We start from the raw sequence: 144,179 nt of genomic DNA, 5'->3' as shown, positions 1-144,179 counted from the left end.
CGTAACTACCCCCGACAAACCCGACAAGCTACTAAGTCTCATCCCTTTACAGTAGAGATCCCCAGGTGCAAGAAAGCCTTTTACTCCAATAGTTGCTTCCCCAGAACTGCGGGTCTTTGGAACTCCCTTCCGGGATTCTGCTTTCCCAACTGCAATGATATGCAGAAGTTCAAGTGTAATGTTAACAAACATCTTTCTACTCATCTCCCTTCATAATGACCCCGTTAATTAAGTCCCTGACAGTAGCCCCCTGCTTCAAAGTGGCACTGTGCCTTGTTTGGGGTGAAAATTGAATAAAAAAAAAAAACTAAAAAAAAAAAATAAAATAAAATAAAAGTTTTTTTTGTCAGGTTAACCCAAAATTTCCACGGATACGTGTTTCACAGTGTCTATGGCTCATCAGTGCAGCGGCTATCTGTCTCTCTCTCTCTCTCTCTCTCTCTCTCTCTCTCTCTCTATATATATATATATATATATATATATATATATATATATATATATATATATATATATATGAGCAAAAGAAAAAAAAAATGGGCCAAGAGTGAAAGAAGGAAGAAATAGATGTTTCAATATTTTCCATGCAGTTTTAATTTTAACTGAAAATTTCTATTTTGCAGATCATTATTATTATTATTATTATTATTATTATTATTATTATTATAGGATAGAGAATCCAATATTTGTCAAACATTAACAGGCCCCTTATATCGGATTTGAAACCGATGGTAGCGATGTTTTTCTGACCTTATAAGCCTGACGAATTCTTACGAGAATGAAACGCGGAATATTCTGTGTAGCTTAATTACTATATATATTTTCATAACTTACTACCTAGCTCTACCTATGTATTGAGCACTGTTAAAGTAAATACTGAAAATTTAGGCCCAAAATTATATCTTTGTATATTAATTTATGTGATAAAATGACGTAGTCATAGCAATTAAGCGAAGCCCACTATTAATTTGTGTAGCTTAAAATCAGCGACCATTTTAGTGCATCTCCCAAGGTTAGGAGAAAATATGTTTGGGAATTCTTTTTAAAACTGGTTATAAGTTTCTCGGTTTCCGCTGGATGGTTTTCTATTTTTTTGCAAAATGTAGATATAGGAAGATCCCACAAATGAAATTCATCCATGCTATTGCAACCAAACAAGTTCTCACTATTTTTTGAATACATACATTTTTAGTTTTTCCCAGCAACGTGACGTTGATGATTAATTCATCCTCACAATTAATTTTCGTACCATTGACGGCCGTCGCCGTTCTGTTGGTTCTTAGCATAGTCGGTTTTTGTAATTTCTTCCACGTTTTTAAATTTATTATTGAAAGATCCGACCCACTTTCTAATGGAAATTTGATATCCTTGCCGAGAATGTTGACCGTTACGTATTTGCGTAGGTTTTCATCTACGACATCTCTAGTTATTGTTTGACATACCCGGCTTTTGTTCTGATTTTTCCTGCAGTGAGGGCTTTTATGTCCGATTTTATTACATATAAGGCATCTTTTTGTTAAGAATGGGCAATCCTTGACCCAGTGTTTTCCACCACATCTGAAGCAAGGGTATCTCAACTTTTTGGGATAATTTTCTGTGTACCGTTTCGACGGTATTTTCTGAGTTATTTTTGTTTTATATTTGCGATGCCTGCTTCGGTATTTCTCCCATCTTTTTTTTTTTTTTAATTATTTCAACTGGTTGACAATCCTCAGTCAATTTTTGCAGTGTTAAGTTCGGTTCGTTTTCTAACTTCGTAAGAACTCTGCGCCTGATTTCCGCATCTTTTCCCGAGGTTAAACCTTGTGAAAAAACAAGGCATTTAAAATTGTCTGCTGTTGATTCAGACAACTTAAAGTCATCACAATGCTTGTTCACTACTGCTGCGTACGTGGCAAAATCGTCATTATCATCTTTGGTCACATTCAAACATCTCCATCGCTTATGAAAAAGAGACGTTTTCGGGGAGGACAGTGCTGTTAACAAATTTACCGTCTCATTGAACGATAAATCCGCGGTTTCCCGTGGCAAGATGTAATCCACGAATTTATCATGTTCAGCCGTTTTAATTTTTCGTAGCAGCAGTCTGGTCTTCTTCTGGTCAGACCAGTTACAGCAGTCGATATTGAAAAAGTCTTCATATCTTCTGAAATAAGCTGCGAATGATTTTTCATCTTCCTCGTACTTAAAATTATCTATTGTGGACCATATTGTATTTTGGGAAAACGCTAAATCGCTTTCAGAGTACGCATCATTCTTCACAATTTCTGCTAGTAATTCCTCTGTTCGTAATTGACGTTCAGCCAACTGTTTATGTAATTCGGTCTGTTTTTCCTCTGTATGTTGTTGGCTTTCTGCCAATTGTTTGTGTAATTCCTTTTGATGGTCCTCTGTACGTTGTTGACATTCTGTCCATTGTTTGTGTAATTCGGCCGCATGTTTTTGAGTTCGGCTGCCTGTTTTTGAAATTCCTTTTGTTATTCTCTGTATGTTGTTGACATTCTGCCGCTTCAATTTGTAACTTAGTTAAATGTGCTAACGCTAATTTTAGTTCGTCCATTTTGTCTGGTTGGATTTAGAAATTTCAAAACGTTCGTTGTCTGGTTAGAAAAACATTTGTCTGGTTGGAATTAACAAAACGCTTTGATTTATTCTCCCAGGACAATAAAACAAGCCAAAAAATATTAATCTAGGAAAACAGTTCATTGTCCAAACAAAAAAAAAATCAAGTGTATATTTCTCTTTGGAAAGAAAAAAATAAAGCAACGAATTACTTTTAGTAGAGAAAAACAGTGACGAACATTTTTTTTTTACAAAGTAAAGATTTACCTTTTAAGTGGCGATGAACTTTTTTTCTCCAACTCCTTTTCGTTCCATACTTATCTGTTTTTTTTTAAACGTAAATCAACACAGTTGTTAATCTGCTTTTTTAAAATGTTTCCGCCAGTACTTCAGTCACAGTGTTATGCTAAACACTTTCTTAAGCGTGATAAACATTTGAGTCCAACGTCGTTAATATTTTCAGAACATTATTTTAGACGTGAGTATGTTTCTTGAATCCAATGTTGTCAGTGTTTTTGGGAACACTGTTTTAGACGTGAGTATGTTTCTCGAATCCAATGTCGTCTGTGTTATGGCTCGCAAGTAGCCGCAAAGAAGGACAGAACAACGGAGAACAGTTTAAACATGTATTACATGAAAAATGGAAAGTTTACAAACGAAAAGTGTGGGTAATTCACCGAGCATAGAAGGGGCGCTCTGGAGTTAGATCCCCTCCTGGGATGTGTAAAATTTATATGGACGATGGATTAGTCTATTTGGAGTATGGTTCCCCACGACAATATTACAATTATTAATATTATCTAAGCAAATATATATAGATTAATTCTGAATAATAAATTAATAAAATATTAAATAGATTTTTTTAGTATATAAAATGAATACAATTTATTAATAAGGAAATTAAATTTTAATTACTTTGCTTGAAAATTCAAAATGGTGTAATAAAAGATAAGATAAAAGGTAATTGCAATTTCTCTTCCAATTTTCGGATTTTGTAATCATTCCCAAATGAATTTTATTTTCTTTTAATGGATTGATAGTTGCTATTTCTTCAGATGAGTTAAGGGCAGAATAGATCCACTGATTCATAATAATTAAATGAACGATTTTGTGCTCCGAAACAGTTGCTGTTATAAATATATATGGCAGTACGTTATAAAATATATATGGCAATTAAGCTACACAGAATATTCCGCGTTTTATCCACGCTAGGATTCGTCAGGATTATGTGAAGAGTTGTTGTTGTCTCGAGTTTTTATATGTGCACATCCACTGTTGAATTAAATACTTAAAGTTTACCACAAAATTATACTTTCGTAAATTATTTTATGTGATTAAATGAAGTAGTCATATATATTTATGTAAACAAATTGAGCTTAGGTATTTCGGACGATGTCAAAACATCGTTAATTCACGACTCGCACAGTAGCCGCCGATTAGCATAATGGTTAGGAGCCTTGACTGTCGTACAGGTCGGGTTTCAATCCTGGCTTGAGGTAGTTGCCTGTCTAGCCGCACTGATGAGCTGTCAAACAGCGAAACAGTACTGTATGTGGATGACTATGTTTATATATATATATATATGTATATATATATATATATATACATATATATATATATATATATATATATATATATATATATATATATATATATATATATATATATATATAAAAAAGGGGCTCCTTCAGTCTTTAATAGACTATGGATACCCACAAAGGGGTGCCTGCATATGAAATTGTTGTAGCAGGAGGTGCACAATCTCCAACCACACCTCTCCTGAGTCGACATTGTTAAATAGCAGTGGCAAGTGAAGTACAGGACGACTTGGAACAAATGGCAAGATAAGTGGAGAGCACATACAGCGCCTAGAATTTCCAAATGGTCACCCATCTGATACTAACCAGGTTCAATGTTGCTTAACTTCGGTAATCTGGCGAGAACCGGTATGTCAACGTGATTATGCCGTATATATATATATATATATATATATATATATATATATATATATATATATATATATATATATATATATATATATATATATATATATATATATATATATATATATATATATATATATATATATATATATATTTCTGTCATGTAATTGTCAAATGTTTGAGTCAAATTTATTCAGGCCATAACATAGAGTCAGGCATTTACTCTTGACTTGACTAATAAACTTGATTTAACTGATACTTTTTTAACGAAATTTTAATTTTTTATTTTGTAACAAATCAATATTTTTTTCTTGAATTTTCTTACCAGGTTTAACGGATATAGAGATCATTGCTCAGTGTATCATCTTCTTGGTGGCTGGATTTGAGACCACAGCATCCACACTTTCTTATTTTTCCTATTGTATATCACTGAACCCTGATGTCCAGGACAAACTTTGCCAAGAAATACAAGAACAACTTGGGCAGGTAAAATCTTATTAAATCTGTACAATTCCAAGTAAATATTACAAAAGCAAATCAATTAATTTGGATAAAATTGATAAAATAATCTTTTTATAAACATATTTAATCCAATTTTAAATAGAAAACCATTTTGATTTTTATTTATTGCGGACTATTATCCTCATCTTTTCTTAGTTGTTTCATGACGTTTCGGCCAACTATTCCTCTGGTCTTCATCAGGTGGTAACCGCGACAGATAGGTTCTCTGAATCTCTTGACTGCATTCACTGCAATTACTGCCTTCTGTAGTTGTTGTCGTCTTACCACGTTTTTTGGGGCAAGTAAGCCTCTGGCCGGCTTTGGGTAGGATTGAAACTGCTATCTTCAGACAATTCTCACCTGGAACCGTAGAGATTCAACGTCTGTATCAACTAAGCTACGGGCCATGAAGGACGATCAATGTTGAATTTTTTGGTCTTATAAATTCATGTTTATTTATTATCTGATCTTCCATAGTCAGGCCCGTACCGAATGGTATATATTATTTTAATTGGAATTCATTATTGAGATGAGTATTATTTATTAATTTTTATTTATTGCAGACTATTATCTTCATCTTTGCAGAGTTGTTTCACAACGTTTCGGCTAACTTCTCCTCTGGCCTTCGTTAGGTGGTAACCACGACGGATAGAAACTCTGAATCTCCTGATTGCATTCACTGCACTTACTGCCTTCTGTAGTTGTTGTCATCTCACCACGCTTCACCAAAGCCAGCCAGAGGTTTACTTGGCCAAAAAACGCCAGTTGTTCAGTGTTCAGCTACTTTGGGATGAATTTTGCTTAGTGTTTTTGCTTGGTTGTCTCCCCTGTGGCCATAAATATGTATGCGCATATATAACCAATTAAACATGTATGTGCATATATAACCAATAATTTTTATATGTGCATACATGTTTCAGTGGAATCTCAATTTAGAGAAACCCACCTCATCAGACCAAAAAAAGGGACGACACTGAAACCAAAATTAAGGTTCATTCATTTTATATATAAAATAGATTTCTGGGTGTGACTTAAAATTAAAGGGGGTGTTTAGTTCGTTAGTTGGGATTAGGAGGTAAAGGTGCGGCAAAGAAAGGAATATGGAGATACAATCTAATCTGGTCAAGGTATCTCAGCATATTCTCATTTTAGGACTTAAGCGTCTATATTTTGATCTGAAGTAGTTCCATGGCAGAACATACTATATACCTGCTCTGTCATCCATCGAGCTATCTTGAATAAACAAATGGGTTACAGTGGATCTCCTTGTAGGAAACCAAACTATACAACTATCATGTATATATATATATATATATATATATATATATATATATATAGCTTAATGTAAAGGAAAAGAGAAAGTTCAATTCCAGAAAAGGAGACTTATTCGGATAATGCCAAGCTCAACAATAATTATTGGAGCTTATACAGTAGGACAACAAGAGTATGAAATGAAGACACAAAACTATATATTGGTAGATATAGAATGGATCATTTATTGAATAATGAAATACAGGAAAAATTTGGGGGATAGAAGGGACTCTTTATGCCAGGGCATTTCGAAACCTAATACTTCTCATCAGAAGAGTAGAGAAGGTGCTAGTTAGCACGGGGAAGATGCGACGTCTAGCATAAGGTTCATTAGGGACAAAAAGTATTAAGAGGAATTATAGAATGTTGGGGGAAGCTTTATTGAATTCTAAATAAATAAGGGAAAGGTTGTTATATATAGTATGATATATATGGTCTTTAACATAGTATTGAGATTAAGGGGTATATGTATTATAGTTAAATAGGGGGTGTATTGTTGCTGCGTGGTAATTTACTTTAACGGTTTGTGGGGTGTCTATTTTCTATGGAGTGGGTAATTCTGATTGGTGCCACCTAAATGGGAAATGGCGGCTATAAAGTCGCTTATAATTTGGGGGGGGGGGGTTATGCAAGGTTGTAAAACTGAAAGGTAATATGCAATAACCAAAATGGAGGGAAATAAAGAGCTTACCCCGGATATGTCTTTTGTTGTGTTGTGAGCCGAGTGGAAGAGAGTTCCAAGATGGCGTCCATGAGTTTTTATTGGCTTTGACCCCATGCAATTCTCACGTGATCTCACGCGATTATGCAAATATATAATTCCCGGCCGCTATAAAGGCAGGAGGCTGAGAAGCAGTCAGTGAGTGTTTTGCAGATTGTGCGTAGGTGGTTCTGACGGTTGGATTGTTCTTTGTGACGAACCACGAATCTGTGAGAAGCTAGTTTTCTTCTGCCTTTTTTTTTTCTGTCTCCTTCTTATTCTTTCTCTACTGTTATTACAGCTAAGAAATCTCTTCAAAGGACGAAACTGACTATTTCTTACCTGTTCCTGATTTTTTCCTTCTACATTTTGCTTCAAGACTAATGAAGCTATTGGACTAAATAATATTTTCCAGGTGAGATGAAGCATTATGGACAATCAGATGCTGACACAAAACATCCCAAAGATCTGGAAGAAAAAAATTATTGTTTTTCTAAAACTGGACAAAAATCTTGCACATGAAAAGAGTTTCCGCTCGATATATCTGCTATGCAACCATTTAAGCGGTTTCAGCAGCTGATCCTGAGCAGTTTGGCCTCAGTTGCTAAACCGGCAATTATCTCTCAACCAGCTGGATTCCAACCTTTTGAATCCGCAACAAACCAACTACTAAATGCCACTTAGTACATAGGCTGCAGAAAAGATTGATAACAGGATTTGTGTTGATTTTCTGTTGCGTATGACACTATGAACCACTGCTTCCTTTTCCTAAAAAATATCTTGAAACTGACAAATGGCCTGATACTTATAAGCCTCATTGTGGCCATCTTGATAGAAAAGCACTTTTATGAATAACTTGGAAAGATGGTTGACGATGTCAAAGGAACCCCTCTTCTTTTGAAGGGTTGTCTGAGGAGGAAAGAAAACGACACCAAAGTTTGACATAAATAGACATCATCTTATGATCGCCGTCAATTTTAAATTAGTCTCATGTGCACCCATGGAACTAGATAATATCTTGAAAAAAGGTTGTATATTTTTTATTTTATGTAATTTATCACGTGATTGAAATTCTTATTTAATAGGAATCTCCAAATTATGACAACGTTCAAAAGCTGACCTATCTTGATATGTGTATGGATGAGACAATGAGACTGTATCCAATTGCTATCGCGTAAGTTTTATTAATCTTGTTTAACTTTTAGAGATTCATATCAATTAATAAATATTAAAAACTTGTCTTTTCTATATTAATCAAATTATGGGACAACTTCACATGTATGCACGTGTGTATTTATTGTATCAACATAATGTAAATAGAGCGTTTTTATTGTTTATTAAATAAATAAGAAATCGATGTTTGTTTATATTACATTTAATTTTTTGGACAGTCAAGAAAATAGGAAGCAAGGAGTCATATTGTCTTCCGGTATTTGGTGGATCTCTACAGTAAATGGTGGGATTTTGCTGCCTGTCGAGTTTGTTAAAAGTATTTACGTTCGAAAAGGGGCATATTCTATGGAAGTACTTGTAAAATAAACACATGGATGCAAAATAACGGCGATTAGACAGGTGCTGGCGCTTAGTGGACAGTGTGGAACCTATTAGATTAGAGACTGTTTCTTGCACCCTATCTAAGGGAGATATTAGTGATTGGTACACCAGCCCAAATGTTGCATAGACGAACAGTTGCTTTATAGAGATATAAGATACTGGCAGGTGTGAGAACTTTTCTTGCATATTAGGTAGATGCCACTTTCCTTGCAGCAGCCTTGGCAGTGTCTTCTATGTATTTATTTCAATTCATGTTACTTGTGAGTGTTAGGCCGAGAAGTTTGAATGTTAACTGTTTGGGAATCAGTGGTTGGAAAAGTTTCCTATAGTTGTTAAAGGAAAAGAACTTTGTCTTAGTAGCATTAAATATAACCATGCATTTTGGGCCTCATTCTACTACAGATGTGAGGTTATATTTTTGCCTTGGATATGTGTGCGTTTGATTTGCTTGTATGTCAAAAATAGAGTATGCTGTCATCAGCGAATATAGCCATCTCGGACGCAATTGCATCATGGAGACAATTGATGAAAATCAGGAATAATAAATCACCTACATTACTGTCATGTTTTAATATACAACCATCAAGAACAACCTGGAACTTTGTTTTAGCTATGAATGGTTCTGTTTATATTACATGTTCGTCAAGTAATACTGTACAAATAAAATTTTATGAGAAAACCTTTGTAGAATAGAAAGAGAAACGACTTTATCGATTATCGATTATTATTAAGGAATGGAAATGAGAACTAGGTTAGTAATAGAAAAGGTTAGGAAGCCTTAAAGAGAAAAGTTCATGTACATGTATCATATTGAAGACAGGGTACAACAAAAGCCATAGTAAATTATTTATCCCCTTGTCAAAGTCGAACGCAGGGCTAAAGGCCCAGGGGGTTTCTGTTCTGCCCCCAAAGTTTGGGGTTTGGTTCAAGCCATGTGGAATTATTGTTGGTACCACTGAGGCAATTTTCCAGCTATCAGAAAGGCAGGATGCAGCATGGCATATGTTACAGAATTTAAAGAGGACAGAGGTTAGCTTAACATGTCATTTTTTATTACTATAGCAAGGATAATATTAGGTCCACATGCTGTTGAGTTGTCAAGATTTTTTTAGGATATGGGAAGGGGGTGATGCTCAGATCATTAAGGATAGTTTCCGTCTGTAGTGGAAAATTTGCGAGGAAGTAGTTTGTAGAGTTGAAGGTGGAGTTCCAAGGCAAACCGCTGGGAAAGCAGTTTAGCTGTATTCGTTATTATTGTAGATTTTTCAGAAATGAAATCTCTCAATAGAGGCTTCCTTTTTAAGGCAATTGCCCTTGACATATCAAAGGCCTTTGATAGGGTCTACTCCACAAAATCTCCAGCTGGAAATGTCTTTTCAATTATTAAATCATTTCTCTATGATAGGTTCATAAGAGTAGTGGTTGATGTGCAGAAATCAGAAGCATATAGTATTAATGCCAGGTCAGTCTTGGGCTCTACTCTTTTCTTGATCTATACCAATGATCTCCCAGATCACATGCTAAGATCATTCGTAGACATTTATACTGACAACACTACTATTTATGGCAACACTTCAAAGGCTATAAACGACCAAGTTCTCTCTTTCTCACGTGGTGCAATGGAGAAAGAGTTGGCTGGTTAATTTTAATACATCTAAAACCAAGCTTCCATCTTTCCATCATCAACGCTCTAATCCCCATCTGAAATTGAATGGCTCTCGTCTTGGTGAGGCTCCATGTTTTGACAAGCTCCTAGGTCTGACCTTTATTCCTCATCTGAGATGAAACATGTACATCAAATCCGTTGCCAAGGCTGCCGGAAAAATGGAGGAATCGTTCTACTGCTCCAGTAGATATTTCACTGCTGATTCAATTCGTTACCTGTATTATTACCAAGTACATCCAAGGATGAAGTACTGTTGCCACATCTGGGCAGGAGCTGCTAGAAGCACCTTATCCTGCCTTGACACAGTTCAAAATAGACTTCGTTACCTAGTGGAGGACGTCTTTCCTCTTTTCTGCAACATCTTTCCCACAGAAGAGACATTGCGAGTCTGTCTCTGCTTTATCGTTATTTTCATGGCAAGTGCTCGTTTGAGCTCTAATCTATGGTCCTCCATGGCCTGACTTTCATGAAAAACACTCGTCTAGCTGAAACCACTATCAATAATTTTCCTTACTCTTTATCGGTGCCTAAACCTAAATGTAGATTCTATAAACAAAGCTTCTTTCTTAGGACTACACGCCTGTGGAACTGTCTTCCGTTTGCCTGCTTTCTTAGCTGTTTACAATATGGTTGTCTTCAGTCCAATCTGAACAAGTTCTTGATGAGCCATCACCTTAAATAATCCAATTTACCAAATTTCCACTAATAACGTTTAATACATTTTCCCATTGACTACTCATTGACCATTATCCTCGAGTGACCCCTGGGCCTTGATAAGCCGTGACTGCTTTGTAAAAAAAACAAACCCAAAACTTAGTATGTTTTTTGGTCATCTTTGCATATCAATTATTAGCTAAAACTATTATACTCTCACAATGGTTTTATGGGGCTGTTAATTTTTATCTAATTATAGCTGACTTATTGCAAATCTATTCATAGCTGACTTATTGAAATAGCAAAAGCTTGCTGCCTTTGTACAATTGTAGCTGCATAGGTCAAAGTGAACCATTGGGAAGATTTAGGTTCATTATGGAATATCTGCATTAGAACAAATGCTTCTATACCTACTTTGGCCCGTTTAGTTAATTTCTTTGTACATTGTTCAAAAAGAAGAATATTTTTAATAAGATTTCTAAGGGATTCCCAATCAGCAAGTTGATAATATCTCGCTGGTTTTAATAATGCCGCTCCAGTTTTGCAGTTGGAAGTATATGATGATATCAACCATTATCACGAGGTGATCAGCGTTCCTGAGTAGGCTATGGTCATCTGTCATACAATTCAGTTTATTTATTTATTATTTTTTTTTATTGAACATCTTAAATAACCAAATACTACACGTTCCACCATTACCGATCATCATGGTGTTGTCTCACTGGCCACTTGACACTCATCCTTATTCTCGAGTGGCTTTTAGACCTTCATAAACAGTGATCCCCACACCTTAGTAAAAGAATAAAATATTCATATTATCAAACTGATATTTTTTCCTTTAATTTGTAATTAGTAGATCTAATGATAATTGAAGTTTTGATGTTTAGTCATTGTAGTATCAATTTTGTTTTTTCATATTTCAATTTCGTTTTTTATTTAGTATTTTCTTCTTTCTAAAACAGCAATTCATTATTTTGTGTAATGATTAGCAATTATTTCACGTTTTATTGAATTATGTCATTATTTTTGCCAGGGGCCATCAACATTATAATAACGTAATCATTTCGTAATTTAAGTTCAATATTAACATCAAACTTTGGAGATTCATTTTTAATCATTAATTTCTTAAAACAGCGGCCATGATGAAACATTTTATGAAAAATTTAATATCAATAATAAAATTTTGAATGTTTTGTTCTCATTCTTTAACCGCCATATTTGATAATTTAGTTGTTTTTTTTTTAAATTTAGTACTATTTTCTTTTTAAAACCGTAATTAATTCTCTTGTGTAATGATTAGCGATTATTTTATTTTTTATTGAATTATGTCATTATTTTTGTAAGGAGGCCATCGACATTATGATCATTATTAATCATTCTGTAATTTAAAGAGTTCAGTATTCAAATCAAACTTTCAAGATAGATTTGTAATAATTAATTACGATGAAAAATTTTATGAAAAATTTAATATGAAGAATAAAACTTTTAAATTTTTACTTTTCATTCTTTAACCGCCATGTTCATAATAAATATTAATTTCTGTTGCTATTTTATAACCTTTGTTCAGGCTGTCAAGGGAAACTAAAGAAGATTGCATCATAAAAGGAATCAAAATTCCGAAGAATACTGGAATTTTCTTTCCCGTTATGTGTTTACATTATGATTCCAGATATTGGAATGAACCGGAAAAGTTTAATCCTGAAAAGTAAGTATCAAAATTTACAAATGCTGAAACGGGGAACTTGAAACGTGTGGTGTGGTGGGGGTGCTAAGCTTGTTCGATTTAAATCCAAATATTGGAAAACCAGTTAATAGAAACTACTGTCCAAAACACTCTTTTAAAAAAAGATGAAATGTAGTTTTGTTTTATGCTTGGGCGAAGTACAATTGAGGCTATATTTATCCTGAGATCAATGCCAGAGAAGTATCTTGGTAAGAAGAAGAAGAATCTGTATTTTACTTTTATAGATTTATAAAAAAAACCTTGACAGTTTCCAGAGATGTTGTCTGATTCGTTTTGCATTAATTATTTGCAAACAGGTTCATGATGAGGATTATTCAAGTCATGTACAGAAATAGTCAAAGCAACGTTAGAATAAACAACACATTTAGTTTAATGTTAAGGTTAGAGCATATAAGATATCTGTACAATGTCTGTTGCTTTTCATTTGTGTCTGTTTTGTAGATTTTGTCTGGAAGAGATACTTTATGCTGGTGATTTTAGTGCTTGCCTGTGAAACTTTAGAAGGTTTCTATGCTAAGTTAAAGACATTGAAAAATGTAAAGGTATGAAAGTGGATGTTAATCTAGAGCAAAATGCTAATCAATGGTTGTAATATTGAAAGCTTTAGGAAAGAGAAAAATTCCCATAATCAGTTTGTGGAATAGGAGTTTAGTGCAACTTAATATTTTTGTATTACTTGTAAGCATTGGGTGCATTAAAAGTGTACTGGAATTACAGGTAAGTTGATGATCAGTTTGTGTGCAAGAAGTGTGAGACAATGGAGACGGATGGGAACTCTGTACATTTGGATGACAAGACTATTGAGGTTTATGATGTTTCTGAATTTTTGAGATGAGGATTGGTTATTATTTGGATTCATCAGACTACTGTTCTCATCTTGAGTGTGATTTTTACAACGTTTCGGTCGATGTAACCTCCGATTTTCTTCAGGTGTATATTTTCGAATTGGGAATGTTTCTGTTGAACTTGGGAATTTGGACGGAATTTCGAACGGAACCCTTTATTTACTTCATGAGGGTAGTATGCTCTTGTTCCGTCTGGTCTTAAGTAATTTGCAATTGTATTTTTCAGTCTTCCACACTGAGGATTGAACCTCCAACCTTCAAGAGAATATCACTTTTACAATTGATTTTTCCTAGTACTCTAACCACTACGCTATGGGTTCTTGTGGAAAAGATACACCTGAAGAAGGTCAAAGGTTACATTGACGGAAACATTGTGAAAATAACATTCAAGATGAGAACAGTAGTCCGATGAATCTAAATAATACGAATAACTATTAATGTTATTCAGAAATTTTGTTTCCTTGGTGATACGATTGGAGCACAGGGGTGAGTCGGTGCTCGTGTGATTGCAAGAATTAGTATGACACTATCACTTCCCGGGGAGGGTTACTTGGTTAAGGAATGTCCTAGGAATGCAACCAACTCTCCGGGGGAATAAACGATATGTCGTCGACTATAACCAGCTGGCATGGGTCGCTTCTCTAGTCTTCATTGCGTCGTCATAGGAAACATTTCCATCATCAGAATTACTGGCAGGGACCTTATGCTGAAATCGAACACATGTACAAAAACAGAGAACAAATGCATTTTTATAAAAAAATATATAATTTATTTAACATTTAACATGTCGCGTCCGCCAACTCCAGAACCCAAGCTTCAACTGTTTTAACAATACAATCATATTTCAATTCTATCTTTTTTCATTGAAAGAGAGAGAAAAGGAGTGAGAGAGAGAGAGAGAGAGAGAGAGAGAGAGAGATGTTTCATTGCCCATATTTTTTTTTTCAAATTGTAATGTCAACATAGCTTAACTTTCATTGTGCACTGGATTTATAAACGCCTGGCAATCTTCGTGTGCCGATAGTTTTAACCTTTAAAAAATGTGTCCTCACTGAAATGTGTGTGTTTGCCTCCATACAAATGCAGACCAAGTTAGGCACGACGTTTATTAATGTAGAAGTAGGGTCGCTCTCCATTGTGCTACATTAGAAGTGGATGGAGTAAGTTCAGAGAACTTCTACTATTCCTAACCAACAGAGTGTTACCACTGTCGACCGAGGGAAGAATCTATCAGGCATGTGTACTCAGTATGATGATGTATAGATGTGAAACCTGGTTAGTGAGGATTGAAGACATGTGTTGCATGAAGAGAAATGATATAAGAATGATATAACGAGTGTGTAATTTGATTCTTAAAGGCATACTTACATCGAATGACGTCAGAGGAAGAATAAATCTTGCTAATATGTGGAAATTTTGTTGGTTTGGTAACAGTAAAATAATGCATAACAGTTCTTGCATAATTAGATCTATGTCTTTTACCTATCGAACTCATGCAAATGTTCTGAGTAGTCCTAGGAGGTCCATTCTCCCAAGCCTTTCGAGTGGAGCAAGTTTATCGCTTGTTGTTTGAGGTATGTTTAGCAGAGAATACCGATGGGACTACTCAAACTAATTTTTGCAGAACCAGAGTTCTCCTCCTATAGGGGCGCTGGTTCATTCATTCCACCTTCCGACCCTGTATCACATCCCCTTGCGGTAGGAGAGAGGTAAATACAGTGTGTGTGTGTGTGTGTGTGTATTTTAAAGTACGCCATATTGGCATTACGTTCTACAACTCTCATTCTCTATGTATTCTGTCTTGTAAATACAAATATTTTTTCTAGACCATATCCATGTCCAAGTCTTTTTTAGTGACCTTTCTGAACCACAACAAAATCCAAATTGTATTTATAGTATATTTATATTTATTTTGTGTTTTATATATTTGCTTACAAAGTCGAGTCAGTCGCCCCCTCAAATAACAGACTAAAATAGCCTTGTTAATACAAATTACATAGTTATATCTCAATATAAAACATATGGTTTTCATTTGGTTATGTTTAAAAACAATCTATATGAGGATTTCATTTTGTGCTAAAAATCGTTGTATAATATATAATTGATATTTTGAATTGACCACTATTTCTCCAATCTAGCTTTAACAACAACAACAACAACAACAACAACAACAGCAACAGCAACAACAACAACAACAACAAGGCAAAACAAACACTTTTTGCATATATTACTTTTGGGAGTGGACAATGCGATTGACTAAACTTGAATTCAAGATGGCGGTTGTACAAATGTTAAGAAATATCGTTGTACAATATATAATTGATATTTTGTACAATATATAATTGATATTTTGAATTTGTACCATTTTTTTTCAATTCAGCTTCTCTTTTTGTAAATACAAGAAATAACATAATTCATCTCTTAATAACTTTAGTTTTTTATTTTTATACTAGATTAATTTATTAATAAAATAAAAATTATATGAAAATAATTAGTTTTTATACAATTTATAGAATGATTTATAAATTGCATTTAATGTTTATTTATAGTTTTGTGATGTGTATATTTCCTACCAATTTTGTTGTATGGTTACAATAAATGAAACTTAAATAAAAGACTTTAATTGTGTGATAAAATTTTGAAAATCCTCTAATAAAGCAATGGGGGGGGGTTGTGTTTTTAATTCTGTTTAAAGTTTTAATTTCTAGAAAAAATCCAGATTTCTCTTTCCGTAAAATATTTATGATTTAATTGTCCCCCATTTTTCTATTCTAGCTTCAGTCAAGAAAACAGAGCAAAACAAACGCCATTTACATATCTTCCTTTTGGGGGCGGACCAAGAGTTTGTGCTGGAATGCGATTGGCTAAACTAGAATTCAAGATGGCGGTTGTACAAATGTTGAGGAAATTTCGTCTTGTTCCATGTGAAAAGACTAAAGTAAGTAAGTTTGACTGATCATCTTTATGTAAAATACTTCATATTGAATGTGACTAAAATAACTAAATTTAATCTTGAATTGAAAGCCATGTTTATCTTCAGGAAAATTTCCTATGGGTAACTGATCTTTACTTTGCAGGTAAAGAGAAAAGATCTTTCCTTGTTTGGACACGAAAAATTATGTATAGAAATTCTAAAACTATTTTATGGGGTGATTCTGGTTTCTGATTGGTTGCTAGCAGAACGTGGCCCCATTTGATTGGTTAGTTCCTATCGCCAGTGTCTATAAGTAGAACCTTCCATTTTTCTTTAATCATACCCTCAACTTATATAAAAAAGTTTTGCAACATAATCCGTATGAAAAAGGGTAGTGATTACAAAAATGACATAACCTCAGAAATGCTTACGTCTCTGCACGTTTTGACTTAACAATAGAAAAACTAAAAAGACAATACGCAGCTGATTTTATGCTCAATGGTCACGTAAAAGTAATGTGAATTTTCGGGTTCGTATGCAAATTAGATGATCTTAGTCTGCATAAAAAAAGTTGAAGGAAAGTAAAAAGTGGACCTTGGGTTTAATTTCTGTGACTGTCACTTCCATTGTTTTGTCCTTTAGTCCTCACATTCAAGGAGTGATGTTTTTGACAAAGAGGGAAGAATTTCTGTTTTCTGTATCAGGATCTATTCCATCGTTGGCAAATTTTTCATCTTGAAGTAGTATTCTTTTTAGTTTCTTACACCAAGTAACTTCATGCCTTGTCTGGAGCGGTTTTCATTTATAAAAAAAAAAGTCGTTTGAAAAACGGGAGAGTTCGTTTGAAGAACACTAACCGTGCTTATTTACCGCGTTGAAGCGAGATAAATAATTTATTTGACTTAACAAGGAAGGCCAAAAGAAGACGAAGAAAAAAAAACTACAGTTGTTCACTGCTGAAGAAAACTATATTTTCACTTTTGGAGGCGGACCAAGAGTTTGTGCTGGAACGTGATTGGCTGAACTTTAATAGAAGATGAGTGGTTTTACAAATGTTGAGAAAATTTCTTGTTCCACGTGAAAAGACTGAAGTAAATAATTTTCAGTGATCATCATTATGTAAAATACTTCATATCTAATAGGGCTAAAAATAGCCAGATGTAATATTTGCTTAATATTTACACTATTCCTTGTTTGTTAATTTCGTTAGTAAAATATTTCAGTCGTATTTGAGAACGAAAAAAAAAAAAAAAACAACGAAAGAATAATGAGAAAATATATTTTTATTCTGAATATTAAAATTCACTTTTCCTTTTATCTTTGCAGAAAAAGATTGAATTTACCAACTCAAGACTTCTGAAAGCGAAGGATGGAATTTGGATCAAAATTGAACACCGTTAAATACAATATCATTTTTAAAAATGCATGATAAAGGTAAAAGAAATGAAGTAGCATATCAGTTCACAGGAGAAGGTTAATGGGAGAAAGTGATCAGGATGAATTTGGAAAACGTAGTCAGAGATAGGTTAGTTTAGAAGTAAATTTCTAAAAGCCGTCCGTCAGTATGTAAAACGGACGTTAAATCGAATATGATAGGAGATTTTAAACGAATAAAGGCCTTAATATCTTATAGAATAGAGCTGTATAAATAATAAATGATAAAAAAATAAGTTTAACATTTTACTGTAGTTTCACAGTATCACCGATCATCAGAAATGTTTTTAGATGCCATCAATCGATTTATTTTCAATTGTATTTACAGAAAGAAAAATATTTATATTATAGACTAGAACTTCTGGTGCTAGACAGTAAAATAAATTTCCTTTTTATAAATGTCAAGAGCATGAACTCAGACCCCACAATATTATTACTATGAATAAATAAAAAGTAAAATTATTTAAAAAAAACAAAAACAACTATACTCCTTGGCCTTTTGGCAAAAGTGCAGTATCCGTCCCCCAAAACATCTGTGCCATTTGATTATCTCCTTTGGAAAAATTCAAAATAAGAACAGACATACAAACAAACAAAATATGCCGCTTACATTATAAGTAGATTTTAAAAAATTCTATAGCACCATTACTCAAACTAAAGAATGAAATACAAAACCAATACCCTCTATTTTTTTTCATCCCTTTGGTCTCATTCCGACGTATATAAACGCACTAAAGTTCTGAAAACTTTTCGTCCTTAAATAATATTGAACATAAGTTTCTCTTTACTTTCATGCGAGTGAAAACGACAAAAATGAAGATATAAAAAATTTTTTTTTTAATTTCTATCTAGAAAATATAAATATTTTATCGTTTTTTTCATGAATCTTTTCTTCTTTTTCTTTTTAAAATATTATTGTTTAGTCTAAATTTTATATTATTAATACAATTTAAAAAAAATGAAAACTCAATATTATCTAATAAATAATATTTGCAATGAATCCCAGAAAAATATTTTTATAATAAAAAATATTTTGATATACATTTATGATACTGTTTCTTATCAATCATTGTATTTCCATATGTATTGCATAAATTATATTATGGTATATTTTAAACTGTTTTTCTCCTACATTATTAGGATTAAAGGGCCTACTATGTCAAACGCCTCATACATAACTTTTATCTGCATTTTTTTCATCAATTATTCTGCCAAAGCTTCTAATAGTCGTTCTACCTTCCCAGAAATCCTTTCCAGTTCTATTATTTATTCTATTTAAATAAAACTTTTTTCTGGGTTTTAAAAATTTGGCTGCACAGTTTTCTTTGTTGGATTCGGCAACAGCCCGTCAAAACTAGATTTCCTTGCAAACATCGGGTCGGCTAGTGATGTACCTGAAACTTTATTTCGTTTCACAGTGATTCTGTATACAATTATTTCGCGTTCAGCATCAAAATGAGCGATAAGTCTGACAACAAGTTTTTATTTGCTGAAAAGCTTGTTTCATTATTTTGCCCAATCCCATTTTACTCCATTTGTTAGTAGGCTGTTTACCGAAGCTCTAAGATTATTCATTTTGTGAATGTAGATAGTGTAGTTTTTGGCTAAGCCTGAAAACACCTGAAGGTTACTGATGTTACAGTTCTGAATTTTTTAGATAAGGGCTGATTGTTTGTATTACTTGTTTTGATCGGACTATTGTTCTCATCTTGAGTGTAATTTGTACAACGTTTTGGTCGGTGTAACCTTCAACCCTAGTCAGGCATGTTAGTCTTTATCTTGGAAGACCAACATGCCTGACGAGAGTCGAAATTTACACTGACTGAAACGTTGCACAAATAACACTCAAAATGAGAAGGTTATTTTATTTTTTTTTTTTTTTTACATAGGCATCACCACATTATCAAGGCCAAAAGGCCACTCAAGGATAAGGGTTAAAGATTGTACATTAGAAATTGGACAATATAGTAATCATTAGTAATGAAAATTTGGAAAATTTGATAACTTATATGGAACGGCTCATCAAGAACTTATTTACGTTAGACTTGAACACAACCATATTGTAGTCAGCCGGAAAGCAGGAAAACGGAAGACAATTCCACAGGCGTGCAGTTCTAAGAAAGAAGCTTTGTTCATGGAATCTACGTTTAGGTTTAAGCACAGATAAAGAGTGGGGGGAATTATTGATAGTGTTTACAGCTAGACGAGTGTTTCTTGTGAAAGTTTGGCGAGGGGGGACCATAGATTGAATCTCAGTCAAACACTTTCCATGAAAATAACGATACATCAGAGACAAACTCGCAACATCTCTTCTGTGAGATAGAGGTTGCAAGGAAGAGAAAAGGACATCTCCTACGAGGCTACGAAGTCTATTTTGAACTCTATCAAGTCCTTTCTAGCAGCTCCTGCCCAGATGTGGCAACAGTATTCCATCCTTGGACGTACCTGGCTCTTATATAGATAGAGAATAGCATCAGCAGTGAGATATCTACTGGATCGATAGAAAGATCCCACCATTTTTCCAGCGGCCTTGGCAACAGATTTGATGTACGTGTTCCATTTAAGATCAGGAGTAATGGTCAAGCCAAGAAGCTTGTCAAAACTTGAGGCCTCCTGAAGACGAGAGCCATTCATTTCAATTGATGCCAGATGTGGATCAGAATGTTGATGATGTAAAGAGAGAAGCTTGGTTTTAGATGCATTAAAAGTAACCAGCCACTCCTTACCCCATTGTAATACGTGCTCAAGATCAGAGGAGAGAGAATTCGAGAGAACTTGGTCGTTTACTGTCTTAGATGTGCTACCATAAATGGTAGTGTCGTCAGCATAGATGTCTACAAATGATGTAAGGATGTGATTTGGAAGATCATTAATATAGATCAGGAAAAGAGTTGGGCCCAGGATGGATCCCTGAGGGACACCGGCATTAATACTGTGAGCTTCTGATTTTTGCCCCTCAACTACTACTCTTATGAACCTATCAGAAAGAAATGATTTAATAATTGAGAAGACATTTCCAGCAATACCATAGCTAGAGATCTTATGAAGTAAACCTTTATGCCACACCCTATCAAAGGCCTTAGATATGTCAAGAGCAATTTCCCTAGAAAGGTTGCCTCCGTCGAGAGATTTGCTAATCCTATGAGATATAACTGTAAGCACATCTGCTGTAGATCTAGCAGAACGGAAACCATATTGAGTGTCACTAAGAAGGTTATTTTTGTTGAGATGGTTGATTACTTCTGTATTTAACACAGATTCCAGCAACTTATTCATGACGCACAGGAGACTTATTGGCCTGTACTGAGAGGGGGATGAGCGATCACCTGAATTCTTAAATACAGGGCATACTGATGAAATTTTCCAGGGATATGGGAAACTATTCTCCTTGAGACAACGTTTAAACAGTTTTGTAAGTATGGGTGCTAGTTCAGGTTGAAGTTTCTTGAGTACTATAATTGGAATACCGTCAGGGCCAGTTGCTTTACTGGAATAAAGGTTTTTGATTAGCTTGGCAACATCACGTACAGATATACGTATATCACATAGCGTGTTTTCTGATACAGGAGGAAATATTGGGGGTTGGCAGCCTTGATCGCAAAGGGTAGAATTAGCTGCAAAGTTCTTGACAAAGAGTTTGGCTTTGTCTGATGCTGACGAGATTACCTCAGGTCCATTGATAATAGTTGGGATGGAGCACACGCTTCTGTTCAGGATTCTGTTTGCTATTTGCCAAAACTGGTGGGAACCAAGCCGCTGCTCAGCTACTTTGGACTTAACAGATTGAGCATACAACTCTCTTGCATTCTTTATTACTTTTTTACAATGGTTGCTGGCAGTCCTGAAAGCGGCTTTAGTTTTCATACATCTATTACGTTGGAAACAGTGGAAAAAGTGATTTCTGTGCGCAATGGCTGTTAGGTTTTTGCTGAAACTTTTTCGAGGGTATGAAACGGTCAATACCTACAATTAACCATTCCGTCAGGTCTTACACTATAGAGGACACATCCTTTTTAAACATGGAATGCAGAGGTAGATCAGATATAAATGTACGGAAGCTATCCCAGTCAGCCTTAGTGTATCGATATACTGTACGATGGAGAGGTACGTCTGGGGACTTATTACATTTCAATTTTATCTGAATTGATACAACAGAGTGGTCGGAAGATCCAAGAGGCGACAGAACAGAAACTGAACATAGTTCAGGGCAAGTTGTGAGAAAAAGGTCTAGTAGGCTCGCATACTGGCCGTCATTGTCGGGCACACGGGTGGGTTCCTGAACAATCTGAGTGAGGTCATAGGCAATGGAGAAATCATGACAGAACCTCCCCTCATCATCGGTCTTGTTAGAGTGGGTCAACCATTCGACGTTGTGAACATTGAAGTCACCACATACGTGAATGTTAGCTGAAGGATAAGCAGATAGGACTTGGTCAATTTTCACAGATATGCTTTGAAAGATAGTAACTCTGCTGTTATGGGGGCGATAGAGAGTAAATATAAATGCCGTAGTGTGAGCTAAAGCAACCCGGAAGCACATATAGGGTAAGTTAGGATCTTCCCTGGAGATGTACCTACCACATGGAAAGCTATCCCTAATATAGGCACACATTCCATGCCCATGGCGATCTTGGGGGTCGGATTTAGAAGTTAAGTTAGAGTATCCTTTAATTGCGAACTCTTCTAGGGAAATAGCCTGTCCAATGCCAGTTTCACTTAAAAATAAAAGGTCTGGTTTAGTCTCCTGTAATTGGGTTTCAACCTCTGGAAAGTTAGAACGTAGACCCCTGATGTTGGAGAAGGAGACATGGTAGTAGGGGTCTACGTTGGAAGTTGTAGAACCGGGTTTAATCGTGTATTTTTTCTTGAAACTTGTCATGATGAATTTTTGGAATTTGTGGACTAGGTCGTCAGATTTACTTAGAGCAGGACAGAGAGGGGAAACTAAGAGAGAAAAAGAAACGAAGAATTTTTTTTTATTTGTAGCTAATGATAAGGTAAAGCCGTAACAATTACCCACTAGTATGGCATCGAGAGGCCCCACCAGAAGCTACTGCATGGTCCAGAATCCATTCACCAAATGGCAATACAGCAGCTCCAGTACTTTGCACCTGCTGATAGGACAGCCTCCTTGGTGGTTAATCCAAGGTTCGGGTCCCTGACTATCAGGCGGATAACGTCAGCCCAGACAAAACGTTTACCTCCAGCACCCTTACTAGTGACATGGCTACAAGGATAGACATAGAAACAGAAAATTTCCGCCATCTCTGCCAACTGTTCGCGCAAAATACTGCCAACCTAGAAAACAGCTTTTTCTTCTCCCTTTGTCAGAAAAATCACTCATTAAAAAATGAGGACTGAGGGACAAATAAGAAGAAGCGAGAGCAACAGGAGCTGCCGATAACGCATCCACAATGCGTTTTCTACTCTCCATTAAAAAAAAAAAATTATTACGTATTATATTTAATAAAAGTCCGACAGACGTGTTTCAGGGAAAGTATGGTGATAGATTCCCCTCTCACGAACTAAGAATGAGTACAAATTCGTAATCTATTTTTGCAATCAACTTGGTAGATAAATAAACATTTATGGACGAGGAAAAAAAAAGCTAGCATTTAATAAAACAGAAATACATAAATTAAATACTGAAATAAAATGGAGTTATTAATATTTGAATCTAAAAATAAAACGTATGATTAAAATTGAAATCACTTATCTCAACAAAAACACGTCCGTCAAAACACGTTATTGATGTTGTTGGGTGCTGGTACGTTTTTATTGACGTCGTCTCTTACGGTGTCAGGTCTTCTGCCATTTCCGTATATTATTTCATCCAAACTATAAAAAGAATTCACATTTTTCTGAACCAAGTTTGCAATCATATTCGTCTATTTTCTGGAAAACTGCCTTCATGTGCTTTTTATTATTCTTGTTTTTTTAGGGGGGATGTCGGCGAGGTATATTATCACAAACTCTAATCTTGCTAACATGGCATCCATTATTTGTTAGAATAAACTTGAAACGAATTTCAACTAAAATGAAAGCCTATTCAGTTTATAGAGATATTTGTGGAATTCTTCATCCACCTTTCATTCAACCAAAAAACGAAAGACGCCTGGGGTCATATCTTAAGTTTAATTTATAGAAAAAATAGTTAATACAAATGTAACTGCTACATTACCTCCTACTTAGGCTTATAGCCGATATTTCTTCTAAACGCTTTAGTTTTTGGTTCACTGGTTATAAAATCGAGAAAGTAAGTAATTTTTTTATTCACTTTTGCCTGGAGTTAGATATGTAATAAGTCTTTTTTCTTAGTTTTACAACAATTTAGTTTTAAAATGTACTTCAGCTAAGTCAAGTGTACAAGTAATCTTTTAAGCAATCATTCAATTCAGTAAAAAATTTGACACATATACGAATTTTCTTCACTTGGTTCATTGATTATAAAACTGAGAAAGACACATTATCATACCGTGTGGCACATAAACTTTTGCTTTGAATGCCTTTTCAATAAATGATACGTCGCAGATAATCTCATAAGATTTAAAAAGATTCCCACTGAGTCTTTCCATAGAAATAGATGATTCCATGCAGCAATGTCCTTTTTATGCATTAATGAGTTACCGCTTATTAAGATCGATGATATCGGACAGCTGATTCAATACTTTGTTATCAAGCATTCATCTTTGGAAGACTTAAAATAACATGTAAGTCTGTTTATGTATTTATCTGTATCAATCGCAGAAGAAATAGAAGTAATGAACATCCGGCCAGGCAATGATAATAGAATTTCAGAAACCAAGTCTTCTGGCGAATATACTAAATCCGCTTTGATAGCAGTGCTGCAGCTGAAGAGAGCAAATTAGTACATACTGAATCCACCTTTGAGAATCAGGAGTAGCACGTAAATCATATTTCAATTGATGATGAAAGTGCTTAACTATACGATTGGTTGCTGAATGATAACTGATTGTCTGTGTGCATTTTGTATCTAGGATTTTAGAAAGTTCTTGAAAAAGATGGGATTCGAATTACCTACTGCAATCAGTAGTAATTGTTACATGGACACCGTAACATGAAACTGAACTACAATCAGTGCTTTTACCAGAAATATGACTGTTTCAGAAGAATCCAAAAAATGATCAATATAAGTTAACAGGTAATCTTGTCCGACTAAGATCCTTCGTGGTCAATGTGGATATCGTTCAATCGTGCAATGAGGATATTGAAAGGTTCCAAGAAGAGCTCGTATATGCATGCACATTTTTTATTTTTAGCAGAATAAACAGGAAGTAGAATCAATCATCACTTTAGCAAAAATTGCGAGGTGAACCCGACCATGCAAAAAAGAAAGGATTATTGCACAATGATCCTCGGAATGAAAGAGTGAAATAAATTAATGGAAGACTTGTGTAGGATTTGTTCATCAACTATAGGGATGAGAATATGGTGTTCAGAGGTTCAAAACGTTCAATAATAGCTAATCGAATGGTATTTGATGTCCTCAGGAGAAGAAATAGCATGATGGGAAGACAAGACAATATTTTGTGAACAAAATGGCTACAATAATTGAATAGGTCTAAGAAATAGCTCAGTTCCAAATAAATTCGGAAGAATCTGTTTTTTTTTTTCAGGCAGAGAAGGAATTCCCTTTGGGCTAATGACATGGCCCAAGGAGACAAGAGTTGTAGCACCAAAAACTCATTTGACAGTAGCAAAACAATAGAGTCACATCTAAATGCTGTGCAGCGATTCATGGCAGTTATGTCCCCAGAATTATGATGTGTACTTCTGTAACAGAATTTCGCTAATACACGTTTTGTTAATCATATCACTATGTTTGTCTTGATTATTATCGGCATGCAAGGCCACAAGTGTTTTTCTTTTTCCTGTTTTTTGTTTGTTTGTTTGTTTTTTTTTAATGAGAAAAAACATCTGTGCAGTGTGGGATGAATATTACTTGTTTTGATCGGACTATTGTTCTCATCTTATTAGGTATAAAATGCCTCAGTTGTACAAGAGAAGTTGGTGGCTATATTTTATGAAGAGCCTTACTTTTCTGAGGAATGGATGGACATGATCGAAGAATACAAGTGTTGTAGTACCAAAAATACATTTGACATCAGTTACTTTGGCATAGCAAGGTTGCCAACATTCAAAGAGAAAATAGAGCTATACCAATTGTTTTCTAAAGGAAGGAGCTAATTAATTAATATAATATATAATATATAAAACCTAAATCAGGTAATTCTTCAATCATAAATCGTTGAAAACTATTAGCTTTATTAAGTAAGCTAAAAACGTTAAAAATTCAAAAGCTCCAAACTTGGTTAGTTACAGCCGTCTTCAAAATATCTGCCATATTAACCAGAATTTGATGGTAAGCTTGTAATGACAATAAAGTTTGTCTTTGTTCTTAAAGAGAATTGTCTAGACCCCTTTTGCCATGTTACAGAACATAATATATTGTCTTCTGTGTCGAAAATGTGGATTTTTCATTTTTGGATGGTGATTCTTCTAACCTGAAGGTATTCTTAACATGGGTAAGAGAAGGTCTCGCAGATTTAGCTAGCGGTAAGCAATGTAATTTTGTTAGCATGTCTGTGGTCTTTAAAAAATAAAAAAAATTATAATTATTGAACCAAAATATGTGGTCGTTGAAATCTATTTACTAAGCATCTGCAAGTTTGGCTTATTGAAAGTTATATCACAGTTTGAATAGGCGGACTTTAACATTTGATTTTCCTGGCTGGCAGCTTGCTAATATTTCAATGAAGAATGAATTTCAATGAAGAGTGGATTTCCCACACATCGTTAAACACTCTAGTCTTGTTTGTTGAATATAAACTCCTGAAATTTAATTCAATTCATAGAAGTATTCATATTAATAGGGCCATTGTGCCTATTATTAATAGGAGACAGCTTTTGTTGTTGAAGCAGTCTTTTAATAGCCAGGAAGACTGTTGGGGTTTGTGCAGTTACCTAGATAGAAAAGCCCTTTATTCTACATGCATTGATTCAAGTCAATTACTGTCCTCTTGCCAAAGTGTTGATAAATTTGGGCGGCTATTAAGTAGAGCACATCGCTCTGATATAGGTGAGTGGAAGAAAAGCAGTTTAGCTTTTTGCCACTCTTTCAAAAAAAAGTACAGTCTGATTTGAATAACCCTCATACTTTAAATGAAATATTTTGTCCACTCCATTTGCATAGTAGAAGAGAGAAACTTTCCAAATATTTTTGGACTTTTTGTCCTATATCTCCTTACCACCGTATTGATGTCAAGGGAAAATCATCCTGACGAGAGTTTAGTAAATTCACGTTCGACTGGACGATTATGATTTTAGTTGATTAAATCCCATTTTATTGGAGTCTGGGTATTTACTGAAAACATGGTGCATAGTTTAGTTCCTCAAAAAGTCTGCGAGAGTGCAAAAATCTTCTGCAGAATTGGCCTGGTATGAGACTGAAGCTACTCCTTTCTTACACTAGAGTTGACTTCAGGGGTTAGGACATTTGCATGTCTTCTATTTATTATTTTTTTGCTCAAAGATTTTGTTTTCTTTTCTTGTCCAAATAATTTTTTCTTTTTTTCTTGTCTTCGTTCTTTCTATCATCACTTCTCCCTGTGTATGGTCATTGATCTGTATCGTTGGATCGTCCTGTGACTTTTGATTTTCTGTTATCTCAAGACGAATAAAATTCATGCACAGAGACACAATGAAACTTTTTGGCTATTTAAAGATTTTATTGGCGAGAGGAAGATTCGTGCACAAAAGGGGAGAGACCAAAAATTTCTTCCTTATAAAATATAAGCTAAAATTAATTTCTTCTTATTTATTTTCCTTACTTAATTAAAACTTAGTCGAAAAATGGACAGTCTCAAGGAGATTGACTTTAAATCTCTTCATTGTGTGAGCACCTTTTTTCTTTTGGTTTCCTCGATGCAAACTGCTTTAAAAACTCTGTGTCGACACATGACATAATTTCCCACTAACAAACCACGACCTGCTTTCTAGTATATCTTGTTTAGGGCACTGACCTCTGAACGCTTATTGCTTTCACTTGATAGATGCACTGGGTTCACCTCTCTTCGTCACTAGGTTGTACTAACATGAACTTAATAAAATACTCAAAATTCATACTAGTTGACATAATCACTACCTACCGGCATAGCATCCCACTGTATAACACATGTATCAGTTGTCTCTTCTCCTTTTGTCGTCATCATCACATGCTCCCTTACCACCACCCACCACCACCACCACCACCACCACCACCACCACCACCACCATCATCATCATCATCATCATCATCATCATCATCATCATCAGCAGCAGCAACAGCAACAGCAACAACAACAACAACAACAACAACAACAACACGTTGTTACCAGTGGTGGGATTCAAATTTTTTAAGAACAGGTTCTAAGAAAATGTTAATAAGAATAAAGAAGCTACTATAATTTAGTTATGAATAGGGGTTTACGTAATTTTAACAACCGGTTCGTCGAACTCATAATATTTTAAGCACCGGTTCGCCAAACTCATCATATTTTAAGCACCAGTTCACAGGAACCAGTGCCAACCGGCTGAATCCCATCACTGGTTGTTACTGTATCAAGGTTTATCAACACCATCACAATGATCATCTTTGTGATTGTTTGTTTTTTCATGTGGGTGATGATGTGGCAGTTTGGCAGTCGGTGGTGGCTATAGTTCTAAGGGAGGAAGAAAGCTGAGCCTTGATTGGCTGATTGAGATGGCACTTGGCTTTTGAGATTTCGGCACCATTTTTCACAGATTCGGGGTTTTCAACCTGGAGAAAGGTCAAGTAATCCCCGACTCAATCTGTAAAAAAAATGTCCTTTTTAAGGAAAAGATTGAAGAAAAACATAGCATTCTTTTTTTTTTTTTTTTTTCATTAACAAAGACGAGAATGCTTAAAAGAACAAAATAAAAAACCAGAAACTTTTAAAACGAACATTTATTAGGGGAAGAAAACTCTAAGATTTATAACCAGAAGAGGTTAAAGAAAAAAAAATGTCTCAGAGAGGCCGTTTTAGAAAATTCCTTTTTAGATAAAAAAAAAAGGATAAATGAAAACTAGAATTTTTATATTTACCTTTTTTGACGAGAAGACTCAAGATTTTTAACCTTTCTAAGGTTTTGTTAAAAAAAAGGTGAAGGAATTCGGCCCGAAGCGACCTATTTAAATAATAAAGAATAAGAAACTGAAAAGGAGAAATTTGAAGAAGTAGTCTTAAGACAATTTTATTGTTTTTTCGTTGCATCTTTTTCAGCTTTTCTTCAAGTAAAAATTTTGTTTACTCTCTTTGTTATTTATTTATTTATTTTTTTTTTCGGAGAGGGTATTTTGTGGAAAAGTTTGTTTTCCTATTTTAGTAGAAAAGTGAGACGCGTTCTCTTTTTTTCTCTACATTTTTTTAATGCTTTGAGCATTAATATTTACTGGAACAATTATTTTTATTACGTTTTATCGATCGAAATGGTAATCATTTATAAAAGAATCGTTTTTACGTTGAGACCTATTGACCTATTTATATTTTTCATGGTTAGTATGGTTAAGAAATTAACCATGCATAAAAATCAAACCCTTTCAACCAACAAATCATCTATTTTAAATAATTCATACTAAAAATTTACGTTTCCAGCATACGCGACAAAATCTTCATTTTCTAGTTTCACGATGTTGAAGAATTTGTTTCTTGTATGAAACACATTGCCTTGTTTATCATATTTGTCTGAAAAAGTTTTATCATCTTTTCACAAGAAATTTCTTCACTTTTTGTTAAAATAAGATGAGTATATTTATGTACAACAAAATGATTTTTTTTATTCTGGTGTTCTCTTTGAATATAATTGAGTTATACTTTAGTGTAGATGTTGGTATTTTCCTTGGAAAATAGTGACCATTTTCTTACAGTCAGGTACATCCAGAAAGGTTGACTTGATTAAATAGCGATCTACATCTTGACATTTTTTTTTGTTATGTAAATCACTCCAGACAAGGCATGAGACCACTTGATGTAAAGAACTAAAAATAATACTTTAAGATAAAAAACAAGTCAATAATAAATCTTATACAGATGGTGTAATAAAAACAGGACAAGAGATTCCGTCTGGTAATCTTTTATTCAATTAAGAATCTTATTATTCGTCTACTTGACAAGCGGAAATGTACAGCTTTTATAGCTTGCATTATCAAAGAGGAGATAATTCATGTTCACAACATTCTCCCCAACTTAGGGAAGAAAGTCCCTTAAATGTTCAAGTTTCCTTGGCAGTCCATGATTCGTGGTCGTACTCAAACAGGGAGGTTCTTCAGTGCGAGTCTGTCTGTGGGTTCTAAAATACCCCGCTCCGAAATATTTCCTTTTCAGAGGAACAGGCCATTCCGCATTAGAGTCAGTTTTGGGATGAAGATGTTTTTCAGTGCTACTCCTTCATCTGTCAGGGATTCAGGTGTTGGCCCATCTGAAGTGTCTGATGGAGCCCCAATGGAGACTGTCATTAGATGACGTGTCAGGAGCAATTTCAGTACCATGATCTTCTAGAGGGGCTTTAGTGTCAGGGGGATTTGGTCTGTCATCAGGGCTGCCACAGTCCTGGTACGTCTCTGGCAGGTTCCATGTCTCTAAGATACAGACTTTCTACCATCTGCATGTCATACTAGAGTGTACTGGGGGTTCACATCTGAGCTCTACCTCATCCACCAAGGGATCGTTTTTAGTGTGATGTGCATATCGTCCCAGAAACATATTACCGGGTCAAGAGAATTAAGATGGAAGTGAAGCTCCCGCCAAACTCGATCATGTGGGGTACCATCCATGGCAGTACACAATAGGGATTGAATGGCGTATAATGTGACGAGATTTTCCCAATTATCAATCGAACATCTGTTATTTGTCACCATTTTCTTAATGCCTCGACTAGGGCATAGGCTTCTTTTTCAATTGTGGGGTGCCGTCATTCAGCCTGTGAGAGGGTCCTTAAAAAAAGGCACAGGACGATCATCTTGTCTCAAAGAAGCAGCAATAGCGCAGTCTGATGCATCCGTTTCAACAACCAGATAAATATTTTTGTCTATTGTTGTAATTGCTGATTTTGCAATATCCTTTTTCAGTCCCTTGAATGCCTCAACGACTTGACGGGACAGAGGAAACGTTTCTACTTGTGTTAATGGATGTATCTTTTCTGAGAACGATGCCATCCATTGGGAGTAGTGAACAAACATGCCCATAGCACGTTGAAGGGAAGGCCGATTGTGAGGGTCAGGCATCTGAAGTAAAGGTTTCAATCGATCTGTATCCGGTGCTATAAAACCTTTGCTTATGGTATACCTCAGTAGGTTTAGTTTGTCCAGTCCAAACGAGCATTTGTCGTCGTTTAAGATAAGGTTGTATTTGTTGACGGCAGACATAAACCGTCTGAGATTTTCATCGTGTTCCTTTTTATTATGGCCACATACTGTGACGTTATGAATGTATGCAAATGTACCTTCCAGTTTCTCATCCATTACAATTTGGTCAACCATCCTTTGGAAGCTGGCTACCCCATTCGTATGCCCAAAAAATTATGCAACATTGATATAGTCGACCGTTTGCCTTGAAAGCTGTGTATAGATTGTCTCTAGATCTAATGGCGGTCTGATGGTACGTGCTTTTCAAGTGTACAGTGTTAAACATACGATATTTGGCTATTTCGCTTATCATTTCTTCTATCCTGGGTAGGGGGAAGGTGTTTAAAAGAGTAAATATATTTATGGTTTGCGAGTAATCTATAACCATACTCTTTTTATCGGTTTCAGAAGTGGTTATAACTACCTGAGCCTTCCAGGGTGATTTGCTGGACTCAATTATACCCTCCTCGAGTAGTCTTTTTTATCTGAGAGTTAATAAATTTGTTGTTATTATTATAAGAAAAATGTCTGCTTCTCACTGCTATGGGTTTACAGTTTTCAGTTAGGTTTTCGAAAAGTGACGCCAATCCACAAATTTTCAATGTGGCCATTGAACAGCCAAATGGAATTTCAATTTGTGAATGTTGCTGCAAAAAATCATGTCCCAGTTTTATTTCACAACAAAGGTTTTTCATTACGGATACTTTAGTGGTTTTATTGGAGACGTCATTAAATAGTAAAACCATCAAACAGTAACCGCTTACTTGGGCCGACAATGATGTGTTTGCCATTGTTACCCTGCTGGGGGAGTGTTTATTTTGGCTGCTTGTAGGTGTTGCCTTAGACGTAGAATTTCTAAACAAAGTTCCAACCGCCTCATTTTTATGAGTTGGATTTTCTCCACATTAAAAATTGACCTTGTGTCTAATTCTGCACTCGTAGGGAGACAAGTAAGTAGGAGTATACGAAATTAATACGCACACACACACACACACACACACACACACACACACACACACACACACACACACACACACACATGCGTCTGTGTGCCTGTCTGTCTATCTGTCTGTGTGTCTGTGTACATTTCCCTACGCAATAACTCTGTCAATTTTTAGTCTACAGACTCGAAATTTGGTATACAGGGTACTGAGATTTGGGAAAATTTATGTGATTGGTTTTCGGCCAAAAATTTGGCTGTTAAGGGATCAAAGTTCAGCGATTTGACCTTTGAGAACTCTATCAAACTCCTCCGATAATTTGGGTCTAAACACTTGAAATTTTAGATATAAGTTCCTTGGACATGGATCTAATTAATAACTTTATTTGAGCCCAAAACAATAAATGTTAAGGTGTCATAATAGGAGTCAAAGTTTAAAAAATTGACTGTTTTTTTTTTTTTGCTCAGCATACACCTCCAAACACCCGGGCAACGCCGGGCACCCATGCTAGTATATATATAAATATAAAAGTGAAAATATCTGTGTGTGTATCTGTTTGTCTGTGTGTGTACATTTCCCTACCAAATAACTCGAGATTTGACATAATGAGTATTGAGATTTGGAAAAATCTTTGTAATCCGTTTTCGGCCAGAAATTTGGCTGTTAAGGGGTCAAAGTTCAACGATTTGACCTTTGAGAACTGTACCAAAATCCTCCACCAATTTGGAGTCTAGACACTTGAAATTTTAAACATAGGTTACTTGGACATGGATCTAACATTACAATTTGATTTGAGCCCAAAACAATAAATGCTAAGGGGTCATAATTGGGGTCAAAATTTTCCAAAATTGATCTCTGCCGTCTCTACCAAATTACTCAGCCAATTTTTGGTCTAAACATTTGAAATTTTACATAAAGGGTATTCAGACATGCAGCAAGCTTTTTAATCAGTTTTTGGGCGAAAATTTGGCTGGCAAGAGGTCATAGTTTAAAGAGTTGACCTTTGTAGACTCTACCAAACTTCTCCGCCAATTTTGGGTCTAAACACTTGAAATTTAGATGAGGTTACTTGGATAGGGGTCAAACATCTTAATTTGATTTTTAACCCAAAACAATTAATGTTAAGGGGTCAAAATTGGGGTCAAAGTTTTTAAAAAAATTTGACGTCTGCGGTCTCTACCAACTTTTCTTTGTGGTAGTTAAGGAAGTCTATTATATAGAAATGCATTACCGTACATATTCACACTTTTTAATATATACATATGCACATAAATTTATGAACAGTACATAGGGCCCGAGCAAGCCTGGCGGAACTGTTAGTATATATATAAACTAAGATAGGTTGATATTGTAATATAAATTGGCATTGCATGACTTTGTATGCTTTTATGTGAATAAATATGTATCGAAAATTGTTTTCAAATTGTTCACAATCAAAATAATAAACGGATTTTAGTCTTTAAAATCCATGAAACAACGCAAAATGTATTTACCTTTAATAAAGAAACAACACATAAGCAAAAGCAGCGACTTTTATTCCGTTTTTAATAAAATTAGACTCGTATGTAATTTGCCCCGTTTTATTGCTTTTTTGTTGTTTCACTTTTTTGTTCCTAAAGACGGATTTTCATAACGACACTAAAATTCTATCAACTAGTATGACGCAATTTTCCTAGTGAACAGGCCTTCTTAGCGTAGGTCGTGGGTAAGTCGGATTAAATTTCTTTTTTTTTTTGTGATTAGCGATTTGTTTAACGTTGGAATTTGCTTACTGATAAAAATAGTTGCCACAGTGAAAAACGAGTTTTGTACTGTTTATTGTTGAGTCATGTTTTTTTAACATGAATAAACGTGAGAAAAACATTATATTTGCTAATCAGCCATGTTATCTGTATTTTGTCTGTTGAATTTATATATATATATATATATATATATATATATATATAAAGCTGAATGTGTGTGTGTGTGTGTGTGTGTGTGTGTGTGTGTGTGTGTGTGTGTGTGGTCACGAATAGGCTCTTATATGGTTGAATATTTTAAAAAAACTGATTACATATAATGATAGAAGATGTATCGAGACACAGGAGTGGGTATGTTTGATCCTGCTGAACGGTGGTTCATAAAAATTGTAGGGTCTGCGTTCGCGCCTGGTGTACAAAGTATGGAAATAAAAAATTAAAAAAAAACGTTTTTAAGTGTTTTTGATATAGATGTACATAGGAATACTTTGATAAGTATGTTTTAACTTAAATATGAATGGTATAATAAAATTGTGGGGCCTGCGTTCGCGCCTTGCCTCCATAGAATGGAAATAGGCACAAACTTTAATAGACTTTTCATATCTATCTGCGTAAGTATACTTTGATAATTTATGTTTCAGTTTGAAGAAATATGGTATAATAAAATTATGAGGTGTTCGTTCGCGCCTGACCTCCATAGAATGGAAATATGTCACAAAGTGTAACAAGGTTTTTAATATAGATCCACAGAATATTGTGATAAGTGTTGCAGTGTGAACAGGGATGGTATAATAAATTATGGGGTTATCTATTTTATTTTTACTTTCATCATATTTTGCTTTGGTTTTGATACCCCCGAATTCGAAGCTATCTCTTTACAACCCTTCCTTTTCATAACCTATCATACTTTAATAAATCAGAGTCCATTTTCTGTAGGCTGTTTTTGAACTCAGTCAACGACGGGTACTTTTGCTAATACAAGAGAGAGAAGACATAAAATTTAGTTTACAAATAGTTTCTGTTCGGAAAAAAACTTGATTTTACTTATTTGTCGTGTTATTTGACCAAGAGAAATCGGATTTTTTTCGTAATTTATTTATTTCATTTACAGTGAAAGAGACACATACACAAGAATTAATAATTATATTTATTTTTGTAAAAAAGATCACACAATAGTAATTCGTTTTTACTAAAATATTAATAGGGACGCATGAGAACAAACAGTTCGTTTCTGTTTGTTTTCGAGTTTCCGATTCGCTAAGTTTGGACGTTTGTTTATATTGGAAATGTTTCCCAAAATTTGAATGGATAAAATTTAATTTATTACGCAGACTTTTACATAAAGGTTTTTAAAATTATATATTGACACTTTTGGATACAATAAATGTTTTTGTTTGTAAATATCTTCTGTTCGAAAAAAAATTGATTTGTTACTTATTTCTCGTGGTATTTTACCAAAAAGAAATCGGAGTTTTCTTTTTCTTTTTAATTTCGTTATTTATTTACTTTATTTACACTGAAAGACTGTAAGTGTATCAAAATTTTGGGGAAATTTTTGACACACCTAACACAAAACTGCGAATAAAATATAAAAAACACGTAATTTCTCTTTATAAAGTGCGTTGTTTATTTTCTTTATAGAATATATTTCCAAAATAAACTATTAAAGTTGTTTAAAAAATAATAGAAATATTATTTTTTTTATTTAAAAAAAAAACAGTGTTTACAAAGTGTCGGCGCGCGTTCATGCAGCCATTTTTTTTACGTATGAAATCAATTGAATTTTACGAGTTAATTTTTGTTCAATTTTTAAACTTTAAAAATTTATCAAAATTTTTCTACTCGTTCAATTTTTACGATATTTTCAGAGTCAATGTGAAATGTTATGCTCTTCCCAATAAACCGAATATAATATTTTAGACAAACGTTTTTTTACATTCACCCCTCCATTTTGAAATGCCTATTAAAATTTATATTATTAATTTACCCAGCAAAGTTTTATATATCACAAATTGAAGATAAAAGATCAATAAATAAAATATTCTAATTTCAAACAAAAAAAAAAAAAAGAGAAGTGTTTTTTGGAAATTTACCTGTAAAGTCCAAAGTGTAAAACCTTTTTTTTTTAAAAAACCACGTTGATTTTCTTAGGTGAAAGTTCATTGTCAAGTAAATATCGGACACTGACGACAATTTTTTCTATTTCATTCAATGTTTTCTTTTTTAGATATTTAACAAATCACTTGATAAAGAAGAAAACTCATGTATTTCATTAAGAGAATAAAAAAATAGGTAGAGCGGGTTTATTGTTTAACGGCAAAAACTTATAAGTGAATGTGTTCATTTTTCACATAAGGAGGCCCCAAAATACTAATTTTGGTTTACAGCACGCAATAGAAAGAGACATTAATTGTGGCGCTTTGAAGCCACCGGAAGATAAACACGAAGAAAATCGGAAATTTTTCTCCCTTTATTTGAACAGTGAAAAACATCTGAGTTCGCGTTTTTTTTTTTTTTTTTTTTAATCCTTGTTTAAAAAAGTATTTTATTTAAAAAGGACGTGGAATATAAGTATTAATATGGATAAATTATTAACAATGAACGATGGAAGTATCCATTGAATAGTATTTTTATAGGTAAGTGATGTTTTTGGAATTTAGATATACTTTTTTTAAATCGAAGTAAGTAAAATTTCGTGGATTTTCTTTAAATCGTTTTTTTAAGAAAACCGATTAAAAAAACAAATATTGCATTATTTGCTATTAAAGCTGTTATTTTTTTTTTAAATTTGGTCTTTGTTCCTTTAATTTAAAAAATTAGGGTTTGAATTACAGTTTTTAAGTAGTTATAAGCTTCAAAAGACAGTAAGTCTAAATATTCCAATGTTTACCACGAATTTTGAATGGCGATTTCTGACACTGCTAGTGAAAGGCACTCATAAAAAAGACTTCATGATTATATTTTCTTTTCGTAAAATATACTAATTCGTTTTTACTCAAATATAAATAGAAACGCAGAAGATAAAACATTCGTTTCCTTTTGTTTTCGAGTTTCCGTTTCCATAAACTTTGAATGGATAAAATTTAAACACGACATAATAAAGTTTTAAAATGAGTAAATGTGTGTGTGTGTGTGTGTGCGTGTAGGTGTGCGCGCGTGTGCGTGTGTGTGTGTGTGTGTTTAATAATTTATAATTAAAAGCGTTGAACTCAAAATAGCCGACAGTTGCCAAACCTACGATTAAAGAAAATTGCATTTGTATTATTTGGATTCTACTGTTCCCACTTTTAATGTCATTTTCACAACGTTTCGGTCGATGTAACCTCCAACCTTCTTTAGGTGTATTGCCGTCACAGAATTTACCGAAAAATCCAATTGCGAATTACTTAAGACCTCTACCCAGTCATGGCTGACGGAACAAGAATATGCTACCTCAGTAAAGTAAATAAAGTCTTCCGTTCGAAATTTTGTCCAAATTCCTGAGTTCGACAAGAGTAATAGATGTTTTTACTGATTTAATTTCTTATGCAATTTGGTATCAATATGCTTCGACCTTTGATGAATCATAGAGGAATTTGCTTGTAAACTACTATTCTGATTGCCATAATAAATTACTATTGGATTTTTTTTCTTAGATCTGGTTTTAAAATAGACTTTAGAAGGGTGTTTAAAAAAAATTGTTTCTTGTGCTGGTTGAGAACGTGCAACAAACTCTGTAGATTTGTTGTTTTTTAGTTTTCCAGGAGATTATAGGTAGAGTCTTTGACAGTCTAAATCAGTATCCCGTTATACTTTTTTGATCCTTAGAGTTTCCCTAATCTGAATCTGAAAAATCCCTCTAAATTTAGGGATATGTGGATTTTTTAAATACTAAAAATTGTTCCTTGGTTCTTTTAAATGGAGAACTTGTTTTACACGAGTTAAGTCCTTAATTGTCTGTTTTGATAAGTTTTGAGATAGCTTTATTACAGTGTAACATATATCAGGCCTAGTGGCTTGTCTTCAAATAGATTAGACTTCCAATAATTTCTCTGTATACTCGATCGTCTGTTAATTTAGTTTCGATCTTTGTATTCTTATATATATCAGTCTCAACAAGAGTTATACGTGGTTTGGAATCTTGCATTCCAAACTTTAGCAGAATTTTGTCAATGTACCGTGATTGGTTCATTGTTATAGTTTCATTTTCACAAGTAAACTTTAGACTAAGGAACCATGACAACTGTTCCACATCGACCATTTAAAATTTTTTATTTAATTTATTCTTAACATCTTTTAAAGTGTGTCACAATTTGAGACGGGTAATATATCGTCAACCCCCAAAAACAAAATCAACAATTTATTACCTATATTTTTGGTATACATGCACGCGTCTACGGGATACTGCCTGGAGTTTTGTTCTATTAAATAATTATGGAGTGTTAGATTTCAATTGTAAGCGCTTTGTTTAAGTCCATAAAGCGACTTATTCGGTTTCCACACGAAATTTTTATTTTTCATGTTAAATTCCTCGGGGGAAGGGGTAAATATAAATATCACAGTCAATCATAGCATTTAAATAAGCATTTTACATCCATTTGATGTATTTTTAAATTGTGTTGAGCGGCAAATTGCAATAAAATTCTAATTGTTAAATTTGTCGGCGGTGAAAATGTGGCAAAGTATTGGAAAAACCTTTTGCAACAAATTTTGCTTTAAAAGATTCACTGCCAGAAGCTGTGATTTTTTTGGGAAAATATCTAGCGAGAAGAAATTATATTCTTATCCTTTGGCTTTGCCACCATTTCATGTGTATTATTTTCAGATAAATCTTTCAATTCATTTTTTTTTCATTCTTGGGTATTTTCGGAATTAATTGCCTCAATATAATTTTCTGGTGCGCTTTTCAACAAGTAACAGTAATCTACTGTGTAGTCTTGTAGTTTGTAGGAAGTCTGGTTTTTTTTTAATCCCTTATCGACGTGTTGTGTTAATATTAACATCAGTAGTTTTACTGTAATTGTCGTCATCATATAATAAAGTAGACGCAATTTTCCCCTCTGGACGAAACTGTCGTAGGTTGACCACAGATGTCACATAGAAAATTATTATATTTACGTTATCTCGCTATAGAATGCAATTGCATACACATTACTAATAATATTAAAATAAAACCTTTATTCCGAGGAGCGCCATGACTATCATCGTCCTAACCTACAAAAGGAAGTAGCTAAATTTTACCCTCTCTATACTGAGTCCTCTTACAAGACCATTCTACACTGAGTGCATTGATACTTTTTCTTACTTTTTCTGCATGTTAGCCGTCATTAAATGACTACAGATTTCCTACACAAAAGCATATTCTTACCCATAACACCCGACACAAATAATGTTTTTTTATTTTTTAAGGAAACACGTAAACATAATAATTTTAACAAAAGAAATAAACAAGACAAAAAAAACAAGAAACAACGACCTATATAACAAGTTTTTTGTTTTATTTTTTATTATATAATAATTTTTTTTTTTTTACCGTAATTTGTTTTCTTGGTCCAACAATAAGTTCAAAACAAAAAAGATAAGCAAAGTTTCATTTTTTTTTTTTTTTGTGTAACAATTAACGAAACTTTTTTTTTTCAAGAAAAAGATTAATAAATTATGTTTTGTTTTTTTTTTGTAAATGGTGGTTTTTAACATAGAGAGGTTGGGGAGGAGTGTATATTCCGAAAGTCGTTCTTAACATGGGGAGGTTGGGAGATGTTTATTCCGAGAGACGTTATTAACATGGGTGTGTTGGGGGTGTTTATTTCGAAAACCGTTCTTAACATAGGTAGGTTGGGGGTGCATTGCGTGCGCGTGCATCTCCACCTATACCCGCATCCATTCTTCTCAGATTTTCTTTTGGCGATGATGCACTTCTCGCCACAGGAAAGGCATTTTTTTCAGTGATTAAGTGATTGGTTGATCGACGTCTTACGTCACATTACAATCAAACCCGAGCATATGACATCATGTTCCGAGCAAAACCTATCAGACGCTGAGTTACGTGTGGTTCAAATTATGCACAAGTACCAAATGCACAATGAGTGAACAAGCGGCACTTGATTAAATGGTTTCTTTTATTGTCGCTACACCGTAATCACGTGATTAAAATTTTACCACACGAAAAATTGGGAGGCAAGAGTCACGAGAACCAACGGCGCATTTACACTGTCCACAAATAAGTAGTTTTTCGAATAAAAAAAATCATTATCGATTACCTACGTTGTTTATGAACTATAACGTTTACATAAAAAAACATTATCGTTGTATGCGAATAGATAAGGAAATTTTTAGACTATTAATCGATATAACTTTATTTTTTAATATTAGAATAAAAAATACCGTTGGGTTAAATAGTCACCGGCGTTCCACTTTCCTTCTTTTTTACAGTTTTTTTCTTGATCGACGCACACCTTATAACTAAAAGGGGATCTTAAAGGTCAACACGGATATCTTACAAACACAGATTACTTACAAAACACTCTTTGCTAACATAATCAGACTGGCTTTTAAAATAATAACATCATTTCAGCATGGTAGCAAAAATTACATAAGTACCCAACATTTATATTTTTTCCGACCGACACTGCACACCAAAAATTACAAGGTTGGTTCATAGTATCTTCGCGTGAGGATCATGACAACGATTATCAAGATTAAATTTGGGGCGGATACTTTAACTACTCATCCCTCACAAAAAATAGTGTCTGTTCCGACATCCGTTCTTAATAGGGGTAGGTTGGGGTGTCCATTCCAAAGGCATGAGAATGTTGGGAGTGTCTATTCCAAAAGCCGTTCTTCACATAAGGAGGTTGGGGTTTGGGAGTTGGATGTTGGGCATTACCAACAACAGCCGTACTTAAACTTTGCACTGTAAATTATTGTTATCTTCGGTTAATTAAGTTAACCGAGCTTTGTGAAAAAAGAAAAAAAGAAAAAAAGCTTCTATTTTTTTTATATATTGATAAAACTGGATTTGAATATATTTCCAGGTCTAATTTATTATTTATAAGTTGTTACTAAGGTTAACTTTGTTAACCGTGCTTTGAGAAGCTTAAGCAACGATTTCTTTTTAATAAAATTCTACACAATTAACTATTTTCTGAGTTTGTTTTATTGCTTCACTTTTTTTCAATATATATATTGAACTTGTTTCATATTTTTCTTTGCGTTTTAAATTATTCTTTTTGGGAAGCAAAATCAACAGCTGTAACGCGCATTGGGGAGGAGTTACACATGATTCTGCGTCACGGAACCGTAAATATAATTCCTTGGGGCAGATCGTGCACACGGGCAAGACGATATACACCAACCCTAATTCCCAGTGACCCCTCAAAATGTAACCAGACACTCACTGGTTACTGGAAATTACGGCCATGGTGCCCAGAGCGCACAAAACGCGCACTATAACACGATCAGCCGGTCACTGGTTATACTAAATGTCTTAGAAGTGGTCTCATGAAGATGTGAAGATGGCGTCATTAGGGTCTGTAAGAAGAAAAGCATACCTGAGATGTTGGATGTGCTGTGTGGCTCCTTCTTCTCCCAGGAAACGTACTGACCTTCGGGTTGGAATCTTCCTTTTCCTCATGGCCGCCATGTTACAATACAATATACACATAATAATTAATTTTTACAATTAAACCTACGCAATATGCTTTTCAAAACTAACTAACCTACCCTAACGAGTGTTTACGGAGAGACAGAAATATGCGTGCTCACCTCATGATGGTCCGTGCAGAAAGAGAGAGAGAGAGAGAGAGAGAGAGAGAGAGAGAGAGAGAGAGAGAGATAGAAAGGGAATTCTGGGAATGCATTTCTTTGTATCTGTACGCTCATGGCCAAATCACCACTCAGCCATGCTGTAGAGTGTGTTAGAAACCATGGCACTGAGATATAGTGCCACAGCATGACTAAATCTGGGTGGCAATACCTTTAACACGTTAGCTGGCCGCCTGTTGTCCGACACTGTGACTGAGTTCCTCCCTCGTAGATGCTCTGATGCTGCTGATATGCTGTTTCTCTTAAGCTGACGCTTGGGTATCAAGTTTCAGGATAGATCTGGAATTAACTCTGTTACTTTCAAATCAACCGGAAATCAATAGTCCATAGAATTTTGTGGGGACGCCCTTTTCTCTTCCCTGCAACCTCTTTCCTACAGAAGGGACGTTGCAAACCTGTCTTTGTTTTATCATTATTTCCACGGCAAGTGCTCGTCTGAGCTCCAATCTCTAGTCACTCCTCCCCAATCGTTTTTGAAAAACACCTGTCTAGCTAAAACCACTGTCAATAACTTTCCCTACTCTTTAACTGTGCCTAAATCAAAACGTAGATTCCACGAACAATGTTTCTTTCTTAGAACTGCACGCAGGTGTGACTCTCTTCCGGTTTCCTGTTTCCCAGCTGACTACAACTTGGTTGTCTTCAAGTCCAACATAAACAAATTCTTGATGAACCGCCCCCTTAAGTAATCCAATCTACCAAATTTCCATTACGAACGATTACTACGATATTATTCCATTGATTACTGTACACTCAATAACCCTTATCCTCGATTGGCCTCAGGGCCTTGATAAGTGGTAACTCCTATGTAAAAAAAAAGTTAAAACAGCTTACTTGTACCTACGGAATCGCAAAACTAACTTTCGGATTCACAGAGCGGGATCTATATCTTGGGGTGGTCGAGGAGGAGGTGTGGACTTCAACCGGCAAGAGAGCCCGCGCTTTATCCCTATGCTAGCGAACGAGTAGCAAAAACCGTTTTCACTACCCGGCTTCAAACTTTATCAAAATCGTCAACTCTCTTTCCAGCTATATTAAGGTCACCCTTTTTTTAAAAATTTTGTTCGCCTTTCATACCAATCAAAGACAATGCATGCTTTTCCATATCTAGTTGTGACATATTTGTAGTATTGTGCACAGATCTCATCAAATGTGTGAACTTTTTGCCATGGGAGGCGGTGAAGTAGTGCTCCACCATTTAAGAGATACTGTGGATCTGACGACTGTAGAACTGATTGTACAGGGGAAGTCAGTTCCCATATTGCATCTGCCAAAGCCGTTTTTTTTTTTTTACCTCTCGCCATAGTCCGAAATGATCAAAAAGTCTAGGTGGGTAACCACACTGGAAATGTTCTTGCTTCTGCTGTCTCAAGGGTTCATTGGTAGATAACACACATAGTCTCTGAAATATGAGTTGTGGATTAGTCTCAACTGCTTCATTTTTGCTGAGCGAAGCTTTTGACCCAAGTGTAATTGCCGGATCTTTTTTTATTGTGTGTACTCGTGGACATTTTCTCCAATCATTGAAACTGTGATTGCCTCTCTTATGGAGTTTACACTGGCCAATTCATTTTTGTCTCCAGTTACTCCACTTGAAATGCTGTGAATGGACGGATCTTCCATGAAAAAGTCAAATGTCTGGAGAAACGCAAAAAGCTTCTATGTATTCCTCACGTCTCGCTCTTTTCTTGCTGAAGTAGCTTCCTGTTGCTGATTACTTGTGCCATAACGAATGCCTGATAGTTCTTGCATTGTAAACTTGATTTCAGCACACGCTGGCAGTGATAGCATCCAAACCAATCGTTGAATTTCGGCCATTTCTCTATCATGAGTAAAACCTCCGGACGTCTTTATGCTTCTCATTAGCACCTGATGAATAACCATCGACAACTCAGCCCAGAAGCGATCGTCTAATCACATGGAATCCTTCAGAAAATTTCTGGTACATTTCAGAGTGGCTTTTCGACAGCCATTTGCTGCAAGTACAAGTAGACCGACTTTGTGTCCTGTGAATATTGGCAGCATTTCTTTACAGCATTAAGTTCCCAGTGTGCTCTACCTTGATGAACAATTGCAGGATCATCAACATATCAAGGTATTGAATCCACAATTCCCCTGTTCATTGGTCAACCATCGCATCCTTCTCATCGTTGATTCTCTGGGCAGTCTTAGTCACAGACTCTGATGACAGAACATTATCCAATATCTCAGTCCTATCAAGAAAACATTTCAATAGCTCCTGAGCTTCCTTCAGGTCTTCATTTTGAGGAAATGACTCTTCTGCATCAGCGTTGAGTTGATCATCCTCAGTGACATGTGAAATAGCATTCAGAGCAGATCAACTAAGAAGTGAGCACGAATATCTCTTGCAATTGCTTTGCCACTTAGCATGTGCGTGACTGTGTTTTCATCATACACAAGATCAAAATGTTCTTGCAATCCAAAAGCTATCATCAAATGATCAATTGACCTCAGCAATCTCATCTGTGTATGGAGTTCACCAAGTCGCAAAACAAATAATTTCAAGGAACTGTGACTCAACTATCATCACTTTGTACCAAAGTGGCTGATCGAATGTTAGAATTGGTGTAATGTTGTTTTTCCTGGCTAAATCACGAATGTAACATAACGTTGAGTACATGCAGGTTGAGTCCTCGAGAATTTCCTCCATATTTTTACAATAATCAGCAACTTCCAGAAATCCCTGCTTTCTCTCCGAATCCTTTGGTATAACAAGGTTTTGTTTCTAAGAAGAATCAGCAGAAGAAAATGCCTTAGAAATGTTTTTATTTGAATCAAAGTTTGCTAAACATGTATTGTTGTAGAGAGAGCGAGAGAGAGTGAGAAAGTCAATCGTTTGGCGCGGGTCTCTCACTGTTAACTGGTGAGAGGGAAAGTCTATTGTTGTAGAGAGAGAGAGAGAGAGAGAGAGAGAGTGTGTGTGTGTGTGTGTGTGTGTGTGTGTGTGTGTGTGTGAGAGAGAGAGAGAGAGAGAGAAAGTCAATCGTTTGGCGCGGGTCTCTCACTGTTAACTGGTGAGAGGGAAAGTCTATTGTTGTAGAGAGAGAGAGAGAGAGAGAGAGAGAGAGAGAGAGAGTGTGTGTGTGTGTGTGTGTGTGTGAGAGAGAGAGAGAGAGAGAGAGAGAGAGAGAGAGAAAGTCAATCGTTTGGCGCGGGTCTCTCACTGTTAACTGGTGAGAGGGAAAGTCTATTGTTGTAGAGAGAGAGAGAGAGAGAGAGAGAGAGAGAGAGAGAGAGAGAGAGAGAGAGAGAGAGAGAGAGAGAGAGAGAGAGAGAGAGAGAGAAAGTCAATCCAGGCCATGGAGAGAGAAAGCGTGTAAGGTGTACATACTGTCTGTTGGCTCTTGCTCCACACATAGTAGCAGGGGACGTGAGGCGTGCGGGCGCGCGCCCCAAAGGAGCGATTGGTCTGTCGACCGCCAAGGTCGGGAACCGAATCGAAAAGCAGGAAATAGCTCAGGTCTCTTGCTTTTGTAGTTGTTTCGGATGGTCTTTTGCGTATTTTTGGATTTCCTTTAAAGAGAAGTGACGTTGCTCATGTATGTGTATGTGTGCGCGTGTGCGTGCGTACATGTGTGTACGTTAGCGTGTGTGTGTATGAACGTGAATGTGAGTGTATGTACGTGAACGTGAATATATGTACGTGTGTGTACGTGCGCACGTATGTTTGTGTGCGCGTATGTGTATGACAAGAAAAATGGCTTGAGATGTGAACGCATGTTTTTGTGTGAGACTAGAACAGCCTTGCAGTTGCACAAGTATCTTTTTCGACCATTAGATTTTGCTGAAAATTACCCAAAATCAAGACCACGTGGATATACATTTGGAAACGTAATATTTGACCCTGAGAAAATTCTGGTGTTTGAGCCCCAGGATGTTTTAGGGGTGAAAACCCCACTTTTGGGGGCTAATTTGTATTTTTCTCTTAAAATTCAAGGTCTCAGTCGGGAGACCATATAGTTTTTGGCTTGTTTTATCCGAAAGAGAGGTTATTCATGCCCAATATCCAAATTAAAACCTTTGTTAGCAATTTCAAGTTCAACCAAAAAATCAGTTAGATTGACTGTACTATGAATAGCGATCTACTCAATGTTGGAATTTACGTAATCATAAAATTAGTTGTCACGGTGAAAAGAGAGTTTGATGCCGTTTATTGTTGGGTCATATGTTTTTTTTTTTTTTTTTTTTCTTTAACGGGAACAAACCTACGAAAAACATTAAATTTGCTAATAATTTTTGTTATCTATATTTTGATTGTTGAACTTAAAATTAGAAATAAGTTGACTTATCAAAATGTGGAACTTCAAATCACTTTATCTCTTCTCCACGCCGCTCTTTCCATATATATATATATATATATATATATATATATATATATATATATATATATATATATATATATATATATATATGCACGCACATATATACATATGTATATGTACATATATGCACATACATATAGACAAATATATATACACACGCATATGCATATGCATACACACGCATACAGGCATACACCAACGGCAATGATTTTTATTCCGGTTATAAGTCGTACAGATTTTATAACTAGGCCAATCACACTAACGTATATATTTGAAGTCCACCTCTTTTTTTTTATTATCACTATTTCGTTAATCCAGCAGAAGAGCGAGAGCATTTCACGCGACGCAAAGTAACTTTTTTGCACCAAATCAAAACACCCGCCTACTCGTTTAACTACTGCTATCAAAATTACTCTTCCCACAGCTGATGTTGAAAGGTTCTCCGTCTTTTATTTTTGTTTTGATCAGTTTTATTTGGTTCAGCAGCTGAAAAAAAAGTGACAGAAGCAGAAAAACAAAACCGAAGTAACTTTTTCCCATCATTTGTTTGGAAGAAAATAACGATGGATTTATTTGGAGTTTTGTACATCCCAAACTGTCTGCTTGTCATATTATTTTTTTTACTCACTTTTTATCTGTAAGTCAGCGATTTATTTTTCATTTTTAACTTTTCACCTGGCTACAAACAAAACAAAAACAACGTTTTCTTTCTTTTTCTTCAAGCGAGTTATTCAAAAGATCCCTATGCTATAATGGAACAAATAATAATAATAATAATAATAATAATAATAATAATAATAATAATAATAAAATTATTGTTGACCCTTAATAGTATAGGGATTGTTGGAATAACTCATTTCGCTTACACACACACACACACACACACACACACACACACACACATAATTGTATGATTTATATTGAAATTTTTTGCAGCAAAAATATAGAATTTTTAAACAAAAATTTATTATTTGAAGCAAATAAATTTTAAAGTTATTTCTTTAATCCATTCTTTCTAAGAAAGTCTTTGTCGGCCTCTGAAGAGATGAGCCATCCATGCAATCCATAGATTAAGGAAAGAATTTTGCATTCCGTGTATTCCTTGCTTCAAATAATAAATTTTTGTTTAAAAATCTATATTTTTCTACAAAAAAAATAAATATAAACCATAAAATTCTTACTTTGCTCTACCTTGTATATTGAGCTATTTTATTTGGCTGGTATTGCCTGGTATAAAAATATTTCCTTCCAACAATATTTTGTAAGACTGTAAACCTAGTTGTATCAGAATTTTGTAGGAATTTTTGACACCCCTAACACGAAACTACGAATAAAATATAAAAAAAACTTTTAATTTCTCTTTTAAAAGTGGATTGTTTATTTTCTTTATGGATTATACTTCCAAAATAAACTATTAAAGTTGTATAAAAAGTAATAGAAATATTATTTTTTTTATTTTTTATAAAACAGTAATGAAATTAATTGAATTTTACGAGTTCAGTATTTTTCAATTTTTAAACTTTAAAAATCTATCAAAATTTTTCTATTGATTCTATTTTTACGATATTTTCAGGGTCAATGTGAAATTTTATGTTCTTTCCAATAAACCGAATAGACTATTTTAACAAACGTTTTTTTTTAAATTCAAGCCCCTATTTTGAAATGTCTGTTAAAATACGGAGGGGGAATCCCTTTTTAGCTTATTTAGATGACAGAAGAACTTTTTCCTTTTTATGCATAATCTACTCTCATTGAAATAGACTAATTTAAATATGAAGTCGACCGCTTGACATATAAACACCCGAATTATTAACTGTGCCTAAAAAGGAGTCGTAGGCGGAAAAAAAAAAAAAAAAAAAAAGACGCACGGACTTTCTTTACTGGTAAATATCTCAGACAAGAAATTGTCTTGATTTCAGATTGCCTATTTGCTTCTATTTCTTTTCAGCCTAATTTGCCCAGTTTTTAATTTAATTCATGCCTGGCCAAGTTACTGTTATAAAATCTAAACGTGACGAAGTTTTCAGAATCTATTCAAAATATATAAGCAGAATATTGGTATTCTTCCTTTCCTTCCCCTTAAAAAAGGGAAAGCTCTCACTAACGACCAAATGTAAGGTGTGCCCCCCCCTACTCCAATGACCTAGCTTAGTAATGGCTTAGTAAGGTCATTATTTCCTTAGCGTCACGTGCATGGTGGTCGAAGAGATATCTGCCGCCACACCGAAGATCTAATTTTTTAGCTAAGTACATTTTTTGTATTTTCTTTGCACACTTTATCTTATTTTATATTTTATTCTATCCTCTTTTTAAACCAAACAAATCTAACCCTTTTATTTATTTATTCATTATTTTTTATTTATTTATTTATTTATTTTATTATTTTTTTTTTTTTTTTTTTTTTTTTTTTTTTTTTCGATGTAATTTTATCTTATCTCTCAGGCATCTTGACCATTCTTGATTCACTTATTTTAAAAACAATTTCCTGACTAATTTCTTTTTACCATGTCACATCGACGTAGTAATACGGAGGGGGAATCCCTTTTTAGCTTATTTAGATGACAGAAGAACTTTATTAAGTACAATACTTAATAGTAACAGCCATGGTAAGGTGCAAAAAAAAAAAAGTGCCACCTAATTTAACTTTCACTATTCGTTACCTAAATATGCAGTATCTTAGCTGTGATACTAGAGCTATTCTTCCTGAGTGGATGCTATGCTCCTGTACGTTACCTTAATGTCTTCCTATAAATACAAAATACGGAATTTCAGACCGCCATGAACTAGTTCTTGTAACTGGAACAAACACCTAACTGCTAGCTACGAAATCCCAATATACATTTTACCTCCAAGACGATTACCTCTGTCTAGCCTGCATGCGGAAAAAAAAAAAAAAAAAAAAAAAAAAAAAACTTACCTGCCACTCTAAATCCTTGATTTGTTTCTTGTAAACTAATAACTCCTATCCCTTGAAGGCTAACAATCTGCTCATTCCCACCAAACCGCCACTTAACTCCTACATTTCACTCCGTTTTGTACTGGAATCTTTAACTTCCAGCCCCTGACTCTCACATGCTAACTGCTTAGTCATCACTAAACATCTATACAATTCTACCCTCTAGACATGCATTGGAGTTCATTCCTATTCCAGTTGGGATTAAACAGCTAAAGTATGTACTCGGAAGCAAAGCACACCGCACTGCATTACACAACTGTCCCCTCTTAGATATCTTTGCAACGCTAATACGAAACTGAACCAATGCTCTTTGCTATGCTAAATGTCCATAACTTTTACTTGAAAGCTGCAAACATATTCTCTCAATAATAGAAACTCACCTTGTACCTCCAACTTCATTCACACCTACTAAAACCAGCCCATATATCTATTTATCAAATTACACATGACTCAAAACTTACTGTTTTACCCGTACTATATTGCACTTGCATCTCATGCCCTGATATCATCTAAAATAGTTTTGGCACAACTCTTAGTTCAATTCTTAACTCCTACTCACACTTAAATATTATACTAGACCCAAGCTCACATGGATAAAAAAAAAAAAAAATAATAAATAAATAAAAAATAAAATAAAATAAAATAAATAAAAAAAATAAAAAAAAGAAAAAAAAATGAAAAAAATATTCATAAACAAAAATGAAAGCCTCTAACCACAGGATCTCCTAACAAGCATCCTTACAATCATAGTTGCTTACACTGCATGAGCTCTACTCAACCCCTTTATCCAGTAGCAATGAAATAACAATATCCCTAATCCACTTTGAGGAGTGTAACTATTTAGCAGATATAACCTCTACAAACTAACCCAATAACATTATCTAACCACGCGGGGTCGCAGAAATACCTGGATTAGAACCCAGGCGCGGAGCAAACCCTCTCAGTGGTGACGGACCCAGTAGATCTTCCCAGATCATCCGTCTAGGAGAAGGAAAACTCTGAAACTAAACCAAAGAGGAGGGAGGCCTCTTCAGTCTTGGATGACAGCCTTCCTAGAGCTGGTGACTCAAACAAATTACCGGTTTGCAATACCTAAATTGCTTAAGGAGTAGATAGGTCCTGCCTATCGCCCGGCTTCCACACTCCTTCTTTGCCTATTAGTCAGGCGCAGAGATACTATCAGTGATTCGACAGACACACCCATTGGTAGATCTTGTTTCTTGTCTAGGGCAATGAACGCCATTTCCCCCACTCCCGACACACCCCACCCCTAAAGCTGGGCATTTGAGAATGCTTGAGTACCACATATGCCTGAGCAATTAGATTGGGTTGACCTTCCTCTGATGGGTTGAGGGTACCGGATTGACAGTTACTGGCTGCTGTTTCCGACTGGTAGTACAGGAGCCCTAACTCTTTGGTAGCGCTTAGAGCGGCTGCTCCATCAACAGTTGAATAATATCGGGATGTTTGCAGTGCCATGGCGCGCATGGAAAGGGACCCTGCACTCATCCCCGGTGGGCTTTCCTGAGGCCACAGTCCTAGTTGATGGTGGGTCAGCTGATGGTCTACTTGTGATGCATGTGTGATATTCTGCATAACCTCCTGCTCGGCTTCCCCTAACCCAACTGAAACTCGTTAAAAAACATGATGACAGTACAATCTAAAAATAAGCTTAAACCAGGCTTAGGGTCAAACAAATTCAACTTGCCTCCTCCCTTGAGGCTTGCATTCACAAATATCCGTGGGCTTAGAACTAATTTAGCTGATGTTGAAGCATTTCTCCTAACAAATGCCCCGGATATCTTAGCACTAAGTGAGACTAACCTACACTCCTCCATCCCCTCTAACTACTTTAACATGCCTGGATATCTCCCACTCTGCCGTAAGGACTCTGACAGACATATGCACGGACTTGGAGTTTACATTCGTAATACCCTTCCCCTGACTAGAGAGACAAACCTAGAAACGGATGACCAAGCCTTTATGTGCTTTAGACTAATCATGCAACACAACATTAGCTACTTTTACTTTCTCTACCGCTCTCCTTCGACCCAAGACTGCACCATAATAAACAAAGTATCTGACAGCATAGACACAGCACTCTCCTTCGACACTAGCGCCCAAGTACATGTATTTGGTGACTTTAATGTCCATCACAAAAACTGGCTTGGATTCTCTACTTATACAGATGCAGCAGGCAGCGCAACTCATAGCTTCTCTGTATCTCACTCCCTATCGCAAATTGTTACTTTTCCAACCCGCTTCCCTGATCAGGAAGAACAACACGCATCACTATTAGATCTGTTTTTGACCACAATTCCTGATGATTGTGTAACGAAATCCGACAGCCCACTTGGGAACGCTGATCATGCGGTAATAATGGTTGAAATCGCCCTAAACTCTAGACCCAAAACTGAAGAGCCAGTGCTCAAAACAACCAGATATTATAAAAAGGCTGACTGGGAAGCTATCAGAGATCTTATCAGAGACGCCCCATGGGGAAATATTTTTTCTCTTCCTGCTGAACAGTGTGCAACTGAGACCACTGAATGGTTCAAAACTGCAATCGAAGCGCATGTTCCCATGCGGAAATTCTATAGCAAGCCCCACTCTCCCCAATGGTTTACTTCGACTTGCGCAACTGCCATTGCTCAAAGGCAGCATGCATTCCGAAGGTTTAACAGACATAAGTCCAGTTCAAACAGACAAAAGTACATAGAAGCTAGAAGTAACGTTAAGAAAGAAATAGCGACAGCTAAGAGGGAATTTACGGAAACCACTAAAAAACGCATCGAAGCACAAAAATTAGGAACTCGTGACTTCTGGAAAATCTACAACAGTGTAGTAAATAATGGGCAATCAACGATTCCCCCACTAACCAACAATCACGAGGTTCTTTGCTCAGCAACCGAGAAGGCTAACATGCTTGCCAGTCGGTTTGCCTCCAACTCTACACTGGACCCTTTAAACCACCCCCTACCTGACTTTCCTATGCGGACAGACGCCAAGCTAGACGATCTGGAAATCACCCCTGCTCAGGTGCATGCTATCATAAAAAACCTTGACACTTCCAAAGCATGTGGACCCGACCTCATCCCAGCTGTGCTATTAAAAAAGTGCTCAGCCGAAGTAGCTCCAGTTCTCTCCAAACTCTACAACAAATGCCTTAATGAATCTTGCTTTCCGAGCTGCTGGAAAACTGCTTCTGTGGTACCAGTATTCAAGAATTCTGGCGAAAGGACGGACCCATTAAATTATCGCCCTATTAGCCTCCTCCCACTTTTTGCCAAAATATTTGAGACCTTAATTAACCATGCTCTAGTCCAGCACCTTACAGATGCTAAACTTCTGACCGACCATCAATATGGATTTAGACAAGCCCGTTCCACGGCAGACATCCTCACTGTAATCTCTGAACGCATATACCATTCACTGGATAAAGCGGGAGAGGGCAGAGCGGTAGCTCTAGATATATCTAAGGCTTTTGACAGGGTATGGCATGAGGGTCTCCTCAGGAAGATTAGATCTTACGGTATCACTGGTAGAATACTTAACATAATTAAATCCTTCTTAGATAAGAGAAAAATCCAGGTTGTCCTCGACGGTCGTACGTCTAAACAATATAATATAAATGCCGGAGTGCCCCAGGGATCTATCCTTGGTCCTCTGCTGTTCCTGATATTCATAAATGACCTCCCCGATAAAATTGCCTCTGAGATGGGTATATATGCTGATGACACCACACTCTATAGCAGGCACGACAGGAAAACAAATGAACATATATCTAAAGTAATGGCAGAAACACTGGAGGATGACCTCAAATCAGTAGTGGAATGGGGACAAAAATGGATGGTAACGTTCAATGCCACCAAGACAAAACTGGTTTCATTCAATAATTACAGGAAACCTTCTCTACCACCTATAGCAATGGCCAACAACTCTTTAGCTGAGAGTACGTCTTTCAAGCTCCTTGGCCTAACGTTCACAGGAAACATGAGCTGGAACAATTACATCGAGGGCATTGCCAGGGCCGCTGCGAGGAAGGTGGGCTCTCTCTACCGTGCTAGAAAACTTCTAACACCCGAAAGTATCCTGTACCTCTATAAGGCCACTATTCGCCCATGTATGGAGTATTGCTGTCATATTTGGGCCGGTGCATCGGCTACTAGTCTCTCTCTCCTTGACAGGGTTCAAAAGAGAGTCGCAAATCTGATAGGCCCTAAACTGGCATCAAAACTTCAGCCTCTGTCCCATCGTCGAAACGTTGCATCCCTCTGCCTGTTCTACAAGTATTATAATGGTGAATGCTCTGAAGAACTGCAAGCACTTGTGCCCCCACGACGTGAACACCCTCGACAGACCCGACAAGCTGCAAAATCCCACCCCCACACTGTAGAGATCCCTAGATGTAAAAGATCGTTCTACTCCAGTAGTTTCTTCCCCAGAACTGCTAGACTTTGGAATTCCATTCCAGGTCACTGCTTCCCCAACTGTACTGACATGCATAAGTTCAAGTGCAACGTGAACCAACATCTCGCTGCCCTAATCCCTACATAGTGCCCCAGTAGATGTTTCCCCTGATAGTAGCCCCCTACACCAAAGTGGCAATGTGCCTTGTTTGGGGTGAAAATATAATAAAAAAAAAAAAAAAAAAAAAAAAAAAAAGTAAATAATTGATTTATGTGCCAAAGTTTTATGTATCACAAATTGAAGATCAATAAATAATATATTCTAATTTAAAACAAAAAAAGAACGGGTTTTTTTGAGATTTACCTTTAAAGTCCGAAGTTTAAAACCTTTTTAAAAAAAAACAAAACAAAAACACGTTGTTTTTATTTTATTTTTTTTATGAAACCTTGATCTTTTACCCTTTAATTTAAAAAAAATTAGGGTTTCAATTACATTTTTCGAGTAGTTATAAGCTTGGAAAGACAGGGGATCGAATTATTCAATATTTTCACGAAGTTTCTGACACACCTACTGTAAACCACAAGATTAATTAATCTCTGATTTAACTTATCTTATTTTTCGGATATATATACATTGGTCTTCTCCAACAGGTCATTTGTTTGCGAAGGAGAGACTAAACGTTGCTGTTATGGTTTCAAATGATCTGAAATAACAAGAGAGACTTTATTCCAAATATTTATCATATGTTATATATCCTCTCTTTGGTTTTCATACATAAAGTAAATTTCACAGTATGTAAGAATTATTTGATACTGGGGATATTTATAATCGTACCCTATTTCCAAAAGAGGGGAGATATAACATGTGAGAAATATTTGCAATCAAGTCTCCCCTTGCTGTTATTTCAGATTATTTAAAACCATAGAAGCAAGTTTTAGTGGTCCCTCCATCAAGACCAGAGGTTTGGGATATATATATATATATATATATATATATATATATATATATATATATATATATATATATATATATATTACAATTACATTTTAAAATATATATATATATGTGTGTGTGTGTGTGTGTGTGTGTGTGTGTGAATACCAAAGATCAATGATTTGCCCTACAAAATGTATTTAAGGTTGTCACCTATTTTTGTCCCTTTTTGCTTTTTATTTTATTTTACTTTTGTTAGTTTGAAGAGATCAAGGGGCTCCTTCCTGGGACTAACACTTGATTCTATTATAATTTAAATTTATATCCGAGGGCTCTTTTAAGAATAGACACTGTTCCCTTTATGGCTGCTATCTGTATTTCCTTACAGCTTGGTTTTCCAGGGATTGCTTCTAAGTATTTTTGAAGGTTCTTTTTTATTAGGCCAGCTGTGCCTGTCACAACTGGTATACTGTTTATTTCTTTCAGAGACCATGTTGTTTTTAGATCATTTTTAGGTCCTGATATTTTGTTATCTTCTCCCGTTCTGCTCTATTAAGGCCAAAGTCGTTTGGAACTATGACGTCGATAATGAGTGCAGTCCTTTCGGGCTTGTTCTATATTATTATATCTGCCTATATTTTTGCTTTATTTTACTTCAGTCGAAGTTCTCACCTGGGGCTAATACTTGAAGTCACAACCTGGGGCTAATACTTGAAGTCTATATGAGATACATAGATATTCGAATGTTCCACTTAAGTTCTTTATTTCTCAAACACTGAGTTAATAAAGAAGTTGAGAACATATTTTTCCTCTCCCCAATTGACCATTTTCATATATTGTATTATATCTTTTGTTTTGGTCTCTTGGTCTTACTGAATTCCAGGACAAGAATTTATCTAGTCTGGTTGCTGTGTGTTTTAACTCGTGTTTTAGGAACGGTTTTATTCCCCAGTATTTTACCAGGGGAGGGAGAAGGTGGTCATCAAATTGTTTCGCAAAAACAAGAGTGATAGGAATTGTATAGATAACTGTCAGTCATTAACAATAATGTTAAAATAAGGTTGAAGATTTTATTCAAAATCTTAGCTAATCGTATACAGATTGTTTTGCACTATATAATAAGATCCAGCTCAGAAGTCAAACAAATATTTCAAACTTGATTGATGCCGCCTACCACATATTTATATTGCGACAAATACTGAGGTAACGAATGTAGAAAACACTGGAGATGTTCGCCTCGTAATAGCGCGTTGTGGTAGTAATGTCACCAATGGAAAAAGGGCGTGCTCTTTCTGCCACTCGCAAATTGAAAGAACAAGAAGAAAAAGAAAACGCACGAAGTGTACCTGGTTTTATACAAGAAGACATGAAGACTGTGATAAGGCCACGTGTCTGGCCAAGATTTGAGGCGGATAAAAGAACTCGGCTTGAAGAGAAAGAAAGCAGTTTTTCGTTACGTCTTACATTGAATGTTGAAACATGTAATCGTAACGTTTCCACCCACGTAAGACGTAACTGCCTTATTTCCTTCCAAGCCGAGATCTTTTATCCGTCTCAAATCTCGCCCAGTCACGTGGATTTATCACGTTTCAACCAATCGCGACCTTGCGGAACACATGTTTATACATTGAATGTATAAACATGTGTTCCGCAAGGTCGCGACTGATCGTAACGTTTCCACCCACACAGTAAATTAAAATTAGTTTGACATTAACACATATTTCAGTATTAAAAATGTAATTATCTATTTTCCTTTTAACAGATATGGAAGACGAACATTTGGATTTTTTAGTGAATATGGAATTAAATATCCAAAGCCAACAGCATTTTTGGGAAATTTGGTTGAATTGGGTCAGAAAGTGAGTATTTCATATTTTTTAATTTTTTTTTTACTAACATTTTCAAATTCTTAAAGAACTGACTGTAAATCTTCCATATTTTTGGTGCTAGTTCATAACTCACCCCGGAGAAAAAACAAAAATAAAGAAAAATCTTTATGATGTATACACTCGTGACAGAAAAAAATATCGTACATTAAAACTCATGTAAATTGATCAAGTAGTTTTATTTTTATAAGAAAAATCATTTTTTAAGCTATTAATAGGAATTCATAGGCATTACGGTGATGTACAAGGCTAATTTGAAAGTATTTCTGAAGAGTGCTTAAAAGGGGAGTGAACAAATGATAAATTTGAGTTTTTCCCATACCTCCTCTCGATGTTAAGAATGGCTTTCCAAAATCTTGCAAGTTTGAATTATTTGCAATTATCTCCCTTGTCTTGAAACATGGCATCAAACGATTACCGATCGTCGTTTAGTTATAGAATTAGATTTTCATTTTGTTTTTAAATAAAACTACATGACGTGATTTTTGGTGTGCAATATTTTCTTTCCATTACGGAAATGTGTACCACAAATATTTTTCTTTGTTTTTGTTTATTCGTGTAAGGAGACTTGCACCATATTTTTATTCGTTTTTAATCTAAATGCTAAGTAAATTATCATTTCATAGGAAATTAAAGTTGTATCAAAACAAAATATATTTTTTTTAAAAAATCATACCATTTTGATAAAATATGAGAAATAAACATCTTTTTTAACCAACTCAAAACAGACAATTTATGAAAAAAAAAAACCCTATTATTTTAAGTTTGGTAAAAACTGAATTTATTAATTTTAATTTTTATAAATTTTATCTGTACTACATTTTAGTCTTTTATCTGATCGATTAGCATTTTTAAGTGTCCAAATTAAACGGCATTTTTTATTGGGGGGGGGCATTATATTGAAATGATAAAAAATGAGTATTTCATATTTTATGAGTTTTTTAACTGATCATTTACAATGTTTTAAAGAATGGAATGTAAGTCTTTTATAATTAATAATTTGTTTTCTTTAAATGTCAAGTTAATTATGATTTCATAGGAAACTGAAGTTTATTAACAAAAAAATCAAACAATTTTAATAAAATATAAAAACTAGCTGAACCCGTTTACCGGCATTACCCTGTGGAAATAAGACACGAAGCCAGAACAGATTTGGCAAAGGAAATCCCACCCCCACTCCCCAAAAACAAATTAAACTATGATTATCTACTGCATTATCGTATGTGAATTATGTAAATTACTGAATATGGATAAAAAAAATTATACAAAGATGGAAGCGGTTACTAGTGACGGCCATTCTCGGCTCTGAAAAATTGCTGGCACTAGCAACACTGACCACAATGAAATAATCCAGCTTCCACTGTCATAGCAGTGACAGCGAGCAGAAACCACTGGCTGCCATTGTCGGCAGTGGTTACTGGCGATTAATGTTGGCTTAGGGTGGTTACTTGCAAGTATTAGTGTTTACTGACGAGTACTGGTTGCATTTACAACTATCACTCTCGGTTCCTGGCGTTCACTGTCGGTCACTGGTGGCCGCGACCAGTATCAGCCTAAATTGAATCCTCCGAAATGAAATTGGATGTCGCTGGTGTTTTGAGGTGGTTACCTGTATTTACTTGCTTTACTGGCATTTACAGTTGAGCACAAATATTGCAAGTATTGGTCATTGTCGGTCAGTTTTGATCATGACCGTAGTCGATGTCCATTGTATTTCTCTGAAATGAAATTACCTGTCTTCAATTGTCGACACTGGTGGTTATTACCAGTCAGTGTTAGTTTAGGGCTGTTACTTACGACTGGTTCTAAATAAAATTTTCTGTTTTCAATGGTTGTCACTAAATGCCAGTTGCGTTATAAGGTGGACACTGACTTCCTCTGAAACTATTGATCATTGACGGTCACTGTTGATCATGACCATTTTTAGTATCCATTGAACTGCTCTGAAACGAAATCACCTGTCTTAAGTTGTCGGGTACTGTCATTCAGTAGTGGCTGTTATTGGCGAGGGTTGGTGTTCTTTTAAAGGGGGTTACTGTCACTTGATAGCACTGGCAGGCACTGGCGTTTTGAGACGTTTATTAGACGCAGACTGCCTTTTCAAGTATCAGTCATTCTCAGTCACTGTCGACAGTGACCATTTTCGATATCCATTTGACTGCTCTGAAATGAAATCGCCTATCTTCAATTGCTGGATACTGTCATCCTGTGGCGGGCACTGTCATCTATTGGTGGGTATTGTCATCAAGTGGTGGGTATGAGTGTTATTGTGTTAACTGGAGGCTAGTTCTCTTTTAATGTTGTTATTGTCACTTGATGTCACTGGCAGGCACTGCTGTATTAAGGCACTTACTTGCTGGTATTGACGCTTACTCACGTTTACTTGTGGGCACTGTTCAAGTTAAATTGAACTGTATACGGTATTTATTGTCTATTAAATTACTAGGTGTCTCCCATGTTAAGAATGAGTTTCTCTATAATAACGTTATTTCAGCACGGTCCATATTCTGCATAAGTACGGATATGTTAAATGATAAAAACAGGAATATAGCACATGTATAAAAAGAAAGAGAAATATATATTTCTATTACTTTTGCACATGTGCAAATTCATACATAGCTTGAAGTGGTTTAATTTTAAATCTGTCTTATTTATCTGTCGATAACTCAAACGATAACGAACGCAGCTGAAGTGGTAAATATTTTGGTTTCGATTCTAGATGATATTACCCAAGTCATTTTTTAATCTTTTGAAATTAGTACTATATATTAGGTACAATATAATATTCAATAGAGAATTGCCTCTATAATAATAAATATGAAATCTGCATGAATTAAAATATATTTAAGGATATTTTACAACCAGGCAAGACTGGGCGCCCTCGCTATTTTTTTTTTTTTTAATAAGATTGCGTAAATTTCTGGACAATGTAGAATGTAATTTGGGTGCGTTATTTTTATTGATTGGATTTCTCAGACTATTATTTACATTAATTTCAAGCGTAAAAACGTCACGTAAGTCAGTGACAGCTATTAAGAAGAAGAAGAAGAAGAAGAAGAAGAAAAGGCCAGCCAAAAAGAAAGGAAGTGTCTGAAACAGTTTCGTAAAAGTCACGAAAATAGTATCGGCAATGATCGTATGGTTAATGTTTAATTGTAATGCTCCGCTCCATATATATTATAAAGCAATCTCTAAAACAATCCCAAAAATGGCTAAAAAAAAAAAAAAAAAGCTGAAAGGATGGAAACAAGTAAAGTGTTGCAGTTAAATGAAATGTAAGCGAAACGCATACGTTAAGTACTAGTTACCGAAGTCAAAGTCATATTTAAAACTGGCCAAAAGCCAGTGAGAAATAATGGGTGTGAAAACATAAGTATGGCCAGTGTGAAAAGTAATGTAAGCATTGGAAATTAACAGTTTTGCAGTGTATCTTGTAAAGGAACAAATAAAACTTATTCGCGTTAAGCCGTCTGAAAGTCTGTGTCGTATTGCTAGGTGTGGTAAACGTAGGTTTCTATGTATTTTTGTCGAAGTGAATAAGGTCGGAAGCCATGTTGAATGTTAACAAAATCGTTCCGAACGTTTTCGTAAAAGCAATCTGTTAATCCATGAAACTACTCTGATCAACCAATCAAAGTGTCTGAAGGCAGAAATCCGAAAACGAAAGAGAGCGTTCATTATTGCATACTGAATTAGTATTAGATGACTGATAATAAAACGAAATGATAAAAGGAAGTAATCACGGATGTAAAATGGGGTAGGAGGAGGACATAATAATGGGGGATGAAGTATCTTGCTAATACTTGTAAAGATAACTGGTTTGAGAGAGTGTTTCTTCTCAGAATTATTGTAGGAATTCAGTATATTAAACTAAATCATTTGATAATAACCGGAAATACACACCAAGTATTGGCAGATTTTTTTCTATTCTTTTTAGAGGCGAGAATAATCGTGTCTGTTTTATTTTATATAGATATGAAAAACAAATTGTATAAGCTCTCAGAATATTCTATTTATAAAACACTTATAAATTTTGCTAAAATTAAATTTTTTTAGTTCAATTTTTATACATTTTATTTGAAACATTTATATTCAATTCATCCCATTTTTTACATTTATTTGAAGGATTAGTATTTTTGACTATTCAAATTTCATATTTCTTGCATTTTAGGGTTTTCATGGAGCATTTTTTGACTGGAAGAAGAAATATGGCGATTGTTATGGGTAAGGAATTTTTATGCATAAATTATTTATTAATAGTTTGGAAATCATTTTATTAATTAACAATTTTATTAATCAATTAATTTATTAAACAATAATTTTATCAAGCAATTATTTTATTAATAAATAATTTTTTAAAACAATATTTTAATTCCATGATACTCGATAAAAGTAGAATAATGAAAGACATGAGGAGATAATAAATAAAGCGATGTTGTTTCATGATGTGTTTTTTTTAAGTTAGTACACTTTTCATCATTCTTAGTCTTTAGTCATGTAATTATAATTAAATATTTCTATCCTATTGTAGAATATATTTTGGCTTTACACCCAATTTGGTCACTGGAGATCCTGAAATTATTGGAGAAATGATGGTAAAAAGTTTCTCCAAATTTACAAACCGACCGGTAGGTTATAATTTTAGCTTAAAATTTTAATCAATCTTCCAAGATATTATTATATGTATTAAACATAATTTAATTCAGAATGAGGAAAAATGAAAGATGGAATAAATGATACATGTTTAACGTGGAGGAATTCTCTTTGCGAATAAAAATTCGTATTTGTAATTTTGGCCCTTTTATCTTCTCCAGTCTGAAGAGTTGCCAAAGAATAAATAATGATTAATTCCTGTCAACTTCTTTTCTTAGCCTTGAAATCCATATTAGCATTGTTTTAATTATTACCCTAATCTTCAAGTTATAAATGAAATAAGTTAGAATGTTGTCGTTCCCGTTCATGAATGTCTGGCATTAAAAAAAATCCACAATATTATTTCCAAACCCCTTTTTTATGTAACAAAATAAATAGCTACAAAGTTCAAGTAAAAAAAAAATGTCTGTGCCGTTTATGAATGTCTAAAACGAATACAAATTTAACGAAATAATTCCCTTCAATTTCAAAGTTTGTTTTTGTGAATTATTTTATGATCACGGACACAACAATGTGGTGGACAAAAAAAAACCGCTTCAATGTTCAAATTATGAACAAAATAAAATGAATAAAACATTATCTTTTGTTTTATTTGGATTCTTCGGACTACTACTCTCATCTTAAGTGTTATTTTCAGGACGTTTCGGTAGATGCAACTTTAGACCTTCTTCAGATCTACTATAAAAACATCTTGATAATGAAAGTTAATTTAGGTAAGAAAAATAATAAAGAATGTCAGATTATGTCTTTCAGCAGCACAGTGCCACCTCACACAGCCAAATTGTGCTAGAGTGGTTGGTGTCAAACATGAATTTCTAGCTGCCACGGTCGTCCGATCTCAACCTTAAGAATTACAACATATAAGACCATGTTTTCACAAAGCTTACAGAGTTTGCCATGAGAATGTCGACTAGGTTAATTTTTCTGTTAAGCATATATTAGCTTGGATGAGGAAATATGTCCATAAAGTGTCCATGACATCTTATGCCTGAACATCGATGTTATATCGATTAATATTATATAATCACATAAAAATCATAATATTCGTATACAATATTTGCCTTTTTCTTACTCAGTAATGTTACTGAGTAACGTTTTGGGCATTCAAAATAAAATAAAAGGGAGCAGCATGACGTTTGCAAAACATGGTGCATATCTCATAATTGTTTAATGGTATGCAAGCATATATGTATTCCTGGTGGCTTTCTTCAGTCTTGACAGACTATGGATACCCACTGTAAGAGTGCCTGTGCATGGAAGTTTTGTGGCAAGAGTTGTGCAATCTTTAACCACACCTTTCCTGAGACAGTGTTGTTAAATACCAGTGGCAAGTGAAGATTCAGCACGACTGGAAACAATGCCAAGATAAGCGGAGAGAACATACAGTGACTAAAATTCCCAAATGGTCACCCATCTGGTACTAGCCAGGCTCAAATTTGCTTAACTTCGGTGATCTGACGAGAACCCGTGTGTCAACGTAATTATGCTGTGTGTGTAATATATATATATATATATATATATATATATATATATATATATATATATATATATATATATATATATATAATATATATCACACACAGCATAATTACGTTATACATATATATATATATATATATATATATATATATATATATATATATATATATATATATAATAAATTCCACAGCAAAACAACGTCGCAGCCCACAATATATATATATATATGGATTTAGGGGAAGGAAACTCTGATGTAAGAACATGTGGTCTACTGTATGCTCTGTCTTGTGGCAGTTATCTGCACCGACGGAGGTTAGCAGTAATACTGTGGATGTTCTACACAAAGCCTTCACCTCTATAAACAAATCATCCGTATGGATTTCCTAGCAACTTAGTTGTTGTGGCGAAACCTCATACGTTGAAATAGACGGTGAGAGTCCATTATATATATATATATATATATATATATATATATATATATATATATATACACTTTCTTTTACATAAACTTTATTTTTTCTAACATTCCCCCTGCAAGTGTGAACAACCATCAGCTGCAGGTAGCTTATCAGCTTCAACTTGACCAGACTTTTTTTTACACTTTTCCCATGCATTTAAAGCAGTAGCGTTTCCCTAAAAACGGCTGCTTAATCGTAAAAACAATCCACCCAAATTAGTTCCCGTCCAACAAACCTAGCAACGATTTTAAGATAAGCTTTAAGCCGCCCATATGCTGATTTGAGACTGAATACTTCCAACTTGTTAGGTCTGTATACGTCACCACAAGACTTTTGAAGAGATATCTGTACATAAAACATAGCAATGATACATGCTTGTACTACATATATACCACCTTCTGATCTTCAACAGTTATAACGCATGATAAGCAGAAGCAAAATAAATGGTAACTGTATCTTCCGCAGGTGAAGATGTCATGTCACTAATACTAGATGGGTTGTCAGTCAAGAGTATCTCGCGCCAGATTTAAACTTGGTATTTCTGGTCCCCATGCTATGGTTACTATCTAGAATATCAGAGGGAAGCTAAAAGGTGTTACACCTCGCCTTTAATGCAATAAAAACTTCCAAATTCTTTTTTCTCCAAAAAATCGAGAAAAAACGTATAAATCGGCAATGATTGTGACCCCAAATTAAATATATTTTATTTCATCATTCCGGTATATTTTAATATGTAAAAGAACTAAGATGTCAATGCCTACAAAAAACTTCTAATAATATCACGTTAGTGGGGGGGGTATGGCATTTTTTGAGATATCATTTTATTTAAGTTTATATATAGTTAAACTAATTTTTCCAAATAAGTTTGTAAAAATTAAGAAATTAATCAATTATTTGATTTCTGGGAGAATTTTTAAAATCGCGTTGTTTTCATTGTTTACATCAAAATATAAAGAAATAACATTCAGTTCCATTTTCCCGTTTTTAGTTTTTGGGGGAATTTTTTGAAAATTCATCGGTTTTATGGAGAATAAAAAAATATGAGATTTTTTTATAATCATTCTTGTTGATAATGCTGCAAAATTTTATTTTACAAGTTTTTACTGTTAATATTTGTTATAGATGTCGAAAATTCCACCTTCATTAGTGTCATACCTAATGCTAATTCATTTTTCTCCCGTTGACTGAATATGTAATGCATATTCTAATGAAGTGTATCGATAAATACTTCTAGTGAAACCAAAATTGCAGTAATAATAACAGTGATGATGATGATGATGATGATGATGATGATGATTTTTAAAAAGCGACAACACTTAATTTATGATTTTATCATTGAAATCCTTTCAGATGAGTAAATTGTGTATTTATTAGTAGGCTTATTAGTTGGCCAAAAAACGCGATGAGACGACAACTATGGAAGGCAGTAATTACTGAGGATACAATTAAGAGACTCAGCATTCCTATGTTAGCGAGAAAAGGATGATAAGGAACAAACCGTAGTTATTGTACTGAATTTCGGTCCAACACATTCGACCAGATGTCGTTCTTATTCCTCCTAGGAATATAACAATCATGGAACTTTAAAAGAAAGAAATTCGGTAACCCTAACCCTAATCAACAAACACCAAAGTATAATCAACAAACACCAAAGTATAATCAACAAACACCAAAGTATAATCAACAAACACCAAAGGAGAAAAGAAATCCCGAATTTCTTTCAATAACACCAGCGTTCCAAAGCGCATGAACAATATGAAATTGACATTTGTCATTTTTAATACACAATACGCATACAGAAAGACTGACAATAGATAAGTACTACTTATCTTAGAAACATTATAAACATTTATTGGTCCCCCAATTTATCGGAGAGGAACCTGTGTTTTCAGTGGCTTTCGTGTGTCCGTGCGTCCGGACTATTGCCATTAGTTTTTCCTAAAATTTTGCCACAAATTGTATTTTATTAAATAGATGTGTACAGTAAAAAAAATATTTTTACAAAAATTCCCGTTGCGCCCCCAGGGGCTCAAAAGAGGTCAAAAATATCTCCAAATGGTAAAAAAATAACACATTTTGCCCCATCCATTAGATTTTTCTGAAACTTGGCCAAAATGTGGAGCCCATTGTTCTTAATATAAATCCAGTATGGGTGATCCTGGTTCGCGTCCCTGAGGACTTTTAGTGCTAAAACGCCTTGTTTTGTGACTCCTTTTACATATTTCTCAACAAAAACTTGATATGTCTTACTATATAGTGGTTTTTCATGGTGGTCAACTCAAATATACATGTGTTGAGGCCTGAAACTGCACCGTTATCCATTTACACTGGGATTCGGAGTCCCCAGAGGCTCAAAAGAGGTCAAAAATGCCCCAAAATTACAAAAATTACACTTTTTTTTACCCCATAGCGTTTGATCCATCCATTAGATTTTCCTGAAACTTGTCCAAAATGTGGAAGTCATTGTTCTTAATATAAATTCAGTATGGGTGACCCTGGCAAAATTCTGGTTCGCATCCCTATGGGACTTTTAGGGCTAAAAAGCATGCCTTTTTGGAGCTCTTTTTTTTCATATTACTCAAGAACTTGATATGTATGTCTATATAGTAGTTTTCTATGGTTCTGAATTCAAATATACATGTCTTAAGGCGTGAAACTGCATCGTTTGTCTATTTTCACTGGGATTCGGTGTTCCCAGGAGCTCAAAAGTGGTCACAAATGCCCCAAAATTGCAAAAAATTACATTTTTACCCTATAACTTTTGCCCCATCCATTAGATTTTTCTGAAACTTGGTGAAAATATGAAGGCAACGTTGGCCATTCACACTTCTCACATTCATAATTTCTTCGCTATTCTTTGTGGCGTCATCTCACATGCAGCACAAGAGGAGGCTACGCATGCGTGGCTTGTTTATTTTATATAAAAACCCAATATTTTGGAGTCAGAAATAAAATATATTTTAATTGTAAAAAGTGGTAAATTTCCAATTACTAAAATCAACCCATATCACGTACTTAAAATAAGAATATTCTAGATTATTAGTTAATATACAATGTTCATACAAGGCGCTAATCTGAATTTAAAATATTAGATCGAGTAGACGCAACTCTAGGCAGATTTAATTGGCTGTTATAATTTATCGGTCGAAAGGGAAAAATATTGACTTTACTAAAGGCTACTCATGGATTCGTAATTTAATTTACGCTTGCTTGGAACTAAATAACCGAAAAAAAAAAATCTTATTATTAATAATATTTGCACGATAAGTATCCATATGACCACTTTAATTTAAAAACCTATTTTTTTTTTATTATGTTAGTGCTCGATGATTTCCTGGGTTTGCTTATTTTGAGTACTACGAAATTGAGCGAAACTCATAGCAAACAGCTTCGTATTCGCTCAATTAAAAAGCAGTTTGATTAAAGAGAAACCTTTCTATTAATAATATTTTCTGAATAATATCCCCTAAATTTTGAATAATTTTCTGCCTTTGGTTTTTGAAACAAAAATTCATAAGCACGGCTATAATTACAGAGCATTAGATAGGGCATATTAAATATTGTTATAGCTTCGTGGGCTTAAAATTATTTCGCGTGTACGCATGTATTTGATATTTTCCGGTGTTAGCCGTCACTAATCCAACATTATCATGATCATCATTATTATTATTATTATTATTATTATTAGGGTTTGTATTACTGTACACATAGATTCGAAAAAGTTGTCAAAAAACAAATATAGAACAAATAAATGTTATCAAAGGCAAGATAAGTTACTTTTCTACCTAACTGGATATATTTTTTGTGTTTTTATTCAGTGTAACATGTTTATTCAGCTCGAAAAACATGCAGTGTTTACCGATGTATTGGAAAATTCAAAATGGCAGCCGACTCTCCCTCGGAGAGGGTACGTTTGGGAAAAGGTATTATAAATAATAAACTAGACAAAATACTGTTAGAAATTCGCTCAATATATGTTACCGTGACATAAGTTGACATATATTCGGTTGTTTTCTAACAGTATTTTGTCTAGTTTATTATTTATAATACCTTTTCCCAAACGTACCCTCTCCGAGAGAGAGTCGGCTGCCATTTTGTAATTTTCCAATACATCGGTAAACACTGCATGTTTTTCGAGCTGAATAAACATGTTACACTGAATAAAAACACAAAAAATATATCCAGTTAGGTAGAAAAGTAACTTATCTTGCCTTTGATAACATTTATTTGTTCTATATTTGTTTTTTGACAACTTTTTCGAATCTATGTGTACAGTAATACAAACCCTTATTATTATTATTATTATTATTATTATTATTATTATTATTATTATTAAACAGAACGAAGGAACAGAGAGAAAGGGAGAGAGGGAGAGAGAAAGAGAGAGAGAGAGGGGGGGGAAATATTATATCTTCTTTTTCCTTATCGACTAGTTTCGTTTTAATGATATCAAATAGTGAATGCGAATTAAATAATGATAAAAGAGCGAACATGTAAAACCTGCTAATATATCATGTGTGCTCTAATTAAAACCATTTTTTTTCTTAAATATTTTTATATTTCAGCTCTTATTTCCAACAGACGATTACAGTGCAAACATGCTAGGTTCAGCAAAAGATGAACACTGGAAATATCTGCGAACTGTTTTGTCACCATCTTACAGTTCTAAGAAAATGCGTGAGGTTTGTATGACAAAAATATCTCATTAAAACTTATCCTCTTTAATGAAATGCCATACGAAAATTAAAATTAGTAGAATCAATTATGACTAATGTTGTTAAAAAATGTTAAATTCAACACATTGCTGCCAAAAACTCGCTACATCAAATCTCGACGCTCTGCTATCAAGAACTCAACTCCAAATCTCAACACTCTACTGTCAAAACTCAACTCTAGAATACGACGCAATGCTGACAATACTTGCTACCCTGACATCCAAATCCAAAATCAAGTTTTTTTTTTAATATCCAACCGGAGCATCTGTGGGGATTCATAAACTCTCAACCGGATGTTTACCCGTCGGCTGTCACAGACAAAGTGTGTAAACGTGTCACTGCACATAGGCTCGACGCATCCATCCGGTTAAATAGAGAAAAATAATAAAAACTAATTAGTCAACGGGAGTGGGGCGTGATAAAAATATATTTAACAACCAACGTGTCTGTGGGAGACAAATACCCAGAATTTTTGTAAACAAGAGAGTAGAGAACCAGACACCAAAGGGACAACACACAGGTGCATTCAGGTGAAGTCAGTGTACTTTCGCTGTTGAAGCCAGCAAATACTCCTCTTCATGACCGCTACTTGATCAACAAAAAGAAACAAGGAATAAGTACTCTTCACGAACATTCTCTTTCTTTTTCTCCGTTTATTTTTATTCTAATGCCTAACTTTGTACTGTTTTAAAAGCTGGTGACACGTAAAAATGAACCTTTTTGAACACGCACATTCAATTTAGTCTTTTGTTGATGATAAAAGTTATTCAAACCTTAAATACTCATAGTTTGCTTTGTGTTAAATGGAGTTCTATTGGATGATTTTCTTATGTTGTGATCCACATAAACTAAGCTATACATCTCATTTACATGTTATGCGACAATATTGCAAGCATATAAAAAGAAAAGGCGGCCATTTTTTTCTTCATTCCTTTTGTCTAGTTTTATACTAATTTTTTAAGTTCTTAATTACAAAAGAGCGACTTATTTTGTCTTTTGTATCATTTAAGACCACAATGAATCATTCAGATTTAGTAAATACTGTAATATATATATCAAGGACGTAAGTTGTCATTCTTAAACAAAAAAAAGCTTAAGTCGAATTGTATGTCAGTTGTTTTGGTTCTTATCTAGAATTCAACCTAATTAAAAATAACTACAGAAACATTTTTATGATGTATGTACCTATCACGGAATTAACATGTCACATTGCGAAAATCTCGTAAATTGATCAATTTCTATATGTATATATCTATAAAGAAAAGTAATCTTTAAACGATTTTAAGCAATTAATGTGAAATCGTTAGCATTACGAGATTGATCTCGCAAATTTTAATTATTGTGGGGTTATCTGCCTTTGTTTTTTCTCAAGATGACGATATGATACAGTTCCTTTTTGCTTACTCATAAAATTTGATTTTCTTAGTTTTAAAAATAAAGCTACTTGATTAAATTATGTGATTTTTTTTAATATGACACCTTTATTCTGTGACGGGTACGTACATAATCAAGGTTTTTATGCATTTTTGTTTTTTGATTAGGTTAAATTCTGGACTTGCATCATTTTTTTTATCTTGCCTAGAGGGCGCTTTTGTTTTTGTTGCTATAAATAGATGCAAGGTGTTTGCAAAACTAAAAAGTTAAGCATGTTTAGTTTATGTTTTCATTCTAATCGAGGCAAAATAAATACGATATGAAAAATTAAATGAATTAATTATAGTTAGACTGACTTCGTATCTTAGATAATAATTTTATTATAAAAGATGACGTTGTGACGTGGTCTCTGGCCTTGACAGAGGCCATTTTAAGCAACGATAGCGTCTTTGCGTATTTTAAGAACCACATGAACAATTAATACAGATTGGAATATAAAAGTTATATATTACCAAAGGAAGAAAATGAACACACACACACACACACACACACACACACACACACACATATATATATATAATAGAAAGGCCACCAGGTAGCAAGTGCTACCTAAAACGAACAGAATTTTGTAAATTAAAGATGAACGAAAACGAAAGTTTAGAACAAAATGTTTTTATAAAAGAGATAAATTATTTTTAATCATAAAAAAAAAATTGAGTTAATATTCACAAGTCAAAATGTTCATAGTGTGAATAATATATGTATGTGAGTATTTGGCAGCGTGGCATTGTGTGTGTATGTTTTTTACCTTGTTCTTAGTAGTATGTGTAACTGTGTAATAATTCTTTTTGTTTGCCTGATAGTTGGGAGTTTGTAAAAATGTGTGTACGAGTTGAAGAAAGAAGATATGTGATTCATTGAGCCCTTTCTGTCTCCTCTACCCAAAACATGGAAGGAGCTGTTGAATAGACATTCTGGAGTCCTGTACGGTCTACTTGAGAATTCTGGCGAAAATCTCATTTGGCCATTATTTTTATAGGAATGTCCAAGTGCATACTGGCTTATTACTTTCATATATATGTCTTACTTTTGGGGGTTGAAAACGATTTTTATTGGTTGAAAATACTTTGAGTTAATATGTTCCTGTGAAAACTTTCTTGCTTTAAAAAGTGACAAAGAAAGTAAATCTAACTGAAACGGAGGAAAAAGAGGATGAGCTATTCAGGCCATTTCGTTTGAATCTGTTCACGATTTAATCATCACAACATTATTAAAAGAATAGAAATCATTTAAATGAAATAAAAAAAATAATTAAAAACATAAAAGAATTATTTTTTTTTATCGGATTTCATTTTTAATTTGAATATATATTTTTTTAATTCCAGATGGTTCCATTGATTGAAAATGCCGTGAAAACATTAGAAAAGAATTTAAATAAAATTGCAGATAGCAAGGAACCAACAGATGTCACCATGTGAGTCGAGTTCTCTATTTGAACAATTTACTTTTAAATAAAATATATAGAAAATAATATTTATAAACTATTCAATATAAACAATCATTTATAATTCAGGTTGTTATTCAACTGCTGATCTTTAAACTCTTGTAACTGAACAGATCTGTTGATCAATCTACCGCTCCAGAAGATATCTCACTACTGATGCAATTCTCTATCTATATAAAAGCCAAGTACGTCCAAGGATGGAATACTGCTGCCATGTCTGGGCAGGAGCTGCTAAAAACAGCCTATCCTACCTTGACAGAGTACAAAATAGACTTCGTAGCTTGGTGGGGGATGCCCTTTTCTCTACCCTGCAACCCCTCTCCCACAGAAGAGACGTTGCGAGCCTATCCTTGTTTTATCGTTATTTCCATGGCAGGTTCTCGTCTGAACTCCAATCTCTGGTCCCCTCTCACCAATCTTTCACGAAAAACACCCGTCTAGCTGAATCCACTGTGAAAAATTTCCCCCACTCTTTATCTGTGCCTAAATCAAAACGTGGATTCCATGAACAAAGCTTCTTTCTTAGAACTGCACGCCTGTGGAACTCTGTTCCGTCTGCCTGCTTCCCTCCGGACTACAACTTGGATGTCTTCAAGTCCAACGTTAACAAATTCCTAATGAACCGCCCCCTTAAGTAAACACTTCATCAAATCTCCACACTAACGTAATGTACTTGCAATAACACTTATCTCTGAGTGGTTTCCGGGCCTTGATAAGTGGTGACCACTGTGTAAAAAAAAAAAAATGTTTCTTCGCAATATCAATTTCTTCTCACTGCTCGTGCAAAGAATATTATTCAGAAGATACACACACGTGCAGATGACACCACTCTCTATTCTCGCCTATCTGCTTCGGATCAGTTGAAATATGCAACTGATTTAGAAATTGACCTTGGTTCGGTTGTTGATTAGGATACGAAACGGCTTGTTTCGTTTAATACTGGTAAACCCCAGCTCGTGTCTTTCAATCATAGGCGTGTTTTTTTTCTTCCTGGGATAGCTCTGTTCTTGACGAGAAAGTGTGTGACGAACAGGATTCGAACTTGCACATCCAGGTTTTCAGTCCGTGTCGTTAATCGCTTAGCCATCGTAACATCTCTGCTGCTAATGTTTGCATCTGTACAAGACGCTGACATCAATGAAACGTTGGGGGTAAGTGGGGATGAGCCCGGTTCTTTCATTTACTCTTCTTTCCTTTTTCTTTATTAATTCACATGCCTTTTCCACATCAGGTGTAGGCTAAACTGTGATTGTGGGTGCTGAGGTTCAACCGTTTCATATCTTGTCTTGTAGAAGACTTTCATCATCCACTTTCATTACTTGTGCTCGAAGGTGGTGGCTAAGGTCCATACATTTGAAAGAATCAAGAATTAAACTATTTTATTTTATGCTTTCAATTTTGTGTATTGGAGCTTGGAATTAGGTGTCGGAAATGGCCAATTAATGTGAATATGCTGTCAGTTATATCTCCACCTGAACCAAAGCGAATGAGTATCCCTGTAACCCCTAGAAAATTCCAAATAGAAGTTGAACTCTGTAATGTGTGGTGGAGCACAAATGAGTGCTCTTGCTCCCTAACCGCCTTTGGTAAATTTTTGAAAGAAGCATAGGACCAACATACACTGAAATTAAAAACTGAAATGCAATCTATTTGATTCTGATTAATAAAATAAAGTCACACGAAAATTTACAATAATTAAACTATTGTTTTATCTTATGCATTGAGTTTTGTGTAGTGAAGCTTGAAATTATGTTATGTACCTGTGTGTATATTTTGTGTCTATGGGTCTATATAATATGGCGTGTATATTCTATGTGTGTGTGTGTGTGTGTGTGTGTGTGTGTGTGTGTGTGTGTGTGTGTGTGTGTGTGTGTGTGTGTGTGTGTGTGTGTGTGTGTGTGTGTGTGTGTGTGTGTGTGTGTGTGTGTGTGTGTGTGTGTGTGTGTGTGTGTGTGTGTGTGTGTGTGTGTGTGTGTGTGTGTGTGTGTGTGTGTGTGTGTGTGTGTGTGTGTGTGTGTGTGTGTGTGTGTGTGTGTGTGTGTGTGTGTGTGTGTGTGTGACATAAATACAGTACAATGGCCTGTTTGGAGGCGCAAAGACATACCTTATTTCTTTCACTTCTTGCTATCGGGTGATTCCATGCCAAGATTCCTGAACCCTGAGATAAGACTGAGGCACAAGCAACTCCAAGGTTTATTTTTTGGATAGCTTTTATTCGATCCTCCAAACAGTGGGAAAAACCTTTGCATTTGATCAGCCTATGTCTGGTTCTTTCGACTATTTTTTTTTTTTTTCATATTTACTGAACACGTTTTGTGTAACTCCTAACTGACTGGGAACTGAACTGGACTGGAAAAAACTGACTTACTAGAAACACATGTGCATCCTCTATTTATTTTAAGGGGTATGTGTGGGATGGTAACATCCTGTTAAATGGTTTGCACTCAAAATGCACTGGCCTGCCTTGTGATCCTTGCTAGCATGCAGGTGCAACGCGCCGTCAATTGAAGGCAATGAGTTTGAAGCCTGTCAATCTTAACCATTCGACCTCTCTGCCCTTAACTTTAATACAAACAAGTTGGTTCAAATTAGTACCGCGTTTTTGACACAAAACAATTAAAAGGTGTTCAAAATGGTCAGCCAATGTGAGTATGTTGTCAGTTCATCTGAACCAAAGTAAAATAGAAATTACACACTAGAAGTTGAGCTCTATAACGAATCCAATTACAAATGCAACATTCTACTAGAATTTGGTCTAGAAATCCCAACCTATTTTACAATTGATCTCATGACAATCAAACAAGAAACCCTCTAACTTCTGCTCAAAGTTGGTGGCTAAGGTCAATAATTTTGAGAGAAATAAGACTTGGATCACTGTTTTATCTAAACGTATTAAGTTTTGTGTACTGAAGCTTAGATAATGATGTGAGTATATTGTTAATTATATCTGAATGAATGCAACTAAATAATCCCACTCCCTAATCTTCTTTGGTAAATTTCTGATAAAAGTTGAAATTTATAATGTGTGATGGAGCGCAGGAGCTCAAAGGAAAAACTAAAATGGATCCGATTCAGAAAATGAAGATACAACGAAAATCAAAAGATTCATTGTAATGGAATCTTCAAGATAAATTAATTAAACTAAATCATTTTCAGTGATCTGTGATTTATATGACATCTCTTGCAATTATGATCACAGAATGTATGAGTCAATTGATCTTCCAAGTATTTATGCGATGGTATCTGTGGAGAGATTTTCATCTGCAATATTGCACTTTATCAATTGTGTTAGTAATAGGACGATTCCAATATTTTTGCGATTCTGTATAATTACCAATTCTGTTCTAAATTCCTGATTTCGATACACTTACCTATCCTAATTCTTATTTAATCTTTAAATATTTAGCCATAGAGTTGGGTGTTTTTTTATCATTAATTTCCGTATCGATGTAAAAACCCATGTAATATGTGCATCTATTTTTACAAACGTAAAAATACACTTGTGTGTGCGTGGAGGGATAACCAATCAATTTTCCTGTAGTTTAAAATCAATAAATATTTAACATTTTATCATTAATATCAAAAATGGAAAATAAAGTTTTAAACAAAAATAAAAGAAGAAAACATCATAAAATAGCCATAAATTTTTCCGATTCCAATACCAATTCTGATACTTCAAAAAGTTCCGTATTTTTAGATTTCTAATTTTGATCAATCGTCCCAAGACTAGTTTTATTGGATGCTCAACCATTTCATATCGAATGAGGTTTTCTTCTGTTGAGGATCTTCATTATTTATTTTCATTCCTTTTTGTGTGGCATTTTGACATTTGCGTCCAAATATGTAAATGGCAATTCAGCATACGTTTTTATCGATGTTTTATCATTGCTGGATGCACTTAGGTTCTCAGTTAGGATTTGGTTTGATTTGGTTAATCTAGTTGCTATGAAAATCAGGGACCTGCTTCCGTTGTGAGGCAATATAGGATATTGACAATCCAAAATATTTCTCAAAAAACAGCAGTGTTTGATCTTTTGCTGCCTTTGCTGAATTCTGCAGGTCTGCTGACACCATTTTATCTTCAATACCCAAATCAAAATGCGGTGCAGAATTATTCCCCCTCGACAAAGCTATTTTAAAGAGGAAACATTGCTGGTATGGCCACGTGACACACCATAATGCAGGAGAGTTCATCCACAAAACAATAGCTCCAGAACCACTCCAAGGATGGCAAAGATGCCTGGGAGGCTAATCGAAAATGTAGCTACACATCATCAAACCGACTTTGAATCTAGCTCCAATCCACAGATTCGTAGTTGGTCTCACGGCTGACTGCCCATCACTATTTTCATGTGTAATCTGCGTTCGTCTGGGATGCTCTGTGTTCTTTCTGTTCTTTCTGTTCTTCAACATTTTGAGATAAAAAAAGATAAGAGGCTTTACTTTTGGAACGACCTTTGTATAACATACAGGTTAAAAGTAAAGCTTTTTTTTTTTACATCAAACTATAAGATTTTTTTTTTTTAATTCTTTGAGATGAGGCTTCGTAATTTGTATATTCATTTTTTTTATTTTGTTTATTTTAATCTATAAGGTTATAAAATTCAACCTTCATCGACCTTCGTCTGAACATAGCAGTTTTAATCCTGTTCAAAACATACCAGATGATTCGTTGGTCAAAACGTCGTGAGACAACAATAACTTTGAAGATGAGGATAACAGTCTGCAAAAAATAAATAAATAAATAAACTATAAGATTATTGTTACGTTGTAAACAATTATTTGTTTCTTTCTCCCCCCCCCCTCAGTTTATTTTCAGGCTATACAATGGATGTTATAGCATCGACTGGTTTCGGAATTCATGTCGATTCACAGGAAGACCTCGACAGCCCAGTTGTTAAAAATGCCAGAAAAATTTTTGCTGGTGACTTTTTTTTATCTCTACAAGGATTAGCAAGTAAGTAATAAAAAAGGAATATATAATAAATATTCAAATAAAAAACAAATTTCAATGATAAAATTTGTAAATAAAACAACTTTAATCAAAAATAATTATACGGGGATCGTTCCTAAAGTAATGCATCCTATTTTTAACTAAAAGAAAAGCTGAAGGGCTACAAAGACGGGAGTGTTCCGTTAAAATAAACGATCTTTTGTTCTCCAGAATTTATTTTTCTATATAGTCACTGCCCATTGTCAATGCACTTTTGCCAGAAATTAATGAAGCATCTCTGTTTCGTCCACACATCCATGACAGGTGTTTCTTTTTCAGAGTCTCACACCGTTAATATCTGCAACAGAAAAATTAAACTTTTATGTCATAAATCCATAAGTATTTAATCATCATAAAAATACAATTTGTAATCCTCTCTGATCAATTCGGGTGGAATAAAAAAAATTGGGAAGCATTACTTGCGGAACGACCCTTGTATTTTCATAATAATTTATTTTTTATTTATTTATTCAATTTTCACCCCAAACAAGGCACAGTGCCACTTTGAAGTAGGGGGCTACTATCGGGGACATAATTTTCAGGGGCATTATGAAGGGAGATGAGTAGAAAGATGTTTGTTCACATTACACTTGAACTTCTGCATATCAGTACAGTTGGAAAAGCAGAATCCCGAAAGGGAGTTCCAAAGACTTGCAGTTCTGGGGAAGAAACTATTGGAGTAAAAGGCTTTCTTGCACCTAGGGATCTCTACTGTAAAGGGATGGGACTTAGTTGCTTGTTGGGTTTGTAGGGGGTAGTCACATCGAGGAGGTACAAATGCTTGCAGTTCGTCAGAGCATTCACCATTAAAGTATTTGTAGAACAGGCAGAGGGATGCAACATTTCGTCGATGGGACAGAGACTGAAGCCTAGAAGACATTTCAGGACCTATCAGGTTGGCAACTCTCTTTTGAACCCTGCCCAGGAGTGAGAGACAAGTAGCAGATGCACCAGCCCAAATGTGACAACAATACTCCATACATAGAGGTACAGGATACTTTCAGGCATAAGTGATTTTCTAGCACAGTAGAGAGAGCCCACCTTCTTTTCAGCAGCTTTGGCAATGCTCTCAATGTATCTATTCCAGTTCATGTTCCCTGTAAATGTTAGGCCGAGGAGTTTATGAGAAGTACTTACAGGCAATGTGTTCTTGGCCATTGCTATTGGTGGTAGAGAAGGGTTCTTGTAGTTATTGAAGGAAACAAGCTTAGTATTGGCAGCGTTGAATGTGAGCATTCATTTTTGTCCCCATTCCACTACAGATTGGAGGTCATCTTCTAGTGTTTCTGCCATTTCCTTAGATATGTGTTCATTTGTTATAGATAGTGTTATAGATAGTGGTGTCATCGGCAAATATACCCATCTTCAAAACAATTTTATCAGGGAGGTCATTTATGAATATCAGGAATAATAAAGGTCCGAGAATAGACCCCTGAGGTACTCCCACATTTATATCATATTGTTTAGATGTACGACCGTTGAGTACAACTTGGATTTTTCTCTTACTTAAGAAGGATTTAATTACATTATGTATTCTTCCAGTGATACCATATGATCTAATTTTCTTTAAAAAACCATCGTGCCATACCCTGTCAAAAGCCTTAAATATATCAAGGGCTACCGCTCTACCCACACCTGTTTTGTCCAGTGAACGGTATATACGTTCAGAGACTACAGGTAAGATATCTGCTGTTGAACGGGCTGCCTAAATCCATATTGTTTGTCAGTCAGGAGTTTAGCAGCTGTTAGGTGTTGGACTAGGGCTTGATTAACTAAGAACTCAAATATTTTGGCGAAAAGCGGGAGGAGGCTAATGAGGTGATAATTTAGTGGGTCAGTTCTTTCACCAGAATTTTTGAAGACTGGTACGACAGAAGTGGTTTTCCAGCAGTCGAGAAAGCAAGATTCGTTAAGGCATTTATTGTAAAGTTTGGAGAGAACTGGAGCAACCTAAGCAGAGCATTTTTTTAATAGCACAGCCGGGATGAGATCTGGTCCACATGCTTTTGAGGTGTCCTAGGTTTTTTTTATGATACCATGCACCTGAGAAGGGATGTCTTTCAAATCGTCTAGTGTGGCGTCTGTCCGCAAAGGAAAGTCGGGGAGGGAGTGGTGTGCCGGGTCCAGTGTGGAGTTTGAGTCAAACCGACTGGCAAGCAGATTAGCCTTGTCGGTTGCCGTGAAAGCAACCTTTGTTACCTTAGTGATGGAAAAACAGACTGCTGTAATAATTTAATTTAAATTTCAAATTTATATTAAAAAAAATAAAATATATAACTGACTAATACAATTCATTACGCATAAAATGACCAAATTTAATTCATGTCCTTCTTTCAATTTTAGTTATTTTTCCTACACTTGCCAAAATTTTGAACAACTTCAAACCTGTTCCCTCATTTGGAAATATGAATTATTTTATTGAGTTTTGCAAGGAACTTGTTGCAGAAAGAAAAAAAGAGAAAAACGTTGTAAGTCTTTCCACTCTTTTTTTTTTTTTTTTTTTACAAATGAACATTAATTTCCAATGTTTTTTTTTTTCTCATTAGAAAATTGTCATTCTTTTCTTCTTAACCTTGCATTCTGAGGATCTTTCATCTATGATATTGATACCAATTAGTAAAAATTGTGAATTCGATGAATAAGTAACATCTTCCAGTATATAAACAAAATATAATTTGTTTATGTTTCTTTAAGAAAATACTCATTCTATCTAGGAAGGTCATACGAGTGGATACATTTTCAATATTGACATGAATAGTAGAGTGATTACGACAATATTAAAACATTTTTAAATGAAAACTTTTTGTTATTCAAAAAGTACCATACTGCATTGTTACTTACAGAGACTTGTGTTGTTAAAACATCCATAGGTTATAAAAATAACGAAAGTATAGTATGTTGAGGAAATCTCTAATAAATTGTGTATTTGTGTAAGAGGTAATAAATGATTTAAAATTACGAAATATTGCAATGACCATGTGTATTTTTGGTATTGAAGGCCACTTGTAGAAGAGCACTGTAAGTAGGTTGTAGAAATAAAATTATTTTAACTAATATTATGATATACAAATAATGTTAAAAAATAAATAGTACGAGAAACATATAATTGTTCATGTTATGTTTGATAAAAACGCTGTTATTGGTTTAATAAGAGACTAAAACTGATCACTGGGGAAGTATGAAGTTAACAAATTTATTAAACAAATGTACAAGTTTAATGATAATTTAGATGATGTGAAATAATTATGTTAGTGTATTTGTAAGGCACCCATTGTTTACCTCTCACCGATATGTAAGTTATTTCAAGAAATAAATGGTATAAGATGAGGGACATTCCAAAAGTAATGCCTCCTATTTTTTAATCCACCCGAATGTATCAGAGGGAATTGCAATTTGCATTGTCATGATGACTTCACTTATCCATTCATGACCTGGAAGTTTCATCTCTCTGTTGCAGATGTTGACAGTGTGAAACTCTAGAAAAGCAATCTCTGTCCTGGATCAGAAGCAGGGATACGTCATTGAATTCATAACAAAAATGCATAGACAATAGCAGTGACTGTAGAAAACTAAATTCTGGATCCCAAAAGTTCGCGCGTTTTAATATTATCAGTCCCGTCTTCATAGCTCCTCAACTTTTGAGTTAAAAAAAATAGGAGGCTTTACTTTTGAAAAGACCCTCATATTCAATTGTTTATCTCATACCTGAAATAGATGGAACAATGTTGAATATATTGATTAATGGCGTAAGCTGATTCAACTTTTTTACATCATTAGTGGAAAATGTCTCCATATTACCAATACCTTAGACTGGAATAAGTTTTTTTCTTTTTAAAGATTTAAGCCTTTTTTATTACAAAGACAACCGTATAATAATAATAATAATAATAATAATAATAATAATAAATAAATGAATAAATGAATAAAAACTAGCTAAGTAGAATCAAATATAAGATTTGAAAATATAATATCGAAATTCCGACTGACTTTGTTATATATATATATATATATATATATATATATATATATATATAAACTATACAGATATAAGTATAAATAGCAGTCAATTTGATAATAAAATCTTAAATTTTATCCTAGGAGCAACACCATGACAATTTATTGCATAAACGAACGCTCCAGAACTTTTCAAATATGGCTGTACTCTCTACAAGAGGCAATCGTTTTAAAAAAATAAACCAAATACAAACATAATGACCGCTCATAAACAGAAAATTAGATACTGATAACCTTACACTTACCTATGCACACATTAACAACACGCCTCTATCGCACCTCCTCAAAAAAAACTCTAAAAAAGAAAACAATATGTAAGGATACAATTGTTTATTTTTCGATTTCGGAGTGGCTAAGCGAACCTTACACGATACTATTTGTTGTTGTTGTTGTTGTTGTTGTTGTTGTTGTTGTTGTTTCTTTTACTTTGTTTTATAACGGGGCGTTTTTTTTTTGTTTTTTTTATATTTTTTCTTTTTTTTTACATTTACTTTTAATAGAACGTATTTTCCTACGATTAACTAGATTTCAATCATGTTACTTATCTTGTCTGCATTTTGTTTTTATAATTCAATAACCGCCTAAAATTAAGTTGATGTCCCAATATTTTATGCAGGTAGGTTTTTAGCTAAATTACTTTGCCTATTTATTATATGTTTGATTTTAGACCAATTATACTTTCTGTGGAGTATTTTATTTAATTTGCTTTTCTGACTCATTATCGACGCTGCACATACATCACCTTTGTTTACGTTTTTTTTATATAGGTAATTTTTTTCCTTACCTCCACCTCCACATTTTTCTGTTAGATGATGACTTTCATATTGTTTCGACTATGCTGATTAAGAAAAACTCATTTATATTTAGCAGATAAAAGTAGTTTCGAGATATAAAGACCTGTATTATGCAATTTAAATCAGCGGCCGCCAGATTTGTGTGTACGCGCAAAGAAGAAATCTAATTCTATCTGACCGACACGGCCATCCCTCAAATTCTTTGGTGGTTTATAGTATTTGCGGGTGGGTATTCTGACAAGGATTATCAAGGTGAAATCTGGGGCAGATGTTTTGACAACCCCTTCTGTCCTGCTAGTTAAGTATATTGGCCTTTCATTTAATAATTTTAAGTCAATATTAAACCCATGACGAATAACATCGTTGAAACGTTGATCAATTCACATTGGTTTTTTTCTGATGTTTATATAATTTCATTTTTATTAACTCTACATATGTATGTGACACTTTTGAAAAAAAAGTTTTTTAGTTCAATATATCTGATTTATTTAATTATATATATATATATATATATATATATAGAGAGAGAGAGAGAGAGAGAGAGAGAGAGAGAGGAACGGAGGGAGAGAGAGAGGGAGGGAGAGAGAGGGAGGGAGAGAGAGAAAGAGAAAGAGAGGGATATCAGAATCTCGAGGTGAATAAGATCACAGATTATTGAATCTTGTGGTATTAAGTCTTAAAAAATATATAGGTAATATTTTTATCTAAGACAATCCCAGTAAAAAAGGAAGGTATAGCTCAATATACTAGATAGAGCTATACTTTTTTGGCTGGGATTGTCTTATATAAAAATATTACCTATATATATATATATATATATATATATATATATATATATATATATATATATATATATATATAATTTTTATATTTCTAATTTGTCACTTTAAATTGCAGGGACGTAAAGATCTACTGCAATTGATGCTGGATGCTCAACTTGAAGGCCATGAAAATATGGATAAGAAAACTGAACAAGAACTCAAACTGGAAAATGTAACGGATTGGAGGACAAAAAGAGGTAAAAACAAATTTGGTTTATGAAAAAATAACTCCTGTGGTGTGCGTTCTTTCAACTACAAAAACCGGATCACTGCTCGACATTCAACAGGCTCCATTTCACACCTGACTCAGTTCAAACACCTGTAAAACAGAAACCACAATTAGTTCAGAGCTGTAATTTGCCACATAACCCGTAGAGATATAAATCATTGCACATGCAATTTCCCCCACTCTATATCTGTGCCTAAATCAAAACGCGGATTCCATGAACAAAGCTTCTTTCTTAGAACTGCACGCCTGTGGAACTCTGTTCCATCTGCCTGCTTCCCTCCGGACTACAACTTGGATGTCTTCAAGTCCAATGTTAACAAATTCCTAATGAACTGCCCCCTTAATTAAACACTTCATCAAATCTCCACACTAACGTAATGTACTTGCAATAACCCTTATCCCTGAGTGGCTTCCGGGCCTTGATAAGTGGCGATCACTGTGTAAAAAAAAAAAAAAAAATTTCAGCTAGATCAGACAATTGGAAGTGTGTCAAGGGCATTACTTATTGCACGCCCCTCGTATGAAAAAATCACTCGTTGGCAAGGTGACAGACATTTAAACAAAGCTTTTCTCTAGTAATTGTCTGTAGTTTTGAGATGAGGTGTTTTCATTGATTGAGATTGTCGGACTGACTTCCTCATCTTAGTCACAACGTTTCGGCCGTTTTACTCTCATCAGGTGTTTTGTTTGTTAGGAGTCTCGAACCCAACCCTTTATTATTATTACGGGGGTACTATAAACTTTGATACAACGTCTAGACGTTGTATTAAAGTTTATAGTTACCCAAAGGTGCTGAGTTCAATCCTGAACGAAGGCAGTGAAAAGTAACATTCAAAACAGAGAATCAGCAACTATGTCCCAGAGCCTAGCTGGAGTCCGAACACGGTACCCCCGTAATAATAATAAAGGGTTGGGTTCGAGACTCCTAACAAACGGTTCCCCAGTTCGCTACAAAACACCTGATGAAGGCCGGAGGGCAAAACGGCCGAAACGTTGTAACTATAACAATCAAGATGAAGAAGTCAGTCCAACAATCTCAATCAAAGCTTTTCTCTGACAAATAAAGCAAACCTAAATTACGCACGAAAAGATAATAGCAATTGTTTAAACAATAAATAAGTATAATAAAAATAACCAATAACCAAAGAAAAAATATAACAATCTCTTTTCTTCTCTTCTTTATATTAACGAAAGTAACCAATTTGATTTGACCACTCAGTTATAAGCTATATGCAAACCGCTTCTTTTTTTTTTTACTTTGAAATCGACGAGTTTTGTAAACTATGTTTACAGATTTATTTTGTGTTTACGATTCTTTTATATGATAGTGACTCATTCAAGAAATATTGTTTTTCAAATATACTTAACTTTCAAACTTTAATTGTAGTAATAAATGCCTTTATAGCTGCCAATTAAAAGTAAAAACTAAATAAAATTCTACTTTTTTAGGCGATTATGTGTGATTATACAAAAAAAACGACAAAAATATTTTAGAATTTAGAGAGGAATCAGTTTCGCATATAAATAAAATGTATAATGATCCCCCATTTCCCGGCCATTATTGCCTTTTAGAGCAGTTAGTACCCAAATTCGTTTGACATTTTTCAATTTTGAAAAGTTATATATATATAAAATCATGCTACCACTAAATCTTGGTCCGAGCGACAAACTCACCTTCTAAAAGTGCCTTCCTTGAACTCGTACCATTAACCTTAAACCTGAGTGACAAGACCCACCCTGAAAAATCTACTGATTGTAGAAAAATCTACAACTAACACTAAGTGCAAATGGCCCCCACTTAATAAAAAATAAAAACCTTTCCATAACCTTAAGTTCGAGTGGCAAGCTCCCTCCCCATTGAACAAATCGTCTTTTAATCAACTAAAAAAAGACCAGTAAAGAAATTCCTAAAGCCAACCATCTATTATTCATGATGACCTTAAGTTTTTTGGAAAGCAAGAGAATCAGCTTGATACTTTAATAAGATCAGATTGTTTACTAATGGCATAAGGATGGTATTTAGCATTACCAAATGAGATATTCTCAATTAGAGGTCTAGGATAAATATTCTCTTTATATCGAGGTATTTCGAAACCTAATGCTTCTCACCAGAAGAGGAGCACATACCCCGTAACCTACCATGGCAACCCCTTAACCGCATTACATACCACTTATATCCACTAAATGATATTCAAAATTTTCTTCTTATATCGCATTAATTACTGTAGTTCTTCTTTCTTCCTCCCCACATTTACAATGTTTTACTCTCTCCCTCTCACACCCTATTTTTCGCTCATAATGTAGTTATCGTTAGACGTCACATCTCTAATATGTAACAGTACCTTTTCTCCTCTTCTGATGAGAAGCATTACACTTTGTAATACCTAGGTATAAAGAGCATATTTATCGTACACCCCTGATTCATGTAATCTCCCTATTGCATCAACGATTAAATTTATATAAATTAGTATATATTTTTATACTGTCGTTGAGCTTTGCATTGCCCCAATAATTTTCCTTATGAATAATTTCTCTAATTCTCTTTATAGCATCGATATATATATATATATATATATATATATATATATATATATATGTGTGTGTGTGTGTGTGTGCGTGTGAGGTCATGTCATATGCTACTGGTACCATGTAACCTAGTACTACCTGCCTCATGGTCGGGTCACCGGGACTAAACTGGTTCCCCCACTAGACTTGTTCGGTGAGGAGGATGGCTAGTCTCCCTAAACGATTAAAAACAAGATCTTCCAAAGGGCGAATTAACCCTTTTTCGGGGTCAACGGCCAACTAGTACCGTATGTGTTGGGGTGGAGAGGGCTCCTGTAAGTCGTGGTTAAGGCAACCTTTCTAGGAGAAGCAAATCTCTGATTTTAAAAACCATAAAGCGGAAGACCAGTACCCGCATTAAGCTGGTCTGCAGTTTAACGTTGCTGGCTATCTTGCTCTTGCTTGTTGCTGGATCTCAACATTTTGAACCTAGAGAGAGATTTAGCTGTCGTACAAAGCTAAGACTCTGTAACATCATCTGTGTATAGATACTCCCTCAGGAATTTTTCTATAAAAATGGTCCTGTGGCGATGGAAAAGTTGTGACACGTGGAGGCTTGAAATGCTGGAAGCATGTAATAATTGATCTCAATGACCGTGTTCAGTGTCATGCCTGCTTGAGCGTGTGAATTCACCGGTAGGACTAAAAAAAAAAAAAGGCATTTTTGGGCTCATGTTTGAGGGAGTGGCACTCGTCTGACAAGACGTTGCAATCATCATGTATGTATTTGAGTCATATGTGTTTAGTGTATGACATAGTCACATGTTTACTCTTGTTTTGTTTTTTTCAATAAATTTTATTTTGCTAATACTTTTTTAATGAGATTTTTTATTTTAATGTCTAGTTTGTTGATAGGAATTAGTGTTTATCCTTGAATTTTCTTACCAGGTTTAACAGATATCGAAGTCATCGCTCAATGCATGGTGTTCTTTTTGGCTGGATTTGAGACCACAGCATCCACACTTTCGTATTTTGCTCATTGCATAGCAACGAACCCTGATGTTCAGGATAAACTTTGCCAAGAAATACAAGAACAACTTGGACAGGTAAAATATTTTTCTTATTTAATCTGTACAATTCCAAGTAAATATTACAGAAACAAAAAAATTAATTTTTAATTACATGCACACATATGCACACGAGTGTGTATGTATGTATGTATGTATGTATGTATGTATGTATGTATGAGGGGTATTTTTAAAAATGGCAAATTTTCAATTACTAAAAATCACAAAAAATATTTTTATTATACAAATTTATTTTTTTTTTAGATGGAGTTCATCACTTATCAAGGCCCAATGGCCACTCAGGGATAAGGATTATTGTGTGTACAGTAATCAAAGGGATAGTGTAGCAATAGTATTGGAGAATTGGTAAGGTGTCATTACTTAGGGGGGGGCGGTTCATCAGGAATTTGTTTGTGTTGGACTTGAAGACATCCAGGTTGAAGTCGGGAGGGAAACAGGCAGGCGGAACAGAGTTCCACATGCATGCAGTTCTAAGAAAGAAGCTGTGTTCATGGTATCTACGTATAAATATGTGGTTTATTCCAAAGATTAATTTTTGACATGTATATTTTAAATACAATTTCGGGCACATGTCCCTCCTACAGCTCATAATCCAGAGGCACAATTTTCATAAATTCTACACATTAAATTAAGTTGTATTTCAGCAATAGCGTATAGAATGTTGTTTCCGAAGTGGTTTATTGTATCTGGTTTATCAGCATAGACATGGAACTTTACATATCCTCAAAGAAAATAATCTGATGGGGTTAAATCAAATGAAATATATATATATACGTACGTGCACACACACACACACGCACGCGTGTGTGTGTATGTGTGTAATTAAAAATGAAAAACCGAAAATTTGTTTATATGTTCATCGACGTTTCGTCTTTATCTTTCAAAAACTTTCTCAAGATGAATAATGTTAAAAGAACAGAAGTTAAAATTTGAAATACGTGGTGTATCTATGACTTGGAATTTATTTTATTTATTTATTTTTATTTTATTTTTCTGAAAAACGTATACATTAAACTATAAAGTACGTAGATGTTAAAATTCGAAATATTTGGCTCTTTTCCTGATCTACATTAATGATCTTCCAAATCACATCCTTACATCATTCGTAGACATTTTTGCTGACGACACTACCATCTATGGTAGCACATCTAAGACCAGAAACGACCAAGTTCTCTCCGATTCTCTCTCCTGATCTTGATCACGTTGTACAATGGGGAAAGGAGTGGCTGGTTACTTTTAATGCATCTAAAACCAAGCTTCTATCTTTACATCATCAACGTTCTGATCCCCATCTGGCATCAATTGAAATGAATGTCTCTCGTCTTGGGGAGGCCTCAAGTTTTGACAGGCTTCTGGGCTTGACCTTTACTCCTGATCTTAAATGGAACACATACATTAAATCTGTTGCCAAGGCCGCTGGAAAAATGGTCGGATCCTTCTATCGATCCAGTAGATATCTCACTGCTGATGCAATTCTCTATCTATATAAGAGCCAGATACGTCCAAGGATGGAATACTGTTGCCACATATGGGCAGGAGCTGCTAGAAAAGACTTGTCCTGCCTTGATAGGGTTCAAAATAGACTTTGTGGCCTGGTGGGAGATGTCCTTTTCTCTTCGCTGCAACCTCTATCTCACAGAAGAGATGTTGCGAGTTTGTCTCTGCTTTATCGTTATTTTCATGGAAAGTGCTAACTGAGCTTCAATCTATGGTCCCCCCTCGCCAAACTTTCACAAGAAACACTAGACTAGCTGAGAACATTATCAATAATTTTCCCCACTCTTTATCTGTACCTAAACCTAAACATAGATTCCATGATCAAAGCTTCTTTCTTAGAACTGCACGCCTGTGGAATTGTCTTCCGTTTTCCTGCTTTCCAGCTGTCTATAATATGGTTGTCTTCAAGTCCAACGTGAACAAGTTTCTGATGAGCCGTTCCACTTAAGTTAACAAATTTACCGAACTTCCATTACTATCGATTACTATATTGTTCTTTTGACTACTCTACACTCTTTAACCCTTATCCTTGAGTGGCCTATCGGCCTTGATAAGTGGTGATGCCTATGTAAAAAAAAAAAAGAAAAAAAATATCAATGCTTTTGGCTTATTTCTTAATACAGATGTTAACAAAAAGTAGGACAGTATAAAGTTTTTTCCAAGATTTGCTGTAAATAGCCAGCCTTGATCTGTCGTGCTTTTTTTTTAGTTTTTTATTACTATTTTACTAATTAAACGGTATAAATCGTAGAAGGCATTACGTTTAAGGTGTATGATTTCTGATTCAAGAAATCTACGGCAAGATTTACTTTAACGACTTTAACTTTTTTAAAATTTAAAGGAATGGTCATAGTGTATTATATATCAAAATAGTGCATTTAAAAAATTTTTTTTATCTCTTTTATGTTCATCTAGTTTTTGCTTTAGTGGACCCAACTGAACAAATTTGGAGGTACTCCTCCTCCCAGAATGATCAACATTTTATTAACATTATCGTGGTGAGAATAACGACTCTTGAGCCTTCCAAGTACTCTAATCACTGCGCCATGGATTCTTGCACAAAGACTCATCTAAAAAAAATTCAGAAACGTAAAATGAAGTGCTTTAATAGTATTGAAATGTTCACTTCTCCATTTTGATTCACAAAAAAAAAGTATGAGGTGTATCTGCAAACTGACAAAAAAAATGATAGAAAAGCACTTCTCTAAATAACTTGGAAAGATGGTTGTCGACAGCAAAGGAACACTTCTTCTGAGGAGGAGGAATAAAAACAATATAAAAAAAAGTTTGCCATATCATCATAAATACACATCATCTCATCATCGCCGTCGATTTTAAATTAATCTCATGTGCACTGATCGAACTTTATAATATATTGAAAACAGATTGTATATTTTTGATTTTATGGAACTCAAGTACAGTTTACATCTTCATTTGATATTCTTATTTAATAGGAATCTCCGAATTATGACAACGTTCAAAAGCTGACCTATCTTGATATGTGTATGGATGAGACGTTGAGATTGTATCCAATTGCTCCTGTGTAAGTTCTGTTAATTTTGTTTCATATTTAACTTGTTAATACATTTTCTATATTATAAACTTACCAGACAACTTTACATGCATGTACATATTTCTTGCAAAAAAAAAAGAAAAAAAATTTTTTATATGAATAAAAAAGAAACTGAAATGCATTCTGGTGGTTGATATTTCCAACATACCACACTGCTAAGCTAAGTTAATCATTTAATTTGTTTTTTAGTTCGTATGTATGTATGTATGTATGTATGTATGTGTGTATGTATGTATGTATGTATGTATGTATGTGTGTGTGTGTGTGTGTGTGTGTGTGTGTGTGTGTGTGTGTGTGTGTGTGTGTGTGTGTGTGTGTGATTTTTTTCATCTTTTTGGAATTCAATTCCGACTGTACTTTTCAAACTAGATAATCTTTTTAAACGGGTTACACTGGTTCAGTCTGGGAATCAACAAATCCGAGTCTGTCTGGTTCAAATCAAACGATTGAACTGCGAACGTTTTACTCTTAGTTTTGTCTTGTGTAGAGGTTGGTACCATGTTAAAATAATAACGTTATTATTTAGAAACCCGTTCTTAACATGGAAGGGTGGGGGGTATAATTAACTATTCTGTACTTTCATCTAACAATGTAAAGAACACAACCAATGAAAAAATCAAAATTAATTCGCAAAGCTTAACCCCCGCCCCCCCCCACCCCCGCGAAAGGAAAAGTTTTAGTAGCCTACCCCCCCCCCCCCACCTAAAAACTTTTCCAAAGACAAGGTACATGTATGTTTTGTACTTTCATGTTAAAATGTCCTGAACAGAATTACTGTAAAATTGAAGTTAACGAAAAATTCAGGCAAAGGAAGTAATAAGTGTGATTATGCGCCCATCTCCATTCCCACCAAAAACGGCAGAAATTACTGCTTGTTTTAACAGCTTAAAAAAGAAGTTCAAAGAAGAAAGTATAAAAAAAATAGTTTCCTATATGAAAATGGGAAGGGGTGCGTTAGATTTGTACTTTCACCTAACATTTCACGCCAGTAAATGTACCAAGCGAGAAAGTAAAAAAAAAAAAAAAAAAAAAAAAAATCATCAAGAGAAACAATAAAAGAATAGAGAAAAAAAATCGTGTGATTGTGTTTGGAAGCGTACATATGAAATCTTAACTTATATGATGTAGACTAGACTGGGTGCCCGGCTAGATGTATCAGAATTTGGGAGGAATTTTTGACACTCCTAACACAAAACTGCGAATGAAAAATTAAAAAACTCGTAATTTCTCCTTTAGAAGTGGGTTGTTTATTTTCTTTATGGAATATACTTCCAAAATATACTATTAAAGTTGTTTAAAAAATAATAAATATTATTTTTTATTTAAAAAAAAACAGTGTTTACAAAGTGCCGGCGCGCTTTCATGCAGCCATTTTTTTACGTAATGAAATCAATTGAATTTTACGAGTTATTTTTTTTTCAATTTTTAAACTTTAATAATCTATCAAAATTTTTCTATTGGTTAAATTTTTACAATATTTTCAGGGTCAATGTGAAATTTTATGCTCTTTCCAATAAATCCAATATAATATTTTAAAGAAACGTTTTTTTTTTTAATTCAGCCCCCCCCCTATTTTAAAATGTCTATTTAAATTGTAATAATTAATTTATATACCAAAGTTTTATATATCACAAATTGAAGATAAAAGATCAATAAATAATATATTGTAAATTAAAACAAAAAAAGAAGAGATTTTTTAGAATTTACCTGTAAAGTCCAAAGTGTAAAATCTTTTTTTTTAAAACCACGTTGATTTTTTTTTTAATAAAAGTCTATGTTCTGCTTATATTGTCCAGTAAGTAATGGACGATGACGACAATGTTTTCTATTTCATTAAATGTTTTCTTTTTTAGATATTTTTAAAAAAATTTCACTCGACAAAAAAAAAGAAAAAACGAAAATATAATAAATCAAAAATTTATGTATTTCTTTGAGAAAAGAAAAAAAAATTCCTGGAGTGTCTTTTTTTTTTTTTAAGGCAAAATCTTGTAAGTAAAATTTGACTATTTCTAAACTATGGGAACACATATTTCTTCACGGACAAGGCTAGACGACTAACATGTGGTTTTTACTTCCTTCTGTGCATCCGTAGTTCAAAACAAAAAACTACTTCCGATTTGCGATAAAAACGTAAAATACTTGCGTCATGGCGCCTTTTTTTCAAATAGGCGTTTAAAAATTCTTTTATTTAAAAAAATAAATGAATTTTGAAATATAAATATAGATAAATTCTTAACAATGAGGAATGGAACTACACATTGACTAGTAATTTTTATAGATAAGCGATTATTTGGAATTTATATCGATTTTTTATAATCGACGTTTTAAATTTTTTAAAGAAAATCGATTTTAAAAAAAGCAAATATTGCATAATTTGCTATTAAACCTGTTATTTTTTTAAATTTTGGTCTTTGCTTCTTTAATTGAAAAAAAAATTAGGGTTTGAATTACATTTTTCAAGTAGTTATAAGCTTGGAAAGATAGGAGGTCGAATTATTCAATATTTTTTCACGCATTCGTAAGGTCGGTTTCTGACACACCTATTGTCCGGCGTCGTCCGGGTGTTTAAAGGTGTGTGTTGAGCAAAAAAAAAAAAAAATAGAAAAAAGTGCTAGTAGGCAGACAGGTTCGAACCCGTACCACGAAAAAGGAAAAGAACGTGAAAAAAAAAACGTGATGTTTTTGCTGTTGCGTCCATCGCCAAACTATAAGTGGTGAGGGTTTAAATTAAGACTAGACAATCGAAAAGAGAGGGTTACTTTCGAAAACATCAGCGAAAAAAGCGTAGAAAAATACCCAGTTGAGGGTGAAAGAATTAATGTTTTTGGTCAATTTTTTTATATTTGTCGTCCGAAGGATCGAGCTTCAAAATGATATCGATCTCGTGAAAATCCATCGCCTCTGTCGAAAGTTTTAGGCATAGATACATACATACATTTAAACGTACAGCTGAGATTTATATTATAGATTATTGTGAAAGCGAATGAAAGGAAGCCAATTTAATATGACTATATAGCAAAGCACGGTTTCTTTTCATGCAAGTCAATATATGTAAAAAGATTCAAATCAATTCAAGCAAAAACATTGATGTCTATATATATAAAAGCGAAAATGTATGTATGTTTGTGTGTATGTATGTATGTATGTTTATGTGTCTGCTAAAAACTTTCGACAGACGCGACGAAATTCACAAACTCGGTATCACATTGAAGCTCCATCCTTCGCTCGAAAAATATCGAAAAATTGGCCAAAAACGTTCATTTTTCACCCCGAAATCGAAAATTTTCGACAGGGGGGGGTCAACAAAAACGGTCCTCTCGTGACGACGACCGATTCTACGCATGCGTCAGATGACGTCATGACCTGATTTACTTTAAATAGTTGAAAAACTGACTAAATTTCATGTATATCGCGTTAGTTCAGTTGGTTAGCGCGTTGGTTCGTTATCTAAACGTTTTGGGTTCGAATCGTGGTGTGAGATGTCTTTTTTTTCGATTTTTTAAATTTCAATATTGAAACAGGGTTATTTAAGCCATTTTTCACGTGTTTTTTTTTGTTTTGTTTTCTAAAGAAGTTTTAACGTTCGTTTTTCTGTTTTCTTTTTCGCGTTTTCTTTTTTTCCGATTTTTACATTTAACATCGTTCGTTTGCCTTACGTTTGGGTGTTTTTCGATTTTTTAAAGTTTTAACATTTTAATATTTAAAAATATTTACTTCGCTTATTCTTATGTTTTGATTAACACCCCCCGCCCGAGCACGTACACCTCTAAACACCCGGGCAACGCCGGGTATGCCCCACTAGTCTATATATATAAAAGGCAAAACGTTGTGTGTGTGTGTGTGTGTGTGTGTGTGTGTTTGTGTGTGTGTGTGTGTGTGTGTTTTGTATGTCTTGCAAAAACTTTCCACACAGGCGATGGTACCTCACCAAACCGGTATCACATTTTAAACATCGACCCTTTGGACAACAAATATAGAAAAATTGGCAAAAACACTAATTCACCCTCAACTGGCCGGTTTTCTACAGAGAGGGGTCGTTTTTTTATGTTGCCATATTTTGCAAGTCATCGTATCGTAGTATCAATTTGATTGGCTTTTCTTAATTTCAACGTTGCGAACTTCTGGTCAGACGGTGAAGCATCGGTAATCTTTTCCACCTTCGCATCACGGGTTCAAGCCTGCCTGCCTGTCCACTACCACTTTTTTTAACACCTTTTTCCATCTTGGCCCTCCCCGCCCCTGCTCCTACCATTTTAAACACCTCTCTTCACATGGGCTGCCGACTGTTGTTTTGATCCCCCCTCCTCGCTGCTACCACTTTTTTAACACCTTCGCCTTCTTTATTTTTTTCACACACCTCCAAACACCTGGGAAACGTCGGGCACCAACACTAGCGGGGATACCCGGCGTTGCCCTGGCGTTTGGAGGTGTGTGTTTGTGGTGGTGGTGGTGGTGGTGGTGGTAAATCAAAACAAAATGGAAAATAAAGAATGATCGAACGCAATAACCATGTTTAAATATTATATATATATATATATATATATATATATATATATATATATATATATATAATTCTGTCCCACTCCTAAAAGCAATATAGCGGAACTAAAAAAGGACCATAAAAGAAGAAACCTTATATGAAAAGATAGAACAAAAATTTGGCCACAGCACTGAAAAGCTGTTTATAGAATCCTGGAAAAGATACATTGATGACTGCTTCATCCTGTGAAAACCCACATGGGGGGGAGGGAATCACAGACTTACACACCATACTCCAAAACCTACACCCAAAAATTAAATTCACCATAGAACAAAGCTCTACAGAATTACCCTTCTTAGATATACTAATAAAGATTAAAGACAATAACATTATCACAGACATTTACCGCAAACCCACAGACACCCGACAATACCTACACTTTAAAAGTCACCACCCTAAAAGCTGCACAAAAGCCATTCTCTACACCCTAGCACGTAGAATCTGCATCATAGACACGGACAAAACCCTTCGGACAATCTGACTCCAGGAACTACGAATAAATCTAAGAAAAAGAAATACCCACCACAACTTATAGACAAAGGAATCCAACTCGCCATAAATATATCAGTAGAAGATTTGAGAACCCCTAAATAACGAAACAAAGAATAAATACTAACATACGTCTCCACACACAACACAAACAACCCTGAGCTTTTCACAGAGATAACGAAAAACCTCATCCTACTTAACCAAAACAGCAAACTAAACAACTTCCTTAAAACAACAAAAATAATAAAAAGCAAACGCCAACCCAAAAACCTAAAACCCATTCTTACTTCATCCAAACTCAATCAAGACACAACAAAAGGAGTCACAAAATGCTACAAACAACGATGTGGAGTCTGCAACATAATATTAGAGGGGAACACATACACATTCACGAACCCTATACAAACATTCATAATTAAAAAAAGACCTAGATTGCACCTAAAAAATGTAGTCTATGTAATAAAATGTGCAGCATGCGATAAATCCTACATAAGCGCCACAAAAACTCTTAGTAATAGAGTAGCCCTACATCGATCCAACATCAAAATCGCGGAAAATAGACACCTGCATGTATCACAGCACATACACACATGCAGTGGAAACAAATTCGAAATAATGCCTAAGAAAAAACTTCATGGCAAAGTTCAACCCCACTTTAAACATTTCCCAATAATTATACACATAGATAGACAAAACACAAAATACACTTACACGCTTACATACTTAGGCAAATGTGCACTCTCACACACGAAACAAAACAAGCACAATAAAGCACGTGAACACTTTCACGGGCGCACACATCCATATCCAGTATAATACCATTTCCCTAAACTAAACAAACAATTAGAAACAAAATACACCACTCTACCCACACTTAATAAAAGAAAATCTTTCTAGACAAAAAAAAACTTTAACCAATATGTGTGTGGTATGTGAGTGGGTGTATGTATGTGGGTGCGTATATGTAAGTTTCGTGGTTAAATTTTAAATTCTGAAAAACAACATAGAGACACATATATTCGATTTAAGAATTTATTGTTTGACAAAAGGAATATATAGAAGGGGTTATGTTTCTTCAAGTAATATCTATCAGGATTTTCATCTGAATTCTATCAGTGTCTTATCTCGCTTATATATATATATATATATATATATATATATATATATATATATATATATTTATTTATATATATATATATATATATATATATATATATATATATATATATATAGGTGGGCGGATACGTGCGCGTGTGTATATGTGTGTGTATATATATGCATGTATATATATGGGTTGATGGATGTATGAGTGTGTGTATATGTATGTGTGTATGGGTGTGCACCTACATATGTCTCTCTCTCTCTCTATATATATATATACATATGTGTGTATGCATACATACACACATACGTAGGCGTACGTGTGTATGTATGCATACATATATGTATATATATATATATGTATGTGTGTGTGCGATTGTGTATGCGTGTGCGTGTATATATATCATCTGATATCTATTCTCCATCATGGTTGTGTGTGTGCGTGTAATGTTTGGGTGACTGAGTGCACATACGCATATGTGCTTGGATTGGAAAAGACAGAGTAAACTTTAACCAATATGTATGTGGGTGTGGGTGTATGTATATGTATATGTGTGTGTGATTGTGGGTGTGTGCGTGTATATATATAGTGTTGGGCGGATGTATGCGCGTATGTATATATATGTGCTTATATATATGTATGTATGTATGTATGTATGTATATATATGGGTGGGTGAATGTATGCGTATGTGTATGTATGCATATGAATGTGTGTGTATGTGTGTGCTGCTGCATATGACCCTCTATATATACATGTGTGTATGTGTGCATGTACCTACATGCGTATGCGTATGTATGTGTATATATACATACATATATGTATATATATGTGTGTGTGTGTGTGATTGTGTGTGCGTGTGTGAATGTGTATATATCATCTGTTACCTATATTTCATCTTGTATGTGTCTGCGTATACTTGTTTGGGTGATATGTATGTGTGTATGTGTGTATGTGCGTATACTTATGTTTGGGTATATGTATGTGTGCATATGCCTACATACGTTTGCGTGTGTGTGAGTGTATATATATATGTATATATATGTGTGTGGTATGTATGTTTATGTGTGTGTGATTGTATGTACGTATGTGTGTGTATATATATATAAAAAAGAAAGTCATAAAAATAAAAACATAAAAATCTTTACCAAATGAACTTAACCTTCATTGGACCCCACAACACGCTTACTATTGATGACAGGAAGTCTGAAACTGACATTTCTCTGAAAAACACACTCAGGGTTATCAGATGTAAAATGTTCTCCAAAATAACATTTCAAACTTTCACTTAAAAAAAAACTTTATATAAAAATATCTGAAGAGAGCTGAACAAGGCTTGAAACGCGTTAACAAATATTTTTAAATAAAAAAATGATAAAATGCCGAAAAACCTATCAACTGTGGGTTTTTCGGCATTTTATCATTTTTTTATTTAAAAATATTTGTTAACGCGTTTCAAGCCTTGTTCAGCTCTCTTCAGATATTTTTATATAAAGTTTTTTTTTAAGTGAAAGTTTGAAATGTTATTTTGGAGAACATTTTACATCTGATAACCCTGAGTGTGTTTTTCAGAGAAATGTCAGTTTCAGACTTCCTGTCATCAATAGTAAGCGTGTTGTGGGGTCCAATGAAGGTTAAGTTCATTTGGTAAAGATTTTTATGTTTTTATTTTTATGACTTTCTTTTTTATATATATATACACACACATATATATATATATATATATATAAAAACGATGTTAAAACTTCTTAAAACTTCTTAAAAAATATCGGAAAAACAAAACAAAAAAACCTAGCGAACTTCATGGGGGGAAACAAGCGAACGATGTTAAAACCTTTCTTTCTTTTTTTTTTTTTTCGATTATTACAGTTTTAATATTGGAACAAGATTGTGTTTTCGTTCTTTTTTTGTTTTTTGTTTTTCCGATTTTTTAAGAAGGTTATTTTTTCGTTCTTTTTTTTTGGTTTTGTTTCTCCGGTTTTTTAAGATGTTTTAACATCGTCTGCTTAAACATTCGTTTTTTTACCATCACGTTCGCTGTTTTTTTTTTCTAATTTTTTTAAAGAAGTTTTAACATCGTTTTTTTTTCGCTTATTCTTTATTTTCTATTTTGTTTGGATTTATCTCCCCACACCTCCAAACACCCGGGCAACGCCGGGTACTCCCGCTAGTCATTATATAAATGGAGATATTTTATTATCAAACACATTCATATCAAACTGATATCTTTTGTTTGTAATTTGTAATTAGTACATCCAATGATAATCAAAGTTTGCAAGTTTTTCAATTTTATCGATTTTCTTTTTCTACATATCTCAGTTTCCAGTTCAGTTTGTATTTTATTTATTGTTGAGCCTCCCTCTTACAGGGTTATTCAAAAATCAAGAGACTTTATTCAAAAATATAAATACTTTATTCAAAAATATAAATACTTTATTCAAAAATCAAAAGACTTTATTCAAAAATATAAATACTTTATTCAAAAATCAAAAGACTTTATTCAAAAATATAAAGACTTTATTCAAAAATCAAGAGACTTTATTCAAAAATATAAAGACTTTTTCAGATATAAAAAAAAATTATTTTTAAATTTTACCCTTAATGGTAGAATCAAATCAAGGTATGGAGAACAATATGAACTCGGATGGTTCTGCTAACAAGAAACCCAGAGTAATGATGAATGAATCTCTTTTTGAGTTAATAAAAAGGCTTGTTGGGCAAAATGTACCTGCAACGGAAATTATGCAGATGACAGGACAGAACAAGTCTACTGTGTATAAAGCAGTTTCAAAGATAAGAGAAAATCCAGATTCCTCTTACTCTGAGAATTATGGAAAATCAGGGCGACCTACAACACAGCATCCTGACTTGGTAAACAAGGTTAAAAATATTATTAATGAAGACCAGTCGTTAACTCAAAAAGGGATTCAAACAAAGTTTGAAGAAAAATTTGGATTTACCCCGAATCAAACCTCCGTTTGCAGACTTTTGAAGGAAGCGGGGCTAACAAGAAAAAGGCTGAAGAGGAAGGCAGCTGTCGTTAACACGAATAATCACCGTGAAAAAATGAGAGAATACGCCAGGGCTTTTGTGGGATATCGAAACCGCGAAGTTTTGTTTCTGGATGAAACAGGCTTTAATTTGCACACATCCAAAAATTATGGATATTCGCAAATTGGTGTAAGCCCAGTTACTTATGTGCCCCCTATCTAAAGGACAAAACCTATCAGCCTTCTGTATTATTTCACAGTTCAGCTTATCCTATTACAAACTGATTGATGGATCGTTTAATGGGGAGAGGTTTCTTGAGTTTCTCGTCGGGGCTGTTAATGAGGGTGTTTTAAGGAGAAATGTAGTCTTAGTAATGGATAACGCCCCAATCCACAAGACAATTGTTGTTAAAAAGTTTTTAGAATCTCACCAGATTGAAGTTGTATATCTTCCCCCCTACAGCCCCGACCTTAACCCTATAGAAAATTTTTTTAGTATGGTTAAGTCTAGATACTCGGCCATAAGACCTCGTGCTGTTACTAGGGAAGAATTAAAAATTAATGTTGGTAATGTTTTGGAAAACTTAAATGGGGAGGATGTGCAAATTTTTGAAAATCTCATAAGAAAAATGTGGGACCTAATCTACCAAGTAATAACAGGTGTTGAATAAATGAAATTATAAAGTCTCTTGATTTTTGAATAAAGTCTCTTGGTTTTTGAATAAAGTCTTTATATTTTTGAATAAAGTCTTTATATTTTTGAATAAAGTCTCTTGGTTTTTGAATGAAGTCTCTTGGTTTTTGAATAAAGTCTCTTGGTTTTTGAATAAAGTCTCTTGATTTTTGAATAACCCTGTAAATAATCAAACGCTACTCAAGTTCCACCATTACCGATCATCACGGTGTTGTCTCACCGTCACCAGACATTCATTAATCCTTATTCTCGAGTGGCTTTTGAGCCTTGATAAGCAGTGAACCCCCACCTCTAGTAAAAACAAATTAAATATTTATCAAATTAACATCTTTTACTCGTTATTCATAATTAGTAGATCTAATAATAATTAAAGTTTTAATGTTTAGTCATTTTAGTATCAATTTCGTTTTTGTTTTTTCATATTTCAATTTCCAGTTCAATTTCGTTTTGTTTTTTTATTTTTTTTTATTTCGGTTTCCAGTTCAATTTCGTTTTTTTTTTTGTTTTTTGTTTTGTTTTTTTCATATTTCGGTTTCCGATTCAATTTCGTTTTTGTTTTTATTATTTAGTATTTTTTTCTTTCTAAAACAGCAATTCATTCTTTTGTATAATGATTAGTAATTATTTCGCATTTTATTGAATTACAGTAACGTCCAAAACTAAGGGACAATATTTTAAAACCAAATATTTGTTAGAAATAACAACTGTGAAAAGCTGAAATTTTGACAACTGGTAGTCGTTATCATCCATAATAACATACTAAAATTTGAATCAAATATTAGGTTTTAACATTTTGCCCCTTAGTTTTAGACACGACTGTATGTCATTGTTTTAGAAAGGAGGTCATCAACGTTCTAATAATTTAATTATTTCCTAATTTAAAGTGTTCAATATTGAAATCACATTTTGAAGATTCATTTTTAATAATTTCTTAAAGGAGATGAAAAAATTTTATGAAAGATTTGATATGAATAATAAAACTTTGAATCTTTTGTTCTCTTCCTTCAGACGCCATATTGATAATAAATATTATTTTCGTTTGCTTTTTCACCTTTTCTTTTTAGGCTGTCAAGGGAATGTAAAGAAGATTGCATCATAAAAGGAATCCGAATTACCAAAGACACCGCAGTTTTCTTTCCAGTTATGTGTTTACATTATGATCCCAGATACTGGAATGAACCGGAAAAGTTTAATCCTGAAAAGTAAGTATCAAATTTGCTGAAACGGGGAACTCGAAATGTGTGGCATGATGGGGGTGCTAAGCTTGTTCGATTTAAATCCAAATATTGGAAAACCAGTTAATAGAAGCTGCTGTTCAAGGCACTCTTTAAAATAAATGAAATGTAGTTTTGTTTTATGCTTGGGCGAAGTACAATTGATGCTATATTTATTCTGTGATTAATGCCAGAGAAGTATCTTGGTAAGAAGAAGAAGAATCTGTATTTTATTTTTATAGATTTATAAAAAAACTTTGACAGTTTCCAGAGATGTTGTCTGATTCGTTTTGCATTAATTATTTGCAAACAGGTTCATGATGAGGATTATTCAAGTCATGTACAGAAATAGTCAAAGCAACGTTAGAATAAACAACACATTTAGTTTAATGTTAAGGTTAGAGCATATAAGATATCTGTACAATGTCTGTTGCTTTTCATTTGTGTCTGTTTTGTAGATTTTGTCTGGAAGAGAGACTTTATGCTGGTGATTTTAGTGCTTGGCTGTGAAATTGTAGAAGGTTTCTATGCTAAGTTCAAGACATTGAAAAATGTAAAGGTCTGAGAATGGATGTTACCCAGAACAAAGTGCTAATCAGTGGTTGTAATGTTGAAAGCCTTCGGAAAGAAGTTCCCATAATCAGTTTGTGGAATAGGAGTTTGGTGCAACTTAATATTTTTGTGTTACTTGTAAGCTTAACAAGTTGTAAACATGTGGCACATAAAAAGTTGATGATCAGTTTGTGTGCAACAAGTGTGAGACAATGGAGGCGGATGGGAACTCTGTACAATTGGATGACAAGACTATTGAGGTTTATATTAATTTATTTATTGCGGACTATTCTCATCTTTATTCTTGTTTCATGACGTTTTGGCCAACTATTCCTCTGCCCTTCGTCAGGTGGTAACCGTGACGGATAGGAACTTCGAATCTCCTAACTGCATTCTCAGCAGTCACTGCCATCCATAGTTGTTGTCATCTCACCACGTTTTGGCCAAGTAAGCCTCTGGCCGGCTTTGGGGAGGATTGAAACCGCTATCTTCAAACAATGCTCATCTGGAACCATAGAGATTCAACATCTCTATCAACTGCGCCACGGGCCCTGAAGGGCGATCAAGGTTGGATTTTTTGATCTTATAAATCCACGTTTATTTATTCACTGATCTTCCATGGTCGGGTCCGTACGAATGGTATATATATATTATTTTAATTGGAATTCCTTATTGAGAAGAGTATTATTTATATTAATTTATTTATTCCAGACTATTATTCTCATCTTTATTAGTTGTTGTTTCACAACGTTTCAGCCAACTATTCCTCTGGATTGCAGTGATTGTTGAGAATGCAGTTTGGAGATTTGAAGTTCCTATTCGTCGCGGTTACCACCTGACGAAAGCCAGAGGAATAGTTGGCCGAAACGTCGTGAAACCAATAAAGATGAGAATAAAAGTTCGCAATAAATAAATTAATATAAATGATACTCAATTAAAATAAAATATATACTATTGAGGTTGTTCAGAAATTTTGTTTCCTTAGTGATACGATTGGAGCACAGGGGGGAGACGGTGCTAGTGTGATCGCAAGAATTAGAAATGGGTGGAGTAAGTTCAGAGAACTTCTGTCATTACTAATCAGCAGAGTGTTACCACTGTTGACCAAGGGAAGATTCTATCAGGCATGTGTGCTCTGTATGATGCTGTATAGATGTGAAAGCCGGCTAGTAAAGATTGAAGACATGCGTTGCATTGAGAGAAATGATATAAGAATGATACAATAAGTGTATAATTTGATTCTTAAAGACAGACTTAAATCGGATGACGTCAGAGGAAGAATAAATCTTACCAATATGTAGAGATTTTGTTGGTTTGGTAACAGTAAAAGGGCGCATGACAGTTCTTGCATAATTAGATCTATGACATTTGAAGACGCAGAATAAGTTGGCAGAAGCAATCCAAGGAAAACATGACAGGAAGTGATAGTGATGAATTTGAGAGAAAGAGAAATAAATAAACACTTAGCTAGAGATAGGTTTGTTTGGAAGTCAGTTTTAAAAACCGTTCAACACATGCAAGCATGTAAAACAGACATTAAATAGAATATGAAAATGAGACTTAGTACAGCAAATATAGGTCAAATAGAAGGTAGGGGGGATGGGTTTATTCTTTTTAACTATTCTATTAAAAACAGTCAACTGAAAATGTTGTTAAAAATATCATTTTAAATTTGAGTTAATATAAATAATCTAGGTCAAGTTCATGACAAATGAACTTCAAACCAAAATAATTATTTCGATCTCAATATCTAAAATTTTTCAAAAATATCTTAAACATTTCATGAAAAATTTAGATTGGCATTTAAAAAAAAAGCAATTTTTATTTTTTATTTTATAAATATGTGAAAGAACAGATCAATTCTTCTTTAATAACTTTATTCTGTTTTTTTTTTTATACGAAACTAAGTTAAACCCGAGAGTGTTTTTAATTTCATCTTTGTTTTACAGTTTTGTATAGGCGTTATTTGATCAGGTTTCCTGAAGATACCGGCTTCCTGATATGCACCAAACATTGATATTACTGTTTTTTTTTTTTTTTTTTTTTTTTGCCTTTAAAAACTAAATCATGTTCTGCAAGACAAAAATAATCATTTTCCTCTACAAAACTATCAAATGAAACATTCTTTCTCACTGAATCACTGAAGCAAATATAGGTCAAATAGAAGAGGGGGAGATAAAATCATTCTTTTTAACTCTTCTTTAAGAAAACCAGTCAACTGAAACTGCTTGTAAAATATTTTAAGCTTGAGTTAGTGTAAACAATATACGTCAAATAGGATGGGGTTGATTTCAGTGATGTGAAATGTAACAATGAAACTCGAATTCACTTCAAATCAAAATAAGTTAATCTCTTGACCATGTCATGAAAAAACGCGTAGTTTTGTCTCTTCAAAACAAAACGATTTTTATTTCTCTTTTTATAAATATAAGAAAGAATCGATTTCCTTTCCAATAAGTTTATTCTATATCTATTTTTTATACTAAATTAATTGATTTGTCTAAAATAAAGATATTTTTTAAGTAATTTGTTTTAATACAAGATTAAAATCCAAATTACAGAATCATTTACAAATTACATTGTTTTTAATTTGTATATTTGTAACAGTTTTGTGTAAATACAAGAGCTGAATTGTGTCATAAAACTTTTAAATCTGTTCAAAAAACTATTATGAAACAATAAAGATTTGATGATAAAATTCTGATTAAATTTTCAACACCATTTTTTTCTAGAATTATCCAGAGTTTTCTTTCCATAAAATATTTATATAAATAAGTGAATTGCCCATTATTTTCATAATTCCAGTTTCAGTAAAGAAAACGAAGCAAAACAAACACTATTTACATATATTCCTTTTGATGAAGGACCAAGAATTTGTGTTGGAAAGCAACAGAAATTTGATGATACAATTCTGATTATAACTTCAGGATTTTTTTTCTAGAAAAAAAATCCAGAATTTTTTTTTTTTCCATAAAATATTTATTTATATGATATTCTGAATTGTCTCCTAATTTTTGCCATTCTAGCTTCAGTAAAGAAAACAGAGCAAAACAAACACCATTTACATATCTTCCTTTTGGGGGCGGACCAAGAGTTTGTGCTGGAATGCGATTGGCTGAACTTGAATTCAAGATGGCGGTTGTACAAATGTTGAGAAAATTTCGTCTTGTTCCATGTGAAAAGACTGAAGTAAGTAATCTTCACTGATTATCTTTATGTAAAATACTTCATATTGAATACAGTTAAAAATAACCAGATTTAATCTTTGCTTAATATTAATCCTATTTCTTGTTTTTCAATTTGGTTAGTAAAATTTTTCAATAATATTTTAATCTTGTTTGACTTTGAAAAAAAAAAGCAGACTAAAAAGCAATTAAATTTTTTATTCTGAATATTAAAATTCACTTAAATAATTTCTTTTATCATTGCAGAAAAAGATTGAATTTTCCAATGCAGGGATTCTGAAAGCGAAGAATGGAATTTGGATCAAAATTGAACACCGTTAAATACAATATCATTTTTTTTTAAATAATGCATGATATTTTCTCGTGTTAATGTTTGTAGAATAATTGAAATGGCAGGATTAGTTCACTGGAGAAGGCTAATGGGAGGAAGTGATGAGGATGAATTTGAAAAAAGAGGAATAGCACATAGTTAGATATATATTATTTTGGAAGTCAACTTCTAAAAGTTGCCCAACAAACATCACCATGTAAAACGGATGTTAAACCGAATATGATGACATTATACTTTTAATAAATAAAGGCCTCAATATCTTATATCTTATCTTATTTATCTTAGGATAGAGCTGTCTAAATAATTAATAATTAAATAATGTAAAGTTTAACATTTTATTGAAAATCCATCATTGACCATCAGAAATGTTTCTGAATGTCATCAATCTATTTGTATTATTTGGACAGTAAAACTTTACCAAGTACTTTATCCATTGCGCCAGGGGCCCTTGCAGACAAGAATTTGTGGCGCAGTGAATAGCTTACTTGGTAAAACTCAGTTTTAAAGTCATACTCTTCTGGAGGTTGAAGGTTCAGTTCTCAGTGTGGGCGACACCCGAAGTAAATTACTAAAGACTTCTACCTAGTCATGGCTAACGAAACGAGAGTATGCTACCCCAATGGATTAAATAGGGGGTTATGTGTAGATTCCAAACTTCGGTAGAAAGATTCACGAATTCGACAAAATACTCGTAAAGATGATCGGAGGCTACATCGACCAAAACGCTGTGTGAGCAACACTCAAGATATGAACAGTAATTCTAAGAATCCAAATAAAACAAATAATCAATCCTCGTCACTAAAAATTCAGAAGCGTAATATTAATCTATTTGTCTTCAATTGCGACCTGGACAAACAGAAAAACATGAACATCAAATTTATATTATAGATTTAGTGTTTCAAGTTTGTAAACATTATTTTTAATTATTAAGATTGAAATACAAAACTATTAACCTCCATTTTTTTGTTGTGTTTGGCATTGTCCCAAAAATAAATAAAAGTATGTAAAAGTTCTGAAAACTTTTCACCCTTCAATTATATTGAACATAATTCTCTTCTTTTTGTCTTACTTTCGTGAAAAGGACAAAAGAAGAAGATAAAAAATAATTTTATCTACAAAATATAAAGATGAAGTGTTTTACCAGTTTTGCATGAATATTGTTTGGTTTTTATATTTTTAAAAATATTTTTGGAAATAAATTGTTTATTGTATACTTTATATTATTAACAAATTTCTTGAACAATGAAAATTAATTTTAACTAATAAATAATATATTCGATAAACTTAAAATTAAAAAAAACTGATATTTTTTTACATTGGTAAAGTTAAAAGACGTGATATTTTTATATTGGTAAAATGAAAAGAACTGTTATTTTTTACATTGGTAATATTTAAAAAAAAAACCAATATTCTTTACATTGGTAAGATTAAAAACTGATATTTTTTACATTGGTAAAATCAAAAGAATTAATATTTTCTGCATTGGTAAGATTAAAAGAACTGATATTTTTACATTGGTAAATTTAAAAGAACTTATATTTTTACATTGGTAAAATTTAAAAAAAAAACTGATATTTTTTACATTGGTAAGATTAAAAGAACTGATATTTTTATATTGGTGAAATTAAAAGAATTGATATTTTTTATATTAGTAAGATTAAAAGCACTGAAATTTTTTACATTGGTAAAGTTATAAAACTGATATTTTTTAGATTGGTAAAATTACAAGAGATATCTTTACGTTGGAAAAATTAAAAAAACTGATATTTTTTACATTGGTAAAATAAAAAGAACTGATATTTTGTACATTAGTAAAATAAAAAGAACTGATATTTTTTACATTGGTAAAATAAAAAGAACTGATATTTTGTACATTAGTAAAATAAAAAGAACTGATATTTTTTACATTGGTAAAATAAAAAGAACTGATATTTTGTACATTAGTAAAATAAAAAGAACTGATATTTTTTACATTGGTAACATTAAAAGGACTGATATTTTGTACATTAGTAAAATCAAAAGAACTGATATTTGTTACATTAGTAAAATTCAAAAGAACTGATATTTTTTACATTAGTAAAGTTAACAGAACTGATATTTTTTACATTGGAAAAATTAAAAATACTGATATTTTTTACATTGATAATATTTTAAAAACACTAATATTTGTTATATTGGTAAAATTAAAAGACGTGATATTTTCTACATTAGTAAAATTAAAAGAACTGATATCTTTTATATTGGTAAAGTTAAAACAGTGATATTTTTACATTGGTAAAGTTAAGAGAACTGATATTTTCTACATTAGTATAATTAAAAGAACTGATATTTTTTACATTGGTAAAATTTAAAAGAACTGATATTTTTTACATGGGAAAATTTAAAAGAACTGATATTTTTTACATTGGTAAAGTTAACAGAACTGATATTTTTTACATTGGAAAAATTAAAAACACTGATATTTTTACATTGATAATATTTTAAAAACACTAATATTTGTTATATTGGTAAGATTAAAAGAACTGATATTTTCTACATTAATAAAATTAAATGAACTGATATCTTTTATATTGGTAAAGTTAAAACAGTGATATTTTTACATTGGTAAAGTTAAGAGAACTGATATTTGACTGAAGCAATTTCAATGACTGCTATTTCTGTGCAGTCAAGCAAAGGGAATCAACAAGAGAACAGGAATTTGTTGGTTTATCCAAATCTCAAGTCTGCAATTAGGCCAATTCCACACTGCAATGAAATTCCTGTTCCAGTGATTAAAGGCTTGCCTGAATTGGAATTGCCTGGGTCTGAAGAAGACCAAGCCTCTGTTTTGTCCACTGACGATAGTGAAGCCACTGTTTTAGATGTCGGTTTTCCTCCTTCTTCACTACCACAACTTTTTTTCTCAAGGAGAACTTAATCATCTGACTAGAGATCTCAACCTTTCCAAAGAATCTTCTGAACTTTTAGCTTCAAGAAAAAAAATCAGCTTCAGTCTGGAACTCTCATAACCTTCTACAGAAAACGCCATATTGAATTTTTGCCATATTTCACTCTGGAAAACGACATAGTATATTGCAACGACGTTGCTGGCCTGTTACAGCAACTTGGTGTCGAACAATATGATTCTCGAGATTGGTGCCTTTTTATAAACAGTCTCAAAAGAAGTTTAAAATGTGTTCTTCTTCACAGGAGCAACTTATAGGGATCAGTTCTTCTAGGTCATTCAATGATCCTCAAAGAAAAATATGATGAAATCAAATTTGTTCTGGAAAAAATTTCATACAGACAGCATCAATAGATCATTTGCGTCGATTTAAAAATCATTGGGTTTCTCTTCGGGCTACAAGGTGGTTACACAAAATTTTCTTGCTTCTTGTGTTTGTGGGATAGCAGGGCAAGAATAGAGTACTGGATAAAAAAAAAGATTGGCCTGTGTGTAGTGAACTGATTCCTCAATGTTCTGGCTTCTCCTTTAATGGAGTATTCCAAAATTGTGTTTCCTTCTCTTCACATAAAGCTTGACATCATGAAACAGTTTATGAAGGCTCTTGAGAAAGTGGCGACTGTTTCAAATATATTTGCATGAAATTTCCAGGCCTAACTATAAAGAAATTAAAAGTTGTAATTTTTTATGGACCCCCCACCACCACTAAATTCGAAATTTAATGAATGATGCAAATTTCTGTAATTTTATGAATCCTGCGGAATTGAGTGCCTGGATGGCGTTTACGAATGTACTAAATATTTTCTTGGAAAAAATAAAGGCACTCAACTACAAAGAGTTTGTTGAAACATTACTCATAAGTCTTCATCAACTGGATGCTGATATGAGTATCATGTTACAAATTCTGCACAACCATCTTGCCCGTTATCCAGAAAATCTAGATGATATGAGCGACGAACAAGAGGAACGCTTCCATCAAGACATCAGCGACATAGAAGTTCGCTCTCAAAGTCGTTGAGATGCCACCATGTTTGCAGACTACTGTTGGTCTATCAAGCACGATGATGCTGGCGCCCCCATTCTAGAAAATCAATAAAACATCAATTCATGGATGATGGTGTCTATGTTTAGCATTTTTTCTAACTTCAAATTTTAATTGTGAATATTTTGGTGTGATTTCATGAATATGTGTCAAAATTATATGAAAATATTGCTTCTTTGATTTGTCTATTTTTATTGTAGCTCTCGGCTTTCTGCAGGGGGAGGGGGTTATACCATAGCAGAAACCATTTCTATTGAAAATAAATTTTATTTAAAGATCGACGATCTAGTTAAATTGAGAAGTGTTGACAGATCTGCATATTCACATTCAATCGCAAGTGTTGAATATACATAAAAAAATAATTTATATTAACAACAGATGAATATTACAGTCAAAATATTATTTATTTAATTAAAAAATTGTTGAAATCATTTGTTCATAAGTACATAACAGCTGTGTTAAACTGTCGCCAACAACCAAAGAATTAATGAGTAACTTTGTGTTTTTTTATTAATTGAGTGTCTCAGTATTTCCTTTCAAACTTGTTGATGCTAATCATACCATCAAGATGGTTATCAATCAATCTTGTTTTCATATTGCTTTTAGTTTGCTTCAATTTTGAAGACAGTTGTCCACATTGACAGGTACTTCTAGACAAAGATACTATTTTGTGTGTGTCACTAATTTGAAATAGTTTCCACTTGGAAAAAATATTTTGCGTAAAAATCAGTTAATGAATATTTTTGGAATCAAATTTTAACCTTAGTAAATTGTCACATTCCATTTCTATCAATTCCGGTTGAAAATATTCCGATACTCTCTCAACCTCCACATAAAATGGTTTAGCAAACAATTTGAAATCATTTTCATGCAAGAAAGTCAGCAGAACCTAATACAAATTTACTTTGCAAATCCTGGATCTTATTCACAAATAGCTCTGAATTTTGTGGTCTCCTTGCTTGGAATTATGGGAAATGACATAATTTTTATTTCCAAGTTAATGTTCCCACAACACAAGTATGTTTTTTTTTTTTTTAATCACGTGCAAGCGACTCTATAAGTCACTCTGTCGATCCGTCCGTCTATCGGTCGGTCTGTCCGTAACACTTTTGTGCTTGGCCTTTTTGGTTAAGATCAAAGGTCTGTTGTTAATATATGCTGTTCTTAGCTTTTAAAGCTTTTCTTGGCCTTTTGGCCGAGATCAAGGTGTAGTGTCTGTTCCGACAGATACTGCAAGCAAAGACCATATGTGGGGGCGACCCCACATATAAGACCTTTGTCAATGTAGGGGCAACCCTTCATACCAATTGTCACTATCCAGCTCCCCTACTCCCCGGGGAGTTGGTCCCTATTTCCCCTTCACTCCTCACATTAAAAATCGGCCTTGTGCCTAACTTGCCCAAAATGTGGAGGGCATTGTTCTTAATATAAATTCAGTATGGGTGACCCTGGCAAAAGTCTGGTTTGCGTCCCCTGGGGATTTTTTGTGCTGAAAATGCCCTTTCTTCTGGTGCGTTTCTCATATTTCTCAACAAAAACTTGATATGTCTATATAGTGGTTTCCCATGTTGCTGAATGTAAATATACATATGTTAAGATGTGAAACTTCACTGTTTGTCCATTGTCACTGGTATTCGGCATTCAAAGTGGCTCATCAGGGGTCAAAAATGTACCAAAATTGAAAAAAATTACACTTTTTGCCCCATAAATTTTGATCTATCCATTACATTTTTCTGAAATTTGTCCAAAATGCGCAGGGCATTGTTCTTAATATAAATTCATTATGGGTGACTCTAGCAAAACTTTGCTTTGCGTCCCCCAGAGACTTTTAGTGCTAAAAATGCCCTTTTTTCATATTTCTCAATAAAAAACTTGATATCTATATCTATATAGTGCTCTCCCATGGTGCTGAATTCACATATACATGTGTTACGGTGTAAAACTGCATAGTTTGTCCATTGTCACTAGTATTCAGCATTCCAAGGGGCTCATAAGGGGTCAAAAATGTACTAAAATTGCAAATAATGACACTTTTTGGCCCATAAATTTTTACCTATCCATTAGACTTTTCTGAAACGTGTCCAAAATGTAACTTTTTCTTGGCCACATGGCTAAGATCAAAGTGTGGTATCTGTTCTTAACCGATGCTGCACTTGTTTGTAACTAATACGTGAATGTGTTACGAATCGACTGACCGACCGACGGAGAATATATTTTTTTTTAAATGCATACTACAGAATAGTTTTTTTTAGCTTTTTAGCCATGTGCAAGCAACTCTATAAGTCACTCAGTCGTCGGTCTGTAACACATGTACTTTTTATTTCTTTTTATGTTTATTATACCACTATTTATTGGTTTTCAGGGTTCCTGAATACGAAAATAACGTTTCAAATTCTCTAAATCAAATAATTTTTGTGATATGAAGTGAGGGATCACTTTTCTGTATTAATTTAATGTAAAATGATCGCCCACTTTACAACCAGTCAGTCTCAAAGCCATTCAAGTCATTCTCCAGATCATTCAAGTTGTTTTTGAAGGATTCCAGTTATTTTTTGAAGCATTCAAGTCATTCTTAAGGTCATTCAATTAATCCTTAAGTTCATTAAAGTCATTCTAAGTCATTTACTTTTTATTTATTTAGGTCATTTCAGCCCATTTTTCAGTCATTTTAGTTTATCTTTAAGAATTTCATGTCAATCCTACATTCACGCATTCATTCATTACACGAGAGCACGCGACTAATGGCTATCGGCCTTGTTCTTGTTTTTTCAAAGGCAACAATATGATAATACATCTCATTTATAAGTTGAGTTTTACTTTGAAATGGTAAATTTTAATGATTCAAGTGAGTCACTGTATTCATAATGAATGCTAAAACATAAAGGATATGTAGTTATGTCGTGAATTATTTGAAGGCATCACAACCTCTTCTCTCATTAATAAATAATTGAGAGCATAATGTTCCCTCCCGGAAGCTTGAACACTTACACTGAGTTTATTTCTTTTTGAATAAATAAATACAAAAAACACTGATTACATTCATCTGAATTTTATTTCGGTTTTTAAACCTTTTTAATTTTATTCAATTTATTTGTTGAGTAATTAAACTTTAAAAAGTGTTGATCCGGGCAGAAAAAGTCAGTGAAGAACTATTGTTTGAGAAGTGGAGGAGTATAAGATAAAAACATGGCCCATTGAAAAATTTCAGCAACGTATGTAGGGTAGATGGTAAGGGTAAGCTTTGAGTGGCCACTCTTGGAGGATTGAAATAGAAAGCCGACTGAGACAATATTGTCGTTTTAAATCTTTCTTTGCTTAATGTCTGTCGCCAATCGGTCGGTTAAATAAACTCTCGGTTTTTGTTTTGTGTTTATTTTTTATTACTTTTTACGCAAAAATGGAGGTGATTCGGTTTTAATCATGTTTTTGTGAGCATAGTGTCTAAATCTGGTTGGGCGGATCAAAGGAATGTAACAGTAGGCTTTTTGTTGAATTCAAGTCTCATTAAGAATAGAGCTGAAAAGATTCACGAGTTTGACAAAAAAAAAACCTGAAGATTGTAATGACACTCAAGATGAGAAACCCGACCATCCAAACTACAGTCAAAGCTTCTTACCATTAGGCTATATATATATATATATATATATATATATATATACTAGCATTTCAGCCCGGCGATTAATGATTTTAGCCAATTTCTCAATATTTGTCGTCTGAAAGGTCGAAAATGATACTGATCTTGTAAAAATCCGTCGCCTCTGTCCAAAGTTTTAGGCAAACATGCAAAGATACATACATACATACATTTATATATTGGTAACTAAACATTTTCGACCCAAACTGATTAAAAAGCTTGCCCTATCTCTGAATACTTTATGTAAAATTTCAAATGTTTAAACCAGAAATTGTCTGAGTAATTTGGTAGAGATTGCAGAGGTCAATTTTTTTTTTTAAATTTGACCCCTATTATGACCCCTTAACATTTATTGTTTTGGGCTCAAATTAAGTTATTAGGTTAGATCCATGTCCAAGGAACCTATATCTAAAATTTCAAGTGTTTAAACCCAAAATTGTCGGAGGAGTTTGGTAGAATTCTCAAAGGTCAAATCATTGAACTTTGACCTCTTAATCGCCAAATTTCTGGCCGAAAACGGATTACAACGATTTTCCCAAATCTCAGTACCCTGTATATCAAATTTCGAGTCTGTAGACTTAAAATTGGCAGAGTTATTTTGTAGGGAAATGTACACGCACAGATGCACAAACACACAGATACACACAGAGACACATTCACTTATATATATATATATATATATATATATATATATATATATATATATATATATTTGATTTTCAGAATGTGAGAGATTGTATAATAAATTCCACAGCCAAACAACGTCGCAGCTCACAAGAGCCATGACAGTTAACAAACCGGAAGTCCAAGACTCGAGTTTCGCCCTCATTTGGGCTCATCAGTTAGACACATCCGACTCTTGTGTGCGGGGCGTTTGCTCAGTTGGTAGAGTGCTTGCCTCGCATGCAAGAGGCTCGGGTTTTGAATCCTAAGTTCGGATGTGTCTAACTGATGAGCCCAAATGAGGGCGAAACTCGAGTCTTGGACTTCCGGTTCGTTGACTGTCATGGCTCTTGTGAGCTGCGACGTTGTTTGGCTGTGGAATTTATTATATATATATATATATATATATATATATATATATATATATATCAAGTTTCGATCTTGAGGTAGTTGCCGCACTGATGAGCTGTGATACAGCGAAACAGTACTGTGTGTATATATATATATATATACAGGGTGAGTAAAAAAAAAAAGGGCCCTCACTCTAATTAGGCAACGTTTCTTAGTGTTTTGTTCGGACGAAATTTAACACAGTGTATTCTTTGTCCCAGCTCCCACCGGGGTCTTGGTGCATTCAGGGTCGTTAATTCTGCCATGTCCTGTAAAATAAGAGCAATCGGTGAATAAATAATGGAGATATCACGTTTTTTGGGGTCACCCTATATATATATATATATATATATATATATATATATATATATATATATATATATGTGTGTGTGTGTGTGTGCGTGTGTAATGAGTTACGGGAACATAATATGAGAAAATCTCTTTTTTTATTGATTTATAATTGAAGTATCATTATTGCCAGTGTATAAAAGTAGTTTGATGGTTTTTTGTTGTTTTTTATTACCCTGAACAAGGCATAGTGTCACTAAGGAGTAAGGAGCTACTGCTTGTTACCAAATTTGCAGAGATACTATGTAAGAAGTTGGACAGTGAGGTGACTGTTCACATTACACTTGAACTTCTGCATGGCAGTACAGTCAGGAAAGCAGTGGCTTGTGAATGAATTCCAGAATCTAGCATTCCGAGGGCAGAAGCTATTTTAGAAAGCCTTTCTGTCATCTAGGGATTTCTACAGTGTGGGGGGTAGGATTTTGCTACTTATCGAGTGTGTCAGGGGTTATTTACACCGAGAGAGCACCAATGCTTTGAGTTCGCCCAAGCACTTACTATTAAATACTTGTAAAACAGGCACAGCGATGCCACATTTCAGCGATGAGACACAGGTTGGCTGACAGTGCGGGACCTATTAGGTTGGCGACTCTTATTGATACGGAAAGTTCCAAAAAGGGCTTGTATATGACTGCGCACTTTTGATTTCTGGCAGAATATTTGTTCATCTGGTGAGATGGTGAACGTAATGAAAATTGCAAGTAGCAAATTATGGCGATTAGAGGTTCAAAACGAGTTAGTCAAAAGGTGTTGTATGAAAGTTGATGTCCTCATGGGAAGGCAAGTAATTAAAAAAATTTAATTTTGTATAGTTTCCTTTTATTTAGGTTTCAAGCATAAAGACCAGTTTTAATGTCTACCTGTTTTAGCTAGTTATAAAGGAATTTTTATAATTTTCTTATTATTTGAATCTCTCTTGCACTTGGTTCACCAGGTATATTTACCAGGTAGTTTTTGAAATTCTTTTTCATGAGTCCAGTTAGTCGTTTAATAACTGGAATGATAGAGATCTTGATAATGTGGTGATGCCTATGTAAAAAAAAAAAAAAATTAATTTTGTATAGTTTCCTTTTATTTAGGTTTCAAGCATAAAGACCAGTTTTAACGTCTACCTGTTTTAGCTAGTTATAAAGGAATTTTTATAATTTTCTTATTATTTGAATCTCTCTTGCACTTGGTTCACCAGGTATATTTACCAGGTAGTTATAAAGGAATTTGTTATAATTTTCTTTGGATTATAATTTTGGTGGGTACCATTCTGTGGTATCTGTGATAACTTTTATTTTAATTCTATTCTCTATTTGGTTAGATTTGGTCTAGCATTTTGAAAAACAACATAATATAAGTCACTTCATCATTCAGCAAGCTTAGTAGTTGTGATTGTCTTGTGTGTCATTTTTCATAGCACAGAGCGATGCTTGCTTTTCTGCTGAATGTTGCATCCCTGTTTTACAAATATTTTAATGAAATATGCTCTGATGAACTAATCATGCCCCCTTGACGTACATATCTTCAACAAACCCGCTTAGCAACAAAATCGCACCCCTTCACTGTTAAGGTCCCTAAATGCCAGAAAGCTTTCCTCCTTCAAACAGCTAGACTTTGGAATTCCCTTCCTATTACCTGCTTCCCTTACTGTACTGATATGCAGAAGTTTCAATGTAATGTAAACCAACATCTTGTTAATCTTTCCTAGGCATGATCCCAAATAGTAGCCCCTTAAGTCCTTGTTAAAGGTGAATGTGAGTAAAAACAAAAAAAGAAAAAGTATAGACTAATTTGAATAATCTTTGTACTTTTAAAGTACACATTTTGTGCACTTCATTCAATGCTATTGGGTACATTAAGAAAGAGAGCGTCTACAAAGATTTTTAGACTTTTTGTCCTAAAACTCTTTGGTACCTTGTTGGGACGAAGAGGAAATCATTCTTGCAAAAGTTTTGCAAACTCACATTTGACTAGGTCATTATGATTTCAGTTGAGTGTCGCAAGTTGTTGGCGTTTGGGGTATTTACTGTATATGGTGTGTAGTTCAGCCCCTCAGAAACTCTGTGACACTGAAGATTATGTTTTGCAAAAGTTTTCTGAAGAACTTGGCTGGTATGAGGCTGAAGCTGCTCCTTTCTGTGTAACTTTTCCTGCACTAGAGTTGTCCGTGCCCTTTGCATGCTTTCTTGATTTTTAGGATGGATCTCAACATGTTCAATGTTGCAAAGGCTATTGTAGCCCAAATACTCTGGGGTCAAAGTTTGGATCTTACTGGCCTGTTGTGGATTCGAGAAATCGTTCTAATATTTCAACTAGGTCTCATATTTTAGAATATATAAATAAGTACACATTTTTAAATTAAATATGTTATAATGTAATGATAGTGAAATTTGGGTCCAATTTAATTTTTTGCTGCCCAGAGGAGTTTTTATTTTCTTGTCCGGAGAAGCTTTCTTTTCTTTTTTTTTTTTTTTCTTGTCCTATAGCAGTGTCGGAGAGGAGTGGGGACGTCAACCTGTTGCTATGCATTATCTATGCCTATCCCTTTCAATTTTGTCATTATTATCACATGCCGTTTACCAACTTTTAATATCATCACCAACACATTTCCACTATATCATCATCATCATAATCATCATCATCATCATCGTCGTCGTCGTCGTGGTCGTCGTCGTCGTGCTTACTTGTTTTTCATATGGGCGACGGTGTGACAGTTTAGCAGTCGAGCTGGCTATACTCCTAAAAGAGGAAGTAATAGGATAAGGAAATAATTCAAATTCGTTCTACATTACATGAAACAGTAGACTTTTTTTTTATAGGTGTCCCATGAAAATTAAAAAAAAATCAATTGTTTGCCATCATGTAACTGCGTTACACGTTCAAAATGTATGGATGTTAAACACTGCCATAACCGTACATATAATTTTTTAATTTCTTAAAAATATTAGCAAACAATTCTACATAAGATATGTGTTAATACCTATAAAATAAGGAATATACCGAGTGCTTTTTTTGGGGGGGGGGGTATATGTAAGGATATAGATTTTTAAAAGTATTTTATGCTTTTTTAAGACTCTTATTGATTATTGATAGTTCGATCATTCGACAGATTTTGCTTGCTCATAACACTATTTAAGAATTACATTTTCTGCCATATAGCATTGTCAGAGTAAGGAAGGAAAGTGTTTTTGGCTGTTTCTGTCAACTAAATTAAAATTTTCTTTTTGAAGGACAGAATTGAAAGAAAAGAATTTCTTTTCCGGAGAAAATGGATTTTTTAGCTTGAATTGAAGAAAACTACATGTTTTTATTAACAAGGACGAGAAAGTTCGTAAAAGTATAAGTTTAAAAGAAAAGAATTCCCATTTCAAAGAAAGGAGATAGTTATAAAAAAAACATTTTTTAATTTTTTTTTATTTTTATTTTTTTTACAAAGGAGTCACCACGTATCAAGGTCAGGAAGTCACTCGAGGTTAAGTGTTAATGAGTGTGCAGTAGTCAATGGGGCAATATTATAGTAATCGTTAGTGATGGAAATTTGGTAAATTGGATTACTTAAGGGACTTGTGCCAGTTGGCACAGTTTAATATTCAAATTTAAAATCGTTAAATACAATTTAGGCGCGCAGTGCAATTGATTGTTTCGGCGCATTAAAAAAATGAAAAATGACACCCACGCAAATTCCGGCGTGACCTTTATATATCAAAGGTGCGTACGTAGTTGAAAGCACCCCATGTGATGTCTTCCATCCAATGGAATTCCTCCTAGGACACATTTTAAAACTGATTTTCTAGAGCTCGTTTGGAGTCAATCAAACCAAATATAAACATGCACAAACACAAAATCTATCTCTTTAGTCTCTTAGCCTTTCGAGCATTCTTTCGTCTCTTTAAACTCTTCCGACTCATTCAACGCTTTCTCATTAGGACTTACCACGCGTGCAAACATCAATTATTTCATTTCCACTGCTCCGCGCATTAATACTCTCTTTTAACAGACGAACATTAATATTGTCTATGTTGCATATTTGAACATTCAAAGAACACAAAAAAGAGACTCTCCACCTTTCATATGAACTCAAAAAAAAGAACTCTGAAATATTGAGAACTATGTTTTAACTTGTTATTAGTTGTTATTTCTATTCCGGAAATAAACCTCCGTTTGTGTTGCACATAAGATTTCTTATTTTTTTATTTTTATTATTTGTGGAGGAAGTCAGTTCCCCCCCAAAAAAAGGCCAGGCGACCCCCACAGACTTCAAGGACTTGTTTACGTTGAACTTGAAGACGACTATATTATATAACGTTTGTGTGAATGTTTTATTTTTAACAGATTTTAAAAGAAAGAGAAAGATTGAGAAGAATTGGGCATTGAAGAAAGTCTTTAGAAAGTTTGAGAATTTTATTTTCTTAATTATTAGCAGCGTCAGAGTGGAGTGGGGGGGTAGCATTTATAGAGCTTTACTAATGAGTTATTATCATCACCATTGCCCCTTCCTTTTGTTTTTAAATTTTTCTTAGTTTGTTCAAGCTGGAGATGGAGCATTCTACCGAATGCCAAACATTCACCCACTAACTCAGATATTCCAACCGAGATATCTTTTTAAGATTCTGACCATCCCTTTAAGCGTAAATATTTGAATCTCTCTTGCACTTGGTTCACCAGGTATATTTGCCAGGTAGTTTTTCAAATTCTTTTTCATGAGTCCAGTTAGTCGTTTAATAACTGGAATGATAGAGATCTTCCTAAGATTCCAGTTTCTTTTCATGTCAAACATAAGACTTTGGTATTTTGTTATCTTTTCCTTTTCAGCTGTGTTTAACCCAGCATTATTGGAGAAAAAAACTTCTACTAAGGTTGCTTCTCTCTCCTTCTTGTCCCACATGTCAGGTTCAATAGATCCGTTTTCTGGGGACGTAGATGCATGAATTGCATAGTCATAGTCGATGGTGTATGACTTATTTCCAACTGTTCTTTCTAGTAAACATGTACCAAGGATTTGTTGCTGCATTCGCTGTTCAATTTTTTACAGATCATCCAGTGGAAATATTTGATTTGACTTGCTGTGTGGTTACTGTAATAGTCAGCCAAGGTAAGGGAAAAGTTTGAACACTAATTGAGAGTTTGAGTATGGAATCTTGTGCTATCCTCTCCGGCACCCATTTTGACTTAGTACTGAAAGATTGTCCTTAGAGAGAAGATTTGTTTTCGGTACTGTCTTGGTAAGTCCAATTGCCTTATCAACGTGAATTTTGTTTTTCCCTAGTTAAGAGCAAGAAAACTCTAAACTCTTATGGCTAAAGCAATTAAATGTTAGATTTGACACACTGCTGCCAAAAATTAACTACTATAAATCTCAAAGCTCTGCAAGCAAAAACTCAACTCCAAATCTCAACACTCTACTGTCAAAACTCGACTCTAGAACACGACGCACTACTGACAACATTTGCTATTCCTACATCCAAATCCAAAATCAACTCCCTCTGAAAAATCAGGCTTTTATATCCGACCCAGAAGCATCTCTTTTGCATGTTAGGTGACAATATCGCAAGCATATAAAGAGGCGCAATTTTTTCATTTTTTTCTTTATTATTTTTGTCGACACAGAGCTTTACAGACTTCAAACAAACAGTTTTGTACTAATTTTTCTAAGTGCTTAATTACAAAAGAGCAACTTATTTTGGCTTTGGTAACATTTTAGACCACAGGGAAGAATAGAATATTAGAGCGAGAAAACCCTATAGCATGTTGGGTTAATCGTAACAGGTGATATAGGGGTTGAAATTTTTTACCGGCTAGCCTTAAGAAAAATAAACTTTTCTATTAAAGAAAAAAAAAGGTCTCATTTCAAGAGAAAAGAAAAATTGAGAAAGCCTTAATCTGTTTAAAGAGAGAATGAACTTTACAAGAAAATAAAAAAGAATAACATTTAACCTTTTGGAGGTTTTATATAAAAGAATTTAGTTAGAAGTGGCTTGTTTAAAGGAAGAAAATATCGGAGGAAAAGACTGAAGAGAAAGTTTTTATATTGAATTTGTATTGTATGTTCTTTATTTCCAGTCTTTATTCAAGTAAGTTCAATATTGTTTTTGTTTTCATTGCTTTTGAAGTAGAAAAGCAAGACGAATTCTCGTTTTTCTCCATTTTGTTAGCATTGCTTGGGGCGATAACTCATTCAAGAATTGTTTCTTATGTAAAGACTCCTTTTTATGTATTTTATGTGTTTCTGAGTTTGTAAATTGTTATTTAGGTTAACTTGGTTAATCGTGCTTTGGGAAGCAAGATTAATGATTCCTTTTTAATAAAATTGGACATAATTAATTTCTGAATCTAGTTTGTTATTTGCTCCTGTTTTATTGTTCTTTGTTGCTTCACTTTTGTTTTGTTTTTGTTTTTTCCATTTATTTTTACGAAAAGACAAATTTTGATGACAACCACAAAATCTCGTTAAAAGATAATTTTTCTTTGTTTTTGCATGTCGGTTACTTTTAAACTGTGTTTAAGTAAGACTATTTTTATATTAGTAGAAAAGCGAGATTAATTATTGTGTTTTTCCATTTTGTTTTTTCGTTTCGAGCAATAAACTAATCTTTGTCGTTCGATGCGATAGTTCCTTAAAAAATAAAAGAATTTTTTAATGTTAATGTTTTTCGATTATAATTATTGTTACCTCCGATTAATTAAGTTAACCGAACTTTGGAGAGCAAAAGCAACAGCTTATCTTTTTTCATATATCTTCATAAAACTGGATTTAATTACATTTCTGGGTTTAATTTATTATTTGCTTTTTGTATGTCTTTGTTGTTTCCATCTTTTTTTTTTTTTATTATTATTTGTTTTTACCCAAAGGTGAGTTTTGATAACGAACTTAAAATCTCGTCAACTAGCATGACGTCATTTTCCCAGTGAACAAGTCGTGATTATTTGGATAAAATTCTTTTTTATTCTGAATAGCGACCTGTTTAGCGTTGGAATTTGCTTAAGACCAAAACTAGTTGCTATTTATTGTTTAGTCATGTTTTTTTAGCAGAAATAAACATCAAATTTGCTAATCTTTTTTATCATCTCCATTTTGACTGTTGAACTTAAAAAGAAAAATTATAATAAGTTAATTAATAAGAATGTGGAAGTTTAAATCACTTTATCTCCCCCCTCTCTGTCTCTCTCTGTCTCTGTCTCCCTGTCTGTCTGTCTGTCTGTCTGTCTGTCTCTCTCTCTCTCTCTCTCTGTCTTCTATGTGTTTATATATATATATATATATATATATATATATATATATATATATATATATATATATATATATATATATATATATATACAGAAGGAGCGGCTGCGAGGAGAAAGAAAGTGACTTGAACTTTCTTGCACACACACCTATACGTCCGGTTGGTATTAATCGTGACACCCTGCACTGAAGATTCCCGAAAGGATGAAACACTAGTGTCTGTAGGTATTTAATTATTATAGTAAAAAATAATTATGATAGCCCCTTTAAGAAATTCGTTTCTTATGGTTGAGCACTTTCAGTTGAATTAAAGTCGGTCAATTTAGATCTTATGCATAGATCATCGTATAACGATTAGATTACTGTCTGACTGACATAAATGAACATTTAAAATTACGATGTTTAAATTCAACGTTATTTCACGCGGTTAATGGTTTAGGTCTCCGCTAATCGAGCCATAGATGTTGCGGGGTTCGAATCGTTTGACTGGTATTAATCGTGACACCCTGCACTGAAGATTCCCTAAAGGATGAAACACTAGTGTCTGTAGGTATCTAATTATTATAGTAAAAAATAATTATATATATATATATATATATATATATATACACTTTTAGAAATTTGGGGGTTTTGTGTATTGATTGGTATTCATATTGAAAACCTTTTTCTATTAACTTAAAAAGAAAATACAACTTTGTTATATATGGATAGTGGATTTACATTAATGCAAAAGATATAGCTAATTTGCATATTCTTTTAAACATTCATTTTAATTAAATCTCTATTAGTTTTTTCGATTTTCTTATAGGACGATCATCTTTAATTAACTATTATATGTAATTATATTCATATAGATATTCTACATCATTTATACTTGCATAATATTTGCGTAAAAAGATTCTAGTAAACACAAACCTCTTTCTATCTATATTTATGTATGTGCATATATGTTTCTTTTAAAAAATTTTGCCTACAAAACTCCTCTGTCAGTTTTTGGTCTACAGACATGGAACTTCATATATAGGGTATTTGAACCCATGCGAAACTTCAAATGTGAAAATTAAAAATTTGCCAGATGAAAGTCGAACGACGCCATTACAAATATGCATGCGTAACGTAATAGCTATTGGTTTATGTTTTAATTTTTAGCCTGGCAGCAAGCATGTTTTCATAGTTCAGGCATTAATGTCAAAGGAAAAAGTAAATCATAAGCTAAACGTTTTAGTTTCGATTCTCAGTGGTGGCGCACGAGTCATTTTTTAAATCTTTTTAAATCATTACTGTATATAGAGTCCAATATGAACTAATAATAAATACGAAATCTCCATTAATCAAAATGCCAGACAACCTTCTAGCATATATATATATATATATATATATATATATATATATATATATATATATGTATATATATATATATGTATATATATATATGTATATATATATATATATATATGTATATATATATATGTATATATATATATATATATATATATATATATATATGTATATATATATATATATATATATATATATATATATATATATATATATATATATATACTCCTATAAATTCACGTGTAATCACTTTTTTATTCACCCTATTCCTTCTGCTTCACTTTTTGTTGTCAAGTAAAATCTATGACTTACTTGTAGTTTAATTTAATACTTTTGCAAGCAAAATGCGGGATCGGATTTTGCTAAATCCTACCCTCTGATGCGAAGGAAAGTATTTCTTCGAAACTCCGCGGATTAAGGACTATCCATTTATTTAGTGTTTCCTTTTTTAAAATTAAATATGTTTTTAACTCTTTTCCAATATATATATATATATATATATATATATATATATATATATATATATATATATATATATATATAAGACACTGATAAAATTCAGATGAAATCCTGATATATATTACTTAGAGTAACCGCATTTCATTTCCTCTGATGATATGAGCCATTATTGAAAATCCATGGATTAAGGAAAGTAACATAACCCTTTTTATATATTCCTTTGTCAAACAATGTTGTTTTTTTTTTCAGAATTTAAAATTTAACCACCATCTTTATATATATATATATATATATATATATATATATATATATATATATATATATATATATATATATATATTAAAGCTCAACGTCTGTGTTGTGTTTGTACACGAATAGGTTCCTATATAGTTTACTATTATACTAAACTGATTACATACAATGATAGAAGTGATATCAAGGAACAAATATAGGTATGGTAAAGTCACCCCCCCACACACACACCAATGGAGGCGGGGACCCAAGGGGTGACTATGTACGCTCACACTGTTTCATGTACAACTACCAAATTTAGCAGGATAACTAACCATTGGAAGGGGAAAATTTTGACAGAGTGTTACATATAACTGGAAACCCTATGCATGCTCATGCTGTTTAATGCAGAGCTACCGAACTTGCCACAATAATTCCTACCATCGAAAGAGGGAAGTTTTTACGGGTTACATCGCTCACTCTCACCAAGGAGGTTGGGCCTCATGGGAGTCACTTATAATATTGTATAGTCATTTCCAAAATCAAGGTATATACACGTTGCATAGAGGGGCTATCACACGGGGATATATTGCAGTTCATATTTACATAAAAGTATCATATTCTATGAGAAGAAGAATATAGATGCTTCATACCTTTTCTTTCTCCGGAATTTTTATGTCTTATTGCTGGGCTCTTTGATGAAACATGCAACGACCAACACGATAACCGATTGAGACACCTGTTTTTTCTTTTGTGAAACCACATAAACGATGACGACTTTATATTTTACAAAATATAAATTTATTTCAGTGTCTCAGTGATATTCATAAGAAGTCTACATTACATGTGTACATACTTGTTTATTCCAGTCCTGTTTCTCGGCTTTGAAGCACGTCTGTTCACTTTCGTGACCAGACCCAAACTCAATTTTTCTTGACCTCTTGACCTGTCAGTTCCGTTACATCATGATCAGAAGCACAAGTCTCCTAATGTGTGACATGTACGTAACTGCTCAAGGTTATTTTGTTCCTATTTAATTTAGATAATTTATCTAAACATCAAGAGCTAGAACCCATTTTTACATTCCAGACCAATTTATTTTCTAAACAATAAATAACTTCCAATATAAACTATTTTAACAATATCATTTTATAGATAGATAAACAGATAGATAGATCAATAATAACTAATTTAACTTTTAACAATGTTATTATCTAACAATAATGGGGAACCTTAATTAGTATTCATGCTTTTGTGTCAACAAAGATTCCCAATATTGCCCCCTTATGTTCGTTTGAGGGAGGTTGTTTTTGATATCACATCTCTTTACACCCTTTCATAACTTTCAATACTTTCAAAAATCAGAAGCCATTTTAATAAGACTCTTTTTTAACCCAGTCAACGACAGATCCTTCTGCCAGTATATATATATATATATATATATATATATATATATATATATATATATATATATATATTTTAAATTTATCTTTACATAAGCAGTAATTTGTTACTACACAGTCATGAGCATGTTTTGGTCTTCTAGTATTTAGTAACTAGAGACTTTCTAGTACCTTTAGTATTAGAAGACCAAAATATGCTCATGACTGTGTAGCAACAATGGTAATGTAAAGACAAATTTATAATGTAACTTGCTCTACTTCCGTATTGATCACTCTTGTATTAACCTCGTTATATTTCACTGGTTACCCTACTTTTGAAAAATAACAATTTCAAATTATATATATATATATATATATATATATATATATATATATATATATATATATATATATAGTAATTTATAAAATATATATGGCGATTAAGCTACACTGAATATTCGGCGTTTCATCCACTCTAGGATTCGTCAGGCTTATGCGCAAATTCTGTGGTTGTTTCTCGTTTTTATATGGTCCTCTTCTGTTGAGGATTTTAGTTAGCCAATCAGCTTTCTAGTATCCACCGCGCCCCTTCCTATCAGCCAATGGGCATGCATTTTATCGAACAAAGGATCTGTTTTAGAACTAGGTTAGTGGTTTAAGGCAGACCTTTTCCTTTTTTTTTTATATATATATAAATATACATATGTGTACATACATATATACACATATATATACATATATATATATATACATACATATATGTGTGATCGTTTATGTATATTCATGTTTATTTAATTTATTTATTTGTTTATTTTCTATTGTTTTTGTTAGTTTTAAAGCTATTTTGTATCGCTATCCTAGAGTAAGTTTTATTTTGTGAACACAGTTATTTGCTATTTCTCTTCTACAGTTTAATAGATTTTGGGGTTCTTTAAAGTACAGGATAGTAAATTTTTCATGAAGGCATAATTTCATGGGCCGTCTAAATGCCTACATGTGGTAGCTTGTCTTATTATTTTCCATTCGACTACCAGCGAATGTCCGCTTTCTTTGAGTTCTCAGTATTTATTCGCTAGTGTTGTTTTTATACAGTGTTTTTTATTGTTGAATATACTTTTGTGGTCATAGTATCGTGAATATTCAGTGTAGCTTAATCGCCATAATTATTTTATAAATTACTAACTAGCTCTACCTACGCATTGAGCAGTTTTGACAAGTTTACGCATAAATCTATACTTTCGTATATCAATTTTATGTGAGTAAATGAAGTAGTTATATATGTGTGTGTGTGTGTGTGTGTGTGTGTGTGTGTGTGTGTGTGTGTGTGTGTGTGTGTGTGTGTGTATAATTTTCAGAATGGGAGAGATTACTAATTATTTTCACAGCTAAAAAACATTGCAGCTCACAAGACTGCCAACAAACCAGAAGTCCAAGACTCGAGTTTCGCCCTCATTTGGGCTCATCAGTTAGACATATTCGAACTCGGGACTCAAAACTCTAGCTTTTTGCATGCAAGGCAAGCACTCTGACAAACGCCCTGCACACAAGAAAGTCTATTAACTAACACAGATCAAGCAAACTGCGAGTCTCGAGTTCAAATATGTCTAACTGATGAGCTCAAATGAGAGCGAAACTCGAGTCTTGGACTTCCAGTTTGTTGACTGTCATGGCTCTTGTGAGCTGCGACGTTGTTTGGCTGTGAAAATAATTATATATTTATATATTTCCCCCAAACCTCTGGCTTTGATAGAGGGGAGACTAAAACTTGCTGCTATGGTTTCAAATGATCTGAAATAACATCAAAGGGAAATTTGATTCCAAACATTTCTCATGTGTTATATCTCCTCTCTTTTGGAAATACGGTACGATCATAAATATTTCCAGTATTAAATAATCCTTATACACTGTGATATTTACTTTATATATGAAAACCAAAGAGGGAAGTTAAACACATGAGAAATATTTGGAATCAAGTCTCCCCTTGCTGTTATTTCAGATGATTTGAAACCATAGCACCAAGTTTTAGTCTCGCCTCCATCAGCACTGGACGTTTTAGGGAATTATCAGATATTTTGTAATTCATATGCAAAACTAGGAAAACAAATGACTATGATTGAAACATATTATAGCTGTAAAAAAGTGCTAAAAATAGGCTTTGGATGATGGATCATCCCCTTAATGTGTGACCTTAAGAGCAAATGTCACATAGCCTACTACACAATTCAGGTTATAAGCTTTCCAACGAGCCATCATTTGTTAAATTCTGCAAAGGTCAACTCTTTCAACTTTGATCTCTTGGCAGCCAAATTTTCGCCCCAAAACAGATTAAAAAGCTTGCTGCATGTCTGAATACACTTTATGTAAATTTCAAATGTTTAGACTCAAAATTGGCTGAGTAGTTTACTAGAGACCGCAAAGGTCAAATCTTTTTAACTGTAACCCCTTAGCAGCCACATTTTCGGCAAAAACCCAATAAAAAAATCTTGCCTTATGTCTGAATACATTTTATGTAAAATTTCAAATGTTTAGACTAAAAATTGTCTGAGTAATTTGGTAGAGACTGCAAAGCTCAGTTTTTTTTTTAACTTTGCCTCAATTTTGACCCCTTAACATTTATTGTTTTGGGCTCAAATCAAATTACAAAGGTTGATCCATGTCCAAGTAACCTACATTTCAAATTTCAAGTGTTTAGACCCAAAATTGGCGGCAGAGTTTGGTAGAATTTTCAAAGGTCAAATCGTGAATTTTTACTCCTTGACAGCCAAATTTCTGGCTGAAAATCAATTAAAAAGATTTTCCCAAATCTCAATATTTCTCAGGTCAAATCTTGAGTCTGTAGACTGAAAATTGACAGAGTATTTTGGTAGGGAAATGTACACACACTGACAATTTCACTTTTATAGATATAATAGCAATTCAGCCTGGCTTTGCTTGGACCCTATGTACAGTTCATAACTTGCCCTGCGTATGAATACACTTTATGTAAGATTTCAAATGTTTAGAGCGAAAATTGTCTGAATAATTTTGCAGAGACCGCAGAGGTAAAATTTTTTAAAACTCTGACCCCAATTTTGACTCCTTAACATTTATTATTTTGGTCTCAAATCAAAATACAAAGTTTTATCCATGTCCAAGTTACCTACATCTAAAATGTCAAGTCTTTAGACCCACAATTGGCAGATAAATTTGGTAGAATCTGCAAAAGTCAACTCTTTCAACTTTGACCTTTTGGCAGCCAAATTTTCGCCCAAAACTGATTAAAATGCTTGTCGCGTGTCTGATTACCCGTTATGCATGAATTTCAAATGTTTTGACCGAAAATTGGCTGAGTAGTTTGCTAGAGACCACAAAGGTCAAATCTTTTGAACGCTTACCCCTTGGCAGCTCAAATTTTCTACCCAAACAGGTTAAAAAGCTTGCCCTATCTCTGAATACCCTTTATGTAAAATTTCAAATGTTTAGACCAGAAATTGGCTGAGTAATTTGGTAGAGACAGCAGAGGTTAAATTTTTTTAACTTTGACCCCAATTTTGACCCCTTAACATTTATTTTTTGTGGCTCAAATCAAATTACAAAGTTTGATCCAAATCCAAGTAACTTACATTTAAAATTTCAAAATTGGCAGAGGAGTATGATAGAGTGTTCAAAGGTCAAATCGTTGAACTTTGACCCCTTGACAGCCAAATTTCTGGCGTAAGACCAATTAAAAAGATTTTCCCAAATCTCAATACTCCTTATGTCAAATCTCGAGTCTCTAGACTGAAAATTAACAGAGTTATTTGGTAGGGAAGTGTAAGCAGACGTGCGCACACACACACACACACACACACACACACACACATTTTCACTTTTATAGATATGTATCTTTATATCTATAAAAGTGAAAATGTCTGTGTGTGTATCTGTCTGTCTGTCTGTCTGTCTATCTGTCTGTGTACACTTCCCTACCAAATAACTCTGTCAATTTTCAGTCTACAGACTCGAGATTTGACATAAGGGGTATTGAGATTTGGGAAAATATCCGTGGCTTAGAACTAATTTAGCTGATGTTGAAGCATTTCTCTTAACAAATACCCCGGATATCTTAGCACTAAGTGAGACTGACCTACACTCCTCCATCCCCTCTAACTACTTTAACATGCCTGGATATCTCCCACTCTGTCGTAAGGACTCTGACAGACACATGCACGGACTTGTTTAGATGCACGAACTTGTTTATATTCGTAATACCCTTCCCCTGACTAGAGAAACAAACTTAGAAACAGATGATCAAGACTTTATATGCTTTAGACTAAACATGCAACACAACATTAGCTACTTTTATTTTCTCTACCACTCTCCCTCGACCCAGGACTGCACCATAATAAACAAAGTCTCTGACAGCATAGACACGGCACTCTCCCTCGACACTAGTGTACAAGTACATGCATTTGGTGACTTTAATGCCCACCAAAAAAACTGGCTTGGATTCTCTACTCACACAGATGCAGCAGGCAGCACAACTCATAGCTTCACTATATCTCACTCCCTATCACAATTTGTTACGGTTCCAACCCGTTTCCCTGACCAGGAAGAACAACACACATCACTTCTAGATCTGTTTTTGACCACAGTTCCCGCTGATTGCATAACGAAGGCCGACAGCCCACTCGGGAATGCTGATCATGCAGTGATAATGGTTGAAATCGCCCTAAACTCTAGAGCCAAATCTGAAGAGCCAGTGCTCAAAACAACGAGATATTATAAAAAGGCTGACTGGGAAGCCATCAGGGAACTAATCAGAGATGCCCCATGGGGAAATATTTTTTCTCTCCCTGCTGTTCAAAACTGCAATCGAAGCGCATGTTCCCATGCAGAAATTTTATAGTAAGCCCCACTCTCCCCAATGGTTTACTTTAACTTTCGTAACTGCCATTGCTCAAAAGCAGCATGCATAACGCAGATTTAACCGACATACGTCCAGTTCAAACAGACTGAAGTATATAGAGGCCAGAAATAACGTTAAGAAAGAAATAGCGACAGCTAAGAGAGAATTTATGGAACCACTAAAAAATGCATCGAAGCACAAAAGCTATGAACTCGAGATTTCTGGAAAATCTACAACAGTGTAGTAAATAAAGGGCAATCAACAATTCCCCCACTAAAAAACAATCACGAGGTTGTCTCCTCAGCAACCGAGAAGGCTTACATGCTTGCCAGTCGGTTTGCCTGAAACTCCACACTGGACCCTTCCAACCACCCCCTACCTGACTTTCCTATGCGAACAGACGCCACGCTACACGATCTAAAAATCACCCCTGCTCAGGTGCATGCTATCATAAAAAGCCTTGACACTTCAAAAGCATGTGGACCCGATCTCATCCCAGCTGTGCTATTAAAAAAATGCTCAGCCGAAGTAGCTCCAGTTCTCTCCAAACTCTAAAACAAATGCCTTAATGAAGCTTGCTTTCCGGTCTGTTGGAAAACTGCTTCTGTTGTACCAGTATTCAAGAATTCTGGCGAAAGGATTGACCTATTAAATTATCGCCCCATTAGCCTCCCCCCACTTTTTGCCAAAATATTTGAGACCTTAGTTAACCATGCTCTAGTCCGGCACCTTACAGATGCTAAACTTCTGACTGACCAACAATATGGATTTAGACAAGTCCGTTCCACAGTAGACATCCTAACTGTAATTTCTGAATGTATATACCATTCACTGGAGTGCCCCAGGGGTCTATCTTTGGACCTCTATTGTTCCTGATATTCATAAATGACCTCCCCGACAAAATTGCCTCTGAGATGGGTATATATGCTGATGACACTACACTCTATAACAGGCATGACAGGAAGACGAATGAACACATTTCTAAAGAAATGGCAGACACACTAGAGGATGACATCCAATCTGAAGTGGAATGGGGACAAAAATGGATGATCACATTCAATGCTGCGAAGACTAAACTAGTTTCATTCAATAATTACAAGAAACCCTCTCTACCACCTATAGTAATGACCAACGACTCTTTATCTGAGAGTACATCTTTCAAACTCCTTGGCCTAACGTTCACAGGAAACATGAGTTGGAACAATTACATTGAAAGCATTGCCAGGGCCGCTGCAAGAAAGGTGGGCTCTCTCTACCGTGTTAGACAACTACTAACACCCGAAAGTATCCTGTACCCCTATAAGGCCACCATTCACCCATGTATGGAGTATTGCTGTCACATTTGGGCTGGTGCATCTGCTATTAGTCTCTCGCTCCTTGACAAGGTTCAAAAGAGAGTCACAAACCTGATAGGCCCTGAACTGGCATCTAAGCTTCAGCCTCTGTCCCATCGACGAAATGTCGCATTCCTCTGCCTGTTCTACAAGTATTTTAGTAGTGAATGCTCTGACGAACTGCAAGCACTTGTGCCCCCACGACGTGAGCACCCTCGACAAACCCGACAGGCTGCTAAATCCCACCCCCACACTGTAGAGATCCCTAGATGTAAAAGATCTTTCTACTCCAATAGTTTCTTCCCCAGAACCGCTAGACTTGGAAATTCCATTCCAGGTCCCTGCTTCCCCAACAGTACTGACGTGCAGAAGTTCAAGTGTGACATGAACCGACATCTTGCTGACCAAATCCCTACATAGTACCCCGGTAGTTGTTGCCCCTGATAGTGGCCCCCTACACCAAAGTGGCAATGTGCCTTGTTTGGGGTGAAAATGTAATAAAAAAAAAAATGTTTAAAACCTCCTTGATTATAGTATCTCAGATTTGAAAACGGACATCGTCTGTATCTTTATTTTGGTCGACTTTTAAAAAATCCCCTGGTTTCCAGTGTTTGTTTGTCTTTTTCATATAAAAGCGAAACTAATCGAATGCAAAAACACAAACGCCTGGCCTTCTGGGCCGGGGCGTCTTTAAGGCAATTTACCTTTGATCAATGTGGGGGGAAACCATTTATATCAGACAATTGCTATTCATTTTGACACTGCCAGAGTTATCCCTTTTAGAGGGAGCTGGTTCTCTCCAATATCGTGGGGAAGCAAACACGGCAGAAAGTTAAAAGCTTAACTCGCCTACAGCTAGCTCATTCATTTCACTATCAGCTATGGCGTTATGGTTGATATTACTAAATTTGAACGTTTTACACTTTCGCTCATGGCGTAGTGGTAAAATGTCAGGTTTGCTTTCACTTTATTTTCTGCCTTTGCGTCGCGGGTGCGAGCCTGTCTCCTTACTACCACTTTGTTTTTCTTTTTACACCTTCAACGCCGGACACCCTGGCTAGTCTAATATATAAAAGGCAAACTGTGTGTGTGTTTGTATGTCTCAAAAATACTTTTGACAGAGGCGACGGAACCTCACAAGATCGATATCACTTTAAAGATCGACCCTACGGACGACAAATATAAAAAAATTGGCCCAAAGCAGTCATTCCTTACCGTAAACTGAGCAATTTTCTACAAGAAGTCGCTTTTTTGCGTCGCAATTTTTACAAATCATCGTATCGGTTGGGTTGATATCACTTAATTTCAACGTTCCAAACTTCCGGTTGGACGATGGAGAGATCAGCAAAGACGTTACGATTTTTTTTGTCTCCTTCATGTTACAGGTTCAAGCCTGCTTATTACGACTTTTTTCTCTCTCAACCCAAAATGCCTACTGTTGTTTCGTCTCCACCTCTTTTACTACTTCTTTTTTACCCCCCCCCTCGGGGTTCCTTACTTGACCTGGACAACACAGGGGAACTCCGCTACTATGCTATTTTGTTTTAATCCCCCACCTCCACACACCCAGGCAACGCCGGGTACCCCCGCTAGTACAATAATAAATATGAAATCTGCATTAATCAAAACATCATATTTAAGCGTATTTTACAGTCAAAACATCATATTTAAGCGTATTTTACAGTCAAAATATCATATTTAAGCGTATTTTACAGTCAAATCATGATATTTAAGCGTATTTTACTTGCAGCCTTCTAGTACACACACACGCACACACACACACACACATATATGCACATGCACATAGATACATATCCATATATACATATAGATACATATACATATATATGTATACATGATAGCTTCTTTCGGTCTTGACTGACTAAAGATACCCACTGTAATGGTTTATGCACGTGAAATTTTTGTGGCAAGAGTTGCACAATCTCCATCAACACCTCTCGTGAGTCGATGTTGTTAAATACCAGTGGCAAGTTGAGGTTCAGGACGACTAAAAGCAATGCCAAGATAAGTGGCGAGCACTTAAGCGCCTAGAATTCCCTAATGGCCACCCATTTGGTACTAGCCAGGCTCAACGTTGCTTAACTTCGGTGATCTGACGCGAACCGCTGTGTCAACGTGATTATGCAATGTATACACACACACACGCACAAACACGCACACACACATATACACACACACACATATATATATACACACACACACACATATATACATACACACACATATACACACACACACATATATATACACACATATACACACACACACATATATATACACGCACACACAAACACACACAAACATACACACACACACATGCACATATAAATACATGTGTATATATATACCTACAAATATAAATACATATACATATAAACAGTTTTCGTATGTAGGCCAAAACATCTGCTTACTTGTTTAACTACTCTTATCAGAGTATCACATATATATTCGAAGGTTCCACCTCTTTTTTTTTTTTTTTTTTTTTTTTTTCTTTTTTGAAATCAGTATTATTCGTTTCGTTCAGCAGAAGGACGAAACCACTTAACACGACGTAGAAAAACGAAGTAACTTTTTCCCACCACTTGTTTGGAAGAAAATAACGATGGATTTATTTGGAGTTTTGTACATCCCAAACTTTCTGCTTGTCATATTATTTTTTTTACTCACTTTTTATCTGTAAGTTCACAATTTATTTTTAATACTTAGGTTGTCAGTCCATGTTGTTATGGGCATATTCATCTCTTGTAAATAACACGGAAGACGGAAAAATATGACAATTTGACTACTCAGAATCAAATAACGATTTGTCAAGTGTATTGCTATAAGAATCTAAGTTCGAGAATCCGATTATCTTAATTTTATGTATTAGAAGACAATCCTACCTTAATGTTTTCACACCCTGGGAATTCTTAGTAAGATAACAGAAAAGTGTCGTATGTGTAGAAATATGGAATTATTGTACGTCAAATGTTTGTTTTCTTTTTCTTTCTTTCTTTCTTTTTTTTTTTTTTTTTTTTTTTGTCGTGAGCTACTTCGTTTATTAAGGAATCTATTAAAGGGTGGAGATCCACACCTTGAAAACCCTATTCTAGTCCGTTCCGGTCATTAAACATACCTGTAGGCCAAAACATTGACCCTCTCGAATAAGGTCACGTTGATATATAGTAAAGGTTCATTATTTTTTAATCAGCATTATTTGGTTAGTCCAGCAGAAGAACGAGAGAGCTTCACACAACGCAGACAACGAAGTAACTTCCCCCCTCCTACTTGTTTGGAAGAAAAAAACGATGGATTTATTTGGAGTTTTGTACATCCCAAACTGTCTGCTTGTCATATTATTTTTTTTACTCACTTTTTATCTGTAAGTCAACGATTTATTATTACATTTCTTTTTGTACTTACACAGAGGAGGTACCGTGCTGAAATAATAACGTTATTATTTAGAAAATCATTCTTAACATGAGAAGAGGAAAATGTTTTGTAACTATTCTGCATTTTCATCTAAATATTTACCAAACAACTTAAATTTAACTTGAAAACACTAAAATAAATAAATATGTATATATATGTGTGTGTATGTGTGTGTATATGTATATATATGTACATGTATGTGTATATATGTACATGTATATATATGTACATGTATATATATATATATATATATATATAACTACTTCATTTACTCACATAAAATTAATATACGAAAGTATAAATTTATGCGTAAACTTTAAGTATTTACTTCAAAAGTGCTCAATACGTAGGTAGAGCTAGTTAGTAAGTTATAAAATATATATGGCGATTAAGCTTAATCGCCATAGTCCTAGAGTGGATGGAACGCGGAATATTCAGTGTAGCTTAATCGCCATATATATTTTATAACTTACTATATATATATATATATATATATATATATATATATATATATATATATATATATATATATATATATACACTCTGCCCTTTAAAATACACTCTGCTCTTTAGACTATTGTTCTAATCTCTTTTAAATATATATATATTTGAGATTTATATCACCATTGAATACAACAGAAAAAAAAAAATTACTGTTGTTTAGAGTTAAAATTTGTGTGAAAAAGAAAAAATAAACAACAAAAAAAAGAACTTTATTTCTTTTGTTTGCATTTAATTTTACTCTATATAAAAAAAGAATCTCGCATTGTTCTTGGCTTTTAATTTTACCTTATAATATATATATATATATATATATATATATATATATATATATATATATATATATATATATATATAGCACGGTACCTTTTTTGCATCAGCACATTTTTTTTTACACCCCAAACAATATTCCCACTTGGAATGTAAGGGACTATTATTTGGGATCGTGTCTAACGGGGGATTGGATTGTGATGGGTTGAGTAGTAAAACGTTTGTTCACATTACATTTGAATTTCTGCAGGTTAATACAGTCAGAGAACAGGAAACAGGGAGGGAATTCCAAAGTCTAGTGGTCCGAGGGAACGAACTATTAGAATAGAAGACCACACTTTCTGATTGTCATATTGTTTTTTTTTACTAATTTTTTTTTTATCTGTAAGTCAACAATTTATTTTAATTTTTAACTTTTCACCTGGCTAAAAACAAATAAAAAAGCTCAATGCAATGTTTTCCTTTTTTTTTATATATATATATATTTTTCTTCAAACGAGTTATTTCGGCGATCTTTATAATGCAGTGATTCCCAAGCTTTATTATATGGCGGCACATTAGTAAAGTTTTACATTTTTTTTTTTTTTCGTGACATGCCTACCACAAAAAATAAATATTTCCTACTAAGGAAACGTTTTTGCATCAACAACAACAACAACGACAACGACGACGACGACAGCGACGACGACGACGATGATGATGATGATGACGACGACGACGACGACCACGACAATAATAATAATAATAATAATAATAATAATAATAATAATAATAATAATAATAATAATAATAATAACTAGCGGGACCTGTGGAAATTCCACAGCATCATTTTTCATATGTAATATATTGTTGCTGGGCATGCTGTGAGCGTTTTGTTCAGCATGAATGAAGGCACAATCATATTATTCTACTTTTTTATTAAAACTGTACTGCCCCCTTACTAAAATAATAACTTTGATATATTTCCTGGGCTGATTATTTCATTACAAACACACAGGTCAATTAACTCACATTTTATCATTTTTCATAATTATTGAATATGTTACTATGTTCGACAATAATTTTTCATAATGTCAACCCACATTATCGCCTCTCTCTTTACTAAAACATTAAATTTGATATATTTTATTGGTTGATTATTTTATAAAAACACAACTATCAATTAACTGACATTTCATCATTTTTAATAATTCTTGGATTTGGTACTAATTTTGACAATAATTTTTCATCATTTAAACTCACAATATCGCACACCTTACTAAAATAATAACTTCGATATATTGTCTAAGCTGATTATTTCATTACAAACACACACATCAATCAACTCACATTCCATCATTTTTCGTAATTCTTTGATATGTTACTAATTTCGACAATCTTTTTATAATTTAAACCAACGTTGTCGCCCAACCTTACTAAAATGATAACTTTGATACATTTGTTGGACTGATTATTTCATTACAAACACTAATCAATTAACCTCCATTTCATCATTTTTCATAATTCTTGGGCATGTTACTAATTTCGACAATCATTTTTCATAATTTATACCCACGTTATCGCCCCTCCTTAATAAAATAATAACTTTGAAATATTGTCTGGTCTTATTATTTTATTACAAACACAATAATGCATAAAATCACATTTAATCATTTTTCATAATTCTTGGATATGTTACTTTCGACAATCATTTTTCATAATTTTAACCCACATTTTCGCCTTCCCTCTTTACTAAATAATAACTTTGATATATTGTCTAGGCTGATTATTTCCTTACAAACACACCAATCAATTATCTAATATTTCATCATTTTTTGGTAATTCTTGGATATGTTACTAATTTCGACAATAATTTTTCATAATTTAAGCCCTCCTTATCTCCTTCCCCATTACTTATATAATAACTTTGATATATTGTCTAGGCTGATTATTTTATTATAAACACACGAGTCAATTAAATCACATTTCGTCATTTTTCGTAATTCTTGGATATGTTACTAAGTTCAACAATAATTTTTTATAATTTAAACCATCCTTGTCGCCCTCTCTTACTAAAAAAGTACTTTGATATTTTGTCTGGGCTGATTATTTCATAAAAAAACACAACTATCAATTAACTCACACCTCATCATTTTTCTTAATTCTTGGATATGTTACTCATTTCGACAATTATTTTTGATATTTCTAACCCACATTATCAACCCCCCCCCACTACTAAAATAATAACTTTGATATATTATCTGGGATGATTATTTCATTTCAAACACACCAATCAACTAACTCATATTTTGTCATTTTTCATAATTCTTGGATATGTTACTAATGTCGACAATCATTTTTCATCATTTTAATCCACATCATCGCCCCACTTACTAAAATAATAACTTTGATATATTGTCTGGTCTGATTATTTCATTGCAAACACACTAATACATTAAATAACATATTATCATTTTTCATAATTCTTGGATATGTTACTAATTTCGACAATTATTTTTCATAATTTAGATCATCGCCCTCTCTTACTAACATAATTACTTTGATATATTTCCTGGGCTGATTATTTTATTGTGAAATAATGTAATGTCTGTTTTAGCCATTTCTGGAACTGACTTATAATCCCCAGCCCACTGTTGAAAATATACATGGAATAAAGTAATGTATGAATCATAAACTTTTTTCAGCCATTTCCGGGACCAACTTCTTATCTCCCATCCTACTGTTAAAGATATACATTAAGTAAAGTAATGTCCAAAACGTAAATGGTTGCAGCCATTTCCGGATCCGACTTCATATTTCCCACCCCAATGTTAAAAATATACATTAAATAAAGTAATGTGTAATGCGTAAACGGTTTCACCCATTTTCGGGACTGATTTAATATCCCCCACCCCACTGTTAAAAATATACATGAAATAAAGTAATGTTTAAATCTTAAACGGTTTGAGTAATTTCCGGGACTGACTTCATATCCCGTAACCCACTGCTTAAAATATAATTGAAATAAAGTAATGTTTAAATCATAAACTGTTTCAGCAGCTTTTCGAAAGTAATACATAAAAACATTAACACGGTTAGGGATTCGGTAACCATTGCTTCAACATGAATTTCTGAGTGTAATATCAGTTCCAGCATTCCAGTGACTTAAATCCCCCCTTTTTTTGGTCTTGGTTAATAAAGGAGAAATCCTTCATTACTGATACAATTTTCATTTTTGTTATTGACCAGAGTGCACCTTTTGGGAAGCTGGTTTCCCCCTAAATTTAAAGCCGACCTCATATCCAATTCCGCTCATGTGGGGGAGGCAAGTAAACAAAAAAAAAAAAAATAATAATCAGAACGGACATTTTCCAGGGCATTTTTTAATTAATCAGAAATGACATTTCCAGGGCATTTTGTAATTAAATCAGAAATAACTTCTTTCCAGTTACTTTTTTACATTAAATAAGTAAATAGTACCTATTCACAATGCCTCCCCACGGGACAGATTTAGACACCAGGGTCGTTTTTTAACGTGGAGAAAAAATTGTCTTAGTCGTAAAGGATTTCTCTACCACTGAGAGAGAAGAAATTGAAATGTAGCACCTGAAGAACAGATACTACACTTTGATCTTAGTCAAAAGACCAAGAAAAACAAATCATTTTTATTAGCTTTGCCTCAACAGCGACACCAATGATATGATATGATTGATGAGATAGTAAATAAATAAATAAATAAAAAGTATCGATTTGATATCGAATTCGGGTCTGAATTATTCAGCTTCGATGTCGATTCCCAATACTTTGAAAAACTCCTGGTATTCCGATCCCACCACTAATATAAACCAGAAAAAGCTTACCAATTAGGATGTGTGAAACGTTTAGACTCCAGGAATTGAGCAGTAATTAAGAAATTTAATAATTTAGGCCTGGTAGATCAACACAAAACCCACCTTAAAAAACTTATTTTTTAGAGGTTTTCCGGTGTGCTGAAAACGAATACCGCATTTAAAATTAGGGCCAGCAACTAGTATCCACGGTACTGAAAAGATAATTTTCCGCATGTTTCGTGTAGTAATGTAACGCAGCTGTCATATTTGTCCATATTGGTAAAATTTTACTTGATTTCTACCTTAACATCTTCCTTTAAAATGACGACTCTTTACGGTTTCGGGTATGCTGAAAACGAATATCGCATTTAAATTTTACGCAAATAAGTAATTTTCCGGATATTAAGCAATGTAATTCTTTGTTATAAATGGTACGTGCACGCGCACATATTTTTATATATTTACTAGCGGGGGGTACCCGGCGTTGCCCGTGTGTTTGGAGGTGTGTGTGGTCGGGCGGGGGTGGGGGTATTAATGAAAACCTAAGAATAAGTGAAGTAAAAAAATAAAACAGAAAAACGAACGTTAAAACTTATCTGAAAAATAAAGCGGGGGGACCATAATCTAAACAAAAAACAAAAAAAAGACTAACGTAAGGCAAACGAACGATGTTAAATGTAAAACTCTGAAAAACAAAAACAAAAAAGAAAACAGAAAAACGAACGTTAAAACTTCTGAAAAATTAAAAAAAAAACACACGTGAAAAATGGCTTAAATAAGCCTGTTTCGATTAAAATTTTAAAAATCGGTGGGTACCCGGGTGTTTTTGAGTGTGTGTGGTCGGTCGAGGGTGGGGGTGTTAATAAAAACCTAAGAATAAGAGAAGTAAAAAAAACAAAAAAAAAAACAGAAAAACGAACGTTACGTAAAAAATGGCTTAAATAACCCTGCTTCAATATTAAAATTTAAAAAATCGAAAAAAAAGACATCTCACATCACGATTCGAACCGAAAACGTTTTGATTATGACCCAACACTCTAACCAACTGACCTAACACGACGTACTTGAAATTGTGTCAGTTCTTCAAATATTTAACCTTAATCAGGTTATGACGTCGTATGATGCATGCGTAGAACCGATCTTGTCATGAGAGGACAATTTTTGCTGACCCCCCTCCCCTGTAGAAAAGTGTTGATTTCAGGGTGAAAAAATTAACGTTTTTGGACAATTTTTCGATATTTGTCGGGCAAAGGATGGGGCTTACATATGAGACCAACTTTGTGAATTTTTGTTCTGTCTGTCGAAAGTTTTTAGCAGACACACAGACATACACACATACACACATACATACATACATACATACACACATTTTCGCTTTTATATATATAGATAAAAGGATTAACTCTTTATTATCTTGAAAATTCATTACGTCGTTTCCGTTTGGAACAAATACTAGAAATTTAATGTGTTTATTAAACAAAATAAAATTAAATAGCTTCTAGCTATTATTTTTCGCGACACACCAGTAATCATTCCACGACACACTAATGTGCCGCGGTTGGAAACCCCTACTATAACGGAACAACAATTAAATCGTTTTATTGTTGTTCAATGGTAATCTAGGGATCGTTGGAATAAGCCCGTCATCTCGCTTTTTTATAACATTGATTGTTGGTATTAATAAATTTATTATCGGTTTTTAACTTTTATTTTACAGAGCTAAAAAAACTATATAATAAATGTTTCGTTTTTTATCTTATTTTATTTATTGTTTTTGCTTTTTTGTTGTGTTTTTGTTTTTGTTCGTTTTTGTTTTTGTTTTTTGTGTTGTTTTTATTTTGGACTTTTTATTTTTTTTTCTCATGATTTTGTGATTTTTTTTTTTTTGGTTTTGTTTGTTTTCAAGTTTTTGTTGTTTTGTTTTTGTTATGTTTTGTTTATTTTGTTATTTTTTGTTTTATCATCTTTTTGTTTATGCGTTATGTCTGTTTTATTTTTTGTTTGTTTGTTTTCTTTTTATTGTTATAGTTTTTGTTGTTTTTATTTTTTGTTTGTCTGTTATATTGTTTGTTTTTGTTTGTTTTTGTTATGCTTTTGTTATGTCTTTGTTATGCTTTTGTTATGCTTTTATTTTTTGCTTTTCTCCAGAAATTTTTGTCAGTGTTCAATGTAGTATAGGGTATTTAAGAATGAGTCGCCCATTTCATTTTTTCCTATATTTAAAAAAAATATAACATTAATTATTGGTTTTAATTTCTGTTTCCTGTTCTAGTGTTCTAAAATTGGAATTCTAATTTACCTTTTAAAGTATTAAATACATGACTTTGGTTAACAATTTTATTTGCCAATGTCTAGTTGTCTATTATTTTTTTTATCTGAAAATGTTACACACACACATACGCACACACACACACACACACACACACACACACATATATATATATATATATATATATATATATATATATATATATATATATATATATGGCTACTCGGCGTTACCCGGAGACATATATAAAACTATAAAAATGTTCTTGGAATCTTTCATTCAAAACTTCTTTGTTTCTATCTCTTCATCCGATTGCTCCCCTTTTCTCTTTCTAGTTTCTCTCTCTTCTTCCTCTCTCTCTCTCTCTCTCTCTCTCTCTCTCTCTCTCTCTCTCTCTCTCTTTACCCTTACCTCTGATTATCCACTCTCTTTCTGTGGTTTAATTAAATAGTGATACAAAGCACAAAAGCAAGAAAGAAATATCTAGTTGATTGTTGTATGATCTACTTTCAGTGTTATTTTTTAAACAACTAACCGTAAAAAATGAATAAAACATTTACTTTCCCTCCCCTAAACAAATTACATTACATAATTTCTTTGACAGTAACCAAACTGTATGCGATGTTATAAGTGTATCCTGTGTAGTTTCTGAATTTTATTCACACACAGAATTACAACTTTCCTTTATATAATAGACTTTATTTCACACCGTAAACACATAAGCTAATGTCTTTGTCAGTCATCATTTGTCAGAAATTACAGGTTTGATCTTGACAGTGGCGTGCAGAGACGTGCAGAGGTGGAGGGTCGATAGAATATTGCCTCTGCTCATCCAAATTGGAGAGCATGTAATCATAGTTAAATTATTTCCGTTTTTCTCGTAATATTTCTCAGTACTAGGACATATACTGGAATCTTTTTGGCAAGTAGTTGTTCCCAGACATCACCAGAGCATCGCCCGCATGCTATTGTTCTTGGGTTACATAGTTTCTATATGAATATTAGGGTGCTCGGAAAACTCGTCCCGGGAAAACTCGTCTCGGGAAAACCCGTCTCCGGAAAACTCGTCTCCGGAAAACTCGTCCCCTTTCGCTAGGTAGGAAAACTCGTCCCGTATTGAATAAATATCGATTGAAAACACATTTTATGATCGTTCTTGAAGGAGATATTGTTTTTTAAAATAGACTATAGCCCCCCATAATATTTTAAAAAAATATTTTAACTTGTTTAATGTTTTTTTTTTTTTTTTTTTAAATAAAATTGATTTTCTAAGTGTCCATTTTCTACCTTACTGGCTAAGTTCTTAGTGGTTTCACTTATTTTAAAGCGTTTATTATGTTCATACAAAGTTAATACCAAATTTTTTGGTTCTTATTTGAACGATGTTTTTTGGAGTCATAAAAACAATAATAATAAAAAACAAAACAAAAAAATTTTAAAAAATCAGGGAGCGATTATTCGATTCTTCGTTACTTTTTTTGTTTTCGTTTTTTAATTATGATAGTTTTTTTTTTTTTGTTATGGTTTTGTTTTTTCTCTCATACCAAATGCACTCATGCGTTATTTAAAATTATAATTTTATCAATTATCAACATTTATTGTCGTCCTGTCAAATTTTGCAAAAATTAACTAATAAATTAAAAGCGAAATATTTTTTTGGCGCGAGAGATGCCATGTGCTAACAATCTCTCGTTAACTCATTTTTAATTTTTACTTCAAAATTCTAAAATCAATCATTAAGAGAAAAAGTAATCACTAAATAAATTTATTAATTAATTTTATTGAAAACTCCGCTATCGTGTATCAAGAATATTTTTAATTTCATTTTTTGTTGGTTGTTTTTCGGAGGGAGATATAGTTTTAACCCCCCCCCTCTCTAAATTATATTTTAAAAATACAACTTTTTCGAATCAATGTGTACAGTAATACAAACCCTGATAGAATTATAATTTTAAATAACGCATGAGTCATTTGGTATGAGAGAAAACGAAAACATAACAACAAAAAAACTATCATAATTAAAAAACCAAAACAAAAAAGTAACGCTCCCAGTTTTTAATTTTTTTGTTTTGTTTTTTTTTTATTATTGTTTTTATGACTCCAAAAAAAAAAAATCGTTAAAATAAGAACCCAAAAAATTGTAATTAACTTTGTATGAACATAATAAACGCTTTAAAATAAGTGAAACCACTAAGAACTTAGCCAGTTAGGTAGAAAACGGACAATCGATTTTATTTAAAAAAAACAAACAAAAAAACATTAAACAAATAAAAATATTTTTATAAAAATATTAGGGGGGGCTATAGTCTATTTTAAAAAGCAATATCTCCTTCAAGAACGATCATAAAATGTGTTTTCAATCGATATTTATTCAATAAGGGACCAGTATCTAGCGAAAGGGGACGAGTTTTCCGGAGACGAGTTTTCCGGAGACGAGTTTTCCGGAGACGAGTTTTCCCGAGACGAGTTTTCCCGGGACGAGTTTTCCTAAATTCGAATATTAGAGATCGGTGTCGAATTGAATCCGATGATGTAACTTTTATCAGTGTATCTTGTGTGGTTTCTTACTTTTATTCAGAAACACACACAGGCATAATGTTAACTTTATATAATAGATGTCACTTCACACTGTAAACACACAAGGTAGTATGGCTGTCGGTTTACATAGTTTCTATATGAATATTAGAGATCGATGTCAAATTGAACGCGATGATGTAACTTTTATAAGAATATCCCGTATAGCTTTTGACTTTTATTCATGCACATGCGCAGACATGATTTTAACTTTATATAATAGATGTTATTTTACACACAAGAGAGTGTTTTTGTCAGTCTTCATAAAAACAAGCCAAAAACTATATGGTCCCCCGACTGATTTGGGCTATTTTCCCCATTTAAACTCCTAGCCTGGTGTAAAACATCAGGGTAAAATGACACCGTTTCATGACAAACGATGCATTAATTTTAATTCGTACCATTCAATAAATTCATGAAATGAAAAAAATGAATAATTTGCCGGATTGCCGCATTAACTCCTATTTTTGTCACATAAATTCTTTAGAGTGAAATAATTTTTGCATTTCTTCCAAACAAATTATATCTACTTAAACCGTGTTTATAACAATAATAAAAATGATAACTTAAAAAGAGTAAGTTACAGCGGGTTTGGCACTTTGACTTATGTATGACACGGGCCAAAATACACAACTGCCAAACTATGATTATTTTTTAAGGACAAATGTTTAAGAAAAAAAGACTAAATTAAAAAAAGAAGCCACACTTTTTGCAGTAAACAGGCAATTGGCGTTTCTATATTATTCGAGCGAACAAAATATTGGATTTCACGTAAAACATATGGTACCTAAGTAATTGCCATGGCGAAAATACTAACATATCCAAACATTATGAAAAACGAGGATATAGAAAATTAATTATTAAAAAAAAAAGGAAAGAAATTTGTGAAATTGGTGCTTACGAGCGAAATGCGAGAAAAATAACATGTACTTTTACATTTAACGACCTGCTGCGCTGTAATAATAGCGTTAATATTTAAAAACCTATTATTAAACATGGGGAAGGCGTTTTGTAACTATTCTGTACTTTTACCCAACAATTTAATAAAAAATGATATCGCAAAACTTGAATTTAACTTGTAAATACTACTTAATAAATAGTGCGGATTGTTAAATTCAAAAGCACCAAATAACATTTATTTTATCAAAAATGAAATTGTAAAAACATCTATTGTATCAAAATATAAGGCATTTATACGGGCGGGGCCATCTTGTTTTGTTGGGTTTCATTGAATGACGAATAGGGGGCGCAACTTTTCAACCTAATTAAGCAGTGACAATAATTAAAACTATTTTGTTGTAGTTTTACTTTAATTCAAACAATATTTTATTAAAATTCTTCTTTTCTTGTACAGCGACTTCTTTCCCTTGAATTGTTCGGAAAAAAAATCCAATGATGCTTCAATTCAAAAAATGCTTTAAAATTGTATTTAAAAAAATCTCATGTTGCGTTTATTTTTATTAAAATTCTATTTTCTTGCGATAAGTTTCCGTTAAATTGTTTGAAAAAAAAGGTCCAATGTTCCTATTTACTTGCCTCCCTGTGAAGGCAGAGTTAGACACAAGGTCAGTTTTTAATGTGGGGAAAGAAACAAAAATTGCCTCAGTCTTGAAGGATTTCTCACCCCCTGACCGAGGACAAAAAGGAGGATGTGTAGTATTAGAACAGATACTGCACTTTGCTCCTAGCCCAAACATCACGCAATGTTGTTTTAATTTAAAAAATGTATTTTTTCAATAAATGTTTTCAGTTATATTTTGATACATTCTTATACAATAACTTTTGGTTTTCAAGTATTTTGGTGTTATTTATTTTTTTATTTATTTTGTATGTAATTTGACCAAGAAGAAATTATATTTTATTAAATTTAGACGAGAAAACAATTCAATGACTTTTTTGATAAATATAATGTTTAATCGCGATGTTCTTTTTTAACGTTGTTATTAAGGAACCTATCATTTAACATGAGAGTGAGGCGTTTTGTAATTATTCCAAGCAAAAATTAGAGTTATCGCCCCTAACAATGGCGCCGTTCGTATAATGCATAAGTGCCCAAAAAACAATTTTTGTTCAAATTCAACGTAGAAATTAATATCCTTTTAGACTGAGGCAATTTTTATTTGTGTTTCTCTCCACAGTGCTCCATTTTGGGGAGCTAGATTTTCCCCACATTAATAACCGACCTTGTGTCTAACCCTACCCTCGTGGCGAGGCAAGTAAATAGGAACAATATTTAAAAAAATAAATAAAAACTTTACAAAGGAAAATAACCTAAAAAAAATTATCTGAGACAGAGAAACAAATAAACCAGAATTTATCATTTTGATTTTAAAAAAAAATCCACATTTTTTTTCTTTTATTCCTTTTTACCCCCTGGGGACGAAACCAAAATTTTCCAGAGTCAAATATTACATTTTCAGATGAATAT

General features: G+C 33.8%; 3 protein-coding genes and 1 pseudogene across 5 annotated transcripts in view; 3 read left to right on the top strand and 1 right to left on the bottom strand.

Moving 5' to 3' along the window:
* Positions 1 to 18,871, top strand: part of LOC145300413 (cytochrome P450 3A14-like) — a 90,927-nt gene extending 72,056 nt beyond the window's left edge. For both annotated transcript variants that reach the window (XM_080144482.1, XM_080144481.1), the window contains exons 10-14: positions 4,831 to 4,988; positions 8,100 to 8,188; positions 12,456 to 12,593; positions 16,253 to 16,415; positions 17,718 to 18,871. In XM_080144482.1, the coding sequence (XP_080000608.1) occupies positions 4,831 to 4,988; positions 8,100 to 8,188; positions 12,456 to 12,593; positions 16,253 to 16,415; positions 17,718 to 17,792 (623 nt within the window). In that variant the 3' untranslated portion in view covers positions 17,793 to 18,871. The remainder of the gene's footprint in view (positions 1 to 4,830; positions 4,989 to 8,099; positions 8,189 to 12,455; positions 12,594 to 16,252; positions 16,416 to 17,717) is intronic.
* Positions 18,872 to 46,274: 27,403 nt separating this feature from the next.
* On the top strand, positions 46,275 to 104,269 carry LOC145300323 (cytochrome P450 3A8-like). Its single transcript, XM_080144475.1, has 14 exons — positions 46,275 to 46,711; positions 56,136 to 56,232; positions 60,431 to 60,483; positions 60,791 to 60,887; positions 67,415 to 67,531; positions 70,324 to 70,412; positions 75,251 to 75,399; positions 77,779 to 77,903; positions 81,141 to 81,261; positions 84,747 to 84,904; positions 87,838 to 87,926; positions 98,834 to 98,971; positions 102,562 to 102,724; positions 102,967 to 104,269. Exons 1-14 carry the CDS (start codon positions 46,638 to 46,640, stop codon positions 103,039 to 103,041), a joined length of 1,545 nt encoding a protein of 514 aa, XP_080000601.1. The 5' UTR covers positions 46,275 to 46,637; the 3' UTR covers positions 103,042 to 104,269.
* Positions 104,270 to 131,347: 27,078 nt separating this feature from the next.
* Positions 131,348 to 144,179, top strand: part of LOC145300297 (cytochrome P450 3A14-like) — an 87,058-nt gene continuing 74,226 nt past the window's right edge. The window contains exon 1 of one of the 2 annotated variants that reach the window (XM_080144473.1): positions 131,348 to 131,593. In XM_080144473.1, coding sequence (XP_080000599.1) covers positions 131,520 to 131,593 — 74 coding nt within the window. In that variant the 5' untranslated portion in view covers positions 131,348 to 131,519. Of the gene's footprint in view, positions 131,594 to 132,115; positions 132,279 to 144,179 lie in introns of those variants that run through there. The other variant, XM_080144472.1, reaches the window with a different exon arrangement.
* On the bottom strand, positions 136,584 to 136,736 carry LOC145243376 (U2 spliceosomal RNA; annotated as a pseudogene).

Source organism: Euprymna scolopes, chromosome 2 (genome assembly GCF_053919585.1).
Source record: "Euprymna scolopes isolate OS-2025 chromosome 2, ASM5391958v1, whole genome shotgun sequence".
Classification (NCBI taxonomy): Eukaryota; Metazoa; Mollusca; class Cephalopoda; order Sepiida; family Sepiolidae; genus Euprymna; species Euprymna scolopes.
This window is presented reverse-complemented; position numbering and strand designations above follow the sequence as displayed.

What these genes read in the sequence shown, in the direction of transcription:
- LOC145300323 (XM_080144475.1), top strand. Translation starts at nt 46,638, where the DNA reads ATGGATTTATTTGGAGTTTTGTACATCCCAAACTGTCTGCTTGTCATA. An exon ending in AAATATGGCGATTGTTATGG is followed by an intron (nt 60,484 to 60,790) that starts GTAAGGAATTTT and finishes ATCCTATTGTAG; the next exon opens with AATATATTTTGGCTTTACAC. An exon ending in TACAAGAACAACTTGGACAG is followed by an intron (nt 84,905 to 87,837) that starts GTAAAATATTTT and finishes CTTATTTAATAG; the next exon opens with GAATCTCCGAATTATGACAA.